This window comes from Eptesicus fuscus, chromosome 22 (assembly GCF_027574615.1).
Source record: "Eptesicus fuscus isolate TK198812 chromosome 22, DD_ASM_mEF_20220401, whole genome shotgun sequence".
Lineage (NCBI taxonomy): Eukaryota > Metazoa > Chordata > Mammalia > Chiroptera > Vespertilionidae > Eptesicus > Eptesicus fuscus.
In genome coordinates this window covers 18,607,747-18,751,925 of record NC_072494.1, presented here as the reverse complement: position 1 = coordinate 18,751,925, position 144,179 = coordinate 18,607,747, and the positions used below count along the sequence as shown (strand labels likewise).

Here is a 144,179-nt window from a genome sequence, read left to right as displayed (position 1 = left end):
CTTAAAACTCAACAATACAAAAACAGACAACCCCATTTAAAAATGGGCAAAATCTCTCAACAGACAGTTTACTAAAAAAGATACTACTAATGGCAAATCAGTATATGAAAAGATACTAAACATCATATGTCATCAGGGAATTGCAAACTAAAACATCAGTGAGACACCACTAAACACACCAATCAGAATGGCAAAAATCCAAAACAATGACAGCATCAAATATTGGTAAGGATGTGGAGCAATAGGAATTCCCATTCATTGCTGAAGGGAATGCAAAGTGGTACAGCTTGGCAGTTTCTTACAGAGCAAACCATAGTCTCACTATCAATTGTGCTCCCTGGTGTTTCAACCCAAATGAGTTGAAAACTGATGTCCACACAAAAAAAAAAACCTACAAATAAATATTTATAACAGTTTTATTCGTAATTGACAAATTACGAATAAAGCAACTAGAATCAATAGGTGAATGGATAAAGTTAGTACATTCATAAAATGAAATACTATTAAATACTATTAAGCAATAAAAATAAGTTAGCTACCAAGGCATGAAAAGACCTTAAATACATATTGCTAAGTGAAAAAAAAGCCAGTCTGAAAAGCCTATATACTATATCATTTCAACTACATAACAGAAAAAAAAGGCAAAATTATAGAGATAGTAAAAACAATGGTGGTTGCCAGGGATTCTGGGAGAAGGAAGGAGGCATGTATAGGTAGGACACAGGAAACTTTTGGGATGGTGAAACTATTCTGTATGATATTGTAATGATGGATACAGGACATTATGCATTTGTCAAAAGTCACAGGATGTACAACACAAAGGGTGAAGCTTAATGAGAACTATGAACTTTAGTTAATAATAATGTATCTATACTGTTTCATCAATTATAACAAATATACCACACCAGTGCAAGATGTTAATAACAGGGGGAATTGTGTCTATGTGTGTATGTGGTGGTGGTGTGTGTAGGGGGACTATGGGAACTCGGTACTTTCTGCTAAATTTTTCTGTAAGCCTATAACTGACTATTAATTTAAATGAAATATATTAATTTAAAAAAGGAAAGAAAAAAAGGACAATACCAAAACATGCATGTCTACTAGATTCAATATTAATGGTGGGAAAATTGACCCTATAAACATGTTTGCTTCATGGCCATTTTGGTAAGCTTTGGCAAATTTTCATTTTCCTTTGTCCTTTGAGGCTGCATTTTACATTTTGAACCAAATCTTAAAGTAATCTTTCATTTGAAAATGTTATTTATGATGACTACACCTTATTTTTCTTATATAGAAAATCCACAAAAAATACCTAACTCCAACTTAGTGAAAACTTTGTTTCAGTGCTTCAAGTTCTTTAGAAGAAATCACAATGTCTCCCAATCATGAACATAAAGGGGTGTTCCTCTCTGAAGAAAATTCGTTTTGTTTTTGTTGAAAAGAAAAAACCCTCTTTTGAAAAATCCTCACCTCGTTTCATTTGCATCCATCAAGTCTCTTATTAAAGTTGAGGAACTAATTACCTGTGTAGCACCAAGACTGAAAGAAAAATGAGAAAATGACTAGTGATTACATAGCTCCAACTAGAAATTCAGTACATTTGAGACAATTCCACTATACCCTCTCCCAAGACACATCGAGAGAAAATAACTCTGGTATCCACACTGTAGTCTTATCATTTGCTTGTTATGACTTTATGTGGTTTCATGAAAGGCGAGGTGTGTCACAGTGTTTGTAAAATGGGGAAGAAAAAAGAGGAAGCCATAACTCCTGGAAAGCTACAGCCCAAGTAAGGAATAAAACTCAGGGGACATGGGGACGTTGGGGAAATTCCTCCAACGCTGGAAACTGAAAAACAACGACATCAGATTCCAAATACATGGCTTGCAACCCATTCGAGTCAGAACAGAAAAGAGTGCTGGTGTCGGAGTGAAATATTTGCATTCACAATCCTCTCTTACAGCATTTCATTTATTTGGACAGTTTTCCACTAAGGATAGATGTTTACTTCCTTCCTCATAGTGGCACTCTCAGGTGTAAGTAGGAAGTGATAAAGATGGAGAAAGTATAATTCAATGTTCTGATGAGAACTAAAGCTTTGTGAGACTATTTGAATGGGGATGATCAATCTCTTACATAGCTCTAAGAGGCTCCAAAGAGGTCATCCACTCCTCTCTGAAACCAAGAGGCCAACTAGCCAAAATATCAACAGCTTTACCTTAAGAATCATAATCTTCCACACTGTCCCTGTGAACAGCAGATGGTAGACGACAACTGACCCTTCTGGGTCTTTCAGCGCTGCCCCTGATTCAGCTCCTGCATCCCCATGAGGTAGCCAGTCTATCAGCCTTTTCCTCTGGACACCATGGTTTCTTTATCTCCTCTTCCTATCCTAGGCCTCTGCCTCCTATAGGGGCATTAGGCTGTGTCCTAGCCAGTAGTATGTCTACATACTACCAGGCATCTCCTCTGACTTCCCTGTGTTCATTTTGAAATGAGAATGTGTGAAGTGCCCTAGCTGGTTTGGCTCAGTGGATAGAGCGTCAGCCTGAGAACTGAGGGGTCCAGGTTTGATTCCAATCAAGGGCACATGTCCAGGCTGTGGGCTCAATCCCCAGTAGGGGGCGTGCAGGATGCAGCCAATGATTCTCTCTCATCATTGATGTTTCTATCTCTCTCCCTCTCCCTTCCTCTCTGAAATCAATAAAAATATATTTTTAAAAAAATTTTAAAAAGAGAATGTGTGAAGTAATTAGGTACAAAGAAACAAAAGTTATTCAATAACCATGAAACAGTAAATTAAAATACATTTCTGTGAACTTTATAATTGAACACATTTTCTTTTTGGATCTGTAAAACAATGCATCTAAAAATTCCTTTTTAATTAAAGATATGAGAATGCATAAATTTTTTGAAAAAAATCAATGAACCCAAACACATAGAGAAGAGAATTGATAAGTTAATTTTATAGTGAACCTACAGTTACCTCCTTTTTGTTTTAATTTTATTGCTCTGCTATTTCTGGCATTTGGAAATACAAAATAATCAACAATCAATTTTTTTTTCAAGTCATCAGTCTGGTCATTCATAATCACATTTATCAGACATTCACACAGGAATAAAAGTCTCAGAAAATACACTGAATCTAGACTGATCCCCTAGAAGTTTAATTTTGTCATTTGGCTTTTTCTAAAATGGAAGTCTCCAAAAATGATATAACTAATAATTTCTTCCAGTGGTATACTTATTCAGGAGCATTTACTGCACATGAACTTTAGAAGAAACCACCATATATATCTGAGGAGTGAGGACGGGTAGAGGTCCAATTGGCACATATGTGGGGGCCGTCCCACATAGATATTTTGACACTCTATTAAACATTCTGAAAATCCCATAGGCTTTTAAGCCTCCCATACAGTCGGATCTGAGACAGAGGTGAGTTTACTGGCATTACCCACCAAAAAAAAAAAAAAAGAAGAAGAAGAAAAAGCAGGTCTGTGTGGGATGAGGGCTAATTGACAAGTATGACTGGAGACTTGGGGGGCAGAGTAGTCAAAGCTGTGGTTTAACTAACAATTTCAGTTTTGAGTTGCTGGGGCCCCCCTGGGCTAGAAAAGTGATATCTGGTGGAGAAAATCTGCCAGGCACTGGCTCTGAAGACCTCCCACCAGACCCTCAGATCATCTTAAAGCCGGAAATGCCCTGATAGAACTGTTGATGCCTCAGAGTCTCCCGCCAATTTCTTAAAGGCCAACTTTTAGAGTTGGTATCCGGCTTCTCTGTTGATCTTTAGTTCTCCATCTAAATTTTCTTCACTCCCTCCCCAAGTTTAGTCAGAAAAATAGTTTAGTCTATATGACTTATAGCATTTTTTTCTTGGAGTACATTGAGGTTTTTTTTATTTATAAGTATATATAATCCATTGTCGGGCTTTACTCATTCTCCAAGACTCAGTTCAGGTTCCACCTACAGTATAAAGCTTCCTTTAACTACCCCCATAGCTAGGCATCCATTCTTATGTTGTTATTTTTTTATATATATTTTATTGATTTTTCACAGAGAGGAAGAGAGAGGGATAGAGAATTAGAAACATCGATGAGAGAGAAACACCGGTCAGCTGCCTCCTGCACACCCCCCACTGAGGATGTGCCCGCAACCAAGGTACGTGCCCCTGACCGGAATCGAACCTGGGACCTTTCAGTCCGCAGGACGACGCTCTATCCACTGAGCCAAACCGGTTTCGGCCTTATGTTGTTATTGAAGTTTATGAATACCTTCATTACATCAAAATTTATAACATATCCATCTCGTTGAGGCAAAAGCCATGTTTTATTGATGTGATATCTTTGTTCCTTGATTGATTCTAAACACAATAAATATTTATTGGGGGAATAAAATAATAAGAAAGAATATGGGAAGATGGATAAAAGGGAAATTACTTTTTTACTATATATTCAAATAATTATTTCTAGATGACAAAAATTCAGTCATCTTATGCTCACATAAATAGTTACTAGAATGAACCAAAATATACCTTTACACAATACAAGAGAAGGAGTAGGTCAACTTATTTTCCTATGAGGCCATATCTCAGAAGTAGCTGGTGTCTTGGAGATGCCTCAGATCACCATGTCTGGGGATTCTGTAGTTCCTTTCCCAGGTAAAAAGACCAGGCTGTCTTCCCAGGCTAAAAGCTCTTAGGACTGGCCCAGGATACGTACCCCAGTCCTAAAAGTGAATAGAAGTTTAAAGCACTTGCTCAACAAATACTCACCAAAGTGACACAGGAATGCCCTGAATAAAAAGACAACTGTGCAGAACAAAGTTACAATCTTACTCAAGGGGAAAAAACATAGCCCAACTGCTCTAGAATGGCAGAGCAAGCCTGGGCTCAGCTCTTCAAGTCAGAACTGCTGACCAAGGCTCTTCCCAGGAACAATGAATTCACAGTGAACAAATAGCTGGTTTTAGCAGAACTGAAACACACACACACACACACACACACACACACACACACACACACACACACACACGTTTTGAAAGGGAGAACATAGAGGAGTGATCTTCAAAAGTCACTTTACTGTGAATACAGACTTCTGCTCTTCTGAAGACAACTGAATAGAGCCAGAATTCTAGCCCAGCTGTTGGCCAAAAATAGATAAGTGACTTTAAACAAGTCATTCCAGTTTTCTGTGCCTTGTTTCTTCATCTCTTCAAGGGGGATCATAATCTCTGTTATAGCTCAGGGTTCAGTTTAATCTCCTAAGCGTTATCTAACAGCAGTTCTTGATACATAGATAACCAAGGAAAAAATATGGAATAAAATGGAGTGGGACAGAACAAACATCCTGCTTTAATTTTTCTGCGTTTGAAGCAACTTAATTAATCAAAGAGTTCACAATCATAGACAGGGGTTCTTGACCTGGAGTCCACAAACAGAATTTAAAGGGAATCCATGAAATCAAATTGAAAAAAATATGTACCATTATTTTTGCTAATTTCTAACTAAAATTTAGCATTTCCTTTTATAATGAATGCAGACAATAAACTCACTTCAATAGTAGCAGTAATTGTGACCTTGTTCCCAACTAAAATCACAGATATTTTCATATTTTCACAGTCTTTGAAGATGTTGTAAACTACTGAGATGGTGGATACCCAAGATCCACTTATACTCATAACCACTGAAGTTACATTGGTAATTAGAGCCACCAGTTTATTTTATGTAATGCATTAATAAAGAAGTACATATATTACTAGCACATATTTGGAATTTTAAAAATATTTAACAACTATATTTCAGTATAATTGGTTTCCTTTGTAATCCTATGTGCTTTAGTTTATAAATTTTAAAACATTCTGAGAAGAGGCTCATGGGCTTCTCATGATGGCCAAGGGGGTTTGTGTCACAGAAGATTAAGAACCTCTGGTCTAAAGAGAATTCAGACAGGCACACAGCTACTATACCAGCTTGGGTGAAGTGTGGTGACTATCTTTTGGTGAAAGTATGGTTTCTAACCTTCTGTCTGCTGCTCTGAGCTACTCTGGGTCCTTCCAATACATTCCTTTTCTGCTTGTATCATCTAAAGTTCATATCTATTAAGTGCAACCAAGACTCTCAGCTAGCACAGCAATTACTTGGTATTTGTACACTATGATTTTAGTAAGTTATCTATATATATAAAAGGCTAAGTGACCGACCGACTGTCCGTCTGACCATCTGATCGACCGACCGGCTGGTACATATGACGCTCACTGGCAATTTATAATAAACGTTGACTCGTGCATGCACGATACTTAGAAAGCTCTCGCTGGCGCCAATTGCACACGTGTTTTAGTTTCATAATACTATATTATATATCCTATTTTGACATGTAATTTTTTTCAGTAACATAATTACCATATGAATCTTTCTTCTAATTAATTTCCTTTCATTGTGCACGAATCCATGCACCAGGCCACTAGTACTTCATAGAAAAAGCATAGATAGCTATTATATGCTAATCAAAAATATTACCAGATAATAAGTTTTGTTACTGAATCTCATCTGCCCTAACAGATGCTACCACCTGCCTTATAGCAACTGCTAAATGACAGGCAGACCTAATGAGAATTGAAAATGGAATTGCCTTGAAAATGCAGCCACATGAAGTGGCAGCAATTTTTATACACTTATAAAATACAAACTATCTTGGATAATTTATCTTAGTAATGATTTGATGTAATTTACTCCACTGTTGGGCTTTTCTTATCATTCCCTTGCTATCATCCAAATGAGTAAGCAAGGCAATAGTCAGTGATTGATGGCTCAGACATGTAGAATTGAAGGGTAATTATCCTGCTCTTTCTTCAACCCAGAAGGCTTTACTTACTGAGAAAAGAGAGGCAATCTCAATGCAGCACTCCCATGACATGGATAATCAAAAGCAAAACCCAGTTGAGATTCTAAAACAGATGTGGAAAATAGGTTTCACCTTCCATGCCCACTGGGATCTGGTGGCAGTGGCTGCCCAAAGTGTCTCAAGGATGCCATAATGAATTAATTAACAATGCCTGTGAAGGGCACAGAGGTTGTGACATGAGTGCTATGTATCTTCCATCCAAGCTCTATATATTTTCATGAAAAATTACCCAGATGGACCACACAACAGAGTTAGACTAGAAGAAAGCCCTCTGACCATTGGCTGATCCTTTTTTAAAAAAATATTTTTTTATTGATTTCAGAGAGGAGGGAGAGGGCGAGAGAGATAGAAACATCAATGATGAGAGAGAATCACTGATCAGCTGCCTCCTGCCTGCCCCCCATTGGTGCTCAAGCTCGCACCCTGGGCATGTGCCCTTGACCAGAATCAAACCTGGGACCCTCTGATCTGCAGATGGATGCTCTATCCTCTGAGCCAAATAAGCTTGGGCAATTGGCTGATTCTTTATGAGTCGCATTTTTATTCTCGATAGGCCTGCCGAGATTTCTTAGGTCCAATATCATGAGCTATTAGTAGACACGAGAATTAAAAACATAGTAATAGTAAATAAGCCTTTGAAAACTTTCCCATATGCACCAGCTGACTACTTGTAAATAAATTTGTTTTAATCCATCCGTAAATCCTGAGCTCTTTTGCATCATCATCACTCCAAATAATGAGTGAGAATAAACACTGGCAAAGATTCAAAACCAAATGCCTCTCCCTAGTTTACCATGCTTGAAGAGATGACACATACCAGTCCCAGAAACTAGTGACAAGCTACACTGGTAAACACTCTGCTGCTGATGGCCTCGGGTGTTTCTTCTTTCTAGTCATAGAGTCCTTTTGAGCAAGGGTCACTCTTACTCCCAAGAGGAAAGTCAACATGACTCACTTTCAGAAACTGAAAGTACACCATGTCCACATGAGCAGGACTGCCTGCTATATAACCACAAAACCACATCAGAAGTCAGCTACTTAAGAAGGAGAAGAGACAGTGGGCTGAACAAACTCTCCCCTCGTTCCAGACGGCCAGCCTTCCGGACAACCCGCAGGCTCCTTGGCTAAGCAGAGACTAAGAGCAAAGGACAAAAGTAACAGCAAGTGTAGTCGGGGTCCTTAGCTTCTGGTTACTGAACTCTGAGACTAGGACCCTCCCAAGGCCCCGTGGTGAAGCAGTGAGGTTTTGGCCTCATTCCTCTTTCCCTTCCTTTGGCCTCCTAGAGCAGTGGTCAGCAAACTGCGGCTCGTGAGCCACATATGGCTCTTTGGCCCCTTGAGTGTGGCTCTTCCACAAAATACCATGGCCTGGGCGAGTTTATTTTGAAGAAGTGACGTTAGAAGAAGTTTAAGTTTCAAAAATTTGGTTCTCAAAAGAAATTTCAATCATTGTATTGTTGATATTTGGCTCTGTTGACTAATGAGTTTGCTGACCACTATCCTAGTGTTTATTTTCTTCCTAAACATCCAGGCTCTCTCACCAAACCTAGTATTGGCTGATTTGCAGGAGGGTTTAAGGGGCCTCCCTCTGAACGATATGCTGCCAGGATTCTATGATTCAGTTCCCTAATAATTCTTACCTAGAAAGTATGAGTGCTGATGGCTAAAGCTTTAATTAGAAATTATCAATCACTCACATTAAACAGAATAGGAGCATATTTGACCATTTTTTGTGGTAGCTTTTGGTCATTTCTGGGTAGATGTTGTGGTTTTGTGCTTATGGAGATGTGACCTTGGAGTGGTATTGTTTGGCTTTGCTCCACTGTGATCACAGAATGACCCTGCCAGATGTCCGTGTCTGTGGAATTCTTTCTGCTCAACAAGAGAATGCTAAGGCCTGGCCATGCATGAGGGGCCAGCAGAGCAACTCCTGGTCTGGTCCTGCAGCACAGACTCAGCTCCTTCTAGTATAGACCCTTTGCCATACCTCTGGCTTAAAACTGTGGTGTTTCACCCCGCAGGTGTGGCTCAGTGATTGAGCCATCGACCCATGCACCAAAAAGTCACGGGTTCGATTCCCAATCAGGACACATGCCCGGGGTTGTGGGCTCCATTCCCAGTGGAGGGCATGCAGGAGGCAACGGATCAATGTTTCTCTCTCATCAATGTTTCTATCTCTTCCTCTCCCTCTCAAATCAATAAAAAATAAAAAATAAAAACCACTATTGTGTTTCCCATTCCCTCCTCGGGACAAGTCATGCTTTCAATGTGCACAAACTAATCAGAAGAATTCATCTCAATTAACAAGAGTTAAAATTTTGAACCAAGGTGGTTGGAGCTGTGTCTTGTATGTGCATTATAATAGTGACCTTTTAGAGACAAAAGCTGACCCCAGATAGGCCATGATGGCAAGACTGAGCAAAACTGTGAAGAGAATACAGGATTTCAGTTAAATCAAGCAGGCAACTGGCTCTGCATACAGAGCTGGGTCTGCATTTCATACCCACAGCTGAATGTCCAGGTAACTTCTGGACTCATTCATGTCACCCCCTATTAACTGCACAGCTCTGGAGTTCTACCCTCACTCAGAATCTCCTCTCCTTGGCTGACTAGTTTTTACATGGAGATGCTGTTTTTGAATTCATACTGGAGCGTGACTTGCCCACCTTAATGAGTTGTGTTCAGAATGACAAGGACTGTTCTGAACAAGCCACCCTCTCTTGCTTGTCTGCAGGCTCCCTGCAGGCTGGCAGGATCCTAAAGCCTTGTCACTTCCCTTCATAATGCTCTGCTGCCACCTGGTGGACATTCATAATCAAACAGGCTGCTAGGGTTATTGACTTGTGCTCATCTTCACTCACCTGGACGCAAGGAAAGAGGACATCACTGTCTGTCCAAGACACCCCGGAGACATCTAGTGCTCCCCAAGTATTTCCAAATAAGCCCTCACCCCTCCTCCTTGTCCTAAGCTGAAGGACAACAGAGGGAAACCACAGTTTTAGAAGAATCCAGTTCCTTGCTAGTAGCCTACACCACACTGACACTGGAAAGAAAATGAGAATTACAAAGAGCTTCTGAAGAGCCATGGTCAGCCCTAAGGGGTAAGTGAAGCTCATTCCTAAGAAGTTTTGGTGAATCTTCACAGTTTTGTCTATAATTGGTCTTAAGATAGAAATTCTATGGCCACATTCATAACAACAACAACAACAAAATCCCTCTGTTTATCTTCTGCTGACAATTGACCAGACATCTGATTTGCTCTTGAGATAATATATTAATATCCCCACTTCACAGATGAGGAAACTAAGGCACAGGGATGCTAAGCAATGTGTCCAGTTAGGGGAAGAGCTGCGAGTGACCCTCAGAGAGTGTGGCTTCAGAACCTGTCCTTTCTTCTGCTGTGCTTTGCAGACTCTTATTCTGCCACCTGGAGACTGATCACTGGCGGCAAGGGATGGGGCATCCTATCTCCTTCCTAAGCCTGCATCCCATGCTTCTCCAGTGTCCATTTCTCAAGTTCACTAGTGCCTTGGGCCGGATTCCCAGCCTCTATGGCCTCAAGGAACATGGAATACCGATCCCCCCATCTCTGTGGCCCATCCTATCTAATAAAGAGGGAATATGCTAATTGACCATCACACCCTCATAAATTATGGTGGCACCCACAGCCACAAGATGGAGGTGCCCAGTCCCCTCAGCCCCCCAGCTGCCCAGGGCCGGCCCAAGGTGCCAGCAAGCCTTGGATGGCAGCTGCCCAGCCACCCAGGGCCAGCCCGAGGGATGACCAAATGACTGAACAAGCAGGCTGCGTGGGGCGACCAGGCCGGCAGGGGGGCTGTGAGTGGTGACCAGGCTGGTGGGGGGGCAGTTGGAGGCAACCAGGCCAGCAGTGGGGGCTATTGTGGGTGACCAGGCCAGTAGAGGGGCAGTTGGGGGCAACCAGGCCAGCCTGGGGGGGGCAGTAAGAGGCGACCAGGCCGGTGGGGGAGGAGAGCAGTTGGGGGCTATTAAGCTGGCGGGGGGGGGGCGGGGCAGTGAGGGGGACTAGGCCAGCGGGGGGGCAGTTGAGGGCAACCAGGCTGGGGGGGGGCACCCGTTAGGGGTGACTAGGTCGGGGGGGGCAGTTAGGAATGACCAGGCAGGCAGACAGGTGAGCGATTAGGAGCCAGCTGTACAGGATTGTGAGGGACATTCCCCAAGGGATCCCGGATTGGAGAGGGTGCAGGCTGGGCTGAGGGTGACCCCCCCCCCGTGCATGAATTTCATGCACCAAGCCTCTAGTACAACTATAATAAAGAGTCAGCAAGAAAAACACAAAATCTAACTTCTCCCCCAGTTCTAACTAATAAGAAATAATAATTATTCAAATCTGGATGTTGGTAGGTAAGCAGAATATTTTAAATGAAAACCTAAAACCTCAAAGCAGCAATACCTTTTTTTAAAAATAAATTTTGAAAACCAAAGTAACTACTGAATGGCATTTTCTGTGCACAAATGACCCATTGGTTTCATTAAAAAGCTCACCCTGATGTACTAGAGACATGCGAAGGACACCAAGAGTGGAGGGCTTGCCTCCTAACCGCCTCCCCTGACTGGCCAGCTAGTGGCTCCCACATAGAGGAGAAGGCAGCTGGGAGAACTCCCCAATGAGAAGGGCTGGGAATTGTCACTCTGAGAGACACTCCTAGAAGAAACTCTGTAGAAATGGAAGAGGAAAGGAGGGACTCCCTCAAAGGACACTTAGGTCTGGATCTAGGCCACTGCGGAGACCAGGAAAGGGACCCACAAACAACTCTCGGGAAGAGAGGTCAGAAAGCAACTGTTTTGATAGGCTCACTCGGTGCTTTGTAAACCATGAGTCACTACCAGCATTTAAAAATCAGGAAATTTCACATAAGTCATTTTTGTGACTTTTCTTGAAAAAATTGGGAGATTTAATAATTCTGCACTCACATTCCCACATGCAAAAAGCTGAGTTCTTTGAGGCCCTTCAAAGGGGCCATGTCTGGCACCGTGTCCACCCAGCCAAGGTCCTCAGCTTCCCTCTAGGACCCTAGAGGCATCTGAGACTTTGGCTTCTGACTCAGCAGTAGCTGTGCAGGCCCTGGGAAAGCTACTGTAGCTAAGCTGCCAGCCCACCTAGCACTTGGCCCATCACGGACTGGGGCATGGCCACAGGAACCAATGACAACACCAGGACTGTGGCCTTTCACCCCTCTTAAGAACTCCTGTAATTCCATGCCAACTTAGCTTCCTAACTTTTTCCTTCATATGTCCTACAACACAGCTACATCTCAATATTTACTGTTCACTACATATTCTTCCCAGACTTATAGCCTCTATTTGAAATGCCTCCTCCTCCACCAACCTCCCATCTCTGTATGTTCAACCTGTACTCATTCTTCAAAATCAGCTGCAACTCTACTTCTGTGACACTTGCTCCAGTTTTTTTAATCAAAATTGACCCCTCCCTCCTGTCTTACCATAACATTAGTTTACATGCCTACTGCAGAATTAGCACAATCTAATTTATCCTATAGTCTCTTTCTGCTAACTTGAACTCCAGAAAAGCCAAAATTTCCTCTTATTTAACTTGAGCCCCACCTCCTCTGCATTCCTCATTGTCCCAACAAACTACTTTACCCATAGAAGATTATCAATAATTATTGTATTCATTTTTTAAAGATCACTAAGTGGGCATTGGCTTCTACTGCCATCTAGTGACCATACTGTAGAAATATGCCTAAATACATTGCCATGTTGTAGGAACCACAAACATTCCCAATCCATCTATCCATTTTATTTCCTTTTCTTCCTTCCTTCCTTTTAATTTTTTCCTGTTCTAGTTTTTCTTCTTTTTTTTCTTTGTTTATTCATTTATACTTTTATTCAACAAAAAAAATTTTTTACCATCTTCTAAGTGACAGGCACTAGGAGCAATTAAGAACCTATACATATGTGAAGAATTATAAAGGACTCCTGCAGCCAGCCGACATGGAGCAAGCCCATTACAGACTTCGCCTCCTATGGATGATTTATTAATATTGTATTATTGATTTGTATTACAACTGTAAACCTACTTTTGCCCACCCATATATGTATATATACATATATATATTCGATACACACACATACCTACAGAGAACCTTTATGCTGAAAACAACACAACACATTTTTAAAATCAAGACACCTATATAAATGTAGAGATATGCTCTATTTATGGACTGGAAGACTGGATATTGTTAAAATGTCACATCTTCCCAAATTGATGTATAGTTTCAACAAACCCCAATCAGAATCCTAGCAGGATTTTTATAGAAATCAAGCTGATCCTAAAATTTACAAGAGTAAGCAAAGGAACTAGAATAGCCAGAGCAGTTTTGAAAAAAGAATAACATCTGAGATTCAAGATTTATCACATAGATCAGTGATTCTCAACTAGGGGTGCTTTTTCCTCTCAGGAGGTATTGAGCAATGTCTGGAGATTGTTTTGATTGTCATGGCTCAGGGTGTCCTAGCATTTAGTAAGGAGAGGCCAGGCAGCTAAACATCCTATGAAACCTCCCACAACAACTACCTGGCCCCAAACACCAACAGTGCTGAGGTTGAGAGTCCTGCTAGAAAGCTAGAGGAACAAAGCCAGTGTGTTATTGACTAAGGATAGACACCTAAGTCAATGGAAGAGAATACAGTCAAGACAGATCCACACATGTCAATGTAAGGACCATTCAAACCTGTGAAGACTTTTTGTTAGTTTATTTGAGCCAAACTGTCGACTGTTGACAGGAAGCAAAATCTCAACGGATTGAGATAATGCTCCAGAGAATTACAGTTTTGCACTTTATCTGATACATTACAATCAAAAGAGCAGACACAAGTGAAATCCACAGGTGACAGATTAGGGAGGTGGGAGAAAGCAAAGCGGGGAAATCTTTGGGACTGGATGAAAAGTAAAATGATAGACACATACTTCTTTTACATAGGTGAGTACAGGATGGTTAACAGTCAACAATTAACTCAATGACAGGGAGGGCATCTGTGATCTCCACAGAGCAGTGCCTGTGCTTTGAGGGGTCCATATGTTATAGTATATGCAAAAAGACAATAGACAGGCTCAGTTAAGATAAAGACTGACCTTTGTTGGGAACGATGCCAGCTTAGTACATGACTACCTGCCATAAAGTGCTTTTAGTTTAAAAAGTTTAATTTGAGACCATCCTTGTGGTTACTTTAGGTCTCTGAGTTTGTAAGGTCACCACATAGGCCTTCCCTAAGCTAGTCAGGTTAGCATATGGCCCCTTTTTGTCCACACATATAAAATCAACTAATTTTGGCAAAGGTGTAAAGTCAATTCACAGGAGAAACAATGTTCTTCTAATTAAACAGTACTAGGAAAATTGTACATTCGTATCCAGAAAAATGAACCTTGCCTCATATATTTAACTCAAAATGGATTAAAGAGCCCTGGCCAGTGCTCTCAGTGGTTAGAGCATCGATCCACACTCCAACAGTCACAAATTCAATTCCTGGTCAAGCACATTACCTGGGTTGCAGGTTCAATCCTCAGCCCAGGTTGGGGTGCAAGCAGGAGGCAACCAATCGATGTGTCTCTCTCAAACTGATGTTTCTCTCTCTGTGTGTGTCTCTCTCCCTCTTTCTCTCTGTCTCCCCCTCCTTTCCTCCCTCCCTTCCACTCTCTCTAAAAAGTCAATGGGAAAAATATCATTGGGTGAGGATTAACAAAAAAAAATGGATTAAAGACTTAACTGTATAACATAAAACTTCTAGAAGAAAATTTAGTAGAAAATCTTTGTGACTTTGGGTTAGGTAAAGAGTGCTTAGATATGGCAACCAAAAGCACAACCAAACAAGAAAAAAATGACAAATTGACTCCATCAGAATTAAAAATTTTTGTCCTGCAAAAGACACTTCTGAGTAAATAAAAAAAAAATTTACTGACTGAAAAAAATATCTGCAAATCATGTCTGACCAAAGAACTCTCAAAATTCAACAATAAGAAAACAAATATTTTGCCAATTTAAAAGTGGGCAATATAGAGGGGAAACCAAGATGGCGGCATAGGTTAAACACCTAACCTGCAGCCGGGCACAACAATTTCAAAAATACAACTAGAGGTCAGAACGGACATCGTCCAGAACCACAGGAGAGCTGGCGGACTGAAATACCCACAGCTGGGGGGAAGGAGAAGGCCACGGGGACAGTCGGGGAAGCCGTAAAAGCCTGAGGTATGGAGAAACGGGCGGAGACACGAGCACACGTGCCTGCAGGGAGGATGGAACCGGAGAGGAGGGGGCGGCTGATGACCTGGCCGGAGTTCACTGGCAGGAAGGAGATAAAGGCTCCGGAGTGCGCTGAGCACCGGCTCCGAATGCACTGAACCCCATTCCGGGCGAAACCCTGGGAAACTCACTCACTTTCGCAACTCCGCCGCCCCCGCAGGCCGCCCGGCCCGGGACGCTGGGGACGCCGCCGCAGCGGCGGCGCCCGGAGCCCGGCGGCCTCCCAGCACCCGTCCCCGCCGCGCAGCCCCCGCGCGCCTGGTGTCGCAGGCCACGCACCCCGCACACCGGACGGAGGCCCGGGCGCCCTCTCCGTGCACCTCCTGGCGGCGCTAGACTTCAGTAGAGTTGACTGAATTCAAGGGATTAAGAAGTATAAATTGGGGGGACGCCGCGGCGGCGACGTCCGGAACGCGGCGATGGCGGTGCCTGGAGCTCGGCGGCCGCCCAGCGCCCGTCCCAGCCGCGCGGCCCTCGCGCGCCTGGTTCCGCGGGACGCGCGCACCGCGCACCGGACGGAGGCCCGGGCGCCCTTTCCGTGCACCTCCCGGCGGCGCTAGACTTCAGTAGAGTTGACTGAAATGAAGGGATTAAGAGGTACGGATTGAGAAGTTTGAAAAAGATGGCGGCGGAGGTTAGGGGCTGTTCTGTTGCCTCGCACCCAGCGAAATCGGAGGGGATGAGGTGTGGAGGTGCGTGGGTCTGGCTGGTGGCGGGGGAGAGGGGCTTTTGTTCCAAACCCAGGGGAGATTGGCTCTCCATCACCCTGAAACCCATCTTCTGGCGAACCCCGGGAGACCCAGATGCCTGCGGGGAGAGGCGGGACTCTTGCGGAGGTGCGCCCAGCAATCAGTGTTTGCTGCGCTGGAGTGCGGAACGAGGGGACTTAGATACGTGGAAGGCAGAAGGACCAGACTCACAGCCATCTTGGCTCGCCGCACCATGGCCTGTGGGCGCCCTGAGACCCCGCCCCGCCCTGGGACCCGCCCCGCACGTTTTGAAGACCTGCCCCGCAAGTCTCGCAGGCACACCTGCGCCCCAAGCAACGGCTTATGCATGTGGGTGGCCTGCCCTCTGGCAGCGGACCAGATGATCTGCTGTTCTAGTCGGACTGCTCCAGGGCCTCTCAGACAGGAGGAAGAAACTACAGTTTTTGCTGTAATCCTTGCTGAGTGCCTAAGGCAGTAGCTGATCTACACCCCATTGGAGACCCAGAAACGAGGGCATCTAGTGGTCTGTAGGAGATGACACCAGATTTCAACCACGTGCATAAGGGACACATTCAACGGGAATATTCAGTGAGCGCCAAAGCTTTGCTGCACCAAGACCCGGCCCATAAACGTGTCTCCTGCACAGCAACTCTTCCTTTATAGACAAAGAGAGCCCCCCCAGTGACACCAACAACAATCAAGACTTAACTATACAAAGGAGGACCAAGATGGAGGCATAGGGCGGAAGCCTGATTGTTGCCTACCACAACAACTTTGAGACTACGACAAGAGAGCAGAGCAGACACCATCCAAGACCACCATAAGGCTGGCTGAGTAGATGCTCTACAACTAGAATAAAAGAGGGGTATGTGGGATGATGCTGATGCCGGTGACCCAAAGACCACACTTTAAGAACTACGGCTCAGGCGACACAAAAGAACTATGGCTCAGGCGATACAACAGCGGCCTGGAACATGCTCGGCGCAGTTCCCCCGGCGGTCTCCGGCTGAGGGGACGGCTCCACTGGCAGCCAAGCACGGACAGACGAACCCCTATGAGACATGGGGTGGGAGATTCCGCGCTTGCTGACCTCTGAGTCCGTCAAGAATCTCAACGCCTCGGAAGCGGCCAGGTGCGCATGCTCGGCGACCGGCCACCGATGCAGACCCAAGGGCCGACGCAGCGACGCCAGACTGGCCCACCGCCATGCACCGGGTGCACCGGAGCTTTGCCGAGCCGCCGCCCGACGAGTTCTGCAGCAGCCATACTGGAGCTCTGGAAGGATGGCCAGGAGAATTGCTGAGGGGGGATTGACCGGCAGGAATTGGGATCGGGAAGACAGGGCCCCGCTGAGACCCGGGTGCGGGCGGGGTTGCGCGCCTCTGGGCTTGGGTGTGGTCACACGCCTCTGGGTATAAGTGAGGCCTCAAGTCCCTGGGTCTAGGTGAGGCCACATGCCCCTGGGTCCAGGTGAGGCCGGACTCCGGGTCCGGGTGAGGCCAAGTGCCCCTGGACCCGGATGACGCTGGATCCCTTGCCCGGGCGAGGCCAAGCGCCCCTGGGTCTGGGAGAGCCCACACACCCCTGGGTCCAGGCGAGACCATTTGTCCCTGGATCCGGGTGAGGCCGCGTGCACCTAGGCCCGGGTGAGCCCAAGTGGCCCTGGGTCTGGGAGAGGCCAAGCGTCCCTGGGTCCGGGTGAGACCATGCGTCCCTGGATCCGGGTGAGGCCTCGTGCACCTAGGCCCGGGTGAGCCCAAGTGGCCCTGGGTCTGGGAGAGGCCAAGCGTCCCTGGGTCCGGGTGAGACCATGTGTCCCTGGATCCGGATGAGGCCTCGTGCACCTAGGCCCGGGTGAGCCCAAGTGGCCCTGGGTCTGGGAGAGGCCAAGCATCCCTAGTCCGGGTGAGACCATGTGTCCCTGGATCCGGGTGAGGCCTCGTGCACCTAGGCCCGGGTGAGCCCAAGTGGCCCTGGGTCTGGGAGAGGCCAAGCGTCCCTGGGTCCGGGTGAGACCATGTGTCCCTGGATCCGGGTGAGGCCTCGTGCACCTAGGCCCGGGTGAGCCCAAGTGGCCCTGGGTCTGGGAGAGGCCAAGCGTCCCTGGGTCCGGGTGAGACCATGCGTCCCAGGACCCGGGTGAGGCCTCGTGCACCTAGGCCCGGGTGAGCCCAAGTGGCCCTGGGTCTGGGAGAGGCCAAGCGCCCCTGGGTCCGGGTGAGACCATGCGTCCCTGGACCCGGATGAGGCCTCGTGCACCTAGGCCCGGGTGAGCCCAAGTGGCCCTGGGTCTGGGAGAGGCCAAGCGTCCCTGGGTCCGGGTGAGACCATGCGTCCCTGGATCCGGGTGAGGCCTCGTGCACCTAGGCCCGGGTGAGCCCAAGTGGCCCTGGGTCTGGGAGAGGCCAAGCGTCCCTGGGTCCGGGTGAGACCATGCGTCCCTGGATCCGGATGAGGCCTCGTGCACCTAGGCCCGGGTGAGCCCAAGTGGCCCTGGGTCTGGGAGAGGCCAAGCGTCCCTGGGTCCGGGTGAGACCATGCGTCCCTGGATCCGGATGAGGCCTCGTGCACCTAGGCCCGGGTGAGCCCAAGTGGCCCTGGGTCTGGGAGAGGCCAAGCATCCCTAGTCCGGGTGAGACCATGTGTCCCTGGATCCGGGTGAGGCCTCGTGCACCTAGGCCCGGGTGAGCCCAAGTGGCCCTGGGTCTGGGAGAGGCCAAGCGTCCCTGGGTCCGGGTGAGACCATGTGTCCCTGGATCCGGGTGAGGCCTCGTGCACCTAGGCCCTGGTGAGCCCAAGTGGCCCTGGGTCTGGGAGAGGCCAAGCGTCCCTGGGTCCGGGTGAGACCATGTGTCCCAGGATCCGGGTGAGGCCTCGTGCACCTAGGCCCGGGTGAGCCCAAGTGGCCCTGGGTCTGGGAGAGGCCAAGCATCCCTAGTCCGGGTGAGACCATGTGTCCCTGGATCCGGGTGAGGCCTCGTGCACCTAGGCCCGGGTGAGCCCAAGTGGCCCTGGGTCTGGGAGAGGCCAAGCGTCCCTGGGTCCGGGTGAGACCATGTGTCCCTGGATCCGGGTGAGGCCTCGTGCACCTAGGCCCGGGTGAGCCCAAGTGGCCCTGGGTCTGGGAGAGGCCAAGCGTCCCTGGGTCCGGGTAAGACCATGTGTCCCAGGATCCGGGTGAGGCCTCGTGCACCTAAGCCCGGGTGAGCCTAAGTGGCCCTGGGTCTGGGGCAGGCCAAGCGCCCCTGGGTCCGGGTGAGACCATGCGTCCCTGGATCCGGATGAGGCCTCGTGCACCTAGGCCCGGGTGAGCCCAAGTGGCCCTGGGTCTGGGAGAGGCCAAGCGTCCCTGGGTCCGGGTGAGACCATGCGTCCCTGGATCCGGGTGAGGCCTCGTGCACTTAGGCCCGGGTGAGCCCAAGTGGCCCTGGGTCTGGGAGTGGCCAAACGTACCTGGGTCTGGGTGAGACCGTGCGTCCCTGGATCCGGGTGAGGCCTCGTGCACCTAGGCCCGGGTGAGCCCAAGTGGCCCTGGGTCAGGGAGAGGCCAAGCGTCCCTGGATCCGGGTGAGACCATGCGTCCCTGGATCCGGGTGAGGCCTCGTGCACCTAGGCCCGGGTGAGCCCAAGTGGCCCTGGGTCTGGGAGAGGCCAAGCATCCCTGGGTCTGGGTGAGACCATGCGTCCCTGGATCCGGATGAGGCCTCGTGCACCTAGGCCCGGGTGAGCCCAAGTGGCCCTGGGTCTGGGAGAGGCCAAGCGTCCCTGGGTCCGGGAGAGACCATGTGTCCCTGGATCCAGGTGAGGCCTTGTGCAACTAAGCCCGGGTGAGGCCACGTGCCCCTGGGTCTGGGAGAGGCCAAGCGTCCCTGGGTACGGGTGAAGCCAGATCCTGGGTCCGGGTGAGGCCGTGCGCCCCTGGATCCATCCGGGTGAGGCTGGGTCCCAGGCCCGGGTGAAACCACGTGCCCCTTGGGTATGGGTGAGGCCACATGCCCCTTAGTCTGGGTGACGCCGTGCCCCTGGGTTCGGCCGAGACCAAACCAGAGGGAGTCGGACCTCCGTTACCACCATTTGTCCACCATCCAGAGCTGAGGGGTCAGTGCTGACATGTACACATAAGGAACTACTGGACATCGAAATTGGGTCTCAAAAGAACTGTTGGTCCAGGGGGAAGCTCGCTACAGATTGATTCATTTGCCTGTCAGCATAAATATTATTGCTCGTCTCACATTCAGTTCTTATTAGTATATATCTAGTGACATATGATCTCGTTCATCTAGAGGAAATGATGAACAACATAGACTGAGGAACAAGAACAGAACCAGAAGCAAGGAGGCATCGGTCGGACTATCGGGCCTCAGAGGGAGGATAGAAGAGGGTAGGGGGAGGGTGGGGGGAGGGGGAGAGTTCAACCAAAGGACCTGTATGCATGCATATAAGCCTATCCAACGGTTAAGTTCAACAGGGGATTGGGGCATGCATGGGGAGAGGGGTGGGATGGGAATGGGGGGATGAGGACAAATATGTGACACCTTAATCAATAAAGAAATTTAAAAAAAAAAAAAAAAAAAGTGGGCAATATATTTGAAGATGCTTCCACCAAAAAAAATCTAGGGTAGCAAATAAGCACAAGAAGATACACCATATCATAAGTTATAAGAAATGAGATACTACCACCCGCCTAGAAGAATCCTAAAATATAAAACATAATAATAATTGACCATACCAAGTGCTGGGACTCTCATATATTTATGGTCAGAAAGCAAATAATACAACCACTTTGGAAAACAATTTGGCCATTCTTATAAAGTTAAACACACACATATCATATGATCAGCAATCCTACTTCTAGGTGTTCCCCCAAAAAATGTTCACCAAAAAACTTGTTTGCAAATGTTTATATCAAATTTATTCACAATTAAACTGGGGAATAACTAAATGTCCTTCAAGAAGTTAATGAATAAAATATTGTGATATATCCATACCATGGAACACCATTCAGCAGCAAAAGGGATGTATTACTGATATACCCAATGACGTGGATAAATCTCAAATAAATGCATTATGCTAAGTGAAAGCAGACAGGCTGAAAGGCTGCTTACAGTCTGATTCCATTTCTATAACCTTCTTGAAAAGGCAAAACTATAGGAGCAGAGACCACATCAGTGGTTGCTAGGGGTTGATGGTCGGAGGAAGGTAAACTATACATGAACTATACAAGGAATTTTTTGGGGGTGATAGAACCATCTGTACTTGATTGTCGTGGTAATTATATGACTGTTCATTTGTGAAAACTCAGAACTATATACTAAATAGAGTGAATGTCTATACATATATATATATATATGGCTAATATGCAACGGTGTCCCCTCAGGAGTTCAACTGGGAGACCAGTTCGATCGATCGCTATGATGTGTGCTGACCACCAGGGGGCGGCACAGAACATGGCAGGTGACCAGCGGTGGGGTGCTGAGGGAGCGAGGGAAGGAGGAGGCAGGGAACCTGATAGGCTCTGATCACCAGCCAGGCCTAGGGACCCTACCTGTGCACAAATTTTGTTCACTGGGCCTCTAGTTTAAAATAAAGTAGAGGAAAAGTGAATGGATATAATTATATCACTGAATTTCTCCAATGTTAGAAAGAAACTTATTATTGGGATATGAACAATCTTTATGAAGTAAAATGAGCTGGTTTGATTACACAGTAATTAAAGTTCATTTCCGCTCTGAAATTCATCATTCTGCAATTTGATGGAGAACCACACCAAGTGGGAGAACACATCAAGGAGATCACCGATTTTATTTTTTGTGGAATGATGATAAAGATGACATATCCCATCTTGGGATAAAATAAACATGGCAACTCACATCAATAGATCCAAGTCTTTGTTATTGTGAGCAATTCAGAACCTGCAAAATTACATGCCAAATATAAAAAATAGCAAGATAGCTGAAACTGGTTTGGCTCAGTGGATAGAGCATCGCCCTGCGGACTGAAAGGTCCCAGGTTCGATTCCGGTCAAGGGCATCCGTATCTTGGTTGCGGGCACATCCCCGGTAGGGGGTGTGCAGGAGGCAGCTGATCGATGTTTCTCTCTCATCGATGTTTCTATCACTCTCCCTTCCTCTCTGTAAAAAATCAATAAAATATATTTTTTTAAAAAACAGCAAGATACTCCTCCAAATGTTTAATTCTTTCTGCAGAATTTTCCAATAGCTTTAAGAATTTCCCTCTTCTATCTGAATAAATATAATTTGGAAAGGGTATCACTTTCTCTGAGGAAGCATATTAATCTAAGACTCCTGGACATTATTTTTGAAACACCTGTAATAGAATGAATCAGACCAACAAATGTTGATAGCTTTCATGTGATTCTTGACAAATTATAACTTTAATTAGAACTCAGTATAAAGTGAAAAAATAACATTTAATCTACTTGCACTTACAAGCCACTTTATTAGTTTATAAGGCATTTTAGGCAGTTTTGACATTCGTATTCAGAGGACAGGCAGAGGAGTTCCAGAAACAAATTTAGTTAACAGGGTAAGTGAGCTGAACTAAGAAGAACCTTTGAAAACCACGGAGAATCAAGCCAGACCTGGGTGAATAGCTGCTCCAAACCATTCAGTTTCCAGTTGAGAAAACTGAAGCCCAGAGAAGGAAAATGACTCACAGAACTTCAGAAATCAAGTCAAGCCAAAAAGCAGTTGCAAATTTTAACAATTCAAATTGAAATCTCAGAATCGCTTCAATTAAATGGATCAAGGCACTTAAGAGGTTATTAGTCTTAATTTAAAGTCAAATCACCAAAAATACTTAACAACTTCCCCAGTTCATTGCCATAATTATAAATCAGAGAAAAATCACCCAGAACTTAAACACTAAAATGATGACAAATGCAATTTCATATGACCAGTCTTGTTTCACTTTAACTCTGGTTTCATCCATGTCACATATTTCTATCTGATGGTCTAGCAGGTAATTAAACTCACGTGCCCCAAAGTATTTTTAAATGCCCTCATCAATTTTAGCACCCTATTTAATTTCTCTGAGCTACTTCATACATATGATGGGGGTCATAATAGATCTGTAGAATCTACCAAGTAACCTCAAATTCAAGGGAAGTTATCCAATACCAGAATGAGTCAATGTGCCTGCGCCTGGTCCAAGGGCAGGATTGGACAGACAGAACTGGGTATCTCCTTGGCAGGTGACAGGCCCCCACTTATCATGCCAGAGCCTGAGAAAGGAAAGCTGTAATAAAGAAAGGGTTAAAAAATGAATAATTTCCCCCAAATTTCTGCTGTTACATCGAGAGTACTGAGGATTCTCATTTGAAACTTATGGAACAAAATGGAAATGAAGGGGAGTTTCATAACCTTTTTGTAATTAAGAAATACACAATCAAGTTACAGCCACTCATAATTTCACCACATGAAAATTATATACTGTTAATATTTTTTAAATGTGCCCCTTCTATTTCCAACACCCTTTTAATCTACCTATATCCCTACTTGTCCTAAGTTCATCATCCAAGGAAACCGGTTAACAGTTTGTTAACTAACTTTAGAGGCACACACACAGCCCCTCCCCATCTCAGGCCTTCCCACACTATTGTCTTGAACAAATATTTTACCTCCTTGGTTAATTACTAAGTATCCCACTTCAGGATCTTAAAGAGGTATCTGCATTCCCATGTTCACTGCAGCATCTAAAATAATAAAAGTGTAATATGCTAATTAGACCAGATGTCCTTCCAGACGACCTGTGGGACGAAGCCGGGGCTGCGAGGGAAGCCCAGGTCCTGGGTTCCTGCCAGTAGCCAGAGGGAAGCCTGAGTCCCGGTGCCGGAGGGAAGCTGGTGCCGGCAGCCGGGGGAAGGAAGGCCTACTCTTGCACAAATTTCGTGCATCAGGCCTCTAATTATTCATAATAGCCAAGACATGGAAGCAACCTGAATATCTATGGCAGAATGAATTTTAAATTGTGTACTTGCATACAATGGAATATTATTTGCCCTTAAAGATGAAGGAAATCATGCCATTTGTGAAAACATGGATGAAACCAGAGGACATTTTGCTAAGTAAAATAAGCAAGACACAGAGGAACAAATACTACACAATCCCACTTAGGTAAACAATGTAAAATAGACCCATAGAAGCAGAAAGTAGAATGGTGGTTGCCAGGGGCTGGTGGGAGGGAGAAATGGGGAAGTATTAGTCAAAGGGTACAATGTTTCACTTACGCAAGATGGATGAGTCCTAGAGATACAATGCACGGCACAGTGCCCATGGCTGACAATACTGCACTGAATACTTATCAATTTGCCAACAGGGTAGATCTTATGTTAAGTGTTGTTACCACAAAACATAAAGAGGATGGGAGGAAACCTATGGAAGTGATGGAATGTTTGTGGTATTGACTGTGGTGATTATCTCATAGATATAATGTATCTCCAATAAGTATACCTCAATAGCTCAATAAAGTGGTTTAAAAAATAAAATAAAAAATAAAAAAGACTATACTATCAAGCTTAAGCAATACCTACAATTGCCACTAGGGAGTACCAATGAGCCAAAAGTGTATGCCAAGGCAGAAAAAAAATGAAGAGAAATAGAGAAGGAATGGATATAACCAATATTAATTGAATATTTACTTATTCTTCATAACAGCCCTAGATAAGATGAGCATCAGTCTGGTAGGGAATTTCACATAATGATACATCCACACATATTCTTCTGATAAAGCTTTCCAGGCCCTCAATTTCATGTCTCAATATCCCTGAGGGGAAAGTATATGTAATCATCAGACAAATGATAGACATTTAAAATGAGAGCAGATAAAATAGAAGCATATGTTTCTAAATGCCAGTCACCATTCTATTTGTTCTATCACTGTATACATTTTAACTGTGCCTCATTCCAACTCTGTTGCATCCATGTGAGTCAAGCCTGAGAAATGGGTCTTATTTACCACCCCTTCCCTTGTATAGCAGAGGAGGCTGGAGCTCAGAGATTGAGGTTCTAGGCTTCAAATCCAGATCTGTCTGACTTCAAAGCCTTTTGTCTTTAAATTAAACCCTGAACCATCTAGACAAAGACCCTGATTCATGAGTCACTTTATGTAAAGTTTCCTGGGGACCAAAGGAAAAAAGGCCCCTTTATTTCTGGGAAAATGCCTGAGCTCATATTTCATCCAAATTTCTCTTTTGATGGAAAGTAAGCAACGAACGTGGCCAACACCACCCAGCAAGTCAGACACAGAGTGGAGAATGGAATTCAATTCTCCAAACTTGGTACATAAAAGAAGGCATCACAGATGATAGAAGAAGAAAAGGTGAGGTGGCACCTCTAGGCAGAAACCATGACTCCAGGATGACACCAACATGATCTTTGCTTATAATAACCTAGTCTTTCCAAAGGTCAGGCACCCTGCTGAGACCTTTCCCAGCACCACATGAGGGTTCTACTCTTGGTTGCCTCTTAGCATCATCTTCTCCCTTTCTCCTGGAGCAACATGCATATTTTCTTTTGGGTACCTGCCTCCCCTATTCCCTCTGGGTGGTGGTTGATATGCGTTTGATCCTATCCTCAGCTCTAGAAGGTAGCCTTAACTCTAACTCCCGGCTCTTTGGCCCAGAGATTGGTCAGGGTGTATTCATGAGCTCATGCAGGTCTTTGAGACAGGAGACACCTGATGAGGGCTTTTGGGAAAGAAGATTCTTCTTTTTTCCACAGGAACTACCCAATGAGATAGTGGGATGTGCGGGTGTAAGATCTGAAATTGTCACAACACTGTTGCTACTCTGAGGTAAGACGGCCCCAGCCCCAGAAGGAAGACTCAGCGAATGCATCACAGAGAAATGAAACTGGAGGCCTGACAACATTTGAGTGAATCAAACCACACCTAGAACTACACCTCCTTTAAGCCTTCACAGGTACATAAACCAATACAGTTCCCTTAAGCTAGCTTGAGTTTTCTGTTCTTCACAAGCAAAGGTATTTTAACTGATATATGTAAGGACAAGCATTATCCCTGTTTTAAGGATAAGAAAGTAGGGACCTATAAAATTGCCCAATGTCCTATCAGTTGAAAGAGTAAGATTTGACCCAGAGCTCTCTGCCCCTCCAGACCTTAGCTATTAATCACAAATTACAGCCTTCCCACGCCAGCATCCCAAAGGACCTGATTCATGACTCAGGCTAAATGGCTTTATCTAGAAGCTGCTGCCCTTTCCCTTAACCCTCTCACTCCCAATGGAGCCTCCTCCTAATAACCTCATCTAATCACACTCACGGGACTAAGACGTTACTAGATTGAGGATATGAACTCACAGAAGCAAGTAAGATGTTCTATTTGATTTTAGAACTGAGATACTAGAATGACTCCCAGCCCCAGAAATGGATCATATATGAATTTACTATGAAAATTCTATAGTTTCCTAGGCCTAGACACAATCATTTCTGGATCTCTGATGACATCACAGGAAAATGTGTCTAGTCACTGAAACTACAGGCAAAGCAGTGTCAAAGCAAACATTGCAACAATGTGGCCTTGTAAACACACTGCTCACAGCACACTTGCCAAGAAGGTGAGAGGCTGATCATGAGCAAACCCACAGCATCATCGAAAGACCTGCCTGGTGCCATTTTGGAATTTCTCTGTCTCTGCACAGACTCCATCTGGGGAAGGAAAAAGCTTCCCAAATGTCCCACCCCGAACTATGTTCAAATTGCTCATTTGCCACTTAACCAAATATAAAATCACCTCTTTCCATTTCCAAGCTGGAACTGCAGGATTTAGTCACCTAAAAAAGAAAAAAAGTCCCATGGAGGAAGGGGAGGAGAAGGGGAAACTCTTCAAAATACTTTCCAGTTAGATCCACTAAAAAGATTGTCTAAAATTATCTATCTTCTCACAAAGTAAGATGACCGCACGAAGTCCCATGTTTCTTCTGGAAACTAAACTCTTTAGTCCCTGTGATGATATCTTCTGTCTCACTCTCTGAAACTTGTTATTCAATCTATTTTTTTTTCTATCGCTCTGACCTTTTCTGTCGCTCTTCAAAAACGTCCTCATCTCCATGGCCCCCTCCCTGCACTTGGCCCCCGCACTAATGGAATCTGAAAGGTATACCCCAACAGCTGGGCTTTTGATGTGGGTTTAGCTACATGGTTTCCCTACTGACTATTCAAAATAATATCAACTATTTTTTTCAGTCATGATATTTGGTTTTCTGTTTGTACTTTAGAATAGGTCTCCCCGGAAAATTGCAAAACAAGGTGAGTCTTTGCATTTTTTCCACCACATGAGAGCGGATGACAAGGAGGGAGAGGAGGGGGCGAGGATAGGAAACCCCACAGAGGCAGGAGTGGAGGAAGATGAAAGATAAAACTCTAAATGGTGTCAAGAGGGAGAAAAAAAATGCCTTTTGGGAGATTAGGTATGGCTCTCGGGGATAACTCCAAAAATCTACAAATCAGTAACTTAATCCTCACATAGACTGAGTGCTACTCTATGAAAACCACTTATTACAGTATATTAAGAAGTTCAACTGTTGAACTGCAGGCAAGTCAGCTGACTTGAACAGTAACTTTTTGACAAATACTGGAAGGAGATTGTGTCTGCTGGATGACCTTCAGGACTGTTCTGACCAGACTTCTCTCCAGAGCCCTACTCTGCTGAAGTAGCACCTGATTTATGTTCTAGACCTTCTGCTCAGATGTTTCCCTGGAGGTATATGGATGAACCATCAGGGAAGGTCACTGCTGCTGAGCCTATGAGCCATGAAAGGGGGGTATCATGGAGATGGACTTCAGTAAAAGAACAAAACAGGAAGTGGACACATTCTTAGGCTCATGGTGTTAATAAGCAGCCTTGAAGTCACTTAGTTCAAGACCCTTATTTTCTAGTTAAAGAGATGAAGACTCAGAAGGTAAAGTGACATGCCTAAGGTCACAACCCTGATATATTAAAGATCAAGAAACTGAACCTAAACCAACCCCTTTTTCATCACACCTTGCTTCCTTGCATCAGTTTTGGCAAATTTCTATAAATCAGATTACCAAATGTCAAAATCCCCTGAATTTCAGTGGAGTGTGGGTATTTGTGAATGAAGCAACAGATTTCTTTCCTGCCTAATTAGGGTGAGAGGGAAGTAGGGAGCTGAATTAGATTACTTTGTCTTAGCAAGAGTCAACCAAGTTTTTCTCTCTCATTAAAATCAGTGGTTCTCCAAACGTAAGGGGCACTGGAACTAAATGGAAAACTAATAAAAATGCACAATCCTGGGACCCACAGGGATTTTTGATTGAGTAGGTTGAGAGAGAACCCAGAAAACTGCATTTGAAACAAATACCTCTGGTGGTCCTTGGCCTACACTGTGAGATAACCCATTCTAGAAACTCCATCACCCCACAGATATACCAAATAGCCCCACATGATCCAAGTCAATCATGCAATGGTAGTGAATTTTCAGCACAGATAGGGATTCCTTTCCTTTTCCTTCTCCCCCCACTCCTCCTCTCACTATTACTTGTCCTTCCCACCACCCTTTCTTCTTTCCCCTTTTCCCATTGTTTCCTTCCCTTGTCTTTGCATTTTCAGCTGTGAATCACAGAAAAGGAAAAGGGTAGCAGAAGAAAAGGCCTCACTCATCTTGACTTTTTAAAAATATATTTTTATTGATTTCAGAGAGGAAGAGAGAGGGAGAGAAAAGAGAAACATCCATGATAAGAGAGAATCATTGATCTGCTGTCTCCTGCAGACAGACAGACAGACAGACAGACAGACAGACACACACACACACACACACACACACACACACACACACACACTGGGGGATCGAGCCCACAACCCAGGCATGTGCCCTTGACCAGAATCAAAACTGGGACCCTTCAGTCTTCAGGCCAACGCTCTATCCACATAGCAAAACTGGCCAGGGCTCATCTTGACTTTCTGAGTACCAGACTGTCATTTGTTGGTGTCCTTAAATTCAAGATTTTTCCATGAGTTGGGTATGAATGGTACCACTTTCTGATCATACAGAGCCATGACTTCTCCTTTCTTTTCCCATTGCTAAAGCTTTGGAACCTCTCCAAGGAATTGAGTGGAGAAGTGAAAGGAAAGGAAATTCAGTCTAATCAACTTATGTGTTGCTTAAAGAAAGATTTACTGGAAGAACTGAAGCTAGAGAAAAAGAATATCAAAAATAAATTTGTTCATTCTTTCATATATTCTAACATCAACCACTATATTTTATCTTTTAACAGAGAATGAGATAAAAATTAAATAAAACCGTTTTTATTGTTTTTACAGAGCTGTTCAAGAAATAATTGAAAATTCAAGAAAATCAAATAGAAGACTGAAAAATGTTTTACTACTATAACATCAACTTTGTTTCTTGTTATCTAAAGCTGATGGATCTCCTTTGACTCCCACCCCCTCCCTCTCTCTCCCCCCTTCCCTCCCCCCCCCCGCAATACACACACACATACACAATCTTTACTAAAGCACTTGATCAATCTTAGTTTGACTTTTTATCAAGCGCCTGACAAAAACAAATGAAGATGGATGCGACAGAGGGTAGGAGAGGCTGGGGGAAGGTCAATGGGGAAAAAAAAAGGAGATATATGTACTATATGTAATACTTTAAACAATAAAAAAATTAAAAAAAAAAACAAAAAAACAAATGAAGATGGATTAGTTTAGCTATTCCTCTAAGTCACTGGTCATTAACCTAAAGTCCTGAGAGTCCTAACGGGCCCATGTATAGTATATAAGGGGTCTTTAAACTTGGATTGAGGGTGAGGTATGTTGTTTTTCATTAATTTAAAACTGGTATTTAACATATTCTTCTTTTATGAATGTAGAAAATACACCATGGCAACATTAGCAGTACCTGTGACTTAATAGAAATCACAGACACTTTTCTTATCACATTACAGTTGTACAAATATATTTAAATAGTGTTTGCTTATATTCATCACTATTTAAACTATGGTAGTTTGTAGACCAGCAGATACATATCTTGTTATTTAATGTGTCAACATATTAACATATCATAATTTTTCATGTATACTGATATCTATACACCAATATAATTGATTTCCTTATAGTCCTATATACTTAGTTTCATGCATGTAAAATACTATTTTAAAAAGAGGCCCATAATATAAGGAAGTTACGAACTGCAGCAATAAACTCTCAATACTCTAATTTTATGTCAAATAATCTTTAAACAAAACATGTTAACATACATCTCATACAAATTCCTTCAATGAGCACAACTTAATATTGTGCCCTTAGATTTTGAATGGTCATGCATATAAGAGACATTTACCTATAGGACATCTCTGCAGACATGCCCGTTCATTTGTTCATTATCTTTTATAAAGAAATCCACTAAGTTAATTTCTCTTAGAAATTTAATGTCAAAAAACATACTCCAAATGGATTTTTATGTTTCCCTTTATCAAATAATAAGAACTATGTCTCTTTGTTTTTTAGTTGTTATTGTCATTGTTTTGCTAAAGGTGACAAGAAGATCAGAGCTAAATGTATTATCTGATTTTACTGACAATATCATCCCAATTTGGGTGTAAAATTGTCTCCTTTTCCTTAAATAGTTCCTGTTTCACTGCTTTAGCTGTTCCACTAAGGAACTAACTTAGAGGGTTTCTTTATAAAAGATAATGAACAAAGGAATGGGCATGTCTGCAGAGATGTCCTTTAGCTGTCCATGCTACAGAGGTTTTTTATTATTATTTAAGTTGGCATAAAGAATTTTTTGAAGTAGGAAGGAATAGAATTTTTAAAACAGGTTTTTATTAATTTTTAGAGAGGACATGCTAGAGATAGATAGAAACATCATCCATCAGCTGCCTCCTACACACCCTTTACAGGGGATCAAACCCACAACCCAAGCATGTGCCCTGACCAGGAATCAAACCAGTGACCCTTGGTTCATAGGTCAGTGCTCAACCACTGAGCCATACCGGCTGGGCAAGGAAGGGAGAGAATTTTGAAGATATTTTTTTAATGGCTTCGAAGAACAAGTGCTTCCATCCTGATATTTTCCAAGTTCTCTCCTCTCCTGGAAAAAGGAAGATCTTTGATAGAGTCTTCACTTCCCCCAGCATTCTGAATCATCAGTGTTCATGAGCACTACAACCCCTAATCAACTGCTAGAAAAGAAGGGCCATCTGTACCGGATGTTATAAGCTGTTATGGGGGCCCAGGCAGGCCATGCCTACCACAGAAAGATTCCACCAGTCTTAATAGAAATATTCTGCCCCCAAGACAATCTGGTGATTCAGTTCTCCCAAACTTTAGTGAGCAGTTATGCAAATATTCATGAACTGCAGAAGGGCTTTGCCTTTTAAGGATATACTTATGAAATCAGCATCTGATTTTTTAAATCAATGTAATTGTCACATACCTTTTCCCATCCCCCCAATCCAGGTTCACTCACCTAATGGAACCTCTTAAGAGACTTCCCAAAGTTGTCATGAAAATCAATAAATTTTCTGAGAGATTAGTGAAAACCCATGTAGATCACTTCAAAGCAGGAACAGGACTCTTGAGACTGGACTCTGAATGAAGCACCCATTGGCTCCACCCACTAAATGTTGACTTGTACCTAACTTGCCACTAGTGAGAGGAAGTAATGACTTTTCTTAGTGAATTCCTAGTAATGAATAAGGAGAACTGAGCGGTCAGTATAACCTCAGTCCTGCCCTTAACCTTCTGAAGACCTAGGCATATTTTACCCATTGGTTTCCCAACAGGTGCTTAAATGACTGAGCCACTCTGTACAAAGTGTTCTGACATTTTGGGACAAAAAACTACCACAACCCACCCAAGGGCTCCACTTATGGATGCAAAGGTTAGGAATGGTTTTCTGCCTATGGAGTAGTGGTCAACAGAAAAAGGAGGAGGAGAGGGAAAAAGGCAAAAGAAACCAAAATTCTCAGGCTGAGGCTTAATTTCAAAATTGACCTTACATATTGATGGGGAAGCTAGCATGAGATGAGGCCAAGGAGGTAGGTAGGGGCCAGACCACATGGGTCAGGAAGGCCATGGTCAAGAGTTTGGATTTTATCTTTACAGCAACAGAAAAATATTGAAGGGTTTAATACAGGGAATGGTGTGATCTAATTTATGGTTTTTAAAGGACACTCTGGCTATTGAAGTTAAAATGATTTATGTAAACCAGTTTCTCTGTTAAAAGTTGTCAACCTCTTTCAGATTGAATTCAGTTTTTCAATAATATAAAGCAATTTTCTTGTATCATATCAATCCTGAGGGCTTGAGTCACAGTATAGAAAAATAATAGCCCTCTCCTAAATGAAATGGGTTTGCCTCTTTCTGATCATTTCACTTCATTCTTTAGCCCAGTGATTTTCAACTGGTGTGTGCTGCAAGAATTTTTAAAACATGCAATACCTGACTATTTAGTCAGGGGTACTGACCTCTTTTCCTTTAAATTGTCAAATAAAAAAATGACAATGGCCAACACAACAATAGCCCTATGGTTTGAAAACCCTCTCTTGAACCATAAATATATAGGTCATATAACTGAGATGTATCTCATTGGTTACATCACATAATAAGGTTGCATCTGATTGGTTAATTCTTGGTACCAGAAATCTTTATATACAAGTATAGGCAACTGATATTTTAAAAAGTCACTTCAGAGAAAAAAGGGTAGGTAATTACTGTTATTTTTGTAAATCAATCAAAATTATACTTATTTTTTGTCAGATAGGCAAAAAAAAATGGTGTGCGCAAAATTTTAGTAGTTTGTGTGTGCTATGAGAAGAAAAATGTTGAAAATTGCTGCTTTAACCTAAAGAGAAAAGTACTCAAATACTCTTGACTACAGAATGGAGCATGTCTATTTAAAAAAAAAAAAAAAGCAGCCTCTATTACTGAGATTGAAGTTTTAAAAGGGACATACAAAAAGCAAGAATAAAGGATGAAGGTACCCCAATCAGCCAGTTCCATCTGCTGGGTCCACCCAGAATCAATGGGTGTGGGGGTAGGGAAAAGGTTGGGTTTAGACTTCAAAGCTAGAATACTGTCTCAGGCATTCTTCACCTATCTCAAAGACAAATGCCTAAGTTAGCAGAAAAGAAAAAAGCAATTTTTCTCATTTCTTCTCCCCCACACCGCATCCCCCACCCCTCATAAAGAGAAGATAGTTCAGTCTGCAAAGCTACCCTCCCATCACATTTGCACCCGAAGAGCCCTCTGAGACACGATAATTTCATGCACAGAGGACTCTACAACCTTCTCAAGTTGTCTGATTATGCACCACTTGGAACAATGAGTAAGATCCCACCCCCATGGGGTTGCCTAAGTAAACAAAAAGTAAAAGCTGACAAACAGAGGGAAAGAGTGGCACGCTGACACCTTCTATCTGCAGTGGAAATCAATACTCAGCAAACGTGAGGTGGAGATATACAACAGAATGGGACAGATCAAAAGAAAAAGCTCCTGCTGTTCAGTTGGTTTTTGGCCCATCAGCTGAAGCAGGTGTCTTCTCAGGCAGAAATCAGTAGAGCAGGGATCCCCAAGGTGACCTCCACCCCCTCCTCCCACACGGAGAGAAGTTCTACAGAACACAAGGCTGATGTGAAATATATTATAATCATTCGATAACACTATATGTAATCATATACATTCAAAAGGCAGTATTTAAAAATATTAAGCTTTCTGTTTCCTGGGCCAATTTGCTTGGCACTTAAGATTCAGTTTCCTCTTCTGCAAAATAGGAGTAATAACAGTACTTACCACATAAGTTTATTATAAGAACTAAATGAGGTCATGTTTATAAAGACATAAGCATAGAGCATACAAACTTTCAGCTATAAGATAAAGAATGTCTAGCGATCTAACGTAAAGCACGGTAACTATAGTTAATGACTTATGGTTCACTTGGAATTTGCTAAGAGTGGATCTTAAGTGTTCTCACCACATAAAAAAGGGAAAAAATTTAAAAACCTTTTTAAAGAAAGAAGCAAATGCCACTTAGCACTTAATAAATGTTAGCTTTTATTATGATGATTATTACTTCAATCAACATTTAATTTATCAACAAGTGTTTTAATAATAGGAGACAATAATAAAGAAAACTAGGATGATGTATAGGAGCCTACTGAGAGAAGCTGGTCAAACCAGGCCTCTTGGAGGAGAGAACGTTGGCATGGCAACCTGAAGACTGAGAAATAGCCAAAGACATGATCAGTGACAGCCAAGCCAGGGAAGCAAGAGCATTTGAAGATAGCTGCTGATCACACAGGGTTTCAACGTCCAGAAAAAGGGCTGGATTTTATTTCATAATCAATGAAAAGCTACTGAGTCCTTTTAGACAGGGGAGTAGATTAAACATGTTTGTTGGGGCAGCACTGGGGGAAAGGTCTAGGAAAGGTCCCTGGGACACATGGAGATGAATCAAGCATGGTGTCAGCTTCTAAAGAATTGTTATTCGTGTTCTGACTCTAGACTGAATGCCAAAGTGGAAAAGCTCCCCTCTCATGTCCTCCCACCAGCCTTCCTTCTGCTACCTGAGCACCTCCTCCACTTGCTGACCACTTCCAGGGTCCAGGTCACATGTCAGCTCCTTTGTGGAACTTGTGACGATATCTGTCCCCTGCGTTCATGGCCTCTTCATCTGATCTCTGGCACATACCTGTGAAATCGAGCTTCTATATCATGCCATTGCAATTAGCTGTATTTCTTCCCATGTTTATTTTAGGCAAACCTTACCCTTTCCATCTTTGTAGCCTTACCACCTCTCATAATACTGGCATGTTGGCACGGGTTAGGTACCCAGTATATGTTATTTTTTTTAATCAAAGAGCTTTCCTTACTGCAAAAAATATGGGCCATATTCACCTACTCGATTCAATAACAAACTAGAGACTCTGAGACTGGGGTTTCCTGGATGGAAATTCTCTCTTTTAGTGACAGTCCCCTGCAAGAGAAAAATCTCAATTTGAAATTTTACTAATGAGTGGACAAGTATTTTACTTACTTTATATAGTTGTGTGTTGTTGTTGTTTTAACTTTAGCCCAGGATTGTTACCATAGAAACCAGATAAGAATTTATCCAGCACCAGTGCTTTTGGTATTTTGCTTAGTTTTTCCTCCCCACAGCCCTCTGTGCTCCTTGTCATCTCACAGGAGGGGAAACGGAAGCAGAGGAAGTGCCTGTCACGGTCACACGATGAGTCAGTGATCAAAGGAGCACTTCCTGTGAGCAGCTACTCTGGAGGCACCTTGGAGGCAGCCACCCTCACCCCTGATGCACCCTCACCTCCAGCTCTTCCCCTGTCCCATCAGTCCAGACCTGTGTCCTTGGCCAACCCCAGAAGAACCAGCGACCCCACTCCAGACCCCTCACCTGGGCAAAACCTCCTATGCTGGCCCCTCCTTATTCTCCCTCAGAGCTGCTCACCACCTCCCTGTCACCAATCTCTCCCTGCCATCCCCTCTCCTACCTATCTGATCACAGACACTAATTGAATCTTCCAGCCCTCACTTGCACTTAAACTCATGCTCTTTGACACAAATATAGAACCTCAAGTTGACAATGAACCCAAGGGTTATTCAATCCTACCCATTAATCATCCAATCCGGATCCAAAGTACAGTCGGTGCTTGAACAACGTGGGGGTCAGCGGCGCTGACCCCTGCACAGTCAGAAGTCTGTATATAACTTTTCAATCCCCCAAAACTAGTCTACTCTTGACCAGAAGCCTTACCTATAACATAGTCAATTAACACATATTTTGTTTGTTATATGTATTACCTACTGTATTTATACAATCAATGAAGTAAGCCAGAAAGGAGAAAAAGGTATTAAGAAAATTATAAGAAAAATACATTTACCATACTGTACTGTATTTATTAATACCATCAGTTTATGCTATCTGTTAGATACAAAACATTATAGATATTCTACATATTATTAACACTAGACATAAAAAATGAAAAGATAGTGTGAAAAAGAATATAATGGTCTAATGATTCATGCATTGACAGTGAAGCAGCAGCAATATGATAGCTTTATAGTAGCCGAGTGTAGTCAATATGTTTGTTTCATGTTAGCATATAAGTGGACCCACTCAGTTCAGACACATGGTATTCCAGGTCAACTGTAATAGCAGCTAATCTGGTCAAGCAATTTGTGCTAACGGGAGGTTCAAGGAAAAGAAAAAGGCCAACACTGCGAGGAGCCTAAAGGAAGTCCCTTTCCCACATTCAAGGTAACTTTCTGGCTACATGTGCTTGGTCCAGACCACCATGCTAGCACATTCCCTGGAAGTCAGAACTCATCTCTCCCAAAACTGTTCTTGGGCCTGAGGAGACAGGAGAGAATACGTTTCCCTACTGATGAAATTGTTACATGAACACAGATCCCTGCTGGGGAGGATCCAGGTTTGAGCAACCAAAACCTTATACAACTTGGATAGCTTCTTTTAGGAAAAAAAATTACAAATATAAAATTAGGTACGAAAGTGAACATTTCCATAGAATGAGAAAGAAATCATAGCAACCTGCATATTTTTAAAAAGCTGGTATTACAAAATCCAAAGCATCCCAGGACCAGAGCTGTGAAGTTAGTTTCACCCACATATGGCATCTCTGACTTTCATCCTGACGGTCTTTTTCTTCTTTGTTTCCTGCCTACATGCTGCCTTTCCCTCCCCCATTTCCTTGCCACTGAATCAGTCCCAATGGTAGGCACTCAGTTCCAGTTCAAACCCCTCCTCTGAAACCAACTTCTCAAATGTTGCCAGTGGCTTTCGGTCACCAAATCAGATGACTTTGTCTCAGCCTTCCTGCTCCTGGTCTCTCTTTAGCCCTAGACACTCATAACCACACCACCTTCTTAGAATTCCACCTGCCTTGGCATGCAAGAGACTACACTGTCACAATTTCCCTACTGCGCACTCGCCTTTCTCTTTCACTAGCTTTACTTCCTCATTCATCAGCCAAATTGGGTAGAATCCTTTGCCCTTGCTCTTGTCTGCCCACCTGCTTCCCCATCACATCTCCAAGTTTCAAACATTCAGGTCACGCTCAAATCTGTAACGCTAGCCCTAACATGCACTCCAAAACTAGCTTCTCTCACTAGATAGTGAAATCCAATGCTTCTAACATGGGATGCATCATCTTCCCCCATGACTCTTGCTCTCCATCCAAACTTTCCCCCATTTGTGCTAAAAGTCTGACCTCTGTTGACAAGTATCAAATCATAATTTCAGCAAAGGAAATGACACCCTTGTCTATCTATCTTTTCTGCATAAAGAAAATCATGCTGATATAAGCACACCAATGGACACAAGACACTGGGGGGGGGGGATGAGAGCATGAGACAGAGGGTAGGGGAGGCTGGGGGAAGGTCAATGGGGGAAAAAAAGGAGATATATGTACTAATACATGTAATATTTTAAACAATAAAAAAAAGTTCTCATCACAGGAAGAAAAAAAAAAAAAAAGAAAAAAGAAATTCATGCTGGCTTGTTCCTCATGAGAACAGGAAGCTGCTATGAAGGGTTGGCTGGGAGAAAGAGCCTCAACAACCCACTTCGTGAGGTTTAGTTTGAAGGCAACTGTGCATCCGTCTCCATCAAGACTCAGAGCAGAGGTTCCAGGCCCCATCAGAATGAAAGCATTTTTGTGGTCAATGATGCCACCACAGTGATTCTGGCAGTTAACAGGAACTGTGACATTTGAAAGGAAGGTGAATACTGCAAAAAAATAAATTAACAAACAAAAATACACCTTTGTACTTGGGGAGTTAGGATACAAGGCTGTCTATGATTGACATACAGAATGGTGTCTAATGGGAATCCACCCTGAAGTCTGAACGAGATGTTTTGTTGTGGAGGCAGAGTCAAAATGCCAAGACAAACCCTGGGAGAGAAAGGGCCTTGTTCAGGAAGGAAAACACAGATTGGCATTTATCTTGTCTACATAATCCAGAGTCCATGGGCATATTACAGTTCGAAAGGAGTACAGAGAATTCTTACAGTAACACCTATCCTCACTTGTATTTTAAAGTAATACCATCACAGAACAAAGAAATACCTTCAATACTCAGAACCACACATGTCCAAAAGGCAAATGGTCACTATACCAATATTGCCTAAGGTCCTTCTCTTATTTGGGATCTCACCTCATTTTTCGACTTGTATACTCAAATCCCTACTAGATATCTTCAGGGGTGTGTCGCTCATGTTTTTTGTTTCCATCCTAATGCCACACAGAAAACCACCAGACGTTCCACGGTAAAAAGCACTGATGTTCATGCTGGTGACTCTGCAGGGTGACTACTTCAGCTGCTCTACACTGTGATTGGCCAGGCAGCTCTGCTCCCAACTGTGGGTTAAGGCTAAGGACTGTGCCAGGTGTTTGTTCTGGGACCCAGGCCTAAGGGACTTTGTATTTTCATGGCAGGTACTGGAAGTTTGGTCCACAGCGAATGTTTTATCACATATTTGTGGAGAAAAACTAGAAAGCAAGACCCTTTCAGAAAGCAATATTGGGTTGTTTGGGGTAAAGGAGATGGAAGCATCAAAGAATACAAGGAAAAAATATTCACTTATCTTAAGTGTAGCACATTTAGAGCTAAGAGGTTTTAATAAAGTAGTCAGATATAAAACTATAAAATACACAAAAAAAGTTAAGAAATGCACAGAGTGTGTGAAGGAAACTGTATCATATTACAATATATAAATGTATCAAATGAACACATTGTACACTTTAAATGTATACAACATTATATGTCTAATATATTCAATTTAAAAAACCATAACTTTTCTGAAAGAATGAAGGCTACGCTGAACAAATGCTGAGCCATACCATGTGTTCCTAGAAGGGTAGACTACGTAGTTAATATGAGCTAGTTAATAGGATTTGGCAGGGAAGTAGGTGCAGTGAGGCATTAGATAAGGTGATTATAAAATCTGTATGAAAAGTAAATATACAAAAATTAACTATATTTTGAAGAAAAAAGTTATTAAAGACACAGCTATTAAAATAGAGCCACTAGTCCAATGGGTAGTCAAAGAGATCAAAGGAACAGGTGAGAGAGTTCAGAACGAAACCCAAGCCTAAAGGGAAGCTTAGTCCAAGTGCTGTCCTTTCAAATGAACAAGAAATTCAAAGACGGTGCTGCTTGTGCATCTGGCTATCTATTTTTCAAAAGATTAAGTTTACTACTTGCCTCGTACTACATAAAACTTTTTTATATACGTTATGGAGCTGAAGCACAATGAAAATTTCATATTGGAAGAAAATAGGGAAGGATCCTCTCTAATAATAGGCAAATATGCAAATTGACCACACCTCCGACACACCCACAAGCCATGCCCACAAGCCACGCCCATCATCCAATCAGAGCGAGTATGCAAATTAACCCAAACCAAGATGGCTACAGCCACAGAGAGTAAGGTTTCCTAGGTAACAGAGAAAGCCAAGCTTTCCGCCTGCCCTAGCCAGGCCTAAGCCTCCACTCAAGCTACAAAGTTTCAATTATAGAAGGTAAACAAATTCAAACAAATGGTGGCAGAATGGAGCTTGAGAGAGCAGGCCACGGTTGCCGCCGGCAACAGGGGAAGCAAAACTTTTCGCACACCCTGGCCGGGCCCACCCACTTAAGGCAACAAAGTTTCAATTATAACCCCAACACAAATGGCTGCCGGCCAGCCTCAGTGGGAGCCCCAGGCTTCGCTCCGCTCCAGGCTACAAAGTTTCAATTGTAGAAGGAAAATAAATTCCAGATACCAGGGCCTCCACTTGGGTCGCCAGGGGGGCGTGGCCGGCCTGCAAACCACCACAGGCCCCTTGCTCAGGCCGCCCCACGCCCCAAGGGAACCCCCACCTGATCCGGGACGCCCTTCAGGGCAAACCAGCTGGCCCCCACCCCTGTACCAGGCCTCTATCCTATCTAATAAAAGAGTAATATGCAGATTGACCATCACTCCAACACACAATATAGCTGTCCCCATGTGGTCAAAGATCCTGCCCCGATGTGGACACAAGATGGCCACTACAAGATGGCCAGCAGGAGAGGGCAGTTGGGAGGCACCTGGCCTGCAAGGGAGGGCAGTTGAGAGGGACCAAGCCTGCAAGGGAGGGCAGTTGGAGGTGATCAACCCTGCAGGAGAGGGCAGTTAGGGGTGACCAGGCCGGCAGAGGAGGGAAGTTGGGGGCAAACAGGCTGGCAGCAGAGTGGTTTAGGGGGTGATCAGGCTGGCAGGCAAAAGCGGTTAGGGGCAATCAGGAAGGCAGGCAGGCAAGCAGTTGGGAGCCAGCAGTCCTGGATTGTGAGAGGGATGTCCGACTGCCCGGGCAGTCGGACATCCCCAAGGGGTCCCATATTGGAGAGGGTACAGGCTGGGCTGAGGGACAACCCCCCTCTGTGCACGAATTTCGTGCACCGGGCCTCTAGTGTAATTATAACAATAGGGTGAGGTAAGTCTAAGTGTGACAAGAAGTTATAAAGGAAACAACAGATTTGCTTAAAAAAAAAAAGTCAACATTTCTAGATGGAAAAAGTTAATAGACAATGGGAAGAAATGTTTTTAACACAGGTAACAAAGAGTTACATTCATACCCTAACAAAGAGCTGCTGTAAACCGGTACGAAAAAGATAAGAGCTTGTGTTTGTTTTTTTTAAAGATAGTTATATTAAGTGATTCACTGAAGAAGAAATACAAATGACAATACATAAAACTAAAATGAAAGAGTTTCAACTTTAAAAATATTTTTTAAATGCAAAATACAAGAAGCCACTTTCTGCCTGCTGGTATTGTGAGAATTTTTACAAGTGATCATATAAATAGTGCTTCCAGGTATAGAGATAAGGCATTCTCTCTGGCGTGTGTGGGAGTGTCAATAGTACAGCTTTTTAGAGAACAATCTGACAGAACCCAATGAAAATTGTAACATATAGGGAATGCCTCTCCTTTCCAATTCTACCTTTCCACCCTAGGGAAGTAGTAGCAGACATGTATATGGACAGCCATTACCGCATTTCTTTTTCTTTCTTTTTTTTCTTTTTTTTTTTTTTTTTGAAACAGCAAAACTTTGGGAAACAGAATAAAGGTCCCTTAGCAGGGAAATGACTGAGGCTGTGGTGCTGGTGTAAGGCACACGCCATTCCAAAGACAGAGGCCGGTCTGGGTGTATGGAGTCAGAGACGCCCATACGGGTTTCCGGTTCAACTGCTCATTTAACACACGTTTCCTGAGCCCCGGAATGAGAGTGCACATGAATCTAAACGGGAAAACACACAAGGAGGAGGAAAGCCTAGGAAAGAACTACAGTCGGGTACCGTGAAGGAAACAGTAGAAAATAGGCCTAAATCCGTGATTCTCTCTTTCCCACGCACCCAACACCCAAGCAGCGGACCTTAAATTAATCCTACTGGCAAACGAACGTCAAACGTTCCCACTTCCCTCCAAGTCCCTCTCTACCCTGCTTCCCTGGCGCTTCCCCTTCGGGCAAGAAAAGCTCAGCCCAGCACCCCAGGCTGCAAAGCCCTACCGGGTCGGCTTCCGGGGGGCCTCCGCGGCCTCGCACGTTCCGTTCCACGTGGTGCTTCCTTCCGTTCCCGCTACAGGCCCAGCGCTCTTGCCCGGCGGTTTCCAACGCGGAGGGAGGCGGGAGCCACCCCCACAGGGAAGTCCGGAGGCGTATGGGGCACACACAGAAGGTCCTCGCTGACTGGGCTCGGCAGGCTCCGCGAAGTTAAGCAAAACCGCGCGTCTGAGGAGGCCAGAGCTGCACCGCAGGCGAACTGACGGGAACCAGAGTTGAGTTCCCACCGCGTCTCATCCGCGTTAGGAGGAACCGACATTGAACTAGACGACACAACTTGGGGACCTGCTGCTTTTGGTCGCGTGTCGGAGGGATCTGACCACGAGGAAACGGAGACGACGCCAACGCCGCCGCACCTGCAGAGTGTCACGCATGCGCCCCGCGAAAGAACGTGACTTCACAGCTGGGACAGATTTCGCGTTAATTGAGGGAGATGGACACTTATCTCCTGACCAATGAACATCAGCCAGGAATTAGTCCCCGTCCTCCAGCCAATCAGCTCGCGGCTTGAATCTGGCTGGACTGCCCCTCTTTGCACTCGCTGCCCGTAAATGCAGCGGCCTCCACCCCTCGTGCATTTCCCAGACGAGACCTTGCCTCAGTTTACTTGGCACCATAGTGCATTGTTTGATCCCAAATACCATAAACCGGCCCAGAAATACTTGGGTTGCCTTCGCCCGCAATACTCTTTAACCTAATATTTGTTTTGCATCCCTGGCTTTTGTCATTTTAAATGACAAGGCCTTCCCTCGAATGAGTTACCTCGTCTTTCTTTATCTTAGCGCCCTACTTTAATTATCTATACTTAGTGTTTATCATTATCTGGTCATATATGTATTTAGTTATTTGCTTGTTTGTTTATTTTCTCCACCACCTCTACCACCCTCGTCGCCAACTAGGATATAAATTTAAAGGGAGCAAGGAACTTAGCTGTTTTAGTCACCAATCTAGCCCCCAAGGCTTACCACCTTGTAGGTACTCAATGAATGTTTGTCGAATGAAGAATACTGACAGTATAAAGGGCATTATAAGCCTGCTTTAGGTAGGATTCCTGGGGTCAGAAAAGCCCAGGGTGGAATCCTAACTCTGTTACCCTGTGACCTTAGGAAAGTTGCTTAACCTCTCAGAACCTAAATCAGTTTTTTGTTTTGTTACTTACCAAATAGAGTTAATAACACCTGATTTATGGAGTTGTGAGAATTAGTAAACATAAATGAAGGGTGTTTTGCATAATTGTTACAAAAAGGGGAGTCAATAAGTTACAACTATTATCATTGCTTATCTGCTTTGTGGCTTGGCTTAGAGCAAGAATAAGTCTTGTGATACGTGCCCTGTTATTTTTAAATAAAAAGTTTATATTCTTATCTCTCTTGTGAGCCATAAGATATGACAATATAGGCTTGACTATAGGGCAGAAACAACATACCCCATATTCACCTTCTTTTCACAAGTGGACCCAGCCACCTGGCCACCTCCCCGCACTGATTGCCCTCCCACTGCCTTCCCAGAACAGCGTAGTTGTTTCATGTTCCCCTCGAAAGTTAGGAAAAGCCAGTTAGCCATTCTAGTCAACACCATCAGCAAAGCCAAAAGTGCTACAGGAAGTATAAACCATCTAATTCCCCCATCGGGTGTTCTTCTCTTCGCCACCCTCCCAGACCCCTGCAGAAGCCTTCGGAATTTCTTAGAAGCCAGAACACAACCCACCAAATGATGCAAAGAGGATGCTGAGGTTTGAGATGTCTTCTCCTGCAGCTCAAACTTTAGAGTTCTGTTTAACACCTTTGAGCCTGTTTCTCACCATCTGAGTCAAGGCTGTTTTCTCTTCTCAGTGGGGTGGGGAGATAAAAATGCATCTCATGTTACCAGAATCCCCAGTTTCGTTAATCTAGTCTTTTCTCTCTGTTATGAAGGTCTAGAATCTCAGGTCATTTATTTAAGGCCCGAGACCTTGGTAGCTTTCTGAATCTTTCACCTACCTTCTCTTTCCATCAGGCACAACTTCTAGAACCTTCTCTTCCAGAAAATGTGTACCAAGTTCCATTCCACAGACTGTAAATGATGTTAGGGTGGAGTGAAACTAAGAGATCTTTGTCCGGAGATATATCTGAGACACCCATGGATGCCCACCCAATCCTCTCGTCTCCTTTGCAAAGATTCTTGTCTTGCAGATGATGTCTTAAATGTGTGGACACGTTCAGAGTTCAATATCATCAAGCGTGTCTCTTACGAACTCACATTGTCTTTGAAGTGGTTCACCCGCAGAAAGTCAGGGCTACAACCTAAGAACCAAGCTCTGTCCCTTCTGTGCTGAGCAGCTGGAGGGGGGGAATTCCCTCAGCAGTTCACATTCACGTAAAATGAGAATGTCCTGAGACAACACTGGGTTAAGCGGAGGGTTTTAGCTCTCTGTAATGTTTAAACATCACCCTATTTAATTATACTTCAGGATTTAAAAAAAAAAACAAAAACAGGCCTCAAAATGGCATCATGCCAGGCTGTGAACATAATGAGCACAGAGTATATTCAATATATTCTGCGAACATTTATAGAGAATCTGGCCCATGTCAACATCTTTTATATGGATTACTTCATATATTTAAAAAAATAATAAAAGAGGCATGTGAGAAAATGTTTTAAAGACTACAAAAATGTAATATGATCTTTTTATTATTTTTAATATCTCAGAATGAGATTTACCTGACTATATGCTTGTAATTTTTCTACTTGCTGTGCTCGAAGTGGTGTTTGCTCACCACTTGTCAAACAATCATTCCTCACCCTGGCCAGTGTGGCTCAGTTGGTTGAGCATCACCCCATGCACCAAAACATCATCAGTTCAATTCCTGGTGAGGACACATGCTCAGGTTTTGGGGTTCAATTGATCGATGTTTCTCTCTCTCTCTCTCTCTTTCTCTCTCTCTCTCTCTTTCTCTCTGTCAATAAAAACATATATTTTTTTAAAGTCTCCCAGTTCTACTTTTTAAAAAAACCACCCCTCCTCAACTCTCTACAGCCTTACCTAGTTTAACTGTTCTTCATAGCACTTCCTACCATATATCTTATAGCTATTTTTTGGTCTTTCTTTATTTTATATTCACCATTTCTCCATTAAAATATAACTCCGCAGGGGGCTTTATATTTCAATGTATCCACAATACATAAGGCAGTTTCTGGTACGTGGCAAACACTTGTTGAATGAATGAATGAATGAATGAATGAATGGGCTTTTGCTTCAAGTAGTAGGATTTGAGGTGACACATTGAAGTAGATAACTGTGGCAAATTTGGAGGATGATAGTGATGTCTAATACTCAGCCTTAGGTGTAATTATACTGCGTGTGTCTAAGGTGACCTCTCTCCATTACCTTCAAACCTTCAGTAGAATTGCCTGCACCCAGCGTCCTGTGGGAGGGGTGCCCTGGGGGAAATTAGCTGTTCCACACTGGGAGTGACAGAGCCTGGAAGCACAGTCACTGCCAGATCCCCGTGACACAGCAGACACTAGAATGTGGACCTCCCAAAGGTTGAAGTTCTTCCCTGACATTCCCAGAAGATTGCAAAGAACTCTGGGCTTCCCACAGAATGTGAGATGGAGGTCCATGTCATTCTGTTAAGAAATAGAAGAAAAGGTGACCCAGTTGAGCAGATGGAGCCTGTGAGTGGGAGAGGAGGGACATCTAAATTCTACTTTGCTCTGAAAAATGTACCAGCTAGAATGATGGAGAAGTGTCTCTCTGTAAAGGGGAAGCTTTGACCTCACTGAGGTGATGCTTTCCAACCTTCTGAGGGAACCTTCAGGAGCAGAATACCCACTTAGCTGTCTGTATACCCACGGCCAGTTGGTTTCTTGATGAGTCCCAAAGGTCCCGGGCTACCATCAATAATTACATTATTTCTGAATCGGGTTCATTTCTGACTCAGACATGAGTCTGAAGACCTAAGGATGGGGTTTTGATTCTGCTTCCCTAGGAATGCCTCTTCTGCCTGTGCATGATCCAAAACCCTGAGAAAGAAGAAACAACAAAACACAGAAAGGGAAAAAAAAATGATCTCTATAACTTCAGAACTTAACCAAACTCCTTTGAAAAAATGCAATTTGACATTCGGTGACATACCTTCTTAGCTAAGGACCAGACTTAACTCCCTAAGGAAATCTTTTCTTTTTAGAAGTAAGATGTGTGTTTTTTCAATTACAGTTGACGTTCAATGTTATCTTATATTAGTTCCAGGTGTACGGCCTAGTGGTTGGACAAGAGTCCGGCTTGGAGGAGCCAGGCCTCTCTCTCCAAGCCCCCTCTCTCAATGAGCTGTTGTTTCAGATCAGTCACTCGCAGTGACGTCCCCAGAAGAGCTCTTTTCCTGTTAGGCTGTGGTAAGTCAAAACCTACTTCAGAGAATGCAAAGTCACCACTCTGGGGGGCTTTAAAAAAAACATGGTTTTATGTGTCTTTAGTTGTCTGAAAAGAAAGAAAACCTCAAACTACTGAACCAGAAGTAACCTTTTTTTTTTTTTTTAAGCTGTTCTTTGGGTTTAGTGTTTCATAAAGAAACAATGGCCGATTCCATTTTTAATGAGCATATTCAAACGTTTTGGGATTTTGACAGCCCATCTATTTCTACCGAGGCAAAGAAAAGTAAGTCAGAATCCTAAAGAAACTGTTAACCTCTCTTCCATAGAACCAGAACTTAAAGCATGGTGAGCTACACACCTGTCTCCAGAGAACGTCAAAGGTATTGAGCAGGGCTCAGAGTTAGAGGTATGAGAGTGGCAATACCCAGTATGAGGAGCAGATGGCATGTCACACCAGCTCATCTCAGGGGGCGGGACCACTTTCTCTTTGCTCTGGTACCATTATCTAGAAGAGCCCATCGATTTAAAAAAAAAAAAAAAAAGGTCCAGCAAACTTCTTGATGGTTGTTCTTGATGGTTGGAGCCAAAAGAAAAGGAAAAGGACGAAGAGGACTTCATTGTGAGGGCTGAGAGCACAGCCCAGCAGCCCAGGAAGGCGAATGCCTCTCTGGCTTTCCCCAGGAGGTACTTGGCCAGGAACCTGACCTCATAAAGCAGCTTAATCAAAGAAGGGTTTTAAAGAGAGCAGGTGACATACCCCAACCTGAACCTTTGGCTATGTTCATTAGTTTATTCAACAAATATTTATTGAGCATCTTCTAATTGACAGTTTCAGCTCTGGTTACCTGGCAGTTCTCATCACCAGTCTCAAGACCAGTGACTTCTGGAGAACAAAGTGTCTCTCACGGAGTAGCTTATAAATAATGGCACATTCCTTTTTTTTTTTTTTGACATTCTACTATGTGTCAGATACTTTATGTATATATTGGCCCTTTTCTGTCTAAGAGAGGTCAAGGGGCCTGCAGAGTGAATACGTAGTTAATAAGTGAAGGAACGAAGATTCAAACTCAGGTTATTTTAGCCCAAAGTCTGTGCCCTTTCCACTATGCCTACAGGAAAAGACAACTTGTCATTAAACCTATGGAAAGTTGGGTGAGCTTAACCACGGCAATAATAACAGCAATGGAAACTTTGAATAATGGGAGACAGAGAAGGAAGAAAATACAGAGAGGGGACGAGAGCCTGGCAAAGTCCTTCTCACCTAGTAAATTCTCCTTAAAGTGGCCTTAAGTCATAATGAATTAAGAAGCCATGAAGAAAGAAATACTAAAGAAAAAAGCAAAATCTTTTTGACTTCTAAAAAGTACACCCATATTGCTTATCTGTATTCTAAAATATAGTTTTTATTACATGTATTCTTTTCATTTAACATGCACAATATATATATATAAATATTGGTTATATTATAGGAAAACAGCATCACTAGGTGACAATCCAAGATTAGAGGACTGTTAGAGTTGGTTGCCAAGAAGCATTTGAAACCAACCCCAAATGTATCCCCTATTTTCCTAACATGTTCTTCCTATTTAGGTAGCTTTCCCAATCTCTCTCTCTCTCTCTCTCTCTCTCTCTCTCTCTCTCTCTCTCTCTCACACACACACACACACACACACACACATCTACAATTGCTCTGGAAACATACACGCTGTGTAGGGAATGGACTGCATCCCCCAAAGATTTCCCTAGGTTTTCTATTTCCCTCACCTGGCAGCTGAGGCCATGGCTTTGGAAGGAAAAATGCTGCCACTGGGACACCGGCCTTTCAGTCTCTTGAGCTTATCATGCAAGCCTAGTCACCTTTTCCCATCCCTTACACCTGAAACACAGCCTCCCCTGAGGTAGACAGTAGACCCACCGCAAGAGGTGAGTTATAAGGTGTCCTTTGCAATGTGCCCAAACACTCTTGGCCTCTGAAGCTGAAGGTAGACCACCCTGGTAGCCGCTTTGCCCCATCTTGCATGTTGACATGCAGCCCAGTGTTATGTTCATCCTCTATCTTCCTCCTCCCGCCTGGCTCATGGACCTTGGGCGAGATAAGGAACCATAGACCTGCTGGACTCTGTGGCCTCAGAATCCTCTTGGTTTATGTCTTCTCACTTGACCTCAAATGGGCTTAAGAAGACCCTCCTTCAAGACAACATTCTCAGCGCCTGTATCAAGGAGCCATAATGGAGAGAATCCCAAAGTGCTTTTCTTAGAGCTTATATAAGCCAAAAAATGTCTTAGACTCTTCAAAATTGACCAGAGAGTACTCAGACACATTAACATATAAGTGGTCAGCACTGGTGAGATTGAACACCGCGCCCAGGTAGCTGCTACGGGCCCACATCTGGCCGGCAGTGCAGTAGTCCATCATCTTCTCCTCCATCAGCACCAGGTCCTGGGGATACTTCAGGTTCCTCATATAGACCTTGTGGTTCAGGGGCTGTTTCTTGCAGGACTGACCCCGGAAGTACACCTTGGAATACACGAAGTACAGCCCAGTGTCATTGATCACCAGGCTGCTCTTCTTATACTTCACCCCGGAGACCAGGGCAATTCCATAGGTGTCTTCCCATTCCAGAGGGATGGATCTTGAATTGGGCTTGCCTAAAACCAAGTCAGAGAGGAGCTTTTAGCCAGGGAAACTCATGTACCCAACAAACTAAGCTTCCAAGGCAAAACTGTGGACCTGTCCTTCCTGGAGCAAAAGATTTTTTTTTTTACCCCAAATGACATAGCCCCCATAGAGCTGGCCAAGAGGTCAGACTCACCCATCACTAAATTCCTTCTTAGACACACAATAGGACAATAATATATAACCTTAACCAATTGCAGTAAGAAGTTAGTGAGAGGAGCTTGGCTCTCTGGAACAAAGGTTCTATGATCTTCAGAAATAGAAGGTTAGGCTCTAGGGTCCTCCCATGAGGGAAAAAGCCAAATCCAAGGAACTCTACAGATCTAACATTGGAAAGGCCCTCAGGGACCCAACTCCTCACCTGCAGTCCCCCTCTTGGGGCTGAAACCCCCTTTCCTCTGTGTCCCCACAACATCATGCACACACCTCACGCAGAGAACGCTCTCCGGGATTGAAGTGGTGACCTGTGTCCCTCTTTCCCTATTGGATTTTAGGCTTCTTGAAGGCAAGAACCATGTATCGTTTCTCACCACGTCCCCAAGGCTTGGCACGCACACATGTCCATGCTCTATAAAAGCCTGCCTCTGGGCTGGGTCATTCTGCCTAAATAATCCCAGGGACAGAGGCGCACACAGTCTGCGACACTCATCCACTTCTAGGGTGTGTATGAACTTCCCACAGGGACTGCCCCTACCACATCGCTATCCATCATTTCACCACAGACTGAAAGCCCGCCCGTGCCCGGACTGGGCCTCTCCTCCAGTGACCAGCTCCCCCAAAACACAGCAATGGAGACCGACCAGCTGTTCTACTTTCTGCCTCTTTCACCTTCCCGACACACACCTGTCAAATGGGCCACTTTCCTCTGCTCCCCTTTTTCAGAGGCTGGATTGGAGTGACCTGTATCGTAGAGAGATGAGATAGAGAAGTAAAAATGAGATATTGACTATTCTTTTGGTGAAACTCTAAACAGGGCATTTAAATAAAAGAGATTTTTTTTTTTAAGCATAAATAGCAACAGTATGACACATACCAATGCAAATCCAAACTGAGAACTCATCGCCCCTGTATTACAGACTCGGAGAGGTAAAAAAATAAACCAAATTAAGGCAGACGTAGGCATGTTATACTGTTACAATACAATGACATTCATTAACAATTTTACTCATTCATTAGGAGCTGTCATATCAGTTACTGCATTTAGAACGTGCCACAACCCTTTCAGGTAGAGATCCCAGTCCCACCTCGTAGATGGCAAAATGAGCTTAGACGTCGGGTGGCTTGTCCAAGAAGCCCCGACTACTCGGGGTCAGAGTGGGACCGACTCTGGGGAATCCTGACTCCTAAGCCGGGACTCTTTCTGCTCTGGCTTTACTGTCCCTAAGACTCAGCAGGCCAGAGGGTGGAGAGGACTGCTAATTCCCCTCCTGGCTGCTATTTTAGCATGGTAACTGATTCCCTCTTGGAGGCACTAAGGGAATCCCCCAAAAGGCATTCTACAACCTGCCCCAAATTAATTATCCTAAGGTTCAAACAGCTCGAATGGGTTCATAGAATGTATAATTGTATTTGGTTCCCTTAGGCCTCCTGGTGTGACCTGAACTTGCCCAGCTCGCTGCCTCTGTGCCTTTGCTCATGTTGTTCCTTCTACCCAGAATGCCCTTCCAAAAAGATCTCTATGTTAAATTGCTATCAACCCTATAAATACTATCGGAAATACCTCTTTCTTTGGGTCACCCACCCAAGCCTTTTTAATCAAATAGGATTTTCCCTTCCCAGAATCACGCTGTCTTCACCTCTCCTGTCAACTTGGACACTCACCCCTTTTCTGTGAAAACCGTGTAACTTGCCTAACTCTCTCAAATAAATGGCAAACTCCTTCCGACAGGTCCAATCCACCAGAGTACTCAGCTCAGTTTCTAACACAGGGCATGTGACCAGTAAATGTTTGCTAAATTAAATTGAGGAGTTAAAATAGAGAATAGTTCTCAAAATAAGACACTACTTGTCTGACTTCAAATATTTAACTGAATAGAGCTATAGAGCTACCACTTAGCTAATGAATTGAGCTAAGACATTGGAGAAAGAGTCTTAGAAAGGTGCATGAGAAGGCCCCAACAACTGAGAACATTGCCTGAGCTCTCACTACCTCTGCAGCCACCCAAGATCACCCACCATGAATGAGGTGCTAGTGAACAGGAAAGGCAAAGCTGACTCTGGCCTGTATTCCTGCACCACAAGTCATCTGTGCAGCTGATCTGGCATTAGGCCATGTTCTGACAGGAAATGGTGCATAGCTTTATAGCCCACAGAGAGCCTTGTATGATATAGTTCTCATAGAAAGCACTCAACAAGATTACCTGCTGGATAAATACTGGAACAAGGAAACTAGAAATATATCCCATACTTTGGTGATGACTGTTTCCTGCCCCAGGATCTTTGCACATGCCATTCTCATTGCTGAAATGCTTTCCCCTATCCTCCCACTGCACTACACACACACACACACACACACACACACACACACACACACACACAATCACTCACACACAATCACAGGACCTCCTTGGGACTTCCCAGACCACTCTGCCTTAGGCATACTCAGCACACTTTGGAAAGATATGGTTTGTTTGCCTGCTTTGGTTTAGCTTCTCCAGCTTGCTTCAAGCTCAATGAGGGTAGGCCCCTCGTCTCTCGTGTTCTCAGTGGTCACCCCCAACCCAACACCCATCCTGGCACATAGGAAGCACCCCAAGAACATTTGTGAATGAATAAAAGAGGTAATGAAATAACTGTGGGAAAATGGAAAATGAAAAAGAAGTACATAAGGAAGCTTAGCGCTTCCCAGAGGGAATCAGTTACCATGCTAAAATATAAATTCTTCCAGTTCTTTGCTGAGAACATAAAGATACAAAAATACGCATATATGTATATAGTCAATATTAAGCTAACTTGTGTTTTTACCTAACACTATAAAGTGCACACTCTCCAAGGCATTAAGTGTCCTTCTAATATATGGTTTTTAGCTGCTGTTTATTATGCTGTCATCTCAATATACCATGGTGTATTCAACTAATCTCCAATTAAGAGGCATTTACATTTCTCCTGAATTATTTATTATAAATAGCCTTCTAAGGAAGTGATGAACATCCTTGTACAACTCTAATTATTTTCTAAAGATAAATTCTTTGTGATAAGATTACAAGGTAAATTAACAGTTTTGATCCTTTGATATATGTTTCCAAACTGCTCTTCAGAAAAGGGATAGTAATTTACAGGCCCCTGGCTGTCCATCATGTTTAAGCAGCCCCTTTCTCTCATTTCTTCCCAGCTGGGTTTGTTTTTTAACCTTTCCTAATTTGATGGATGAAAATGGGTATCTCTTGTTTTAATTTGCATCTCTTATCTTATTAGTAAAGTTGCTAGTTTGATTTCCATGTGATAATTAACCAATTTTGGGTCCATCTGGGTTTATCTGGAGAAGATGATTGTTTTGGGGTTGGTAGACCTGACTCATCTGCTGGCTTGACTTTTAATCACTAAAACCACTCCAGAGAGTGGGTGAAAGATGAGTAATTGGGTACCTGTTTCACCAGCCACATTCCACTTATTTTCAAATCCATTTTAGTGTAGAAATCTTCTAGAGGCTTTGTTTTTTCTAGCAAATATTTCTACACTGCTTGTGCCCATCTGGACTTTCTTACCCTTAGGACCTGGACCCAGAGCTGGGGACCAGAGCCTCCTGAGATTGGCTCCTACATTCTAGGGCCTAGAATCTAGGCAGTAGGGCGATTTAGGACTGAGCGGGCACTTCCTGAGGAATGGGCTCCCCTTACTGACTGGCCACTGCTGCCCCATGTTTCTTCCCAATTTCTAATAAGATTTACTCACTGTCTTCCCAGAGGCATCTTTCTTGCCATCTTTATTTCTCATTTCATAATCATCACAGAGAGATGGGAGTTGCCTTATTTCACGAGGTATCAGTCCATATACTGGAAAGCCCTGTAGTTCCACACCAGTGGTTTGGGGCACATGACCTAATCTGCCTGGTGTTTTGTCCCTTTTCTGAAAAATGAGACGCCTGGACTAGATGCTGTCTAAGCTCCCTTCCCATTCTTACCAAATCTAAAGGTTCATAAATCCTAGGTTAATCTATCTGTCCTAAATCTGTCTGTCCACAGCTTCCAAAACTATGTCCTGAAATGTGATGAGGTCAATGCTCAACATTTCTCCTTCCTCCTGTCCTGGATCTCATACAAAGGATTTTCCTTTATTATTACTTTTAAAAATATGTTTGTATTGATTTCAGAGAGAGGAAGGGGGAGAGAGAGAGAGAGAGAGAAGAGAGAGAGAGAGAGAGAGAGAGAGAGAGAAATATCAATGATGAGAGAGAATCATTGATTGGCTGCCTCCTGCACACCCCACACTGGAGATCGAGCCTGCAACTTGGGCATGTGCCCTGACCAGGAACCGAACCATGAACTCCTGGTTCACAGGTTGACGCTTAACCACTGAGCCATGCCAGCCAGGCCTTTCCTTTATTATTGAAGTTAGTTCACAATGACCTCTGTGGTTGAAGCTGGACCACTCTTTGAATAATGGCTGACGTCTTCCCCCAATCTTTCTAGCGACTGCAAAAGAATCATCCTAATGTGGATGATTGGTTTCCCACTTTTTAAAAGCTTCAGTACAGCCGAAACCGGTGTGGCTCAGTGGATAGAGCGTTGGCCTGCGGACTGAAAGGTCCCAGGTTCGATTCCGGTCAAGGGCATGTACCTTGGTTGCGGGCACATCCCCAGTAGGGAGTGTGCAGGAGGCAGCTGATCGATGTTTCTCTATCATCAATGTTTCTAGCTCTCTATCCCTTTCCCTTCCTCTCTGTAAAAATCAAATAAAATATATTTTTAAAAATAAAAAAATAAAAAATAAAAGCTTCAGTACATCCTATGAAATGTTTTAATAAAAGCTTGACTCTTGATTAATCTCTTAGAGAATTTAAAGAGAAGACCTTTCCTAGAAACATCTCTCTCCCCCCCACCCCCACCTCTCTGTGGAGTTACAGCCACCGCCCTGTGCCTGGGACCCAGGAGGCCGGAGGAAGGAGACTGGCCTGGAGCCAGCTGCTCAGGGGGCAAAGATCCAGGGTTGAAGAGGTGTGTGTCTCTTCCCAAAGTCAAGTGGAAATTATTTTTAATAGTGTGCAGTACTCAGATAAACTTATTTTGAACAATTAACTTGACTTCATAGTTGAAGGCAGCTCAGGGAACCAAAAGGACCAGAGAGTCAGAATCAGCCAGGATTCCTATTGTAGTAAAATGTGTCCGAGAACGGATACAATTCACCCACAGGGCCCACCTCTGAGGACCATCTTTGGAAACCCAATGTGCATGCATAAAAGGACTCACCTATTTGCTTCTCCAAAGATGATTCAATATGCCTTTGGCTGGAGGACTGACAAAGAGAAAGAGAAAAGTCGTATAATGAATATAAAGTTCTCTAAGCAAAGGAGGCAGAATTACTAAATATACCAGGCTCAGGGAAGGCATGCATCTGCATACCTCACAGCCTCTCCTACCTCGGACTTTGGCCGAGCAGCTGTGTCTCCCTGTGCCTCAGCTTTGTGATTTGGCATACTTCTGATATTTTTAACTTTTTTAATTTTTATTTTTTTAGTTTGGCCATTTGCACAAATTCACTTCTAAGCGATACTCAGCGTTCCTTTTCCTGAGCCACTAAGGTCGTGGCTCACCAGGCTGACTTGCCGTCTCAGGAAGGAAGAATGTAGCTGCAGCCTCTCAATGAACCTGACCCTTTACATGATAAAAAAAACATTCCTTTTACTTGTGTGAGCCTCCAGTTCTCTGTCTGTAGCATAGAATGGCTAAGACGATCCACCTCTAGGGCGGGAATAAAGGACTGAAGAGCACTTTGCCAGGAAGACCGCGGTCCGTGGGGAGCAGGGCAGCCTGACACGGTCCACCGCGCGGAGCTGTCTCAGCCCAGCACTCGGGCCCCAGCAAGCACAGGGCTTACCTCTCTGAGCTCGGCCAGCTCCTTCTGCAGGTGGAACAGCTGAAACATCCCCAGCCCCAGCGCAACCAGGGCCACCAGAATCATGAAAAACATCACGAGGAGACACAGGCCTGTGTTGTGGTCCCTCCTCTTCTTCAGAGGTGGCAGTGGCAGGGGAGGCAGGGGTGGCAGTGGCGGTGGTGGTGGTGGTGGTGGCGGTGGTGGTGGCCTCCTTTGACCAGGTCTTCTAGGCACCGAGGAGGGACAGGGGAGGACTGTCCCTGGAGGAGTCCAAGGAGAGGGGGCCCTGCTGTCCACCCAGTAGATTTGGGGGTACGGGTAGTTCAGGGGCTGCTGCATGGCAGCCACAGGCTCGAGCCGCCCCCTGCAAAGGGCGTAGCTCCTTCTCAATCCCTGGAGCCCAGGTGTCACGGAGGAGACATCTGCTGCTGACTGCTCGAGAGGAGGGAGCCGACGCCTTCTTTATAGAGTTTCCATGGTCAAGGGCAACACCTCACTTGCGTTCTCTCTTTCAGCTTCTCACAGAGACACCCACTCACTTTGCGTCTGAAGCTGAGAACCCTCAGGAAGCTCAGCGCAAACCCCGGGAAGTTTCCACCCACAATTTTCTGATGAAAGCCTGCACTGCCCAATGGCTGCTCGGGCGCCGGAGAGGCTGGCGGGAGGCTGGGCGGGCCCTGCGAGCAGGTAGCACCAGGTGCAGGCCCGTGGCTTCAGCCACCGCCCAGCTGCGGGCGCAGCGGCCACGGGGTGCATCCAGGCACTGAGGGGCACGGCCGTGGAGTTGTGGTGGGAAGCGTGGCTTTCACATCTTACCTTTTACATGAAAGTCTCATCCCCTGCTGTCATCCTCTCCCTGCACAAAGCCTTTGTACCCGACCTTCCAAAGCACCATAATTTACGGTGAAACACCTGCCCCACCCACTGGCCAGAGGTTCCACCCGAGGTTGCACACCAGTGGCCCATGTGCCTTATGGAACCCACAGACCTGCTTTGCTTGTGCCTCTCAATGTTTTTTCTTTTCCTTGGTTGTCCCTTTATCGAATTGGGATACTTCATAATAAACATCTATTTTCTCTTCTGTTTCTGAACATTAGAATATTGGACACCCTGAAGGCCATCTCTGCAAATACAACCAGCAGAATCTGGGCACCAGCTCCCCGCTGCATCTCGGCTCCCCCACTGCCCCCCGCCAAACATATGCTCCAGGCTGCCCAGCCTGCACCCACTCCTCGCCATAGCCAATGCCTTCCTGGTCCCCGGAGGCGTTCCTGTTCGCTGGGGCTGTTATGGCTGGCAGGTGAAATGCAGGCTGCCCAGTTCAATTTGAATTTCAGATCAACAGTCAATAATGTGTAGGGTAAGTAGGTCCTAAATCACATGGAATATATGTTTTAAAAATTATTCATTGTGTATGTGAAATTCAAATTGAACTGATTGTCCTACTTGTTCATTTGTTTGTTTAGTAAAGATGGCAACTCTACCTGGACTGGCCCCACCCTTTCCTCTGGCCTCAGGTACCACTTATGTGCCAACAACTTCCCAGCTCAGCTTTGGTCACAGTCTTCCTATAAACCATATAAACCTCCCACAAACTCTTACTTTCCATTCTACACGAGGGCCCTGCTTTTCAATGCCATTAGCTTCTCCATCGTGCTTTGGCATTTCCGTGACTATCATTCTGGCTCTCCCCCTGTACCAAACCAATGCCAAACCTGGGTCCCTGCCACATTCTGCCCGCCCCACCCCTCCCTATACAACCTGTATCACCCGAGGTCACTCTTTCTGGTGACAACGTCAACTCCTCTCTCTTCTTCTCTCCCAACATTTAACTAGTCACCCAGGACAATTGATTTTTCCTGAGACCTGTCTCTCACATCACACCTTCTCTATTGCTATTTTTTTAAATCTCTCACCTGAAATACTGCAATGGCACCCTAACTGGTCACTCTGCCACCAGCTGTTCCCAAACCCAAGTCTCCCTGAAAAATGCTGCAAGAAAGGTGTTTTGAAAAACAAATTCAGTTCTCTCACTTCCTTGCCCAAACCTTCCGTTGGGAGCTTCAATTCCAGTGGTATATTCATCACATAACAACTTTTTACATAAAGTCTTGTTCTGGGCTCTTATTTCCATTTTATTGGTTTGTTGCTGTATCCCAGGACCAGGGCCACACAGTCTTCATAATCATGGCTTTGTAGAATGTCTCAAGAGCAAAGTTCTTGCCAAAGTTATGGCAAAGTTCCTCCTCTTCGCTCTTCTTTTTTCAAATTGATTTGGCTACTTAAGTATATTTAATATCTCCTGAATAGATTAGGACAAAATAGTATCATGTTCCTAAAATGTTCTAGAGCACTATTAACTGTAATTGCCGTAGTTTGGGAAATTGCCGTATGCCGGAAAATACGGTACATTCCCGATCAGACATTTTCCCCCCCAAGATTTTTCAACAACGACTCTTTGTCTTCTCACATCCAGAGCCGTTTTAGAGATGTCGGTGGTCCATCCAACTCCTATTCCTTTTTAGGCATTTTGCTGTTTTCCTCCACAAGGTGAGAGGCAGAACCAAGATTCTTTCACACCAATTCTGACTGCTCTCCACAGGCTGTGCTGTTTCTCTGTTGTTTTGCAGAGGCCCTCTCTCTACTCCCACCTCACAAGATCTGATTGGCTCGGGAAAATATGCAAGGCATAGAAGGTTTGTTTTCTCACTTGAGTAGGTAGGTAGCCACCACTTGCTTTATGCTTTAATTTGATCTCTTGTGTCCAAGAGAATGGCGACTTTGATGTCCTTTTGTAGTATGGAAGGATGAGTTGGGGCATAAGCTATGAAGCATCACTCTTGTTTCTCCAAGTTACACCAGGTTGAGGGGTGAAATCAAGAGAGTGAGGATGACAGTGGCAATGGGGTCAAAATGATCCTTCAGCCCCACCCCCAACCCCCAAAAAAGGATGATCAGATCCAAGATACTCCCCTTCTTGCCCTACCCTGTGGATCACTCGGAGGCTGGTCAGGAAAGCAGAAGCCACTCCAAATATGCAGAGTAAGGAAAGGGTTAATACAGGGACTGAAGGCTGCACAAGCAAAGGTCAGGGAGGTCACTGAAATGCAAAACCTTGAAATGCAAAACGCGTGCTACAACCAATAGTTCTACAACCAATAGTTTTCGCTGCCAGCAGCACTCAAGTGGGTGATTCTTCTCCCACCTGCCTTTCAGCAGCTGCTGTGAACAATGGCTCCTCCTATGGCTCCTCCTCTTCCATCTTCCAATCTCATGCAATTGCTACCCCATTGTCAGGACCCAATCAGGTTCCCACTTGCCAGGAAATGTAGGAAAGGTAATATATAGGCTCCTTAGGGACAGGGAGAGCACGGGGCATTGACAAATTATTTGGTACACTGTCTGTCTTGTTCAAGGGTGCAATCTCAACCAATACACATTGACTGAATTAATGAAGGCAAGAAGGGTCCCAGGTCAGGAACAGGACTGTTTGGGGGGAATGGAAAATTCTTCCACAATCTCAGTCAGTGATGAGATGTGCCCCATCTCCTGACACTCCGAAGGTGCTGCGGCCTGCTGCTGACTTTATTTTATCGTAGAAGCTTGACAACATTCACATTCAAGTAGAAATCTGACCATGTTGTTCTACTGTGTCAAACAACACTCTTGTGGCTCACCATGGCCTTGAGAATGGAATCTGAAGTCATCCTCATGACTTCTAAGCCTCTGCATTATCTGGGCTCTTCCTAACTCTACGACTACCTCCTTCTACTCTCTACCTCTCTCACCACACTGTGGCCACATTGGCCTTTCTGTTCACCAAATGTGGTAAGTACTTGCCCACCTGAGGGCCTCTGCCTAAGATGCTGCTGTTCCAAATCTAGACTGGTGTTGGAGACACTCCATAAATATCTGTTGATTCAATAAATATAGTTGAGGAGACTGACATTCAAATAAGTTAAGTGACATTTTGACCCCGTTGCCACTGTCATCCTCACTCTCTTGATTTCACCTGGTGTAACTTGGAGGAATAAGAGTGATGCTTCATAGCTTATCCCCCAACTCATCCTTCCAAACTACACACATCCTTCCAAAAGGTCCCACAACCTGTGAGCATTTGAGCCAAAATTCTAACCCCGAAAGGCCACAGAATGAGAGTGATTACGAAGCAAGAATGCGCATTTTCCCTGTGAGCAGCACCCCCAAGAGCACAGAGCTGGGAGCCCACCTGAAGGGCAGCGAGGAAGTGGGGTGGGGTGGGGTGGGAGACACACCCAAACACCATCTTTTAAGACTAGAAATGCCTGATCTTGTGGGCTCTTTCATGAACCCCTTCTTGATGTTTGAAACACTTCAATGCATAAACGTGTGTCATGGTGGGTTTGTGGGAAAGCCAGATGCACCAAAGACAGGCTGAAATGTCAAAGTCGTTGTTCTCGTCACCCACTGTTTCCTTTGAGTGTCTGGCAGATGTTGGTCAAGGCTGTGCAGCTGGATGCCTCGAGAGCCTCCCACCCTCGGGTCCCACAGCCTCGTGCCAGCAGAAAGGGGACAGCCAGCCTCCGCCCAGTGAGTGAAGAGCGCTCAGCCGCACCTGTTTGTTATCTCACAAATGAGATACTTGCCCCTGAGCCTGGTTTGCAAACCAGCTGCAGCTCTGTCTCACCAGCCCAGAAACTTCCATGGCTCCAGAATCTCAATGCTAGAATGCTGTGGTCACCCTATCATGCCCCTTCCTTACCGATGAGTACCTGAGCTCCACAGCAGTAAGAGGAGTCCCCGAAGACCACAGCCGGTGTGTGGAAGAGTCAGGAAGAACATCAGTCCTGTCTCCTCGTACTGCCCCTCCCCATACACACCTGAAACACCTGGACATGCACTGGCAGACCTGATGCCTCCCGGGGCAGGGGCAGACACCTGTCTGAGTCAGCCTCTGCTCTGCAGACACCTGGCCCAGACACCTGCAGACACCGACCCCACGGTGCATCCATCCTTGCACGTCTCACCCACATATGAAGGCTACTGCCCTGTAAAGAAAGGGGTGCTCTCCCGGGGCCTGCTTGGGCTCCATCCCTCAAGGCAGGGATTCCAGCGAGGGAGCAAAGGGCCTGCAGTTTCCTTCCCCTGGCAGCTCTGAATTAACTCACCCCTTGGCTCCTCACTTTCCTCATCCCCGCACAGCAAATACTTCTCTACACTCTACACCTGCACCCTGTCGTGTGCGTGCGTGCGTGCGTGCGTGTGTGTGTGTGTGTGTGTGTGTGTGTGACCTGCAAAGGTCCCGCTCACTCTCCCTGGGCTCCGGCTAACAAGGGCGGAGGAAGGGCCTGCTGGAGAGGGTTGGAGCAAAGAATAAGGACCCAGTAACTATGGTCCCTAAAGAGACTGATCCCCCCACACACCTTCTGTTGGTTCTATTTCAGCTCCCACTCCCCAGAGTGAGGCACAGGATGGGTGGGAAACTGCGGAAGCGATCAGAAGGCGGCAGGAACCACTTCCTTTCACAGAAGGTCTTGGGGTTGACGCTAAGTGTCCAGGCTTCTCTGCTCAGAAATCTCTTCTCTCATTTACAGATGCACATTTTCTACATTCTCCACTTTTCATTTTCCTGCACCTCCTGGCGGGAGAGATGCCTGTGTTTACAGTCATGGGAGTGAGAACTGAAATCAATCTTAACACAAGGTCATCTGTTCATTCATTCATTCGCTCTGCACGTACCATGTGGCCCGGGTCAGGCATGGACCCTGCCTTGGCTCTCAGTACAGTGTGGTCATCCAGTGTAACCCCCTCACTGTCCAGGAAATCTGAGATAAAAGACCTCCCCCAAGTCCACTGAGCACAGCATATCACTTCCTTCTTTTTTTAAAATGTAAGCCTATTTGACTTGAGTTTCTGACACTTGAAACCAAGAGACCTAAAAATGCACACACACTGGCAGCTTAATGGGAGCAAGTTTCAGTGAAAGGGTAGTGGCCAATGTTTTGTTCCTGGCCTGACGCCCGCCAGCCCCTAAGAAGAGGAAAGGTCAACCCCACCAAATGGGGGTGCCGGTGGCAGAGCCCAGCTCACCCAGAGAAAAGAGTCCATCCTGGGCTGCATCTCCTCCCTCCACCCACCCAACCTCCCAGTGAGACTCAATTTGAGCATGAAACTGCTTTCGATGAGGTTTCGCCTCCTCTGACTCCCACAATGCTTTCCAGGTCCCCAGAAGGTAATTTTTAACGTAGAGGCACCCCAAAGAGGCCTGAATTGGGGTTCATCATCAGCCGAGTTTCCTCCATTTGTCATAGACATCCGATCCCAAGTCCTTCCTCATCTCTGTGACCACTGTCCCTGCCTGTGTGGACACTGGTCCTTTAACGAAGGGGCAGCATTCATGACTGACTGCCGCTCCTAGTGTTTCAGCAGCCGCCTTGATTTCTTGCGGCCTTTCCTGGCTGACTCCCTGCGGACCGTCAGTCCTTCTTCCCCACGTGGAGCTGGAGGAAGGGGCACATTGCGGGCTAATGAGCCCCACAAAGCCAGGAGCTACTCAGTCCTCCTGCCGCCAACCCCCTGAGCACCAGGCACCATATACCCTATGGGGATGCAAGGGAACACGGAGACACCCCTGTCTTTCAGGCACTTCCACAGGCACCTATCAGCGGGGTCTTGTTTGTAGCCCTCAGATTACATGACTATTAAGGTTATGGGCAGTCAGAAGACATCACACCTTTCTGAAGCGCATGCCATGTTGGGGGCTCCACCAGCCCGACCCAATCTATTTGAAGTATGTTCGGAAGGCCTCACAACCCCCTGCCCAGTGCGTGCCCAGTGCAGCGCATCAGGGACCAGGAGTGGGCAAGGGCAGGGACTACCCTGGATTCCTCAACTCCTGCGTGCTGAGCTCAGCACTGCCCACCTTAGGGGACAAAGGGGCGCTGGTCAGTCCTTGCACTCAGTGGCCCAGAGCACAGACCGCAATGAAGCAGAGAAGGCCCCAGGGAACAGGAACTGCGTTGTTACTAGCGTGATAACCGCTCTGGATACATGCACGTTAGTAGTGGGTTGGAAAGGAAAGGAGTCCTGTTTGGGCTGAGGGTAGAGCTGGGAGAGAAGGAAACATTTCATGGAGGAGGATGAATCTGAGATGGGGCTTGAAGAATGAGGCCCACTTGTTTATTTTAACGTTGTGTCTAAGAAAGAAAGAAAGAAAAAAGATCAAGCAAATAACCAGTTCAAGAGAAACTGTCAGTCTGAGAAGTGACCAGATTCCTCGTTGCTCATGTGATCAGAGCCTTCCTGCCAGCCCGGCGCATCCTGTCCACTGGGCAGCGAGGTTAGTTGCACCTGCACCCCTCCCGCACCAGCCCTGCTCTTCCGAGGGAAAGCACACACGTGGTGCCCGTGGTGGGCTGTCCCCCTCAGCCACCCTACAGGGCACGAGCACCCCAGGCAGCCGCCTGCCGCCCTGCCAGTGGCTGCTGCTCCTCTTGCAGGTTTTTGCCTGAGCACTTTCTTTTGGGTTGGCTCTGACCCAGCCCGAAAGTCAGGGTTTCCAGAGATGAGACAGGATCAGAGGCTGCTCTGCCCACAGCCCTCTGTGGTCTGGGCTGGAGCCTGGCGTTCCAGAGCACAATGGAACATGTGCGTGCTCCACCGCTGAGCAGCTGTGATTCAGCCCGCCTCTTGTTCCATGGGCTGTGACACACGGGGAGAGGTTGCCCAGACGTGGGTCTTCGAGAAAACCTGCAGGCACCCTCGCTGGGATTCTCAGAGCGTTAGACAAAGGAGTCTTTAACCACTGGAAACTCGGGTGGCAGGAGGCAGACGAAACCACAGCACAGAGCCAGAGGAGCTGCTGGGAGTGGGGCTGTGCCAGGGAGAAATTCTCCTGTCTGATGGCTGTGCCCTCCACCCACAGGGTCTTCTCTGGTCTTGCATCAGGCTGTCCTTCCTCACGTCACCTGCCTGCTCCATCTGCATGAGTTTGCAACCTCTAGCTTGGCTTCAGAATGCCTGGCTTAAAAATCCCGCCATGGTTACATTTACACAATGGAATACTACTCAGCCATAAAAAAAGAAAAAAAGAAAATCTTACCTTTAGCAACAGCATGGATGGACCTGGAGAGCATTATGCTAAGTGAAATAAGCCAATCAGAGAAAGACAAATATCATATGCTCTCACTCACATGTGGAATCTAATGAACAAAATAAACTAACAAAGTAGAGACAGACTCATGGATATAGAGACAATCTTGACAGCTGTCAGACGGGAGGGGTTTGGGAGAGTAGGTGAGAAGGAAAAAAAAAAGAACTATGGACACAGACAACAAACAGTATGGTGACTGCCAGAGAGAAGGGTTGTGGGGGGGGGAAGGCGGGGGAGAAAAGGACAAAGGGGGGATAGTGATGAAAGACTTGACTTGGGTGGTAAACATAATATACAGATGATGTATTGTAGAATCTGAAACCTGTATAATTTTATTCACCAATGTCACCCCAATAAATAAAATTAAAATAAAATAAAATAAAATAAAATAAAATAAAATAAAAATCTTACCATGATAGTATTGGGACCCTGGGCTGCCCCAAGATATCCCACAATGGCATACGGGTTATTTTGCACTAAAATCAGCATCAGCACTGGGAAGAGCTCTGGCACTGCTCTGTGCCCCTTAAAGCAGGAAATAAATCTAACAGATGCCCTCCCCCTCCTGAAGGACTGAGAGACAACCTATCACAAGTTATAAAACCCAGGGTCCTTGGGCAGAGGTTCCCATTCTACCCCACCCCCAACCCCCACCCCCACCCCGCCCAGACACCTGCCTGGAACACCATCTGAGGAGCCTCTAGAAAGACAAGAAACGAATTCTACATGTCCTCAGTATCGAGTTACTCAAGTAGTTCCCCAGGTAGCTTACCTCTTGGATGTGAATATTTTGTGTGTGTGAGGGAGAATCATTTACCTGCCATAAATGCCTATGAGGATTGATCTTGTCCTTGACCCAGCCTTCTGACCCAGTCTCCCTGGTCATTTGTGCCTCTAGTTTCTTGCATCCCCTTTACTATAGAAAACTAGTAGGTTTTTCTCTTATACTTTTATTTTGGAAATTTCTTCTATGTCCTCTATGAAGAAAGGCAGTGAAGAACTTTCTCACGTTGCCCTCTAAAAGAGATTTAAAAATTCCTATGTTGTTCATAGGTTTTAGAAACAGAAGTTAATTCAGTTGATTAGCCCAAAATAACCCATAAAGATCTACAATCACAGCCAATCCCAGCTAGCCACCATCTCAAACACAATCTATGGTCTCAACAGGGGCTAGATTACAGATTTGTGGAAAATTAGTTCAGCTCCTTACCAGTGGAAGTTTGCATCTATAATTCCTCTTACAGGAGGTATGGAATATATTAGCAATGAATGTTCCTCAGTGGTAATCTTGAGGACAAGAAACCATTTCCTTTGGCCCTGGCCATGTAGCTCAGTTGGTGAGAGCATCGTCCCAATATGCCAAAGTTGCAGGTTTGATCCCCAGTCAAGGTACATACAAGAAGCAATAAATGAATGCATGAATAAGTGAACAACAAATCACTATCTGTCAAATCAACTTAAAAAATAATTTCTCAGATTTCATGTATAGACCATCTTTAAGTATGGTAACTGTGGTAGAACGAAAATTCAATGCACAGCCTCTGTTCAGCGATGGATTGACATTTTTCATAAATAACAGTATGAACCAATTTACAGTTAGCACAGGATTGACTGAAAGGTGATCTGGTCAGCACCAGGCTCAGATCTCATTCCTGGTAACTTATAAGCTCACTAATGTTTGCAATCCGATAGCCAGCAGAGATGGCTCTAAACTGATCTATGCTACAGTGAAAAATAAACACTCTGAAATGCCCAGTTTTACTTAATTGATGGAACTATAATAGGCAAGCAGCAATGGGCCAAGAGCTAGCCTGGGACAGGCCTCAGGGCCCTGCAGTAAATAGTGCAGGCATTTCTGAGTGACTGGATGCGCTAGATTGCTCTGGGACAGAGACACACACTGACCAGGGCTCAAGTTCAAATGGGGCTCTTGTGATACATGTGCAGGGTTTTTTGGGGTTGTGGGGGGAGATCAGAGACTCTTGGGGGCGGGGGGAGAGCCACAGTTTCCGTTCTCTGCTGTGCCACTTGTTATTTTTACTTAGAATCTCTTTGATGTGATATTCATTAGCATCTCCTGCTCCCTCAAATCAATATTCTTTTTCATGTGGGGATTTTGAGTCATTTTTGTACTTCCTTTTAAAGTTCCATAAACCCCAATAAATAAGAATTCTGATTGTCTGCTCCTGGGCAGAGCAGACTTTTCTTCACCACTGATGCAAAAGCTGTTCATTTCTCTTCATTGTTGCCTGGTTCTTAGAATTGGCCTGTGTGGACTTCCTGACCCCAAAGATCAAGGGTGTGGCAGTCCCTGCCTAGTCAATTGTGTTCATGAAATATTTTTAATTTACCTCATTGAACCAAATATCTTTTGGAAGTACTCATATACTTTCATCTAATAAACATGCTGCAGGCATTCTTTCTATACCCATTAAACAGAGCATCTCCCAGAAAATAGCTGGACAATACACAGGAGGACATAAAGCTGATGATATATTGCTTCCGGGGAGGCAAATCCCCTACAATTCATGCAGGGAAGAGCAAAGACAGGAAAACTCCACTAGAAGCGCATAATGGAATCAAAAGTCATGGACTCCATTGGTTCAGAGTAATCAGATAAATTAGGCAACATGATATGGAAAGATATTAGTTTAGAGGAAAAAACTGGGTATAAGATTATTGGGAAAAGAAGGCAAGCCGAAGAGCTAAGCCAATGTCAGGTAGCTCAGTTGGTTGGAGTATCATCCCATACACTAAAAGGTTGCAGGTTCGATTCCCATTCTCCCTTCTTTTCCTGGACACTTAGCAGGGGTGTAGTGGTAGATAGCAGAGAATTGTTTTTCTGTATAAGCCTTATAAAATGAATTCCTGCCCTAACCGGTTTGGCTCAGTGGATACAGCATCGGCCTGCAGACAGAAGGGTCCCAGGTTCGATTCCAGTCAAGGGCATGTACCTTGGTTGCAGGCACATCCCCAGTAGGGGGTGTGCAGGAGGCAGCTGATCGATGTTTCTCTCTCATCCATGTTTCTAACTCTCTATCCCTCTCCCTTACTCTCTGTAAAAAAATCAATAAAACATATATTTTTTTAAAATAAGATTTCTCAAATTACATGTATAACTTTTTGAAAAATTCAACTAAAAGATGTTTTGCTTTGTGTCTTTGCTCTTCAAATCTTCAGTTTCTTCTTACTTTATACTGTTTTAATGCTTTAGTTAACATGAGAAGTAGACTGAGGTGGACTAGCAAGGAGCAGCCGTATACAGGAGTGGGCAAAGTAGGTTTACAGTTGTTGTTAATGTCAAAAAATGTGTGGAAAATAATACAATACTTAATAATATGAGAATAAGTTATGTTCCATGTACTCACAACTGTAAACCTACTTTTTGCCCACCTCTGTTCATATATACATAGCTTTGCTTCTTATCAGGCACAAATCTATTAACAGGAATTTTCACATTTTTCTCCTTATTTAGGTATAATCTCAGAGTGGAAAAATAAAACCAAATTATAAAATGCTGTGCTCTAATTAGATGTGGAAAAATTAAATGAGTAGTCGTAAAGATAGCCCCTAATGGGAGAAAAGCATGTACATGTATTCTATCTATTAAAAATCCAGCGCCTCCTTTTAGTGTTTGAAAGGATGAAATTGTGACTGTATGGCAGTAAAATGTTCACGGGACAGTTCGGCTTGCAGTTGGCGGAAATGTGACCAATTATGGAACAGAATGCTGCTGAACTTGGTTTCTGAAGTGGCAAAAACAAATCTATGTTCAGAGTAACAAATTTGTACATTCTCCTTCAAAAAACAGAGGAGGCAGCAATTAATAAAGACAAGTGTTCAGATTTATTTGGAAATTCACAGTTTCTAACGGCACTACAGCTCCGTGGTTACACACTGAGCGTCGCCCTGTACAGGGCCAGGTGCTGCAGTGCTTGACTTCGCTCTGCCTCTGCTTCCCCTGAACCGCTCTTCAGTGGGTTTCTGTGCAATCAGACCCTCTTGCTCTGAATGGCTAATTGTACAGACTGAGAAAAAATGTCAATCACCTAAAACACACTGTTAATCTAAAGCAGCAACTTAAACAAAAAAGGCTTTAAATAAGTCACATTACAAACAATACCCAGAAAGGTATTAGACAAGTTTAAACAGTTACTACAAAAAGTGCTCAATAAGTTATAACTTAAGTCTGACAACACAAAATGGTCGACTCTCTCCCTTTCAAAAAGAAACTTTCCACTTTCACCCATTACTGTACAAATACATACAAATACAGTCTCTGCCAATTAAAGAAATACAAGGACAAAATGAAGACAGACACATGGACAGCACACATGTACAACTCTGCACATTTGTAGCCCATACAAAGCCAACACCGAGGACTAGCAATCCCTGTGACTTGACCAATTTGACAGGCTCGACAAACTCACTGGCTAATTCTGTGCACATCCCTGGGCAGGGACTGTGTCACCTGGGACCTGGACTCATGGAGAAATGCTCACATTTTCTATTTGTAATAAGGAATGTCTGCAGGACTGGTGCTTACTGTGAATGTTTAAAATGTAATGTAGCTACGGAAAACCTTTACCAGTGGTTACATATGTTTAAAAGGTGAATTTGTAAAAAATTTATTTGCAAATACCAGTCATTTGTAAGAAAAGATCTTGTAGTTTTGTTTTCTTCATTGAGTTAATTACTGAAAATGAGTGTGAATAAATTAAATGCAAACAACATTTAACAGTATTACCATTTACCTAAAAACAGACTTAAAAATTCCAGCGAGTGCTTGTTTCCGGTGAGTTTGCTAAACAGAGGTCTACTTGGCAAGTCTGCAGGCTCTTCACACCATCTGACCCACGTTACTGAGCTCCAGGAGCAGATCACTTTAAAGCCTTGTAGTGTTTGCAGCTTCAAAAAAACTAACAAAGTTATCAAAGAAATCAAATGACAGGAAAAGTCCCCCTCCTCTTCCAGTGCATTATAAATAGACAAAAGGCACATAAATATGGAAGGTGCAAGAAATAGGAACAAAGCTACAGGAAGAGGTTCAGGCTTCCATTCCTACCCCACCCAGGGAACTGGGCTTCCAAACTACCAGTAATTTATCTGTGGAAAAAACGTCTTTAGAAAATTTCCACCACTGTCCTTGTGGGAAGTCATCAGCCTTGCAGAACTGCAGCTCATTGACCAAGACTGACGGACACAATCCCACCTACTTTTAAAAGGCAGAAACAATAATTTCTGAATACTTTTCCCATTACGATTTTCTCCCTCCCCTCAAACCCTTCAAATACCACAGAATGTTCTTCAAAGAACAGAAAGTCTCCAGTATGAAAAGTTCGATTATTCTAGATGTGTCCCGAGACTGCTGTCACACCAAACGTCCCCACGGTGAGCTCTTTGTTTCCTTTGATGATGTCATGCAGGCTCGGCAATGACCCTGACTTAGTCTGTATCAGAGTCTTTATCAACTTCCCTTGGTCTTGGACTTTAGAGCGCCTTCGTTTTAAAGCCCTCTTCTCAGTTTTTGTTTTTTGGGACTGTCCATTGCACAGACTTGTGCAAGCTGAAATGCCACAAAAATAAGACTCTTCTGACTGTGACGAAGTTTCTGAGCTCCCTTCTGAGGGAGGACCTTTGTAAGAAGAGTGATACACTTCTCCCACGTGAGAAAAGTCTCTCTGGTTCGTGAAGGGCTTCCTTCCTTTTATGTCTCCATTGGCTACAGGGTGTGATGGGTCTGCCGGCTTTATGGTCTCAATTTTTTCTGTTTTGTACTTGCAGCGTTTCTTCTATAACACAAGTAAAAGAAGGGGTAGGAATTAGACCTCTAATAGTTAGCTAGCTCATCAAACATCTAGAGAAGTGAACTAATGGAAGAGAAGTGCCACCTCCTGGTGAAAGTAACAATGGTCTATTTTATAAATACCTTCATTACCTTCCTACTAAGTAAATGCCACTCAGTAAAAGCTCTCACTGCCATCTCTGAATACAGATATGGGGATGCTAACTCACATCTGAATACGTAGAATGCACCAGATATTATACTAGCTGCTTTCATGTATATCTTACTCACCAACCCTGATAGGTGAGGATTTTATCCCTGGTTTTGGGTCCCTGCCAACTTAGATCATAGTAAGTAGCCAAGTTGTAACTGAATCCTAGGCTATTTGACTCTAAAGCCCACATTCTTTCACCTACAATCACCTCTAATCAAGATGAGCACAACTTACTTGGAGAGGCAAAATGGAAAAAGCCCAAGCTTCAGAAACAAAAAAGCCTAAGTCTATTCTGAGTTTTGCCACCTATTGGTCACATAAAAACAAAACCGCTTATAAAATGAGGTTGTGCACTGGCCAGGGGGCTCAGAAGGTTGGAGCGTTATCCTGTACACCAAAATGTTTAAGGTTTGATTCCCAGTCAGGCATATACCTAGGTTGCGGGTTCCATTCTCAGTCAGGGCTCATATGTGAGGCAACTGATCAAGGTTTCTCTCTCACATCAATGTTCTTTCTCCCTGCCCCTTCCTCTCTCTCTAGTCAATTAAAAAAAAAAAAATATCTTCGGGTGAGGATTAAAAAAATAAATAAATAAATAAATAATAAATAAATAAATAACATTAAAAAGGAGGCTGTTTGAGGATTACAGGACAGTGCACACTCTGTGCCTGACACGCACTGGCCCTCCATCCATGATTACCAGCCAGGGATCAGCAAGCTTTCACACATAATGATCTTAGGCTTTCAGGTCACACATTTGTCTCTAGTCATGTTCTTTTTTATTTTACAACGCTTTAAAAACCGCTCCAGATTCATACGAAATATGCCACAGGCCAGACATGGCCTACAGGTAGTAGTCTGCTGACCCATTTAAACATTGATTTATATCATTACCATGACTGGAAAGAAAGAGTAATTTAAGTACCACTATATTAAACCTTTCAAACCTATTTCTTCATCTACTACCACATAGCCAACCAAGACACTTAAAAAGAAAAAATATTACCTTTTTTTCTGGAGAGAACTTGAGGGGTTCTACAATGTACAAAGCATTTGGGTCTACTATAAATAAGAAAAAAATAAAAAGTAGATGTAAAGCAGGTTAGGTTTTAATTAAACACAATAAAATATTATATTATCCCTTAGGGATTTTTCCTAAAAGAAACTTAACCATATATTTATGCATTTCAAATTAGTAAATCAAGAGCAACAAGGCAGGAGCAAGGTGGGAGATGATTCCATTCTTATTTTGTGCTTGGTCCCCTTCCCTCAGCCTTTACCAGCTAACTACTGGCCAACAGTTAGGCCCAGTCCACCCCTCTTACCTGTTGAGAAAATAACATCATCACCAGTACGCTAATATCAAACCTACAGATCATCTTTTTTCCTAAAAGACTAACCTCTACACTGTGCCTCAAATGTGGGTCAATATTGTGCAACAAGCAGCTATGACCATGTATGAAAGTCAGAGGAACACATACACAAAACCAGGTCTAAGACTTTTTTCTAATTGTTTATTACTATGATTTACTATAATCAAAACTATGAACTCCAAAACCTAAAAACAGCTTTAACATGCAATATAAATGACCAAAGGGCAATGAGTGATCATTCTGGCATGGTGAGTAAATTAGAAATATTAGTTTTAGGTTTCTAAAATTTCATTACTTCAAGCACATTCAAGACAGCCCTATGCTACCCACATGGACACTATAAACACATATACCCAAGAGGGGCTGTGAGACTTCAGTCCCTTTGAGACAATTAAGAGTAAAGGATCTGTGATATGACAGAGGCAGAAGTTTATAAGGAGAAAATTCACTATGAAACTTCAGATGCCAGAAATTCATTAATAACATAATTCAACCAATTATATTTTTACATTATGTCCTAGAAATTTATTGAGAAAGTCATCAAATATATAAAAATATCTAACCATTCCTCAAACAGTCATTTCTATCAGCTTACTATTCTTACTCAAATTGTTTTTTTTCAAAAAACATTATGTCTACTTTTGGAGTGGGTGTTAGTGTTATTCAGAACAACCTCTCCAATGAAAGCAACTAAATATGATGGATTTTTTAATCACTAAAAGCATTTAAAAGCTGCCAAGATAAATGAGCAGTCTCCAGACCAAAATCGAAGGAAAAGTAGGAATCCAAAAAGTCAAGTGGACCACAAAAGTCATTTTTGTACAGAGAGCATATGCCAATGCAAGAATATGGGGACTTGAGTTTTGGTGGCAGCATAAGGGAATACATAAAAAAATCAAATCCCAGGGCCCACTCAAAGCAGCAGTTTGTAACATCCCTTCTGACTCCCCAATGGCAAGCTGGGACTCCAAACGACTAGACCCTCGGGGGAAAGAATGAACCCATAGAGTGACTGTCCAAATCACCATCACCTGGTGATCCAACAAGCCTCAAGCCATGAATGTAAAGTTTTCCTGAATATATAGCAAACACAAATTCTCCTACATATTAGCACTCAAACTGTCCCTATAAATAACTTTCAAAGAGAAGGATTAGCACACAGATAACGAATCACGCACACAACCCTAAAAGCACCTGAGCAAGAGTCTGCAAAGTCAACTAATGAATAGATATTTAAAATTTTAATTTTAAGATATTAGAATGATCAAATATAGACTATAAATAGTTACACTTACTATATATTTAAATAAAAAACCAAGCTTGAAAATATCTTCAAGAAACTAAAAACAAAAGGACCTAGATGCTTAAAAAGTACTAAAAGAACTCTTAGAAATGAAAAATAACTGATATTTAAAAGTCAATGGATGAATTTAATCGTGAACTATAAAACAGCTATGGCCTGGAAAACAGATCAGAAGAAATCATCCAAAATATAGCACAAAAAAAGCAAAAAGATGGGAGATAAGAGGAGTTTAGGAGACAAAGGGGATACAGAGAGAAGAACTAACACATTTAATTAAATGGAGATTCTAAAATAAGGCAGAGGTAGTATTGGGGGAGAGGGGTAGCTAAGAATTTCCCAGTATGATAAAAAGATATCAATTCAGAGATTCAAAAAGCCCAACAAATTTAAACAGGAATTTTAAAAAGATGTGCCTGTATTCACAGAAAATCCAAAATAACCTGGCATAAAGACAGACAAATAGACGAATGGAATTTTTTTAAAGCCCAGAAATAAACCCTCACACATATGATCAAATAATCTGCAACAAAGGTGCTAAGGCCATTCACCAGGGAAAGGAAAGTCTCTTCAACAAATGGTGCTGGGAAAACTGGATATCTATATGCAAAAAACTGAAATTGGACCTTTACCTCACAACCTCACACCATATTAACTCAAAATGGATAAAGACCTAAACATATGACCTAAAACTATGACATTTCTAAAAGAAAATGACACTGGACTTGACAATAATTTAATGTTTTTATTGCTTTTTTTAGAGAGAGGAAGTGAGAGGGAGAAAAACATTAATCGGCTGCCTCCTGCAGTGACCTCTCGGTACATAGGATGACACTCAACCAACTGAGCCACACTGGCAAGGGAGACAATGATTTTTTGAATATATGACATCTAAAGTACAGGCAGCAAAATCAAAAATAGACAAATAGGACTATGTCAAACGTAAACACTTTTGTCTATCAGGAACACAATCAAAACAAAGTCAAAAGTCAACTTACACATGGCCAGCATGGCTCAGTGGTTGAGCATCGACCTATGAACCAGGAGGCCATGGTTCGATTCCCGGTCAGGGCACATGCCTGGGTTGCAGGCTTGATCCCAGTGTGGGATGTGTAGGAGGCAATAAATGATTCTCTCTTATCATAGATGTTTCTATCTCTCTCTCCCTTTCCCTTCCTCTCTGTAATAAAAATATTTCTTAAAAAAGAAAAAAGTCAACCTATGGCCCTAGCCCAGGTGGCCCAGTTGGTTGGACATTGTCCTTTACATGACAGGTTAGATTCCTAGTCAGGGCACATACCTAGGTTGTGGGTTCAATCCCCAGTGGGGGCATGTATAGGAGAGGCCATTGATCAGTATTTCTCTCTTACATTGATGTTTCTCTCCCCCTCCCCTTCTTCTCTTTCTGAAAAAATCAATAAAGACATATCCTCAGGTGAGAAATTAAAAAGGCAACTTAAATGTGAGTATGTGCAAATCATATATCTGGTAAGGGGTTAATATCCAGAATATATAAAGAACTCCTACAATTAAACAACAAAAAACAAAATAGCCTAATTTAAAAATGGGAAAAGGGTTTGAATATGATTTTTTTAAATATATTTTATTGATTTTTTACAGAGAGGAAGAGAGAGGGATAGAGAGTTAGAAACATTGATGAGAGAGAAACATCGATCAGCTGCCTCTTGCACACCCCCTACTGGGGATGTGCCCGCAACCAAGGTACATGCCCTTGACCGGAATCGAACCTGGGACCCTTGAGTCCGCAGGCCGACGCTCTATCCTCTGAGCCAAACCGGTTTCGGCTTGAATATGATTTATAAATAGTCAACAAGCACTTGAAAAGATGCTCACCATTACTCATCATCAGAGAAATGGAAATCTAAACCACAGTGAATTATACTACCTCAGACCCATTAGGACAGTTACTATAAAAAACAAAACAAAACACAAAACACCCAGAAAACAACAAGTGTTGATGAGGATATGAAGAAAACTGAAACCACTATACAATGGTGGTTAGGACTGTAAAATGGGAAACAATACAAAGATTCCTCAAAAAGTAAAACTACCATATTGATATGTCTAGAAGAATTTAAATCAAGGTCTTGAAGAGATCTTTGCCCACTCAAGTTCATACTGACAACATTCACAATAGCCAAGAAGTGGAAACAAACCCAAATGCCTAATAAGAGACGAATAAACAATATGTGGTATATATGTATAATGGAAATATTTTTCAGTCTTAAAAATAAAGGAAATCCTATCACATGCTATGACATGAATGAACCTTGAGGACACAGTGCTAAGTGAAATAAGCCAGTCACAGAAAGACAACTACTATATGATCCCACGTACATGAGGTAGCTAAAGTAGTTAAGTTCAAGAAAAACAGAAAACACAGTTGTGATTACCAGGGGCTGGGTGAAGGGGGGGAAGGGGAGCTGCGTAATGTATGTAGAATTTTAGATTTACAAAATAAAAAAGTTCTGGAGATATTTCAATTAAAATTTTCAGATGCAAATAGACATATCAGCCAAAAGAAGAAAAAAAGATATAAAAACAGGAGGAAGGAGGAAGGAGAAAGAGAGTTACTAGTCCTAAGTAAACACACATGTAATGGGTTAAGTTTGTAAACCTTGGTGGTAACAGCAAACCAATAAAGCTCAGGAATGATTACTTGAATAATATAATCAATTGAAATAGGCTGCTTAGTTACTAAATCCTAAAGAAAGAGAGAAGCCAATGATTAAGAAAGCACTGCTAATTGAAATACAGCATTAGTTTGGTTATTTTAGTATTGCTGTAAGGATACTAAACTTTCTTAATAAGCACTAATTAAAGCACTACTATAAAAAGTACTAATATAGGAAATCAGCCACTCAGTACACATATATTCATTGAAATTTAATTATTCATTGAGTATTAGCCAATGAAAATAAAATGCTATTATAGACTCTGAGCTTTAAAAAAGAGAAAGACCAGATTGTTTTGAGAATTGCCTCACAGTTCTAAACTAGAGGCAAAAGGAGTCCTACCTGTACAGGAAGAGGAAGCAGATAAGCACAGGATGCTATGGGAGCACATTCAGGTTTTCCATATCTGATGGACTGTCTCAAACATCCCTTTCTAAAAAGAAATACTTCTAAACAGGAGCAAGTGCAAACAAAGCTACCAATGGCTCATTAAACTCAGCCCCTCCCACCCTCTGAGCTTTCAGGAACAGAGATAGATATAAAGTGTGAAAATGATAGGTGGCTTTTGACTATACCCATTATTTGTTGCAGATGGTCTCCAACACAACACTGATGCTATACTTATCCCATAAGTAAGCTAGATTCATGTTTACACATATATATGTACAAATTACATATTCATAAACACCTACCTTCTTTGCCAGTTAGCTGTAGAGACTTGGATCTGATGAGTGGAAATGAAGTTCTCCTTTTCAAATTCATATCATCATAGGAAGAGAAACACCTAACACATTAAGAAAAACCAACAGAGAACACAATGAGTACACGACATGTAAGATGGAAGCTATTGAGAGCTGTACATACCACATAAGAATAATATCTAAGCTCTAAGTTAACACTCCAGTTATTGCTAATACATGTAAAAAAATATTTAGGATTATTCTCTAAGAAATGAACTCAATATCCATTTACCCAAAATTATCAAAAATATAAAAAGAATAGTAAAAAAAATTGTGAAATATAACACTGACATTACCTTTTAGGGCTTGGATACTGATTACTTTTAGGAAGTCTTGAACTGTAATCTCCATCAAATTGAGAGGTGTTTCGACAGCGCTGCATACAAAGCATCAATCCCAAGACCACACAAAGAACCAAAGAAGTGATGAGATAGCTCTGCCGATCTGAAACCTGAGATGAGAAGGGAGAATAGTAGTACTTTAAAAATCACACCAGGAAAATCATAGTGGGATTTAAAATTCAAATGACAAATCTCAACATTTTCTTAATGTGCTTCATAATCATAATGCAAGGTCTGCTCTTTGAAACATACTGCCATGACAATGTTTTAATGTTTCTCCTTTTTTCCCCAATTCACTGAAATTTCCTAATCTATGGAAGTTTTAACAGTAGTACAATGAACATACTTGTGCCTTTCACCAATTGTTAACATTCTGTCACATTTGTTTTGTCTTTCCATTTGCACTACCTCCTCCTTGGGGAGAAAAAGCTCGTGCTCTTACCTTATCTTATAAAACTGAACCACCAATCACCTAGTTATCTAAACCAAAAACCTGGGGATTATCAATTCCTCACCCCACACACCCAATTTTTCAGCAAGGCTTGTCCTTCTCCTCTTAAATACATCTTGAATTCAACAACTTAACACTCTTCTCCACATCTAAAATCTTAGTCCAAGCCAACATCCCCTCACCTGGCCACTGCCACAGCCTCCTAAGTTTCCTCCCTACTTCTGCTCTTGCTGTTCCCCAAGAGGTAACTCCCCACAGAGCAATAAATGGGGACTTTCTCAAAGTGTTGTCAATGAGATGACACATGTCAGTTCTTTATGTAATACTTGCCAATGACTTGCAATGATTAGAATAAAATTCAAATCTAAATTGCCTACAAAAGCCTATATGACTGGGCTCCTGAAATATCCTAAACTCACACTTCTCTCATTCACTCAGCTCCAGTCACACCAACTTTCTTTCTGCACTTAAACAAATCAGTTTCTAACCTAAGTTCTTTGCTCTAGTTTGTCTAGTAACAGGTTTGTTCTGACCGCAACTTCTGACTGCTAATTCCTCTTAAGTGCTCAGTTCTAATGTCACCTCCTCAGATAAGACTCCCAACATCACTGTGGCTACGGCTGCAACCCTTATCACTACCACTACCCACACCCACATCTCACCATTTTCTATGCCACTGTCCTCCCCATGTTTAAGGCCAGGGACTATTCACTGCTGTGTGTCCCAACCTGGGACGGTAAAACTCATGCCTCACATGTACTGGTTGCTCAATAAATACTTACTAATCAATGAAATGTTTCCTTTGTTAAGTAACTCAAGCCTTTTTGAACTGAAAATGAAGTGTGTATTGCAACTATCAATGGTTTGCAAAAGGCCTAAAAGAATGGTTTTATAACTAACTGTATTTTAAGTAAGACCTAAACTATGAAAGCCATGTTTTCCAAAAGATTATGATAATTAATATATTTCCAAAACTTTAAAATGCCACATTCTGACTTTCTGAAAAGTTCTCTATAAATGACAATTTTGTTTGGTGAAAGTTCTTAGATACCATGTTCTTTTATTTTTTAATATTTTTTAATTAATTTCAGAGAGGAAGGGAGAGGGAGAGAGATAGAAACATTAATGATGAGAATCATTGATTGACTGCCTCCTGCATGCCCGCTACTGGGGATCGAGCCAGCAACCCGGGCATGTGCCCTGACCAAAATCGAACCCAGGACCCCTCAGTCCATAGGCCGATCCTCTATCCACTGAGCCAAACCAGCTAATGCTAGATACCATGATTTTAACATGCCTGCTTTTATGACAACCTCTACATATGTACTGTCTTAAAATACAATAATTACCTCCCGTTTCAATTCGGCTACTGTTGCTGATAAGTTTGATACAAGCTGTGTCATGTTGGTCAGCTGGGCCTGCAGCAACTGGATGGATTCAGTTTGCCGCTGATCCTGTGACAAAAGAAGAAATAAATATTTGTCTTTTCATTTCTTCTGTACATTAACTATAAGTTCATGTAAAATAATCTGGAAAAACTATTAAGTTCCTCAGTGGGAGGAAAGTATTAGTAAGGAAAGCTCCTAATGAATAAAGATTATAAATGCTTTTTTTTAAAATTTAATTGTTTTCCATCAGCATTTATCCCCCCCATACCCTCTTTCACTTCCACCCACACTCTGCGCCCCACCACCCTCACCCCAGCAATCACCACTGCACTTCTGCACACAAACAAATCTTGAAATGCAATTATCAATAATGCTCAAGAAAATATTCCCTACAGGAAATGTTAATACTAATAGCTACATAAACTTTCTAAAATGACATTAACAGGCTTAATCATAAGCTACCAGGGGGGAAAGAAAAGCAACATTACTTATCTTACCAGCGAGAGTCTACAAAATGGAAATTATTATAAAAAAGTAAATAAAACATGAAGATGGCTAACCTGCTCCTCTGCTATTCTTGAAGTATTCTGGAGTTTTATTATTGTCTTATTGAAAGCCTTTTGCATTTCTTCCATTTGTTTTCGATACCTGAGGAGTAAGAATTGATTTAAATTAGCTTAAATTTTTTATTAATTTATTACTGGAAACACACTTCTAATTTCTGAGACAAATCCATTGTTCTAAAAATGACTTACTGAGGCCTGTGCAATACAGGACCACTTTCTTAGGTAAAATAAGAGGTCACCTGAGGTGTCTGTTAACTTCAGCAACCAGTCAGACAGCTCCAAAACCTCCAAACCCCAAGCAAAGAGGAGAAAACAAGTCTATGTACCTCATGCTATATAAGAGTTATTAGCTGCATACTGTAATTAATTTATGAGAAAGAAGCCAAGAATACACAATGGGGAAAGGACAGCTATTTCTATAAATGGAGTTTGGAAAATCATAGTCACATGCAAAAGACTAAAGCTGGACCACTATCTTACACCATACACAAAAATTAACTCAAAATAAATGAAATGAGAGAAACCAAGATGGCGGCATAGGTAAACACCTAAACTGCTGCCTCGCACAGCAATTTCAAAACTACAACTAAAAGACAAAACGTTTATCACCCAGAACCACGGGAAGCTGGCTGAGTGGAAGTTCTACAACTAGAAGGAAAGAGAAAAGAGCATTGAGACGTGCACAAGCGCTGAAAAGCTGAGGTATGGAGGCGCGCGAATGCGGCTGGTGGCGGGTGATTGGATATGCTGCTTTTTTTCAACCCGAAAGGAGACAAGCTCCCGATTACTCTGAAATCCAGTTTCTGGGGAGACGCGGGGGACCCAAACTCCTACGGGGAGAGGCTGGACTGTCAGCCATCGGGTCGGAAAGTGAGGGTGACTTTCTTGCAGAGGTGCGCCCAGCAATCATTATTTACTGCGGTGGAGCGCGGGACGCAGGGACTTGGAAACGTGGAAACTCAGAGAAGGATGACTGGCAGCCATTGCTGTTTGCCATGCCCTAGCCTAGTGATGCCCTGAGACTCTGCCCCACACAATCTACAAACACACCCAAGCTCCGAGCAGTGGCTTTTGCATATAAATGGCCTGCCCTATCGCAGTTCAATCAAACTAACTGAAGCTCCAGTCAGACAGCTCCAAAACCTCCAAACCCCAAGCAAAGAGGAGAAAACTAGTTCTTGCTGTAGCTCTGGGTGGGTGGCCTCAGACAGTAGCTGACCTGAACCCAATTGGAGATCCAGAAGCTAGTGTATTTAGTGATCTGTGTGAGACGACACCAGATTTCAACTACTCTCATAAGGGACACATTCAAGAGGCAGACTCAGTGAGCATCAAAGTCCCATTGAAATAAGTCCTGCCCCATAAGCGTGTCTCCAGCACAGCAATTCTTCCATTATAGACACAGCGGGTCCTCACAGCCAACTGGCCTGGAGGTCAATTCCTCCCAGTGACACCAACAACAATCAAGACTTAACTACAACAAGGCTGTACACACAGTCCACAAAGGGGTGCACCAAGAGTGTCCACCTCAGGTAACTGGGGGGCAGACCCATTGGACCATATAGGACACCTAGCACACAAAGCCACCCTACTAACTCAGGGAAGCAGCGAAAATGAGGAGACAAGGAAAAAGATCACAAACAAAAGAAATGGAGGAAAACACACGACTGGATATAGAGTTCAAAACCATGGTTATAAGGTCTTTCAAGAATTTCCTAGAAAAGGTTGATAAATTTAGAGAGGCCCTCGAGGTTATGAAAAAGGACCAACTAAAAATTAAGCATACACTGACTGAAATAAAAAATATTATACAGAGACCCAACAGCAGACTAGAGGAACGCAAGAATCAAGTCAAAGATATGAAATACAAAGAAGCAAAAAACACTCAACCGGAAAAGAAAAAAGAAAAAACAATCCAAAAAGTTGAAGATAGTGTAAGAAGCCTCTGGGACAACTTCAAGCGTACCTACGTCAGAATTATGGGGGTGCCAGAAGAAGAGAGAGAGCAAGATAATGAAAACCTATTTAAAGAAATAATGACTGAAAACTTCCCCCACCTGGTGTAAGAAATTGACTTACAAGTCCAGGAAGCGCACAGGACCCCAAGCAAAAGGAATCCAAAGAGGACCACACCAAGACACATCATAATTAAAATGCCAAGGGCAAAAGACAAAGAGAGAATGTTAAAAGCAGCAAGAGAAAAACAGTTAATTACCTACAAGGGAGCACCCATATGATTGTCAGCTGATTTCTCAACAGAAACTATGCAGCCCAGATGGGAGTGGCAAGAAATATTCAAAGTGATAGATAGTAAGAACCTACAACCAAGACTACTCTACCCAGCAAAGTTATCATTCAGAATTGAAGGTCAGATAAAGAGCTTCACAGATAAGGAAAAGCTAAAGGAGTTCATCACCACCAAACCAGTAGCATATGAAATGCTGAAAGGTGAAGAAGAAGAAGAAGAAGAAGAAGAAGAAGAAGAAGAAGAAGAAGAAGAAGAAGAAGAAGAAGAAGAAGAAGAAGAAGAAGGAGGAGAAGAAGAAGGAGAAGAAGAAGGAGAAGAAGAAGAAGAAGAAGAAGAAGAAGAAGAAGAAGAAGAAGAAGGAGAAGAAGAAGAAGAAGAAGAAGAAGAAGAAGAAGAAGAAGAAGAAGAAGAAGAAGAAGAAAAAAGTAAAGATAAAAATTATGAACAACAAATACATATCTATCAACAAGTGAATCTAAAAATCAAATTAAAAATCTGAGGAACAGAATAAACTGGTGAATATAATAGAATCAAGGGCATAGAAAGGGAGTGGATTGATAATTCTCAGGGGGCAGGGGGTGTGGGGGGTACGGGAAGAGACTGGACAAAAGGCGTACACCTATGGATGAGGACAGTGGGGAGAGGTAAGGGCAGAGGGTGGAGTGGGAACTGGGTGGAGGGAAGCTATGGGGGGCGGGGGGAGAAACAATTGTAATAATCTGAACAATAAAGATTTATTAAATTTAAAAAAAAAAAGAAAAACTTGAATGTAAGACCTGAAACCATAAAACTCATAGAAGAAAACATAGGCAATAAGCTCCCTGACATTGGTCTTTGCAATGTTTTTATTTGACACCAAAACACAGGCAACATAAGCAAAAATAAACAAGTTGGACTATATCAAACTAAAAAGCTTCTGTAAAGCTATTAATAGCTACATAAAGGAAACTATCAACAAAATGAAAAGGCATCCTATGGGTTGGGAGGAAATATTTACAAATCATATACCTGATAAGAGGTTAATATCCAAAATATATAAAGAACTAACACAACTCAATAGCAAAAAACAAACAAACAAACAAAACACCAAAAAACAAACCCACACAAAACAAACAAAAACCCTGACAATCTGCCCTAGCCAGTTTGGCTCGGTGGATAGAGGCCTGCGGACTGAAGGGTCCCGGGTTCGATACCAGTCAAGGGAATGTACCTTGGTTGTAGTCACATCCCCAGTAGGGGGTGTGCAGGAGGCAGCTGATCGATGTTTATCTCCCATTGATGTTTCTAACTCTCTATCCCTCTCCCTTCCTCTCTGTAAAAAATCAATTAAAATAGATTAAAACAAACAAACAAGCCTGACAATCTGACTTAAAAATGGGCAGAGAATTTGAATAGACATTCTTCCAAAGAAGTCATACAGATGGCCACACGTACATGAAAAGGTGCTCAATATCCCTAATCATCAGGGAAATACAAATCACAATAAGATTATCACTTCACACCTGTTAGAATGGTTATCATAAAAAAGACAAGAAATAATACATGGTGGTGAGGATGTGAAAAAAAGTCAGCATACTGTTGGTGGGAATGTAAATTGATGCAGTTATTATGAAAAACATTATGGAAGTTCCTCAACAAATTAAAAATAGAACTACAATATGGCCCAGCAATTCCACCTCTGGGTTATTTTATCCAAAGAAAATGAAAACACTAACTCAAAAAAAAATATATGCATCCTCCCACCCCCACACATAGCATTATTTACAATAGCCAAGACATAGAAGCAACCTTTGTGTCTGTCCACTGATGGATAAATGAATAAAAAAGTATGATACAAACACACACATGAATATGAATATTCATTGTCATAAAAAAGAGAAAATCTAGCCATTTGAGACAACATGGAAGGATCTTGAAGGCATTATGCCATGTGAAATAAGTCAGAGAAAGCCAAATACTGTATGATCTCACTTACCTGTGGGATAACAATACTGGTTTAAAAAAAAAAAAAAAAACTGAAGAAAAAAACACACCAAACTCATAGATATAGAGAACAGATTAATGGTTGTCCGAGACAGGGGGGAAAAGGTGGGCAAAATGGGTAAAGTGGGACAAAAGATACAAATTTCCAGTTATGAAATGAGTAAATCATGGGGATGTAATGTACAGCATGGTGACTATAGTTAATAACACTGAGCTGTATATTTGCTAAGAGTATTGATCTTAAAAGTTCTCATCATAAGAAAAAATAACTTGTAAATGTGGTTATGGATGTTAACTAGGCTTATTGTGGTGATCATTTTGTGATACAAATATTGAATCACTATGTTGTACACCTGAAACTAATAAAATGTTGTATGTCAATTACCTCAATTTAAAACAAGATTAGTGATTTCTGTGGTTTCCTTTGCGGGGGGCAAGAGGGGACAGGGAGAGGCAAAAGCAGGTACGTGGTAGCTAAGTGGGCATACATGCACACACACACACGCAACGTGCCAATACATTATATGTAGAGATTAGGAATAAAACCTCTTTAGGATACAATGACTACACCTTGTAGTATTTTGATTTAAGAAGAGTAGAAAAAGGTAGTGTATCAGAAACTCTGGACACTTAGTTCCTAGGTAGTTAAAAAACGATGGAGGAGAAACCCTAAGGACAGAAACACTTAAGGGCTAAAAGAGTAATAAACAAGTTTAAAAACATGGAGAACTGGGCCTAGGGTCTGGATTACTGCACAAGCACACTAGCACACCCCTGGCACATAAGAACATAATTGATAACAACTAGAATCAGGATCTTAGTTGTTGAAAGAGTGCAAATGTTGCCTCATCATCCAGTTCAGTTCACTCTAGACTTCACTTAAATTTTTTAACAATATCTAGTCAAGTCCCACTAAGAGCTTTAAAGTCCACAGATTATAATTTTTCCCAAGAGTGCTCTTGGAATCAAACAGTCAACATGGCTAAAGTTAAGCAATAGAAGAAAGAAGAAACTGATTATAGATAATTCAAATTTAACCTAATAATCAAGGTGTTATGTCACTTAGTACTCCTCAGAAAGTAAATCCTTTAGGTAACTGATCAATATCTAAGTAACTTTCTCTCTCCAGCTAAAATGGTGCTTACTAGTATTATATCAGAAGATAATGAAATCCTCTCTTCTAGTCAAGATCACATTTCTATACTTAATTCACTGTGCAAAGTGGATTATGCTAATTCATAATAAAGCTTACCTTTGGCTAAGCTCCTCCAGATATCGACCACTGAGAGACATGTTAACTTCTAAGGCTTTAATACGATTATTAAGTCTCATGAATACCGACTCCTTTTGGTTTGATCCATGCACAAGATTTCCATTAGCATATCCTAGATCTGTAGAATTTTGCAATTCAGCATAAAAATCTGTAGCTGTCCTCTGTAACCCTCTTAAAAGGGCATCTTCTGGAGATTGTTCTTCCTCTTTCACTTCAGGTAAGGAAGAAGATTCCACAACAGGAGTCAACATTTGCTTTGGTGTGTCAGCTATGTTCATTTTGGCTTCCCCATCTTCACTGTCTGGCACGGCAGCTGTGTTTATAGGTGGCACTACTGTTTCAGATAGCTTTGTAATAATTTGCATGGAGTTTATGTCTTCTTTTACAGTCCTATCTATTACTTCACTGTGTTTAGTTTCATAGATCATCACAGTTGGCTTCTCTGTAGAACTAAAACTCTCTGACTTCTTTTCTATTGCATTATCAACCTCAGCAGAACTCTCCTGGGGAATCACTTGTGATGGTGTGTGTCCTGCTTCATATTTAATAGGCTCAGATACTTCTATTTTAGATAATGAATTGATTTCTGGAGTAACATCTAAGTGAAGTGACTGAGAAAGAGTTTGTGGACGGCTCGGTTCAAGTTCAATTACATCTACAGTGTGATTAATCAAATCACCTTGGTGCATGCTGCTTAAGTCACCTACAACAACAGTTTCAGCTTCCTTTTCCTTATTCTTACTGTCCAATTCTCCACCAGGAGGCTGTAATACCGAAACATCTACTGATTCTGCAGGGAGTGGTATTGATGGTTGAGCTAACACAAGATCATCTTTTCCTTCACTCACAGCAGTTCTGCTGCGCTGTCGATAAAGAGCAACTCTAACTGAGCACCTTTTATATATGTATTCTGTAAAACTAGAAATGCAACAAATTGTAGTCAGTTCACTGCAAAATATTTGTGTCTCTGCCTCAAACCAGGGTGATGATTCATCCTCCTGTTCTCCGCTACCCAGAAGGGTCACCGTAGATGGACTTGCCTCTTCTTCGTCCTCTTGAACTAGCTGTACAATGGGGCTCTCTTTTGGAGTATCTGGTGATGATGGCTCTGTGTCATGTCTCTGTTCTTCAGTGTTTACAAACCTAGAAATATATATCACAATTATAAATCGCTTTAATTAGAAATCTAAAGTTAAAATTCTGTTTAAGGAAAATGTATCATATGTAAGATAAAAGGAAGGCTAGAAATACAGATGAAATTCAATTTTTCTTTTGGATGACTTTTTCCTTGTCAAATAATTTTCATTATAAAAACAAATTATTATTCAGAAATGGCAAGAGAAAGACCATTTATCAAGTGACCAGACAGATGACTCAAATCACATTTTCTGTGGATGGTTTGAGGAATTCCAATGTGGCACCACATACATGCAGTTATCTGCTTTAGGGAAAAGAAACATATCCCCCACTTCCCCAAAATAATCTTAATACCATCTGGCTAATGTTCTGTTATGTAAAACCAAATACTTAACCACTTTAGTAAAAATCCTAGTGATAATAAACTAATAGTGCCACTAACTCAATCCTATCCTTGAGCTCTGGAGTGTGTGTGTAGTGCAGGGGAGAATGAGGGATAAAGTCAGTGGACAAGTGCTGTAAATTATGTTTGTGGTTCTTTCCAAGATAAAGAGAATACATTTCTGGGTGAGGCCCATATTGCACAAAAGATGCAATCTGAAAAAATACAGGCAGTTCTCCCGTTACATCGGACTCGATGTATGTTGTTTCATGGTTATGTCGCCATCTCCCATTTATTTATAAAAAAAAAAGTTCCGTCATTTCAAGGTATGTACATATGTGCTTTATGTTTTTTATTATTTATTTACCACAGGTAAAGGTCAGGAACTGTTATATTTCTTTTAAATTTTTTTTACTGTTTCACTTCATGACTGCTGTGTATGTGGCTCCATGTGAGTGACGTAGGTGCTTATGTAGGTAGGTTCTGATGGCGAAAATTGCGTTATGTTGCGCCGTAGGAACGGATCTCCAAAATAACCCAAGGACCTACTGTAAACTAATTTGAATAAAAAAGAAAAAAAACCCTGCAGATACAAATTTTCCTCCTCTAAAAAATTACTAAAAATGCCAGGGAATGTCTTTGAATAAAGACATCTCAATGGCAAAGACAGGAATAAATTAAATAATATCTAAAAGCTATACTTTTATTTTATTGACAGTAAAACAGTAAATGGACCAGAACTAAACCATAGGTAGGCTATGCTTCTCTAAATAGATTATATAGATACTAGATACACTAATAACATTTCTTACACATGCAGGTGGTATATCATTTATTATCTACCAAAGAAATTATGACAGTAAAATAGGACAATGTCTGAAGAAGGAGGGGGAGAAAAAAATAAATGGAATTACTTTGTAAAAATTAAGTTACATATACCATCTATGTACACCCTATTCAGAGCTTTACTTAAAGCTTGGGAAAAGAAAAGTCATCTTTTCATAATAACTAATCATGACACCATATCATGGATTCTTTTATTTTCATCAGATGATTGTCACATCATAATAAAAAAATTTAAGACAAACATACATGAAGAAAACTTAAGTAAAGAAACAAAACAATTTGCAAAAATATGTATTTAAAAAACAAACTCTAATATATGTCACAGTAGTCTGATCTTCCAACAAATACTCCTGTATGTATGGGGTGAGCATGTATGAATATGTGTAGGTATGTATATATGTAAAATGAAATTAATTTCATTTAGTTTTGAAAAATAAGACATACTTTGTTTTTTTTTAATAAAAAGACTAGTTACAAAATCAAGACTAACAATCACAACTCTACATAATTAGAAACACCAAGAACGTCTCTATTCCAAATAGATTTCTTAGGAACTTCTAGGAATGACACATAATATGGTATAATCACCCAATAGATATATTTAGTCCCTTTAACAGTTAACACAAGGCCCTAGCCAGTTTGGCTCAGTGGATAGTGTCAGACTTTGGACCAAAGAGTCCCGAGTTTGATTCCAGTCAAGGGCAAGTACTTCGGTTGCAGGCTCCTCTCTGGCCCGGGACCTGGTTGGGGCCCATGCAGGAGGCAACCAATTGATGCATTTCTCACTTTGTCTTTCCCTCTCTCTAAAAATCAATGGGAAAATATCCTTGTGTAAAAATCTAAAAAAAAAAAATTAACACGGGAAAATACAAATTTGTCACATGCCCTTCAAAGCACAAAAATTTTATTTTTGAACTATACAGTACTTAAGAATTACAGTTCCAAGCATACCCACTGCCTGCGTCATACATCTATACCTTGAACTATTTCATGTTCAAATATCTTATACTCTTAAATAGAGTATCTCGGGGGAGGGGGGTCTTTTAAAGTTTTACAGGGAGTATATCGAATGAAATATACATAAATTAAATTTATGATAACTATACCCAATTATCCAAGTCATTATAGCTTATCTGTTATAGATAAGAAGTGGAAGTGCCAAACACTTTAATCATCTCTGGTAAAAAAAAAAAAAGAAAGACCAAAAACAATAAATAAAGAGAATTTTTTATGTTACATACACACATGCTAATTACATAAATGCATACGTCCCTGCCCAAAGTGCCCCACTGCAACCTGGAAAAGACCTACATCATTCGATTTGAGAAAGTAAACACTGTAAGAGTTTGCTGTGTGACAAACACATATTTAGGAGTCACTGCTCTAGGTATTTCAGGTACCCTTCATAGTTTTCTAGACATAGCACAGATACTTAATCAATGCTTTTAAATTTGAACTTAATAAAAACAGGCCTTTGAAATTTATCTTCAAACTTATGTTGTAGAGTTATGTCAATTATTTGCAATAAGGAAAAAATTCAGTATTGTGAATAATAAAAGTAACACATAATACCAAAACAACAAATAGTTGGTTTGGAGTAAAGTGTATTCCTAGTACCCAAAAACAACTCAAAGATGTTTTAAGTCGCTGTAGCATGTCTGCTCCAGGATTTGAAGGTTTCTATAGATAATAATCATTTCACTCACAAATCACAAGTACTTTTTATATACTAATAGACTTGGTTCTACATTTTAAGAGAACTCGAATATCACGATGTAACTTACATAGGTGAAGGAACAGGAGTTGAAACAGGAGCGGATTCAGGCATTTTGGGTGCAGCTGCAGCAGTGGCATTCTCAGATATACTTTTATTTCCTATTGTAAGAAAGATGCCCACGTTGAGTTTAATTTTTAAAAGCTATACCAAGAAACTATAACAAATAAAGGTCTTTAATTTATCAGGATAGAAGAAAAAAGTCAAATAGGTTTGCTACAGCAGACTATTTTCATCCATGTTCTTTTAGAAAGATATGATTGTACAAGGTCACAACCACAAATAATGTGTATTCTTTCTCAGCTTCTCAGGTAACTAAAGCAAATAGGATGAGCAACTTCCGTGTAATTTCACATGGTTAGTATGCCTTTTAGACACCTGAAAGAGTTTCTAAAGAGAATGAAAAGAAATAAATAGGTAGTTTTAAGTTTGTACTTGGAACTAAGCTGTTGTTTTTAAAGGGCAAGATTACTTCTCCTTGTTAATAACACTCTTATTTGGCATTCTGTAAGGGGGTGGAGGGATTGCTTTCTAAACTGAGTAGCTATTTGCTAAATGAAGCATACGTGAAGTACCATTAGGGCACCAAAACCTCAGGAAAGAGATAAGATCATTTTACTTCTATAGCAAGGAAGAATCAAAAAACAAATTTATGAATTTTATAAAGACAGGATCCTATTATAAAAGAGAATTTGTGCAACTGATAATAAACAATGAATAATAGAAGACTGGTTCCTTTGGATCATTTCTATATCTCTAAATGAAAAATCAAACTGCTTGGCTTATTAACTAATTTTCCTAACTAGGAATTTTCCCTCGAGTATCAGGTATTTTAAAAGACCCATAAAAGTATTAGGTACCTTCTGTCAGGTCTTCAGATTTTGCTCCAAGAATATTAGCGGCAATATTCACCATATTTAGAATGGCATCTAAAACAAAATTCAATCAGAAAGAAATACCAATACACCTAAATATTCTCATATGACTTAATACCAGATCATCAAAGAACCATTTATAATGGTCTTTTTGCATTTTTTTGAACTAATTACTTTTTTATTCACCTTACTATGTAAGTCCAGTATAGGACACAAATTTCAGCCAAAAAGTTTAAAACATAAATCTGAATTGTTATGTTCAGAAGGAATTTAAAAGTTAACTATATTTAAAAAAACAAAACAAAAAAACTTCCCCAAACTTTTTACCAAAACACTGTCTTCAGCCTTACAAAATTCAAGTTTAATTCAACATATAGACAGGGAAGAAGTATGACAACCAAATCGTATTTTACAGAAAAGCCTGTTTTTCTTTAAGAATGTTCTACAGTTTAAAACAAAAGCCAAAAAACCTGAGGAAACAAGTTTTTCCTAAACAGGTGATTATCATAGGTAAAAATAAACAAGATGAAAAGATTATTACCCAAAGGGCAACAGAAAGATTTTATTTTCAACTATAAACATATACTATCTATTGGTAATGTGATTAAACCCCAAACTAATACTGCATAGAATCAATTTTCATTGATAACTTTGACAATGTTTTATGGACAGTAATCACACAAATTCTTTTGTGAACTGGGGAGTATGAGCATAGGCAGATTCATTAAGACATAAAACTGCAATTGTTGGATGTAGAGCAATCTACATATTTGCTCATTCTGCCTGCCTCTTTCCAAAGAGGATGTTTGGGTAAAGAGTACAGTGGTGCCAACCTTCATCTCTATTTAAATAGCCGAAGGTTCGTGAGGAGCACAAAACAGCAGAACTAGACAAAGAGCTGGCTTCCTTCTATCATATAATGGAACTTCCAGGGACATTAACTTCCATCCCCAATCTAACCTCTGACATGCCACTAGAAATTAATTCATCAGTATCAGGTATTCCTCCTATTAAAATACTAAGATCTGGCATGGGCTACATATTAAGACTCAGCAGTATTTCTATCTTAGTCTCCTTAGGATTCCTAGAGAGATCCACAGGGTTTTATCCCTCTTTCCATGAAAACCACAGATATGAAGAGTTGGAAAGGATGTAGGAGGAAAAGGAGCCAATCAAGAAGGCTGGGAACTGTCACCTGAAGTTGATCCTATAAATGTGTGCTTTATGGTAGGAGTAGTGGGAGACTCTAGACCGCTTCAAAAGTTATAACCAGTAGAGTTATTAGCTTTGATCTTTACATAAATATGATACTACAGTCTGAAAGACAACAAAGCAGGGCAACTGTTTCCAATCATTATTAGTATGACACACGAAAGCTTTGTATTTCCTTTTTGAATATCTAAGATTATAGGTCAACCTTGTCCATTGGCCTGGCAAACTGGTAAACAGAGAAACAGCCTTAGTTCTAAGGACTAAGGAAATACCTCAGCATGAGATAAAAAGAGGAATGGAAACTCCATATATCCTCACAAACCAAGATGAAGGAGCAATGAAAACTGTTATTTCCTCATAAACCCACTTTTAATGTCAACCAATAGTGCAATAGCAGTATGGGCTCTTCTTCGCCTGCTAGCTGCAGCTCAGTCAGTGCTGGAATCAAGTCTATGCTCTAGTCCTGTGGTCGGCAAACTGCGGCTCGCAAGCCACATGCGGGCAGCTCTTTGGCTCCTTGAGTGTGGCTCTTCCACAAAATACCACGGCCTGGGCGAGTCTAATTTGAAGAAGTGGCGTTAGAAGTTTAAGTTTAAAAAATTTGGCTCTCAAAAGAAATTTCAATCGTTGTACTGTTAATATTTGGCTCTGTTGACTAATGAGTTTGCCGACCACGGCTCTAGTCCCTTGGGCTTCCAAGAGCAATTCTTACCTCTGATTTCAAATTTTTGGGTATTTATTATCAAAGAACTAGAGGCCCGGTGCACAACATTTTCGCACTGGGCGGGGGGGGGGGGGGGGGGCCGGGGGGGGTGTCCCTCAGCCCGACCTGCACCCTTTTGCAGACGGGAGCCCTCAGGGGATGTCCAACTGATGGCTTAGTGGCTCCCGCGACACTCCCCATGTGTGAGTGCAATGACCACCAGGGGACAGCTCCTGTATTGAGCATCTGCCCCCTGGTGGTTAGTGTACACCATATCAACCGGTCATTGGCCATTTGGTCAATCTGCATATTACCCTTTTATTAAATACGACAATTTAAGAAAAGAACATGTCTATTAATCTGTACAAAGAAAGTAGCTTTAGAGCATATTTTAAACTAAATTTTAATGCTAACATATACAGTAAAGATTTATACTATCCATCACTTTAAAATATTATTTATCATCATTTCAGGGGCCACTTAAGTTAACAGAAAAAAATTTAGCAAATTTATACTTTCTCAACCCAACTAACCTACAAGAACTAGTTTTGCTATGTTCAGAGAACACTGCCAAATGTAATCTTTTATTTTTGTCTTTCAAGAGAAAGCAGCTTTGTGAATATTCTACTCTGACCCTTCTCAATCTAGACCCAAACACATGACAAGCCTGCCATGATGGTCATCAGGCCACTAAAAAGCCTTCAGTATAGGCAAAGGTAATAATCTGAAAGAGAGTGCCAAGTTAGATACCTCTCCCTAATTTCTCCTGGATTAGCTAACCCCCTTATCTTTGAGTTAGGCAACTATTCATCCCATATCTTCCCTTTAAGAATTAAATCCTCCTAGGAACCAAATATCAGTATGTTGTACTCAGTGTCCAGCACAGCAACAGCTCTTTTTGACACAGAAGACAGACGACCTATGCTACAACGGAACAAGACAAACCAACAAAAAGTCTACTTCTTCCTGTGTGCATTAATCTACTTTTGCAGCGTGCTTTACTCTCTCTTCCTTCTAGGACTTTAAGTATATACAATCATAAAAAATACTTTGACTGATAATAAAAACTATACTTTGTCTTAAACAAACACACAGAAACCTGGCCTTCAGCAGATCTGCAATCTAACAAAAGGCAGACCATACTGAGGAGTAAAGGCAGACTTGCAAGAACATCAACATAGAGAGTGGTCTGGAAAATCCACGGGACAACACACAAGGAAAGCAGAGTGGTATGAAAAATTCTTATTGATGTAAAATATGTAAATGTTCTGGTTCAAGAATGTAATCGAAAGAATCAGGTGAAGAGTTGCCAGAAATGGCACACACATACTCACAGAACCAAGAACCCGTTCTAAGTAATTTCTTCCTTTTTGGCATAAGTAAACTATATAATATCAAGAATTTCTAAATATGCAGGATGCATGCTTTTTGATAACCAAGTCCCATCAGAAGCAACACACTCTGGTGACATATATTACCTATTGCTACTCACAGTTCAATAGCAAAAGGAAAAAGGAGTTTCTATGAAGATTAAAGACACAGAATTGTTTAGGAGATGCTATATAAATACCTGCAATAAATTAGGTTCAAAGTCGGCCAACTGAGCTAATTTAGAATGTGGTGATAATTGTAGTCAAACTTGGACATTCTAGTGCCAGAGACTAGCTCTTTGACCTGATTCCACTCTTATTTACTCCTTAAAGTTACACCATCTTGGAGGCGGTACCTAGCTCAGACGCAAAAACAGTCCCAGACTCTTCAGAGAAAACTAGGACACAGGCATAGAAGGCAGCAGTGTTAGGTCACGCCTACCAGCCTTATGATAACACAGCTCCTGCTGCCTCTCTCCTTCTGAAACTTCAAGAGATGGAGATCATTTAAAACCCCTTTTCAATGCTTAGGCTCAGCTGACATCCTCCCACCCATCTAGTCTCACTATACACCTAGAACACTGCAAGATAAATGGAGTACCCTTCAAGAGCCATAAAAAGAAAAATAAATGATGTGTTAACAGGAAATACACCTTCAAAGAGAAAAATCCAAAAAGTAGGATCTAAAACATATTCTATATCTAATTAATTAACATAATACATTGGTCAGTGTAGTAATTACAAATAGGGAAATACCCCCACTAAACTATAACTAGGTTTTAGTGGTATCCATGCGTTAATCCTGTATGAAGATAGAAAAAGAAACCAAAAATATCAATGGGTTTTTCTTTATCTAAAATTACAGTTAAGGCATTATTTCCCTAAAAGGCTCCCTCCTTTCCAGTAACCTTCAAAAAAATTAGAGATCTTTTATCTGGGACTATTTTCTGACTCTATAAAATAATGATGCTTTGTCATAGCTAGTTCAGCAACACTGAACTATGAAGAGTATTATGTAACATAGAATTTTTAAATACATATTTAAGGACATCAAAATTAATATTAATAACCAGGTAGGCAAAACAGCATCACGTACACCAAAAAGGTTGTGGGTTTGATCCTCAGTCAGGGCACATATGGGAGGCAACCAATCAATAGTTCTCTCTCATATCAATCTTTATCTCTTTCTCTCTCCCCCTTTCTTTCTCTCTAAATATCAGTAACATATCCTTGGGTGAGGACTAAAATAAAAATCTATCCAAGTCTATATAAAGAGGAAGACAGGAAGGAGAAAATAAAAGAGAAAGAGAAATAACTCAACTCCAGATACTGTGGCTTAGATAGATATGCTTAGTATATGTACTATGGGTGAGTATCTAAAAGAGCTAGAGTCAATGGGCTGTGAGACTGGAACTCAAGCAATTTAACTCACTAAAAACAACAAGGAAAAAGCATAAGCAATTAATCTATTTTACTAAGATCTTCTAAATTAATCTCCAAATAAAAAGGAAGCTTCTTCTAGTAACTTTTACATTCTTCAGGAATAATAAAAAATAACAAACATTAAAATATACCTACCCACATTCTAATATAAAAACAAAGTGTCAGTAACAGTTTTTTCCAGAAGTCTCCTTAGCTAGCCTACCATTAGGTTCACATAGTAGGTTGGAATGACAAGAACAAAACCACTAATCATAGGCACTGTTTCTTTAGTTTTCAAAGAGTGTATTAATATTACTATTATTGTTATTCCTTGGGAATCATTATTATTATGGAACAGCGTTTATATTTAAATAGGAAACTAATCATATCCACAGATGAAAGAATCCTCCCTTGGTAGGATTTCACTGATGGGTAACAACCTCTGAAATTACAATTCAAATTCCTTTCCCATCCGGTATGGTTAGTTAGCTGCTCCTACTAATGTCTGGGACCTCTTTAAAGTCTGTCCCTAAGTGAATTCATACTCCTTTCCTTGCTGTAAGGAATTTGCCTAATATTATGAACACTTAATTAAGAGTAGAACTAACTTTATGCTTGTGTTTTTACCTCTCCTCTTTCTTTTCATCCATCCTTTCAATTTTATTTCCATAGAACTATCTTTCAAAAATCAGTATCTAAATTCAACTCAAAGTTGAACATTTGGAGGATGAGCCTCCTAAACTACACCACAACAAAATGACCACATGTGTCAGGGAGAAAAAGTTAAGAAACACTTTAACAGTGACTGGGAAAATCCCCAACATACTTACTTGTAGCGGAACCAAGAAGGTTTTTTGAGGCTTTATCCTCCCCAGTATTATAGTCCAATGGATAATCTGTTTAAAGAGACAATGAAGGTACTTATATTGAGAACTATCTCTATAACATGTTTAACAGCTCAGATTATGTCCAAGTCAGCTGACATTTAAAACAAATTTTATAATAAACCAGAGGCCCGGTGCACAAAATTCGGGGCGGGGGAGAGAGGTCCCTCAGCCTGTCCTGCCCCCTCTCATAGTCCAGAAGCCCTCAGGGGATGTTCTCCTCTGCAGGAGGAGACCGTGATGATCAGGGGAAGGCGCTGCCCCCATCACCCCGCTGCTGCTGCTGCCACTGCCAGCCACCGAAGCTGCAGGCCCTCGGCCCTTGCTTCTTAGTGCTGGCCCTGCCCCCCACCCACTGGTGGGTGGGGGGCGATCTGGGGCCAGGCTGGCTGCAGGAGGGGCTGTGGGAGTTTTAGGCACAGCAGGTTGCACCCCGTCCAGCCTCTGCAGAGGTGTGGTGCCTGGACCGGGCCCACGCTGCTGCCCCTGCGAAAGGGGCAGCACTGGGACTGGGCCATGCGGCGGCCTGTCCCGCGCTACCTTTGCGGAAGGGGGCTTTCGTGCACTGGGCCTTCTTGCTGGCTCTGCAAAAGGGGCCGCCCACCCACACCCCCTTGCATGGCACTAGCCTAGACCCTCGCAGCCGCTGTGGTTTTGTCCGGATGGACGTCCAGAAGACGTCCCCCCTGATTAGCATATTACCCTTTTATTAGTATAGATATTCATTATACATCTAAAATATGTTGACAAAAAGAAAATGAGATTCAGAAGTCACTTATCCAATAGATGTAAACCAAGGAAAGTAATTCTACTGATTAACAAAATTTTAACTTTTTGCACTCGGATGTCGAGATTAAAATTACTCTTTGAATGTATCAATAATTTGAAATATAAAAAAATCCAAATAAATAAGTTTGTATGAAATGAAACTCCAGTTTTTTTATTCTACTGCCATACTTTGTAAAATCTGGGGTATTTAAAAAATTAAATCCCGAGTAGAATAAAGGAATCGAGAAAAAAGCAAGCAAGTGCAAAGGGTTAATCAGCAATGTCTTCATTTCATTTATAGAAACACTGAAGGGAAAATTTAGTTTGTTCAGATTATGGTTTAAGAGATTTTAAAACTAGGAAGGACTTGATAAAGTAGAAATGGAGTGTGTCATAAACCCTCCTAACCCTTCAGGCTCACAGGTGTTTTTCAAAGTCTCAGGCTTCAATGTGCTTGCTTTTGGCTCCAAAGCAAATCAAAGAAATTAATGCTCAATTCTACTATTTCAGTTATCTTATGAGTTTAATAGGTTTTGGGCCTGGCATAGATAAAGAATCATAATTTATAGCACAGATGTTATGGAAGGGAGCTCCAATTACAAATACTGATTGATAAGCTTGGAAGACAAGTCAAATTACAAAGTAGAAAATCATTTTAGAAAATAGGTTTAAGAAAAAATTAGTTAAGGTTAAAAACAACAAACCTAAAGTCTAAAGACAACCAACATATTAATTTTTTAAACTGATCTATAGTTACCCATTACTATACAATTTAAAAAAGAAAAAAATTTTATAATAATAAAAGCATAATATGCTAATTAGACTGGACAGCCAAACAACCTTCTGGACATCATTCCGGACATCCTTTAGGACGAAGCCGCTGCAGCAGGGGCCGAAGCAGAGGTGGTTAGGAGTGATCAGTCAGGCAGGAGAGTGGTTAGGGGCAATCAAGCAGGCAGTCAGGCAGGCAGGAGAGTGGTTAGGGGCAATCAGGCAGGCAGGTGTGTGGTTAGGAGTGATCAGGCAGGCAGGCAGAGTGGTTAGGGGTGATCAGTCTGGCAGGTGAGTGGTTAGGGGCGATCAGGCAGGCAGGCGAGCACTTAAGGGCGATCAGGCAGGCAGGCAGAGTGGTTAGGGGTGATCAGGCAGGCAGGCAAGCAGTTGGGGCGATCAGGCAGGCAGGCAAGCAGTTAGGGGCGATCAGGCAGGTGGGCGATCAGGCAGGCAGGCAAGCAGTTAGGGGCAATCAGGCAGGTAGGCCAGTGGTTTGGAGCCAGCGGTTCCGGATTGCAAGAGGGTGTAGGCTGGGCTGAGGGGACCACTCCCCCACTCACCCCCCGCCCCTGCACAAATTTCGTGCACTGGGCCTCTAGTATATACATACTAGTCACTTACCATACTCCTCATCAAATAATTCTTGCCGTTCTGACTGATACTGGGAATCAGCAATCTCTTCATATTCTTCCACCATGCTAGTGCCAAATACCCTATTAACAACAACTTCATTAAAGATTCTCAAAACAAAACGGAGTTAAGAGTTATCTCTTCACAATAAATGATGAAATATATTAACTTTGGTCATGTTTTGAGGGTTGGACTTCAAAATGACTATTCCTTACACTGCAGTAAGCCACTGTTAATGTAAAATTAATCTATTTAAGGCACTTACAAATATAATGACCAAGTTCTGATATTAGTCTAAAAGTCTCCTGTATTACTGTGATAGCAAAATAGCAAGTAAACTAAACCCAACACATAAAATGATGGTTATTTTTACTTAACAGAGGAAATTTTGACATTTTCTTAAAATGTATTCAAGAGCAAAACCAGTTTAGGAGCTTATATTTCCGTGGTATTAACTTCACAGAATAGCAAATTACTTCTTCACTTTAAACATACTGGGATTTTTGTGTATTGTTTTATTTATAAACCACTCAATAATGTATTTTGTTCTGTGTTACCTTATAAGGCTTAATGGACAAAAGTGCTCTGATCCAAAATGGGATACCAACTCCACCTAAGAATAAAAGCATATGAAATGGGAAGTTAATACTGTGCTCTGAGATTATCCAACAATGTACTCAGATTTTCATTTATAACACTTCTAAAAAGTTCTCATTTCCCCAAAATCATCACTTGTAAAGGTTTGTGTGTTTTCTGCCATGCAGTAGTATGCCATGCCCTATTATCCAATATTGCAAAAGAGAAGGTTGCTAACCTTTATGTACTTGATGAACATCTGAAGCAAGAGAAAGGAAAAGAAAAAGAAATCAGTTCCAAAGTTTGGATAACATGCCACAAGCAACATTTAATATTTGTAAATTTTATTGCACAATTAAAGTATAGAAAGCAATGTACTTTGATGGATAAAATTGTAGTACCCTTAATTCTCTACAGAAATCAAAGCAATGATTTAAATTTTTATCATCACAACTAAAAAGTACAATCTCACTGTGATGAAATAAATTAAGGCTATTAAGTTAAAATTCATTGCTGCTGTTTTATTTCTCAGTTAGTTAAGAAAGCCTTCAAAATGTAAAAAAGTCTCTAGAAACAACCTGTGGCTTATATTACTTTAAATATTGTTATGTATCATATATGTACCTACATATGAATTTATATACTAATACATATGTTGATATACATATATATGTACATACATATTGAAAAAAGATTAACTAGTATAAAATGAAATATTATTTTACAATATTGTATATAAATTGTATTAGGGGAAGCATGAATTTTTGGTATACTATGATAATGCAGGCATAACTTTAAGCACTAGAAGATATGTATATATCAAGCCACTTTAAAAATATAAGATACTAAAGAGTAGTTTATAGATTTGGGGTTAGTTCTTTTGGGATATGAAAAATCAAGGTAAATTTATATGACATTTCATGTTTTTTTGTTTTAGACATAATTCTACTGAAAATAACTTTTTAGAAAACTGTCAAAATGCTCTATAGTCTCCCACCATCAAAGAGACGAGGTAGGAAGACTTTTCTGGCATATTTTTATGCTACAAGAAAATACTGTTTCATTATTAACAAAGTAGATGGTGTAAAGGAGGATCCTCAGAATTATTTCATAACATGTGAACTGTATGAATTATAAAATTAAATATAATTGTATCACCTGCCAAATAATTGTTAATACTTTCCCTCATCACAGTGTAGAAACTGTGCTAATATAAAAAGGCCATTAAACAATTATTTTAGTATTCATTTTTAAAGGAACTGAAAATGTACCTTCATTTTTCTGAGAATATCAGCTATTTTAAAAATAAAATTTAGCATGTTTATACTGAGAGTAAGAATACTACAAGTTTATCCACTTATAGAAGCCAATTTAATATATGCTTAACAAGACACAGACAGTAAAATCCCTCAAGATAATTAGTAGCTATAAGTTTCCACATTTAAGGAATAAAAGGGAGAAATTAGAGCTACTGTCATTCCAGAAGGTCATATTATGGACACAGTGGTACTTTAAAATATGGCTATTATTTTAAAGAAAAAAAGGAGGGAGGAGAAGAGTAGAAAATTCCCATATTTAGTCTAAATCAATTCAAGAGTGATAATTCTATTTGACTTATTGGTGGAGAAAGCAGCAGGGATACTGAATAAAAACATTTAAAAGTTGACTTTATTTGAAATTGGTATTTGGACACACAGAATATTTTACTTGAACATAAAAGGCAAAATCTGTAACAACAACAAATAACTGGATAATAAAGTTGAAATGACTTAAAAATCAGATTCTAATACGAATTCAGACCTGCTTTAAAGACTTCAATGACTAACACTGATATAGGTTTTGAAATTAGAAATATGATACTATGAAGATGAGCTTTTATATAAAGACTCAAGAAAATTAAAGTTATAATCTGGGATTTCATCAGAGCCACAAATATCAAAAAACTGGCCTAGGTTTCCAGTAACACCAAAGGACATATATTACTATTCGTCTCAGGGAATATATTACTATTTGTCTCAGAAAATAATGTATCCAAGTAAAAATTATTTTGTTAAATGTTATACTTCAGTAAACTTCCACTTAATTTTTCTGATTTCTAAGCAGGTGTAGTGAGGTTATAAAGTATGAGTAATAGGTGTGTTTTCATTCTGGAACACAGTCCCGTATGTGTAAACATTACCTTCACATATTTTGCATACATCTGTTCATCTAAAGGGAAACTCTGGACGTTCCTCTCATCTCTACCATGGAAAGTCCCTAGTTTAATCCACTTATTTGTGGGATACCTAGAAAACAGAAATATTCTTTGTAAAAAATCATGAAATACATATTGAGAGGTCCCATCACATCTTCAAAATATATCATTAATACTTTTTTCCTCTCCAGGTGAACATTGTGACTTAACATAGTTTAAATAGGAGTTAAATATTGAGTGGAATACATACATTTTCTTTTCCAACTAAAACTCTAAGAGGTTCTTTTATATGGAGCAAGAACATTTTGAAAAATCACACCATTATCAAATAGAAGGGAAGACAAGAAGATGAAAATGGGATCAGGATTGCTTCTTGAGAGGGCTTTCAAGTAAACTGGAGGTTGTGAACCGGGAAGTAGCCAGATTGTTGTGGAAGAAGGAGGTGCTACTCTTCCTGTGCTGACCAGTGCGCGATGAAATAAAGTATAAATAAAAATACTGAGGGGCAGGGAAACAGAAGAGACCTTTTAAAATCATATTTGCATTTCACAAATCTAACATAGCTATACCATCTTGAAAAGGAAATCTAATATAAAAAACCTAAAGTTATTTATTATTATAGCATGTGCTCTATTATCACAAAAACACAACACACACACTGTCAAAGCTGATATGGCCATGTGACATTATAAATATTTTCAGCTTAGAAAAAAGGAAGTTATCTGAGCAAGATTAGTGGAGGAAAAAGTGGATGGAATTCTCAAGAGGTCTTGAAGATTTATTTTAAAAATATGCAATGCTCAGTGTGGGGTGGGGAAGAAACGCCATGGAAAACCCTTCATGATCAATAATAGAAGGATGGTTAAATAAATAACAGCATCCTACATGGCACATTGGTGGCACTCAAAAAGTATTTATAGAATGAATAAACTTCATTGGGGAGGAAATATTAAATACTCATTTAAAATAATCTGTTTAAAAGACAAAAGAATATTTTCAGGATGTAAGCAGTAAAAACTGAATTTACTTGTAGGATTAGTAAATAAATACATAGAAAACATGAAGAAATATATAACATGTTAATAATAGTTATCTTTGGTTGACAGAATTGTGGCTCTTTACCGAATTCCTTACAAATTATGTTTAGTTTTTCTTTTATCATCACACACACCAACAAAAAAGTTTCAAAATATACTTTAAAAAAAGTATACCTCATGATATAAATTCATGATATAAATTACTCATTTCTTTTAAGAACATTCAAAAGACCTCATCTTAGAAGGCAATAATATATGGTTGTTAGAAGCACTATATGAGTTAATGAAAGTAAACTACTTAACAAGTGCCTACACTACAGTAGTATTATTACTGGTCCTATAAATTAACACATTAATATAAAACATAAAATAATTAAAATTTTAAAAAGTGATCCAGTTAAAAAATTTTTATTCTAGAGATCCAGCATAAATTTTATAGAAACCAACTTTAGAATTTACCTGTCACTGATAGAAACCAGAAAGTCTTTAGGGGTAGAAGAAAATAATTCATAATTTGCAATATCAAACTGCTTTACTTGAATTGGTTCACAAAGTTCAATAACAAACCTTTAAAAAAAAACAACACAAGACAATTTAGATAAACCAATTAAAACAACAGTTCATATTAAACATTACATTAATAGTATGCATAAACCAGATGTTCATAAAGTGACTTGTTTAAAAATGAAGAAGGAGGATTTGCAGCCTTAGTTATCTATAAGGGAACACCGATATTTCCCAAGCATATTTTTAGTGTGGGAGGGGAGACTACAAATAAACAGATCTTGATTTTATGCCATAATATTTTTTTAAAGATTATTTTTTTTAATGAGAAAGGTCATTCTTGGAGAAGAAATGACTTTACTAAGAACAGCTAGTGATAGTATAAACTGACTAGTCTAGGGCAGTTTGGCATATACACTACACTGAGTGGCCAGATTATTATGATCTCTGAACACATAATAACCTGGCCATTCAGTGTATATCCTATATAATAAAAGGCTAATATGCAAATTGTCCCCTCAACCAGGAGTTCAACCAGCAGGCAGGCCAGCCAAATGCCCATGTCCCCTCCCCTGGCCAGGCTGGCCGGACCCCACCCATGCATGAATTCATGCACTAGGCCTCTAATATATCCTATGTAATAATAGACGAATATGCAAATTGACCATACCTCCGACACACCCACAAGCCACGCCCACCATCCCATCAGAGCAAGTATGCAAATTAACCCAAACCAAGATGGCTACAGCCACAGAGAGCAAGGTTTCCTAGGTAACAGAGGAAGCCAAGCTTTCCGCCTGCCCTGGCCAGGCCTAAGCCTCCACTCAAGCTACAAAGTTTCAATTGCAGAAGGTAAACAAATTCAAACAAATGGCGGCAGAATGGAGCTTGAGAGAGCAGGCCAGGGTTGCCGCCAGCAACAGAGGAAGCAAAGCTTTCCGCACACCCTGGCCAGGCCCACCTGCTTAAGGCAACAAAGTTTCAATTATAACCCCAACACAAATGGCTGCCGGGCCTCGGAGGGAGCCCCAGGCTTGGCTCCACTCCAGGCTACAAAATTTCAATTGTAGAAGGAAAATAAATTCCAGATACCAGGGCCTCTGCTTGGGTTGCCAGGGGGCATGGCCGGCCTGCAAACCACCACAGGCCCCTCGCTCAGGCTGCCCCACACCCCAAGGGAACCCCCACCTGATCCGGGACGCCCTTCAGGGCAAACCAGCTGGCCCCCACACCTGTACCAGGCCTCTATCCTATCTAATAAAAGAGTAATATGCAGATTGACCATCACTCCAACACACAATATAGCTGCCCCCATGTGGTCAAAGATCTTGCCCCTATGTGGACACAAGATGGCCACCACAAGATGGCCAGCAGGAGAGGGCAGTTGGGAGGCACCAGGCCTGCAAGGGAGGGCAGTTGGAGGTGATCAGCCCTGCAGGAGAGGGCAGTTAGGGGTGACCAGGCCAGCAGAGGAGGGAAGTTGGGGGCAACAGGCTGGCAGCAGAGTGGTTAGGAGGTGATCAGGCTGGCAGGCAGAAGCGGTTAGGGGCAATCAGGAAGGCAGGCAGGCAAGCAGTTGGGAGCCAGCAGTCCTGGATTGTGAGAGGGATGTCCGACTGCCCGTTTAGGCCTGATCCCTGGGATCGGGCCTAAACGGGCAGTCGGACATCCCACTGGGATCGGGCCTAAACGGGCAGTCGCACATCCCATTTTGGAGAGGATACAGGCTGGGCTGAGGGACAACCCCCCTCTGTGCACGAATTTCGTGCACCGGGCCTCTAGTATATGTGTGTGTGTGTGTGTGTGTGTGTGTGTGTGTGTCTATACACTGAGTGGCCAGATTATTATGTGTTCAGAGATCATAATAATCTGGCCACTCAGTGTATATTGTCTCAAAAAAGTACCATAGCCTTTGATTTAGCAATACATTTTTTGAAATTTATCCTAAGGATACATGACTCCAAACATTCATTCTTGTTTATATATTTTAATACACCAAAGCACAGTTTGGGGGTTGGGGATGGTAGTCAACCTAAATAATTAGCATAGAGCAGTGGTCGGCAAACTCATTAGTCAACAGAGCCAAGTATCAACAGTACAACGATTGAAATTTCCTTTGAGAGCCAAATTTTTTAAATTTAAACTTCTCCTAACGCCACTTCTTCAAAATAGTCTCGCCCAGGCCGTGATATTTTGTGGAAGAGCCACACTCAATCGGCCAAAGAGCCGCATGTGGCTCGCGAGCCGCAGTTTACCGACCACGGGCATAGAGGATTCACAAAGGAGGACTGATTTCATTGCCCACCAAGACAATAAAATACCATAGAGCTGTTAAAAATGGCACAAGAAACTACATATTCCCATTATATAGAAATATGGAAAGTGTAATTTATAGTGATAGAAAACAGATGTGTAATTGCTGTGGTGAGGGGGGTAGGAGGAAAAATTACAAAGGAGCACATGAAAATTTGGGGGGAGATGGATATGTTCCCTATCTTTATTAGGTGATGGTTTCATGTATAAAATGTCAAAGTGAATTAACTGTACACTTTGACATGTTGCAGTTTAGTGTACATGTAGTTCATTGTATTCCAATGATACCTCAATAAAGCTGTTTTTATTTTTATTTTTTTAATGTTTTTTTATTTCAGAGAGGAAGCGAGAGGGAGAGATAGAAACATCAATGATGAGATGACTCTTGCACGCCCCCCACTGGGGATTGCGCCTACAACCCGGGCATGTGCCCTGACTGGGAATCAAACCATGACCTTCTGGTTCATCGGTCAACACTCAGCCACTGAGCCACGCCGGTCAGGCAATAAAGCTGTTGTTAAAAAATTATGCCAGAGACCTATATTTATGGACATGGAAAAATGCCACAAATCTTGCTGCTTAGAAAAATAAATGAAAAATATGGTGCCATGTGTGTAAACTAAAACTGTATATGGCATTTGGAGAAAAGAAATACTCATGACATCTAGCACTCGATACTTTAATAAACTATTACATCAAATGAGATCATATACCGACATTTAAATATTAAATAAATGAAAAGCATTAAAATTAATATACTGTGTGTAATCTTGGACAACAACAGAATCAAGTTCTAGGAAATGGTAAAAACAATCAGGTGTCAGAGAGATACTCATGCAGCAAGCAAGCTGACATGAGCTGAATGCTGAATGCTCACCCTGGGTCAGATACCATGTTAGATTATTTAATCCATCCTTAAACTGCAAAGGCTATTATCTCCATTTTATAGAACCTACCTAATAAAAGAGTAACATGCTAATTGCCTGTACCTTCATGATGCCCACCAGCCAATCAGGAGTATGCAAATTAACCCAACTAAGATGGCGGGTTAATTTGCATATGCAGATGCCAAGCGGCAGGGCGGTGCCGGCAGCCAGGGGAAGAAAGGCCCATTCTTGCATGAGTCTTCATGCATTGGGCCTCTAGTTATTTAATAAACACTAATTGGTTATTTCACATTTTCCTCTCTGTCTTTTCTTCACTGGTTTGGTTTGGTGTTTTTGTTTTGTTTTTTACCTCCTTCATAGGAAAAGCATTTTGTCCTAATTTTGTATCCCAGGACCTAAGGTAAGCACATTACCAGCACCAAACAATCACAAGTGCTTGTTAAGTGACTACATGAACAAATCAATCTAACCCCAACACAAAAGTTTAATATAATATGTACATACTAGAGGCCTGGTGCACAAAAATTTCATGCATGGGTAGGGTCCCTAGGCCTGTCCTGCAATCAGGGCTGATCAGGGCCTTCCAGCTGCCAGCCGGGGCCTGCCTTCGTTCCGCAATGCCCCCTAGTGGTCAGCACACATCATAGCGAGCGGTCGAACTCCCGGTCAGTCGAACTCCCGAGGGGACAATTTGCATATTAGCCTTTTATTATATAGGATATATAGAGTGTGCTTTATTAAATTTTATATTACTTACCAAATCTTAGTGCTGCAAGGATTCAACATATAAAGATCCATATTTTCTATAAGAATAGCAGATGTACTCTAGTTTAAAAAGAGGGGAATGAATAAATTACTTAAGTAAAAATATTTATTTCAATTCTAAAGCTGTCTAGGATTTTTATATTTTTAGATCTTAAAACACACCTGACTCGGAAACACTCATTTGGGAAAAAAAACTAACTTGGCTAAAAATTACCAGTTATGGCTATAGCACTGTTAGCCTTACAACAACACATTTGAAATTAAATGTCTATTACTATAAAGAAAAAGGATTCTCTATTGGCTATTCCCTTTTTAAAATTTCACACAGGTTTAATTAAAAACAGGGAACATGTCCTTAAGTAGGTAAATGGATAAACTGTGATATGCATCCAGACAATGGAATATTATTCAGCACTAAAAAGAAATGAGCCAACAAGGCATAAGAATGGGCCTAAACTTAAATGCATGTTACTAGGTAAAACAAACCAATCTTAAAGGCTACATATTGTATGATTCCAACTACTTGTCATTCTGAAGAAAAAACTATTAGGTACTAAAAAGATCAGTGGTGGCCAGGGAATTGGGGGAAGAAGGGATGAATGGGCAGAGCACAGAGGATATTTAGGGCAGTGAAAATACCCTGCATACTACCAAAATGATGGATACATGTCATTACATAATTTGTCTAAACCCACCAAATGATTGAAAATTATGGGCTTTGCATGATAATAATGTGTCAGTGTAAGTTCATCAACTGTAATAAATGTATCACTCTAGTGGGGGATATACTGATAATGGAGAAGGCAATGTAATGTGTAAGGGAGGGGATGGGAAATCTCTGTGCCTTCCTCTTAATTTGCTATGAACCTAAAACTGCTCTAAAAAATAGTCTTCAAAAGAAATAGAGTGCAGTATATCAACAAATATAACTTAATTCACACAAGAAGAGCTCTTTAAAAGCATAATCCTACATTTACTAGTGCATTAGGAAACAGCTCATGTTGAAATATAGTCCCCAGAAAATCACTGCCTATATTTATTAAAGTCACTAGCTTCCTATATGTGTAGAAAATTTTTATACTTAAGTACCTTGGCTTCTGGATTAGCTGCCAAAATTTTGGCACCACATTCTACTGAGGCATAATTATTTCGATTTTTCTGGACCTTTTTTGTGGCATGTAGACCTCCATTAGAAGATGCATGCATCGACTGACCTGCAGACAAACCTTATTACAAACATATATATGATGATTATGATTGAAAATAACCCAGCAACATAATGATCTCAAAAGCAACAGGATGCTGTCTAGAAAAGAACAGGTTTTAATGCTTAAGAGAATATTTTTAAAACCCATTGAGAAATTCAAAATGCTTCACCTCAATCGCTTTAAAATACCCCAATCACACAAATTAGCTACAAAAGACCACATTGCTTAACTTATGCCTAAATAATATAACACAAAGTGAAGTTCATCCATAAGAATCAAAGCTTTTAAAAATACAAAATACATATTTAATTCTATTAAGGATGAATGCTATCCTCTTTGTCCCCAATATTAAGAATTCTTAACTCTGAGAATTGGTCTACAAGAGCAAAAAGAAAGTATTAATATCTTTAGTGCAACTGTATTTACAGTTTAAAGCTTTATGACTCAGAACTTTCCATACCTTAATTTTCCTCTCATAAACTGAAATGAAATCTCTGCTATCACTGCTCTGCTATCTTTACCTTATTTTATCCTCATTGAGTAATTTATAAGAATAGATTTTAATTAGAATTAATCTGTATATAATTATACACAGATAAATTACTGATGGGTAATTAATAGTATTTTGGTAAGTATTAACTTTAAAAAGCTTTCTTTTATTTTACTAATTAAAAAGAGAAAAGCATATTTAACAGTTCCTTTATAAAAAGAAAATAAAAAGGAATCACAGTGCTATCTTACTTTTTTCTTTTTCTACTTCCATAACTTTTTTCTTCCACTCATCAAATGTTGGTATATCTTCTGGGTCTTTGGGACTTGTCACAGATGCAGGGTCAATTTCTTCTGGTTTTATATAATCAGAACTCTGAAAGAAACAAAGATTTTAACTTTCACAGAATACAAAGACATCCTTTGAAATTTAAATAGTTCCAAAGAAGACATTTTTGGAACTTTTGATCTGAAATCAAAGTAGAACTCAGAAAGAGAAGGAAAGTTAACTGCCACACTGGGATGAGCCCTGTCTTTATGGTAAGAATCACTCTTCCATATAAGCCAGTCTAGTATTTCACACACAAATAATGAAAGGTAAAACATCCCTTTGAAATAATTCTGGTTGAAGAGCCTAAATTTAACCTTGTATTATTCAGTTCAACTAATATTCTGAAGATATTTAAATTTAATAGTCATAGCTACTTCTATATAGCTCTCTAGAACCTGCTTAATTAAAGACTTTATGTATCTGCCGAAACCGGTTTGGCTCAGTGGATAGAGCGTCAGCCTGAGGACTGAAAGGTCCCAGGTTCGATTCCAGTCAAGGGCACGTACCTTGGTTGCGGGCACATCCCCAGTAGGAAGTGTGCAGGAGGCAGCTGATCGATGTTTCTCTCTCATTGATGTTTCTAACTCTCTATCCCTCTCCCCTCCTCTCTGTAAAAAATCAATAAAATATATTTTTAAAAAAAAGACTTTATGTATCTGATATCAAAGGGTGACAGTGGCAGAAATTTGATTATAATTGCATATAATCAAAGAGTTCATATGAGTAACAACTTACACATAAACAGTGTACTGGCAATAGTACCATAAAGTAAAAACTTGCTCTCAGGGAGCACAGCTCACTTATGTTTCACATTCTTCATTAACTACTTAACCCCTGATTTTACGCCAAATATGGTTAGCAAATTACAAGATTAGCTAACAACAAAAATGTGTTGTAATAACAAATTAGGAAATAGTGCAATGCATAATACCTACCTCATTTTTTAAATTTAAATTATCTGAAGCATTCAATGCAGATTTTGGATCACCACCACCCTGATCACTTGCTGAAACTTTTGATGCAAATTCTGATTTTGTTATCTTTCCTTTACCATGTGCAGAGGACACATTTTCTATATGCTGGCCAACAAGGCTATTTGAAAACAAAAGAGACATTTAAACAAATTTTAATTAAATAACAAATTTATACAACCTAAACTGTTACAATTATCACATACAAAGTAAACCGAGAAAGGAGCACAACAGGGATCAGCTTTCTCTCAGTCAGAAAGTGGAATCAAGCATCCACCAAAGTCCACTTGAATATGACACTGCTGTTACTACAGAGTCATACAAAGGCAACCGCTGCTCACACCCACCTTTCATGGGGACTGACAAAGGAAGGCTGGTCAGTGGGAACACTGGCATCCAGGGCCTCACCAACTTCACAGTCAGTTTCAGGTTGCTCAGTTTCGTGTGGCTTGGCTATAAGAATAGTACCAGATTTTTCTATTTCACTAAAAATAGAAACAAAAACAACAACAAGCTGATAATTTTATTCCCGTTACGTAGAGTAAGTTAAAAATGTTATCAGTGATTTCCAAAACATAATCTAAGCCAGAAAAGAATACTTTTCCCTACATCACTTCCATTTCACTAGAGAGTCATGTTCAATATAATGAGAAAATAAGGTACTGTTCAGATATACACTATCCAGCCTTGAATTCTTTCTGGAACAAGCATTAAAAAAAAAAAAAAAAGTATTTAAAAATTTTAAATACTAAGCATGTCTTCTGTTCCCTTGTCCCTTACTGGGACAAACTCCTAAATGGTAACTGGAACATCTCTATGCACAGTTCCTTCAACCCGGCCCTTACATTCTTAAGAAGAATAGGTGTTTTATTTTTAAAGTGCTTGTGGTAAAGAAAAGGTAATGATAATATTAATTGACACATATATTCTTACTATATGCCAGATTTTGTCCTATGCACTGTATATATATTAACTCATTTGATAAAGGAAATCCTTAAAGTGGTATTAAGGAAATTTTATTTTGTTCTTTGTACTGTTGCTCAAAGGAGCTAGGAGAATTACATAATAGTTTTTCTAAATTAAGAAAACCTTAAGCCTACATGTTCTGAATATTTATTATCAAATTTGAAAAAGGTAGGTATTCACACACATAATTATATATTGGAATGCCATAGTGATACTTAATGCAATGACTAATCTGACACTTGAATTTTTCATAATTATAGAAAAGACTAGAAGCCCATTTGCACGAAGATTCGTGCAAGACATTCATTAACCTGGCTGCCTGCACCAGTTTTCCGCCGGCACTGGGGGGACCCAGGCCTTGGCTCTGGCCACCGTTTTCCGCTTTCTTTCAGGGTCGGGGCTTGGCCCTGGGCGGTGGCAGCGGGGCAGGCGCTGCCCGCCCCGCACCGCCAGCAGAAATCTGGGCGCCTCCCATTGGCCTGGTTCCGTCAGCTGCTCAGCATTTGGAGTGGCGGGAGGCCCCGCCCCTCCCGCCAGCCGGGTTCTGTCAGCCACTCAGCGATGGGAGGCGGGGCAGCGCGTGGGGGGCGCCATCTTGGTTAATTTGCATAGCGCCCTGATTGGCTGTGTGCATAGCGAAGGTACGGTCAATTAGCATGTTACCCTTTTATTAGGTAGGATTACTCAAGTAAGTATTGTGTTTCTTAAATAACTAGAACCTCACTTTTCCTAAATGATATACAGATTTCACTGCTGGGACCTAATCAGTTTCACTGCGTTAGGCAGCAAAATAAATAATCATTATAAGCTCATTATACTAAAAAATAATAAAAAGACAGACATTATAACGTAGGTCTGCTATATAGCATAAACTTCAAATGTGAGTAGCAAGCTGACTGATTCTATAAAGAAATTTTTCTATCTAATGAGATTCTTTTTTCTTTTCTCTCTTTCTAATCACTTACTCAAGTTTTGAGATTGGAATGATCTCTGAGGTAGATGAACTGGAAATATTTTCAATGTTTTCACTGCCCACTAAACCGGAAGAATCTTCATGTAGATCAATTGTAGAGTGTGTCTCAATCACAGGTGGACTTAACGTTTTTGACTCCATATTCTGTTTTAAAGAAATTTATATTAAATATTGAGATTAATAAATTATCTCTTTAGCTGAATAGGACTATATAAAAAGCATACCTCAAAAGTGGCAATATAAAGAATGTTCACCAAAAGAGTGAAAGTCCTTTCTTCCAATATTACCACCCTAAGGAATATAGCTCATATTAAAATACATAAACTAGGACAAAGGAGCTTATCTTTTGTCTTTCCTATTTTGGACCTACAAATATTTCCCTCTTACTGTAATTAAATAATCCTACTAGCAACATAGAAATCCTATGTAAATGTACAAAATAATACAACACACAGTTCTTGCCCCTGAGCAGTTAAGAAGATAATGAGTATCAAAAACAACACAAGGCATGTACAAGTAACATTAGAAGGCCATTAGGAATCTTGCTGCTCCTTCAGTCCTGGGTGTTCTGAGCCATTTGCCCCTCCCAAACAAGTCTGAAATCTACCTAATATCTACTCATGTTTGAAAACCCTACCAGCACCTCCTCCCCCACAGCCAACCCTAAATAGAATTAGCCATCCCCCTTCCTCTAGGCGCCAATGTTCCCTGAACAATTTTATCACAACATCTATACATCTATACATCTCTTCTTCCTCAACTCTTCTATAAACACCTTGAGTAAAGACTATATTCTCTTGATCTTCATAATCCCAGTACCTAGCATGCACCAGACATTTAATGCTTACTAAATGAATATCAAGTGAGAGGTGCTCATGCTCAGTTCAGAGAAGAGACCATGGACTAGAAAAACTAGGACCCTGAAGAAAAGGAGGGCCAGTATGTGAGCAGAAAGAAAATACAAGGCATAGTCAGAATACAAAATGTGATCATTTGGCAAATTATTTACACTGAAATGAAAAATTCACAATGGAATGCAAATCGTTTTTATGGTGGAGGCCTTAAGAATAAGGACTATTATTACATTGTTAACAAATATTGTATGTATTATCATTTCAACATGTATTTAATGTAAAAATTTGAAGTATTTTGCACTCTTTTCTTTTACAAACTAAATCTGATGTATATTTTGTAACTATAGCAAATCTCAGTTTGGACTAGCTGAACTTCCAGGGCTCAACAGTCACATGTAGCCAGTGGCTACGATACTGAACAGCACGGGTCTATAAGATGTGCAATAAGCACTTCAAAGTGTTTGAGCAAGAGTATGCCTGATGAAAAATTCTGGAAAATGAACAATGGTAGGACTGTTCAGGAGAGTCACGTAATTAGAAGGGCTACAGAGATCACTTCTCTCTCAGGCACAAATCTTTGACAAATGTCTTCCAGAAGCCAACAAAACGAAACGTACTACATCTCCTTAAATAACCCAATTAAGTCATAAAATAGCTCTAGCTGAATTTAAAAAAGAGAATTCTCCCTCATTTTGAGCTGAAATTTATTTCTGTTAATATGTGAGATAGTTTTTCCTTAGTCCTTCTTCCAGCTCAAATATCCCCAGTTCCTTCAGCCATGTCTGATATTAAATGGTTTCCAGATGCTTCAGCATTCTGGTAGGCTTACATTCTGGTCTAGTTTTTAGTATCTTTCATAAAATCTGGGGTACAAAATTAAAAATAATATTTGGGACATATGAAAGAAAAAAGGAAAACATTTTAACCTATTATTAATTCATATTCCACAAAAGTGATTAAACTTTGTTATCAAAATATTGTGTTCTACACACAAATACTTTTTGTTGTTGTCAGAAAAAAATTTCCTAACACCTGAAAATCTGAAGAGAGAAGATATATTATAGTGAGCCAAAATAAAACCTAAGAAGAAATGAGCACTTACACCCAAACTTTCACCACAGAGAAAATGGTCTCACTTATTATTCAATCAGTAATTGTGCATTTTCTCAAAAGCAGTAGTAGTCTTAGCAGGTGAACAGTATTAAGGCCAGTTGAATAGTACTTCAAAAAGAAAAAGAATCAATATCCAATACTGTAACCAAACAGATTTCCTACCTTATGAAGTAGTTAGAAAAGGCATATCATTAAAAGTCAAAGCAACATAACTTACTGGTACTTCCACAACATAGTCATCTTTTAACTTATGTTCTTCTGGAGGAACAGGTAAGTTTGAACCCACTTTTCCCGATAATTCGGCACTGATAGGTCCCTCTCGTTCATCCTATATTGCAACAAATAAAAAGGCTAACTGATAAAAATTGTTTCACATAACAGTCCTGAAGCAATATTAAAGACTATCTCTTCCTATATTTTACAACCCAAACACTGTCTTGAAGGCATTTGACTCTAATAAGCACTTCAATCATACCACCCCCCTATGTGTTAGGCACACAGTAAATATTTAAAAATGAATAAATGTATAGTTCTTTGTGTCATCTCTCTTTTGACACTCATTTTCAAGTATGGATTTCAGATACCTTTGTCTTTAAATCTATCTTCTAGAATACAAGTTTCACAAAAGTAAAGTCCACACTAATCTATGTTTAAGCCTGGATAGCACATAACAGGTACCTAAATGTTTGCAGAAAGAATGTTTTCCCTCTTAATGCTTTGCTTAAGTTCCTTCTTTTAACATTTAGTTTTCAAATTTCTCATCAAAGAAGAGATTGGATCTAAGTCTTACAGATTGTGGGTGAAAGCATAAAATTATACTCTTTTTGGAGAAATATTCAGCAACAGTCTTCAAAATTTTAAGTGTTCCATCTCGGAAATATATTCTACATAACTCAAAAATTTAAATAATCCCTTCTAAATGTGCCAAAACCCCAAATAACATAATTATATGTCTTCGCACACACAACACACACAAATGTACACAAACACATATACACACATAGCTGAGACACAATGCAAGCTTGTCAATAAAGGAACATTTAATAAATTATGATATATCTATATAATGAAATAAAAATGTAGCTCTTCAGATTATAGAAATATGAAAAGGTATCCAAGAGATATTATGAGGGGAGAAGGGGAAGTCTATCTATAGAATATTCATAGGATTTTAATGAAAATAAAAATATTAATTTGTTTGCTACATAATAGTATATCTATACCTATAAAGAATGTTCTGAACATTTTCCCAAGAAACAGTTGGGAAGGGAATAGGGAGGGGAATAGGATATAAATATAAATATTTTATAGTCAATATAAATTCCTTCTGTATTTTAAAATAAGTACATTAATTAAATGCAGGTGGGATGGGGGGGGGAGACAAATCTAGTCAATACTCACTTTTTATCATTTAAAGTAATAAAATAATAAATTATTTAGAGACTATCAGATTTCCTGGACTCCTTCTATTCATCCCACCCAATTATATAAAACAAACTACATAGCCACTGATTGCAGACTCCCCCTATAAACCTCATTTCTAATAGTTTTTAATTGATGAGACTGGGATTTCTTTAGAAATCCTGTAACTATTTAGTGCATTAAAAGTGAGCCATTAGCTTTTAGTTCCCTGAGTAGGTCTATCTTTCTCCCTCCTGTAGGACTATGGATGTCCCGACATTTGAGATATAAGCAATAAGAATCTATAATAATAAAAGCGTAATATGTTAATTAGAGCGGACAGCCATAATACCTTCAGGACAAAGCCGGGGCTGCCAGGGCCGAGCCCCTTGAATAATTCCGTGCATCGGGCCTCTAGTAAATATATAAATATCTTGGAGATAGCTTTATTTCAGAATTATCCAAGTAACTCCTCAGATTATAGCAAGGAAAAATTACAAATCTCCACCACCAGAAATTATGTCATAGAATTTTTTAAATTACTTTTATTCTGAATATGTTGAGGAAGTCTTAGAAAGCTGACACACAGATTACATCGTCAACTTTAAAGTACCTTTTTCTGGAATTGTACATCTTCATTTTCTAGCGCGCAACTGTCATCTTGAGAGTAATATGATGAAGCTGAAGCTGAAGAACTCTCTTTACAAGACACACGCCAACTGGGAAGCCTGTGAAACGTCCATTATCACCACCACCAAAAACAAAAAAGGAAAAGGAAAAGATGTTAAGCCAACATATTCTCTACTATGCGCTAGAATTTGGGTCAATAAACACAAGGATGGTTCCTATCTAATGCCCTTAAGAATTTAATTTAATGATAAGACAAATGTACCTAAAACAAGGATTTTTTTATTTAAAGCCCTAGTAAAAAATATACTGTTCTCAGCATTCCAAATAAGGGATTATTAATTTCATGAAGGTAAAACAGGAAAGACTTCACAAAAGGAGTATCTGATTATTATCCCAGAAGGAACAGGGAAAGCTATCAAAGAGCTAACTAACCTCAGAAAGCACCAGATGCCTATGATATTCTAAATTCTACCAAACGATTAAGAACAAATAACTCTAAAGCTACCTATGCTATTTCAAAGCATATTGGGTTTATATGGGGAACATAATAGGGACATCAAAAATTAACAGAAGTAGCACACACAAATGAATACCACAGGTTAACACAGCTTATGAAATCAGACACAGAACCGTCTAAAAAATCATTAAAGAAGAAAGTCTCTAGGAACACAGCAAAAAATAATATTATGATCAAGCAGATATTCAGAAGTCATTCAATATAATAAAATCTATTTATTTAGTTTTTCCATGCAAAAACATCAAGGAAAAATATGATTATCTCCATAGGCGCTTAAAAACATCTGATAAACTTACACATCCCACAAGTCAATAAAATAAGTAGATATTTAACATGGGAAATATATATGCATAATACACAGGCTTAAAAGCCAGTATCACACTTAGTGAAGAAACCTAAAAATACCCTTATTTAGGTCTGAAACAAGACAAGAATGTCCATTATTACTATTATTACATTATAGGAGGATAAAAGGTATATTAATAGACTACACATGTATTCATCTATTTTAATGAGAAAAACTTGTTATTTACCTATAATTTCCACAAAAACTTTTTTAGGTATGGTCTTAATACTTACTAGATTCTTAAAAAATACTACAAGTACAGAAGGAATGAATGACCCTGAATAAAGTAAATGCCTAGGTTCAAGAGGCATATTTTAAGGATTTCAATCTTTTCTTAAATCTGATTGCTTTCATTTTAAAAAGTACATTTCTATATAGTTTTTTTCTTGAAGGAAGGTTTTCAACTTGAATGTATAGAGACTGAAGTTTTTCTTGTAGTGACAATCTAGAATCTAACATTGCCAGACATTCTGATGTTTTAAAAGAGTATGTTACAACTATGTTTCTAAAAATGAGCATTAAGGTTTAAATGTTAGGATAGAAGGGATATCAATTAGTTCTTACCAAAGGGAACAGAAGAAAGACTCAGGAAATTTTTTCTTGAGAATATAGCAACTAAATTGAGCCTGGAAGTGCCAAGGAAGACTTTATTGAGAGAAAACAATCTTTGTCTACAGCCATACCACCCTGACCGCGCCCGATCTCGTCTGATCTCGGAAGCTAAGCAGGGTCGGGCCTGGTTAGTACTTGGATGGGAGAGAAAACAATCTTTAATGTGAAAGTGATTGCTGGAACACCATTTTTAATGACATCAATGCCTCAGAATGATAGCATTTTACATCTGCCTAACAGAAATACTGAATTAGCTGTCTTCAACAATTATTTTTTATAATCTTATCAAAGAAGTCTTGCAATATTAAATTTCAGGACAAGTTAATGTGCAATGAAGAATATGCTGATATGCAAATAAGACAATAATTGTCAGGTAGGAGGCAAAACTAAACTGGAGTCTATCAAACTTTCTAATGAGTTAATATTGTTTCCCTCTGAGTTATATAGAACAAACTATATAAGCACTTAAGGCTACCTAGTAGGTACCAGATATTATGTTACATATAGGGCTTTGTTAGGCATAATTTTCAACTCATTAAAAATCGGAGTAAAGTTATAATGACAAAACATTAAAAAGTAGCAATTTTGCCCTAACTGGTTTGGCTCAGTGGATAGAGCATCATCTGCAGACTGAAGGATCCCGGGTTAGATTCCGGTCAAGGGCACACGCCCGGGTTGTGGGCTCAATCCCCAATAGGGGGTATGCAGGAGGCAGCCCATCAATGATTCTCTCTCATCATTGATGTTTCTATCTCTTTCTCCCTCTCCTTTCCTCTCTGAAATCAATAAAAATATATATTATAAAAAGTATCAATTTTATTAAGTAGACAAATTTTAAGTTAATTGAAAAAACATTGTCACTAAGAGAGAAATGTATTATCTATTGGTAAAAAGATATAATGATTATAAATACATATGCACCTAACAAAATCACTTCAAAATATGCAAAATTACTGATAGCTAAAGGTGAAAGAAAATAGTAAAAAATTATGGTTGCCTATTTTAAATTATGTCTTACAAAATAGTAGATGGATAAAACCTAAGAAAACATGAGATTTGTATTATATATAGGCAACAAGCTTGCCCAAATACATAGAACTTTACAACAAATTCAAATTAACATTCTTTTCAAACACTATATGAAATATTTCCCAAATAATGACCATCTACTAAAGCTTCAAAAGAAGACTCAAATTCCAAAGATCAAAATCTAGTAAACTATACTCTCTAAGCACATTGCAACAAACTTTGAAACAGAAAGATAGCTAACAACATTCTAAGCCTGGCGAAAGAATTATGCAGCAGAATAATCCTTCATTTAGAGGAAACAATAAGGAACATTATGAAATATTACAGCGGAAGACTTACAGGTCAAAATTGGTGGGATATAGACAAAAGAACAGGAAAACTATGCTTTTGAAGGCAATTGAAGACAAATACTGAAAATGACAAAAGACACTGTAAATCCAAAGGAACAAGGAAGGCTAACAAGGCAGAAATTGCTGAAATAGTGAAAAAAAGGCAAAGAAAATTAAGAAAACCAAAAGTTGGTCCTTTGAAGAAAATATTAAAAAGACAAATGCTGGCAAAACCAATTAAGGAGAGTTGAGGATGTGAATTAAACTATGGTATAAAAACATGAAAGAACTACAGACAAAACAAATTGTTTTAAATTATAAAATATTACAAACTATATATACCAATATATTTTAAAACTTAGAAAAAATAGATGTTTCTAGGAAAGTAGCAAAATTGGCGCAAAGTATACAAAAATTGGAATAAACTAATAATTAAAGAAATTTTAGTGTCTTAACACCTCATAAAGAGAAGGAGGAAATCCCAACTCAGGCTTTCTTTTTTTGAAATATATTTTTATTGATTTCAGAGAGGAAGGGAGAGAAGAGAGAAACATCAATGATGATAGAGAATCACTGATTAGCTGCCTCCTGCATGTACCCTACTGGGGATTGAGCCTGAAACCCGGGCATGTGCCCTTGACTGGAATTGAACCTGGGACCCTTCAGTCCACAGGCCAATGCTCTCCACTGAGCCAAACTGCCTAGGGCTATTTGGAAATAATTTCGAACTTTCAAAAGTATTTCCAGTATAGTACAAAGAACATCCATAAACTCTTTATCCATTATCTACCTATTGTTAACATTTTTTCCATCATTTGCCATTTGCTTATGGCATGCACCCTTGCTCCCGCTCCCTCTCTCCCTTTCTCCATGTAATTTATTTGTAAGTATACAGTATGAGCATGTATTTCCACAGAATGAGGATATTCTCTTACATAAATATAGTAGTTATCAACTTAAGTAAATGTTACACTGACACAATGCTCTATCATCTGTATGCAGTTTTGTCACTTAGCACAATAATGTCCTTATAGCATCCCCACCTACCACCTCAAGTACAAATTGAGTCTTGTCCTGCATTTGTCATCAGCCTTCTTTAATCTGGAATAGTTCATGGCCTTTATCTTATGTAGCAATGACATTTTTTAAGAACATAGTCCTTTTATTTTTAAACTAGAGGCCTGGTGCATGAAATTCATGCACTCGGGGCGGGGGGGGGTGGGGGGAGGAGGTCCCTCAGCCTGGCCTGTGTCCGACTGATGGCTTAGGCCCACTCCCCGTGGTCAGTGCGCATCACAGCGACAGGTTGTTCCACCATTCGGTCAATTTGCATATTAGCCTTTTATTATATAGGATAATATAATCCTTATTTGAGGTTTATCTGATGTTTCCTTATGACCAGGTTCAGGTTATATATTCCTGGCCAGAATCCTTCATAAGTGATCTGTGTCTTTCTCCAGGTACTACATCTAGAAGAAGCATACAATATCCATCTGTTTCAGCACGTGCAATTCCACTGTTAAGTGGAATGAGAAATAAAAAGTCCATAAAAAGCCTTGTACAAAAATATCCACAGTAGTTTTACTCCTAATAGACAAAAACTGGAAGCAGCTGAGATGTCCAATAACAGGAGAATAAACACACTGCAGTATATTCATACAATGTACTACTACTTGCAAATTACTGATGAATGAAACAACATGGATAAATCTTGGAAACTTTACCCTGCGTGAAAGAACCCAGATATAAAAATAAATACTGTATAATTCCATTTAGATGAAATTCCAGAATTAGCAAAACTAATCCATGGAAAAAGAAATCAAATCACTCTTTGTGTTTTGGGGGATTTGCTAGAAAGAGACATAAGAGAACATTCTGGGGTAATAGAAATGTTGTATATCTTGATGGGGTGTGGGCTACACAGATGTATGCATTTGTCAAAACTGATCCAACTATGTATAGTTAATATATGTAGATTTCACTATATGTAAATTATTTCCATTTAAAAATATAAACAAAAAAGTCAATATTTTTCTCCCCAGTAATAACCTGGAAGATATACTATTAGCAATAATAAAAGTATAAAATAATTTCAAAATTAACCTAAGTAACACCACCATTTATAACTCTGGTAACAATCATAAAATGAAGAGATAAGTAAATGAAGAATTAGTATTAACACAGATGGAATGCTGGTGACAGCAATGTAAAGACAATAATTCTCTCCAAAGTAATTCATCACTCAAATATAAGTCCTATAAAAATACCTGAAGGATCCTATTGTTCTAAATACAATATGGGGGGGGAGAAACCAAAATGGCGGCATAGGTTAAACACCTAACCTGCAGCCGGGCACAACAATTTCAAAAATACAACTAGAGGTCAGAACGGACATCGTCCAGAACCACAGGAGAGCTGGCGGACTGAAATGCCCACAGCTGGGGGGAAGGAGAAGGCCACGGGGACAGTCGGGGAAGCCGTAAAAGCCTGAGGTATGGAGAAACGGGCGGAGACACGAGCACACGCGCCTGCGGGGAGGATGGAACCGGAGAGGAGGGGGCGGCTGATGACCTGGCCGGAGTTCACTGGCAGGAAGGAGATAAAGGCTCCGGAGTGCGCTGAGCACCGGCTCCGATTGCACTGAACCCCATTCCGGGCGAAACCCTGGGAAACTCACTCACTTTTGCAACTCCGCCGCCCCTGCAGGCTGCCCGGCCCGGGATGCTGGGGACGCCGCCGCAGCGGCGGCGCCCGGAGCCCGGAGGCCTCCCAGCACCCGTCCCCGCCGCGCAGCCCCCGCGCGCCTGGTGCCGCGGGCCGCGCGCCCCGCACACTGGACGGAGGCCCGGGCGCCCTCTCCGTGCACCTCCCGGCGGCGCTAGACTTCAGTAGAGTTGACTGAATTCAAGGGATTAAGAAGTATAAATTGGGGGGACGCCGCGGCGGCGACGTCCGGAACACGGCGATGGCGGTGCCTGGAGCTCGGCGGCCGCCCAGCGCCCGTCCCAGCCGCGCGGCCCTCGCGCGCCTGGTTCCGCGGGACGCGCGCACCGCGCACCGGACGGAGGCCCGGGCGCCCTCTCCGTGCACGTCCCGGCGGCGCTAGACTTCAGTAGAGTTGACTGAATTCAAGGGATTAAGAAGTATTAATTGGGGGGACGCCGCGGCGGCGGCGACGTCCGGAACATGGCGAAGGCGGTGCCTGGAGCTCGGCGACCGCCCAGCGCCCGTCCCAGCCGCGCGGCCCTCGCGCGCCTGGTTCCGCGGGACGCGCGCACCGCGCACCGGACGGAGGCCCGGGCGCCCTTTCCGTGCACCTCCCGGCGGCGCTAGACTTCAGTAGAGTTGACTGAAATGAAGGGATTAAGAAGTACAAATTGAGAAGTTTGAAAAAGATGGCGGCGGAGGTTAAAGGCTGTTCTGTTGCCTCGCACCCAGCGAAATCGGAGGGGATGAGGTGTGGAGGTGCGTGGGTCTGGCTGGTGGCGGGGGAAAGGGGCTTTTGTTCCAAACCTAAGGGAGATTAGCTCTCCATCACCCTGAAACCCATCTTCTGGCGAACCCCGGGAGACCCAGATGCCTGCGGGGAGAGGCGGGACTCTTGCAGAGGTGCGCCCAGCAATCAGTGTTTGCTGCGCTGGAGTGCGGAACGAGGGGACTTAGATACGTGGAAGGCAGAAGGACCAGACTCACAGCCATCGAGGCTCGCCGCACCATGGCCTGTTGGCGCCCTGAGACCCCGCCCCGCCCTGGGACCCGCCCCGCACGTTTTGAAGACCTGCCCCGCAAGTCTTGCAGGCACACCTGCGCCCCAAGCAACGGCTTATGCATGTGGGTGGCCTGCCCTCTGGCAGCGGACCAGATGATCTGCTGTTCTAGTCGGACTGCTCCAGGGCCACTCAGACAGGAGGAAGAAACTACAGTTTTTGCTGTAATCCTTGCTGAGTGCCTAAGGCAGTAGCTGATCTACACCCCATTGGAGACCCAGAAACGAGGGCATCTAGTGGTCTGTGGGAGATGACACCAGATTTCAACCACGTGCATAAGGGACACATTCAACGAGAATATTCAGTGAGCGCCAAAGCTTTGCTGCACCAAGACCCGGCCCATAAACGTGTCTCCTGCACAGCAACTCTTCCTTTATAGACAAAGAGAGCCCCCCCAGTGACACCAACAACAATCAAGACTTAACTATACAAAGGAGGACCAAGATGGAGGCATAGGGCGGAAGCCTGATTGTTGCCTACCACAACAACTTTGAGACTACGACAAGAGAGCAGAGCAGACACCATCCAAGACCACCATAGGGCTGGCTGAGTAGATGCTCTACAACTAGAATAAAAGAGGGGTATGTGGGATGATGCTGATGCCGGTGACCCAAAGACCACACTTTAAGAACTACAGCTCAGGCGACACAAAAGAACTATGGCTCAGGCGATACAACAGCGGCCTGGAACGTGCTCGGCGCAGTTCCCCCGGCGGTCTCCGGCTGAGGGGACGGCTCCACTGGCAGCCAAGCACGGACAGACGAGCCCCTATGAGACATGGGGTGGGAGACTCCGCGCTTGCTGACCTCTGAGTCCGTCAAGAATCTCAACGCCCCGGAAGCGGCCAGGTGCGCATGCTCGGCGACCGGCCACCGATGCAGACCCAAGGGCCGACGCAGCGACGCCAGACTGACCCACCGCCATGCACCGGGTGCACCGGAGCTTCGCCGAGCCGCTGCCCGACGAGTTCTGCAGCAGCCATACTGGAGCTCCGGAAGGATGGCCAGGGGAATTGCTGAGGGGGGATTGACCGGCAGGAATTGGGATCGGGAAGACGGGGCCCCGCTGAGACCCGGGTGCGGGCGGGGTTGCGCGCCTCTGGGCTCGGGTGTGGTCACACGCCTCTGGGTATAAGTGAGGCCTCACGTCCCTGGGTCTAGCTGAGGCCACATGCCCCTGGGTCCAGGTGAGGCCGGACTCCGGGTCCGGGTGAGGCCAAGTGCCCCTGGACCCGGATGACGCTGGATCCCGTGCCCGGGCGAGGCCAAGCGCCCCTGGGTCTGGGAGAGCCCACACACCCCTGGGTCCAGGTGAGACCATGTGTCCCTGGATCCGGGTGAGGCCGCGTGCACCTAGGCCCGGGTGAGCCCAAGTGGCCCTGGGTCTGGGAGAGGCCAAGCGTCCCTGGGTCCGGGTGAGACCATGTGTCCCTGGATCCGGGTGAGGCCTCGGGCACCTAGGCCCGGGTGAGGCCACGTGGCCCTGGGTCTGGGAGAGGCCAAGCGTCCCTGGGTCCGGGCGAGACCATGCGTCCCTGGATCCGGATGAGGCCTCGTGCACCTAGGCCCGGGTGAGCCCAAGTGGCCCTGGGTCTGGGAGAGGCCAAGCGTCCCTGGGTCCGGGTGAGACCATGCGTCCCTGGATCCGGATGAGGCCTCGTGCACCTGGGCCCGGGTGAGCCCAAGTGGCCCTGGGTCTGGGAGAGGCCAAGCGTCCCTGGGTCCAGGTGAGACCATGCGTCCCTGGATCCGGATGAGGCCTCGTGCACCTAGGCCCGGGTGAGCCCAAGTGGCCCTGGGTCTGGGAGAGGCCAAGCGTCCCTGGGTCCAGGTGAGACCATGTGTCCCAGGATCTGGGTGAGGCCTCGTGCACCTAGGCCCGGGTGAGCCCAAGTGGCCCTGGGTCGGGGAGAGGCCAAGCGTCCCTGGGTCCGGGTGAGACCATGTGTCCCTGGATCCGGGTGAGGCCTCGTGCACCTAGGCCCGGGTGAGCCCAAGTGGCCCTGGGTCTGGGAGAGGCCAAGCATCCCTGGGTCCGGGTGAGACCATGTGTCCCAGGATCCGGGTGAGGCCTCGTGCACCTAGGCCCGGGTGAGCCCAAGTGGCCCTGGGTCTGGGAGAGGCCAAGCATCCCTGGGTCCGGGTGAGACCATGTGTCCCTGGATCCGGGTGAGGACTCGTGCACCTAGGCCCGGGTGAGCCCAAGTGGCCCTGGGTCGGGGAGAGGCCAAGCGTCCCTGGGTCCGGGTGAGACCATGTGTCCCAGGATCCGGGTGAGGCCTCGTGCACCTAGGCCCGGGTGAGCCCAAGTGGCCCTGGGTCTGGAAGAGGCCAAGCGTCCCTGGGTCCGGGAGAGACCATGTGTCCCTGGATCCAGGTGAGGCCTTGTGCAACTAAGCCCGGGTGAGGCCACGTGCCCCTGGGTCTGGGAGAGGCCAAGCGTCCCTGGGTACGGGTGAAGCCAGATCCTGGGTCCGGGTGAGGCCGTGCGCCCCTGGATCCATCCGGGTGAGGCTGGGTCCCAGGCCCGGGTGAGACCACGCGCCCCTTGGGTATGGGTGAGGCCACGTGCCCCTTAGTCCGGGTGACGCCGTGCCCCTGGGTTCGGCCGAGACCAAACCAGAGGGAGTCGGACCTCCATTACCACCATTTGTCCACCATCCAGAGCTGAGGGGTCAGTGCTGACATGTACACATAAGGAACTACTGGACATCGAAATTGGGTCTCAAAAGAACTGTTGGTCCAGGGGGAAGCTCGCTACAGATTGATTCATTTGCCTGTCAGCATAAATATTATTGCTCGTCTCACATTCAGTTCTTATTAGTATATATCTAGTGACATTTGATCTCGTTCATCTAGAGGAAATGATGAACAACATAGACTGAGGAACAAGAACAGAACCAGAAGCAAGGAGGCATCGATCGGACTATCGGGCCTCAGAGGGAGGATAGGGGAGGGTAGGGGGAGGGTGGGGGGGAGGGGGAGAGTTCAACCAAAGGACCTGTATGCATGCATATAAGCCTATCCAACGGTTAAGTTCAACAGGGGATTGGGGCATGCGTGGGGAGAGGGGTGGGATGGGAATGGGGGGATGAGGACAAATATGTGACACCTTAATCAATAAAGAAATTTAAAAAAATAAATAAATAAATAAATAAATAAAAAAATACAATATGGGGAAAAAGTGACCCAAGAATAACCATATTAACCAGAAAGCCTAAAGGTAACTAGTTCACCTTACCAGGTGATTAAATTTGTTGCAAAACCACTCTAATTAGACTACAGTACTGGGATAGCAAAAGATAGGCAACTGGAACAGAATACTCCCAAAAGCATTCCTTGGCATAAAGTCTCTCTTTAGAAACAATCTACACACAGTGGTCAATAAATACTCATGGAGTGTATCAATGACATGAGGCCTTCCTGAAGGTATCTGCTAGAATTCATTTTAATGATGATTCTACTAACTAAATCAAGTTAAAAAAAAAAGTGTTTAGTGGAAAAAGTAGGAAAAAAGAATGAGATCAATAGTATTACCATTTATGTAAATTCTAAAATCCATAAATAAAACATTACTTTGGAAAGAAACACACATGATTGAAAAATGCATTGAGGGGAGAGAAACCAAGATGGCGGCATAGGTAAACACCTAAACTGCAGCCTTGCACAACAAATTCAAAAATACAACTAAAAGTCAAAACGGACATCATCCAGAACCACAGGAAAGCTGCCTGAAACGCCCACAACTAGAAGGAAAGAGAAAACCACAAGGAAAATCAGAGGAGCCGTGAAAGCCTGAGGTACGGAGACACGGAGACACGGGTGGAGACACGGGCGCGCGCGCGAGTGACGGTCGCGCGCGAGTGCGGGGAGGACGGAGCCGGAGAGGACGGGGCGGCTGAGTGCCTGGCCAGCATTCTCTAGTGGGAAGGAGACAAAAGCTCCAGATTGCGCTGAACCCCAGCTCTGACTGCACTGAACCCCAGTTCCGGGCGAGACCCTGGGAAGCCAGGCTCATACTGGGGGAATCTGGGCTGTAAGGCGGAAACTCAGGGGAGCGGCGAAAGGCAGAGCTCCAGAGGTGCGCATGTGAATGTGCGCAGAGGACGGACTGTTGACTGTGCCGCTGAATTGCCTTAGTGGGAAGGAGACAAAAGCTCCGGACTGCGCTGAGCCCCAGTTCCGACTGCACTGAAACCCAGTTCTGGGCGAGAATCTGGGAATCCAGATTCATTGGGGGAGAGACTAGACTGTTTGGCAGCGGACGAAACTCCAGGGCACCTTTCTCTCAGAGGTGCTTGCAGGGAGTACAGAGGGACACTGAGACCCAGGAACCTCATAGGGCGGGGCTGACGGGAAGCCAAGGCTGTAGGCTCCACCCTGAAACTCCGTCCCATCCAAGCTGAGCACAGAGGCTTTTACAATTTTGCAAGTCTAGTTGAATAAGGCTGTCTCCTCGCATAAAGACAGAGCTGATCCTCACAGCCAATTGGCCTGGAGGTCAAATCCTCCCAGTGTACCAACAGCAATCAAGGCTTAACAACACCAAGACTTTGCACTCAGCCCACAAAGGGGGGTACCAAGAGCGACCACCTAGGGAGATTGGGGAAGCTGAGCTACCAGCCCCTATAGGTCACTGACCACACAAAGCCACTCATCAACACAGGGAGGCAGCCAAAATGTGGAGACACCGAAGCAGGTCACGAATAGAAGAGATGGAAGAAAGTAATCTAATGGATGACACAGTGTTCAGAACCACATTTATAAGGTTACTCAAGAATCTTCTAAAAACCGCTGATAAACTTGAAGAGACCTTCAAGGACCTTAATGAGAATACCAAAAAAATGGAAAAGGACCAGTCAGAAATTATGCATACACTGTCTGAAATAAAGAATATACAGAAACTCAACTGTAGATCACCGTACCCCAAGAGTCAAACCAAAGATCTGGAACATGAGGAAGCAAAAAACACCCAACCAGAGAGGCGGAAAGTAAGAAGAATCCAAAAGTATGAGGATAGCGTAAGGAGCCTCTGGGACAACTTCAAGCGTACCAACATCCGAATTGTGGGGGTGCCAGAAGAAGAGAGAGAGAGCAAGATACTAAAAACCTATTTGAAGAAATAATGACAGAAAACTTCCCCCACCTGGTGAAAGAAATAGACTTACAAGTCCAGGAAGCGCACAGAACCCCAAACAAGAGGAATCCAAAGAGGACCACACCAAGACACATCATAATTAAAATGCCAAGGGCAAAAGACAAAGAGAGAATCTTGAAAGCAGCAAGAGAAAAACAGTTACTTACCTATAAGGGAGTACCCATACGACTGTCAGCTGATTTCTCAACAGAAACTATGCAGGCCAGACGGGAGTGGCAAGAAATATTCAAAGTGATGAACAGCAAGAACCTACAACCAAGATTACTCTACCCAGCAAAGCTATCATTCAGAATTGAAGGTCAGACGAAGAGCTTCACAGACAAGAAAAAGCTAAAGGAGTTCATCACCACCAAACCAGGATTACATGAAATGCTGAAGGGTATTCTTTAAGAAGAGGAAGAAGAAAAAAAAAGGTAAAGGTAAAAATTATGAACAACAAAAAGACATCAAATACATACCTACCAACAAGTGAATCTAAAAATCAAGTGAATAAAAAAATCTGAAGAACAGAATGTACTGGTGAATATAATAGAATCAGGGACATAGAAAGGGAGGCGACAGACAATTCTCAGGGAGAAGGGGGTCTGGGGGGTGCAGGAAGAGATTGGACAAAAATCTTACACCTATGGATGAAGTCGGTGGGGGGGGGGGTAAGGGTATGGGGTGGGGAATCAGGTGGAGGGGAGCTAAGGGCGGGGGGAAGAGGAATACCTGTAATAATCTGAACAATAAAGATTTATTAAAAAAAAAGCATCGAATATATTCCAGGGTAAATGCCTAAAATGGGGGTAAACAGTAGTGAAACTATCACTCCTATCACCGTGGATTAGAAGATAAAAGAGTAATGATGTAAAGTGGATCAGAGATGAGGACCTTTATGCGAAAAGTGGCATAAACTGAGGATGGCCAACCCAATCATAAGCATCTGATGTCTCCAGAAGAAAAAAGTTTTTTTGCCCTGACCGGTTTGGCTCAGTGGATAGAGCGTCAGCCTGCGGACTGAAGGGTCCCAGGTTCGATTCCGGTCAAGGGCATGTACCTTGGTTGCGGGCACATCCCCAGTAGGGGCTGTGCAGGAGGCAGCTGATCGATGTTTCTCTCTCATCGATGTTTCTGACTCTCTATCCCTCTCCCTTCCTCTCTGTAAAAAAAAAAAAAAAAGAAAAGAAAAAAGTTTTTTAATCTGTCAAGACCTTTAAAGTATTAACTCAATTTTTACAAATAAAGAAACTAAAGCTCAGAAGTTAACTTGCCCAAAGTCACTCAACTTGTGACTGCAAACCTAGATCTCTCTTCACAGCCCATGATCTTTCAGTATTACTGCATTTCATACTTAATATTCTTGAGTCAGTGGATGAATAAAAAGAACCGTGAGGAAATAACATGGATCCATTCACTCAGAAACTGATGACATTAGTCAAGCTAGTTAGTGTAACATAAACCATCACAAAGGAGGAGCAGCATTTGCCGCATGATGTAGATAGCAACAAGTGCTAATAAGCATGACACTTTGCAGTATACTGTCTGGAGTATGAACTTCAAAGTCAAGCTACTCAAGTATAATCCCAGGTCCCTTGTTTATGTTCTTAGAAAAATGACAAAACAGGTGTGCCTCAATATCAATACTGTAAATGGTGTTATTAGGAGGAAAATGGAATAATGCACATGCTATTCTTAGCCCCGGCATAGAATATGCCCTCAAATCTTTGCTGTTACCAACTATTGGCCTTCCTATCTTCTCTCACTTATCAAATTGGTATGGCTGTGGCACAATTTACCATTTTTTTATTTCTCTGCTGCATATGGCACCTTAGACCACTGCCACTAGAATCCCTCTCCTTGGTTTGTCAAATGATACACTTCTGCCCATCTTTCTGATTCTCAGTCTCCTTTGATACGCTGCTTCTGCTCACCATTAAATTCTGGCGCCACCCGGTTCTTTTCTCATTCTCCCTTTTATCTCTCTATAAGTATATCTTGGGAAATTTCAGCTATTTTTATGGTTTTTGGCTGATGGCTGCCAAAATGTGTATCTTTAGCTCTTAGCATCTTCTCCTAACTAGTCTGTTCCTTAAAACCCTCCAATGATACCCTATATTAATGCTGAGAATAATTAAGCATATTTAAAAGTTGAATCTCTCCTTCCTTCATTGACCAAGGTATGTAAAATAAAACAAAATTAAATCCAAACTTGAATACAGCCTATTCCTTTTCCAAACCTCCTCTTCCTATATCCTAGCTCTCACCAGGTGGTACTGCTATCCACCCAGTCCTCAAGTTAGAAACCTGAAAAACATCCGTGCTACTCCTTTTTTACCATCTCCAGTTTATTTTACCTCGAATGTATGTAATCCATTTCTCCCTCCCTGTTATAACTGCTTTAGGCTCAAGCCCTCATCTCTTACCCCGAGCAACCCCTAACAGAGCTCCCTAATTCCTACCTTGTTACCTCTGCAATTCAACCCTTCATACCACTCCAAAAACCTAATACTAAATTACCTCAGGATACCATTCTCCTGCTTAAGACCTTTTATAGACTCTATATAACAAAAGTCGAGCTTCCCTGCATGCTTTTAAAAATCTCTAAAATTCTTCTACTATCCAAGTCTTCATCTTTCGTAATTCCTGCCACTCCCTGCCTCCCACTTTATGCTTCAGTGATACAGAATTGCTTGTGTGTTCCTGGAACACTTATACCATGTTTCCAAGCTCTGGCTCATGCTGTTCCCTCTCCCAACAATGTCCTGCCCCTGCTCTCACTCCCACCATCCAAAACCTGATGAAATTCTTATTCTTTTTTCTGGGGCAGGTACTAGTTAGTTAGAAACTAGGAGACTTTCCTGGTTTCCACAAGCGGCCCTCCTCTAAATTCCCACAGCCCTTTGGCATCTCTCTAGCTGAGCACTTACTACAACTCGAACTGAAATGAACTCTTTATATTTGTTTCTCATACAACACGGGGTACATCTAAGGCAGAGAACCTACTGCCCTGATCTCAGCACAGTGATCTACTGAGCTCTTCCTCTGGCTGTGTTGAAACAGCCTTTGATAAGAGCTTAAAAAAGGGAGAGCCTCGTAACCAGTGACTTCAAGGTAAAAGAAAGAACTGAACTGGGAATGAGGAATTGCTTCTTAAACATACTAGTAAATACAAATCTAACCCCTAGTACAGAAACATAGTGTCAGCATTCAATTAGGGCAGTGTGGTAAAGTAAGGCCCTCTCCACAGCCCCCCTCAAAAAAAAAAGGCATTTCGGGAAAGACACCTACATGAAACAGAGGTGGGAAAGTACAGTGAAAATTATTGTTTGGTTTTTTAACATTACTGTCTGGAAATTTGAAAAAATTAACAGAAATTCTATTAAGTACTGAGAGACTTGTGGGAAATGGGTAATAATATAAAAATTATAATGGAATAATTTATGAATGACAAAGATGACAAAATTGGCTACTAAGAGGAGCTTATCAACTCTTCTACAAACCTTTTGTCTAATTCTGCAATGGCGTTAGGTACCTAAGTGGATTAAGGGGGAATGGAGATGTTGGGAAATAACTAAAGCAAAAGTTAGACCTCTAGTTGGGTCAGTGCTGTAATTTCAATATTTTAATTTCCCAAGGAAGAAGGGTTTCAAAAGATACAACATACCCTTTGCCAATCACCGTCATGCACCCATCCTCTTCCCCAATCTCATCATCACCTTTCCAAAAAAACTTCAAGTCTAAATATCCTATTTAATGTCTTTTAATGGCTTCAGTGAATAATCATTAAAATGTCTCTAAATTTGGCAGTGCAAACAAATCTCAAATCATACTAACCCAAATGTTTCTTAAGCTCAAGTTCCATAAACTTCTCACTCTTTACTTAAACTCTCAACATTCATTTTTCACCGTGGGAATCAACAAACTTTACAGAACTTTACGACTATGATTTTCAGTACTAGGCTAACTGATCCGCACCTTCCCCCCCACAACAGGTCATAATATCCTCATTATTGCTAATGAGTAAAGTTGAGAAATCATATTGAGGTTAGCTTAAGCAAAAGATAGCCAGAAATTATACAAAGTAATAGAAGCGTGGTTAATTTAAATCCACAAATGATTTTAAGAACCACATTATAATAAATTATAAATTGTTTTCATCTCCACCATTCAATTAAATTTTTTTCAAATCATGTTTAAGGGCACAAACTTGCAACTAGTAGATAAGTCCTGGAAATCTAAAACACAGTACAGTGAATATAGACAGCAATATTCTATGACAATCATCAAACTTACTTTATTCCAACTACACACACAAAAAAAGATGATCATGTGACATGACAGAGATGCTATCACTACAATGGCAATCATATTGCAATATATAAATATCAAATCCACATGTTGTATACCTTAAGTTTAAACAATGTTATGTGTCCAATATAGTTCAAATTTTTAAAGAAATTCACAGATAATGGTGCATTTTAAATTCGAATGAAAAGTGTAACCTCTTTGTCCTATGAGCCATTTCTGAAAGTGCTAATGAAAAATAACTTGGTCTAAAGATGGGTAAGATCAAGGAGAAAGAGGAAAGATGTCATCTACAAACAACTAAGCAGCCAAGGAGGTGGATATGAACACAAGGTTTTGGTATCTCATTGACAAATTTAAATTTAAAATGGAGTAAGTGGACTCACCTACATGCACGTCTTGGTACCCAGTATAATACTAAAAGGTGGGGTAGCGGGAGAAGACATTGGTCTTAAGGGGATATGGAATGAAAGACAAGAGGCAAAATGTCTTTTTCTCTAAACCATCTATCAACCTTCCTATCAAAATTCCTCTGCCAGGCCAAGTGTTTTCTTTCCCTCTTACTTATGTACCATCTTATGTGAGAAAGAACTCAACAACTTCAGTGTCTTTGGAATTTATTAAGCCAGCCCCCCAAAAAAAAAAACAAAAAAACTGTTGGCCTTTTTGCAGACATCAGCTACACCAGAAACTTAGTGAATTTGAATTTTCATAAACAGCAAATCACTTTGAATTTCTGAAGAAGCACCTTTTAAGTCAGCAAGCGTCACACATCTCTGAGGAAATTCCTAAGTACAATGATAGCAATCCTTTGACCGGCAAGCTCTCTGCTCTTCAAAAAAAAACAACGTGCCAGGAATGTACACACTCCATAAACTTTAGAGACAAGACAGTCTTCCCGCCCCCAAAAATACAGGGCCTGTCCCCCCATTCCTAAGGGACATGCCCCAGCCACGGCACCAGAAGGTGCTGAACCCACTACACCTAAGGCACGCTCTCTGCTAAGCCAATGGCTTCCCATCACCTTCCCTTGAATGAAAAAGTGCTTTCATAACGCCCCCCAAAGTTTCCCAGAACAGCAGCCCCAACTGCACTGGAGCCCAAAGACTGCGAGAAATGGCCCGAACTACAGATGTCCATTCCAGCCCCCCTCGGAACACCTCGCGTGTTTAAAAATCGCACGTCGGGAACGTATCCCAGCCGACATGCTCGATGCCCTTACCGCTCTGGGCAAGCAAGAGGCTGGCAGTGAACTGACCGACTTCCTAGCACCCATCTCAACGCCGCCCCACCACCCACCGCCCCCCAGGGGCCCCTAGGGGCACTGAGCACAAAGGCACGCAGGTGGTCCCCTCTCCCCAGGCACCCTCCCCTCCCACTGTCTGTACATTCCAAAATACACCCAGAAAATCTCCGCACGGAGTGCTGCCTGGCCAGTCGGCCAGAGGGTCGCTAAGCAATCGGTTTGTCGCTTCCTAGGGACCTCGGAGACCCGCACCCTAAAACTCGAGGTGATGTGGGGGTGTGACCTGGGCTGCGCCCCTCCTCCCCCGGCCCCGGGGAAAATCCCGCGCGGTCGAGGCTACTCACCAGACCAGGGAACACAGAGAGAGGCAAGAGACCAGGGCCAAGGCCCGCCGGTACTTCTTCATCTTCTCCTCCTTCTTCCCCCGGCCAGAAGGCGGCACATCCTCCCTGCAGCCGCCACTGCCGAGGCCAAGATGGAGGAACCGGAGCGCGAGGATGGGAGCGCGAGTCCGAAGGGCTGCGGCGCCGGGGGAGCGGCTCCTCGGCGGCCCGCGTGCCGGCCGCCCTCACCCAAGGGCCCGCGGGGGCGCTTCACGGAAGGACTCCGGGGTCTGCCGCTGCTGCCGCGGCCGCCAGCTCGTCGCGCCCGCCTCCTCCAGCCGCCGCCGCCGCCACAGCCACCCCGTATCCCCCGCCCGCCCCGGCTCTCCCTTCGGGCTGCCCGCGACCAACGGCCGCAGCGCACTCGCCCGCCAACAGCCAATCACCGGCGGGGCCGCGACACCTCACACACCGCTGAGCTGGAAGCAGCCGCGTCACCCACGTCCCGCGGCGCTCTCCACTCCACCGGCCCTCGCGCGGGCCACGCCCCCTCCGACGTCTCCGGCGGAGGAGCCTGAGGGGGGAGGACACAAAGCGCGAGAGCAGCGAAGCCACCGCCCCGCCCACCTCAAGTCCCGCCCAGTCAGGGGCTCGCGTTCGGGAAGTCGGAAAGGAGCCCCGTGACGCTCAGCCCGCTTCCTTACAAAGGCCCGCCCCTTCGCCCAGGGCGCGCCGAGTTCGCGCAAGGCCTCTTGGGAATTGTAGTGTAGCCTCCGGAACCTTCCTTTCCCTTTTCCTTTCCCCGTCCCTCCTGGAATCACAGAGTGGATGGAGAGGTTTATAGTTTCGCTTCTCACCACAAGACTGACCAGCTTTGGAATTATTGCACTCAGTTTTCCTCTTTGGGCGCAGTTTTTGGGGTGGTCTAGATTGATGGTGGAAAGAAAAAAACCTATACTAGTAAGATTTAAAAGGCGTTTTTCCCTGCGTCAATGGGCCGGGGCCATCGAGTCAGGTGCTGATTGGTACGCGGGAAGGGGTGTGCCAACATTCTTCTCACCTGATTGGTTGGGGTGGAAAGTCCTTCGCCTCTCCGCCTGCGGGAGAATTTCGCCGCCCGCCAGATTCCTCTGATAGGGCGCGCTCGGTCGGTCCCCGTCCCGCTGGATTCCTGCTGTGGGTGGGCCGCGGAAAGTCTGGAAGGGAAACTGCGGCTCCTGCTGGGGATTTCCAAGACCTAGGGTTCTTCCAAGCAGAGAAGGCTACCGTCCAAAGCCATGTGATCACCCCAGATTTTTATGCCGGGGAACCCAAAAAATCTCCCAGAAGCTAGTTCAGAGGCACTGCCGAAACTCCAAAATGCTTTACCGCTTTTCTTCCCAAGAAGCTTCTTTTTTGGTGTTTTTTTGTTTTGTTAATCCTTACCCTAGGATATTTTTCCATTGATTATTTTTTAGAGAGAATGGAAGGGAGGAGAAGAGACACATCGATGTGAGAGAGGACAGTATTTTAATCTATTTTCTACCGCACCACTACAATAGATACTAAATATTTATTGAAAGGAAAATAAGGGAGGGAAAGTTTTGTTTCCAATACTTTCAATGTTTATTTCATAAAACTTACAGGTCAAAACCACATGAGTTTTTATTATAAGTTTGACATGAGTATGGCTATGAATAGAGGCCCAATGCATAAAATTTGTGCAAGAGTAGGTAGGCCTTTGCAGCCCCCAGCTGCCTCCGCCACCCTCACCTCCCAGCATTGTCCAGACAGTTGTTCCACTATTCAGCAGTTTGGTTGATTTGCATATTACGCTTTTATTAATATAGATGAGAATATATATTAATACCTTTAGGATTTTATTTGGAAAAGGTATTACAAAGTCCACAATTTTTTCATTATTTTTCAAAATGTCTTTATTATAGAAGCAAAATTGGCTATTCAAAATTGCTTTCTAATGTTCACATTCCATTCACAGAGTAACATCCTATGACATTGTGAGAGTACATATATGCATCATTAGAAACAAAGGTCACGGGGATTTGTTGTCAGAGACCTAATAGCAAGTTAGCACTTGTAGTAAAAGGGTGAAGAAGGGAAGGAAGAAGAATGTAAACTCTTTAGTCTTTAATTTTGGTCATGAGGATACAGAAGGACCTCAAAGCAACAGCATATAGGAAGTTACATGCAATTTAGTGAACATTTTGGCATTTTGGGTGTAGAATGTGTGCATGTGTAGTGGTCTCTCTAAATTGAAAAGATCTTTTTTTATCATTACAGCTATGTGGGAGGACTATGGGTTTTGCACAATAAGTGATCAGGAGCAGAAGGGGATATTTCCTTTTCATCACTTCTCTCTAATTACTCTATCTCTGTATTCATCAACTCCCCACCCACTCGGCCATGCTGACTATCTGCCCTCAGTTCCTTCACTAACACACCACACACACACACACACACACACACACACACACACCATTTTTTCCGAGCCTGCTAAGTTTTCTCAAGAGCGACATGTCCAGTTTCAACACCAATATCCTTTCATAGTGGAGATGAACTCTTGCCTGATGCAGGGTAAGTGCTGTAGGTGTTCAGAGGACAAAGGCCGGGATGGGTCAAGCTGGCTACTCCAGGGAAGGAGTGGGAGAGAAGGATTAGGATTGGACCTTAAAGCTGCTAAATGAATATTCCCTGGCCAAGGGAGCCTGAGCCACTGAGCGTGTTCATGTCGTGTTTCAGGTGCGGATGGCACTTTCCACGCATTGGGAAGGGCAGAAAGCTAAAGAATGGAGTTACACCTCCTATACTCAGGGGAAAGAAAGGTGGTCAGATTACCTTGAGAGGAGGCATGTCAGGGGGTTGTAGGAGACACAGTTGAAATGTAGTTTGGGCAAATGACAGAGTGTCTTGAATGCCCTGCTAAAGTCCCCCAGGAATACGTACTGCTCCCCCCCTGGTCCAGGGACAGCATCTCTGAGCAGAGTTATTTTCTTTCCAATACAGATTCTCAGCCTTAATCTTGAAAAAGGCAGCCAATTACTCTCTTACCTGTTGAAGGCCCAGCGGTGGTTACTGACCTGGGGAAGAGCTCAACCGTTTGCTGGATGCAGAGTTTACTCCCAGAGAAAAAAGTAGTCAACAGAGAACTAAGAAATCCAAAGAACTTTCCTCTGACATCATCAGAACATTCACATAATATATCTTTAATTTGACCATTCTCAGAACATTAGGAACCTGTCAAGATAAAAGAATATACTGAGAAAGGGAAGGAGGGACAATATGAAGAAGGGATACATGGAGAGAAAAGTGGAGAGATGGGGAACTGGAAGAGGAGTGAATAAGGAATTAACTTGGCAAGTCCTGCAGCTTTGTGGTCACCATGGTGACCTCATGAAGTCATTTCTCTGTCTTCTTGCGAGTTTCAAGAAAAATCTTTGAAGTATTGACCTGCAGTCCAAGGAAGCCAAATGAACAGTGGAAGAGATCCTATATCTTTATCCTTTTTCATTGCTCTTACTGGCAGCATTCATTGTGAAGTTTTGGGTTTGACTTTTTTTTTTAAGAAAAGAATTTATGAAAAGGTGTAAAAGCTAGAAGCTGAATAGTGATAGGAGCAGCGGGCTGATAACAATGATGACTCTGAGGAAATAAGGCCTCGTCCCATGCTTTCCTACTGTAGTTGTGTAAGCAACTGAAAATGCACAACCAGGAAGTGGCCCCTGGGTTCTCCCTTTTGTACCTGAAATGTCTGGGGTAAGGCAGAGCCAGAGAGAAAGGGCTCTCCCGAAGCATGCTTACTTTGTTCTCGGTGGGTTTGTTTGAACATCTAACACCCCTAGGGAGCACATGAAAGGACAAACATACACGGTGCCACCATGCTGCTGCGGGTTACAGTCTGGCAAAATAAAACGCAAGATGAAACACCAGCATGTATCCATCCTGTATTTCCCTAAAAGAGCCTTCGTATTGGCCGAAAGGACATTTCATGTGGCATGGGCCAACAGTGTGTTGCTTGGGACAGGAAATACACCAAAGGAGAACTTATCTTTGGGTCCCACATGGCTACATGACCCTCTGATATCACCAGTGTGATGTTGCAGCTTCCCAGACACAGCTGTCTTTGAACACATGCAGCATAGGGCTGTCAATGAATAAATAAAACTCCATGAGCAGGAGAGAGCCCACACCTGGACACCCTGCAATTCGATCCTGCTGTGTTTCACCTTCCACAGCCTTCTGCAACACGGTGCATGTGTTTACAAAATCACACACACACACACACACACACACACACACACACACACACACACACGGGGAAAACCAGATTTTTCTATTGTGCTTCATGGTGACACAAATTATGGGTTGCTCTATTCTCCATTGTTTCTATGCAAACTGCTTGACTTTTTGTTCATAAAATTAAAAATTACCAAAAATAAAAGAATCTTTTTCTCCTCATTCCCACCCTCCTTGCTATTTTATATCTAAAGGTTGATACAACTCATTGACTTGGGTAAAATGGAGACAAGAGTCAGCAGAAAGAGTACAGAAAAAAAAAAAACCCAGCCCCTCACTCAACACTTAAGAGGCCTTAGGTAAGCTCTTAATTTCCCTACGTCTGTAAAAGGAGAACCACAAGGCTCCTCTGGGATTGAAAAGATAATCCAATAAGGTAATTGGGAGCTTTTAGCAAAGTGTCCAGCACAGAGTCATCACTGATGAACATTAGTCGAATCTGAATCTGAATCAGTGGGTGGAAGAGAACACAAAATACTTGAAAAACATCCATTAGGACTATTTTTAGTCCTCAAAGCAGTTCTGCCTGTTGAGGAACGTATTTTGTGTATTGTATTCACTGATCTGGCACTTAACACTTAAAGTGCCTTGTATTTTCTCAACAATGAAATAATGAATCGCTGAGTTTTTCTTAATGATTCTTTTCAGCATCCCAGGCTACCATCTGCACAGAATAAACTAGACCCAAGTAGTATTCTTCCGTCATGTTGCCTTCCTGTCATGTATATAGATGTCTAAGAGCTCTGCCTGTAACGTTATTCCTTATGTTCTGCTTTACTTCAAAGCGTTCAATATACTTCTGCAAATTATTTCCATTAGGGAGGAGAAAAAGTTGAGATACACAAATTGGACATAGGATTCTAGAGTGTCTAGATTCTCAGGGCTGGGAGGAAGCAAGTCCTCCTGTTAGTGAACCACGAAAGATGAAATGATAGCTCAGGCTGTGTCAGCAGGCCAGGTGGGGCTGAAGTTCCCCATTTCTTAACCCACTCATTATGACTCCTTAGGTGGGGCTCTCTCTGAGATCACCATGAATAACCCAGGTGAAGACAGGCCTGAAGCAAGCAGAGTCTTGCTGGCCCCAGGTAAATTCGTTATGAGTATTTTCCTACTACTTTATGTGGGGAGAAGGAGAGAGCAGGCTCCCGAGGATAGACCCAGAAATATGTACCCACATACTGCTTTTTGCTTACAATGAATAAAACTGGAGAGCTTTATTATTTGTTTCTGACTGTCACCCCTTCTATCTTCTGGAAATATCATTTCCTTGTTCGAGGGTAACTGAACTCCTCGCACCTTGCACCTGGCCCCAAGGGGTCTGAATGGGCGCTGTTCTCACCCTCCTGGCCAGTGATTGGCCTCTTGTTCGGGCACGTGACCCAGGTGAGCACATTCTGAGCCTTTCCTTGGGATTTTTCAAACTGGAGTTTGGGGGATGTGTCTTTTTTCTTTTCTTCTGTGTGATGTCTAAGGGATGGAGCTGGAACCCAGGGACTGTTAGTAGCCTTGATTAGGAGCAAATGAAGTCAGCAGCAGAGAGAAGCAGAGATAAAGGATAAAGGTCCTGCTGATATTCAAGCCCTGGCCCCAGTTTTCCCAGGACAGAATGTCCTTTCTGGAGTCTGGTTAAAGGAGACAAGGCAATCATCTGTTACTTAAGCTAGTTCGAGTTGGACTTCTGATTCTTGAAATCAAAAGAATTCCAATTGACATGCCCTGCCTACCTGAAGAATGTATTTCCTCACAGGTGAAAAGAGCAAGGTAATAATTTTGCATGATAAAAAATGATAGGTAAACAGCTTTTTGTATTTAGAACCAGTTTCTAGACAATAATTCTAAATGACAAGTAATGCTGCTGTTGACTCTACTTGACAGGGATTGTTAACAACTGACTTCCTCTGTGAAATCTATGTTTTAAAGCTATTTCAGACAAAATGATTTCCCACTCATCAAACCCAGAAGCCATTTTATTCCTTCTCTTATATCTCAAGTTCGCTTGTCCAGCCGTGTTTGCAATCGGAGCCTTTCTGTTCCTTAGGAAATGTTATCCCATCATTTGCAAGTTTCCATTCCTCAGAATTCATCTTTTTGTGTCTTCAACCTCCATCTCCACTGCTTTTTTCCCATCTGCTCACATATATCTTTATATCTTCCCTGTGTTAACAGGAGTTTTAAGTGAACTTGTTTTGTTAAAATAAGTGCCTTTGAATCTAAACCCACAGCAGCAATAACCTCAGTGGTTGGATGTATTCTGATTTGAAATAAAACCAAATAACTTTTTGAAATTGAAATACAATTGACATATTGCATTGTGTAAGTTTACGATGCACCATGTGTTGACTTGATACACTTATATATTACAACATGACTATGGTCTTATCTAGATATCACCTCTGTCATGCCATATTTCTTTTTAGTGGTGGGGACAGTTAAGATGTAGTCTCTTAGCAACTTTGAAGTTTGTAATACAGTATTGTTGTCTATAATCACTGTGCTGTGTGTTACATCTCCAGGATTTAGTTATCTACTGGTCTCAAGTCTATACCCTTAAATGACACACCCCCAACTCCCCGATCCTACAGCCCCTGGTAACCACAAATGACTTTTAAAGTAGGAATTCCACTAAAGTCTCCAGTAGACTATAACTCCCTTCGGGGTAGAGAAGTGTCTTATTTATCTATATCCTTAGCCCGCTAGTACTCTGCTTGGCATATACTACGTATTCAATAAATGTTGAATGAATTACTGATTTTAGGCATCTTCTATAGAGGTCCACTCTCCGACTCACTAGTTAACTACCTAAGCAATTTCCAAGCTTGGGGTTTTATGAATGCCTGTAATCCTGGAGCCCAAATGTAAAATCATTATAATTCAACTAGAAAAATCTGAGAGACACAATAGTAAGCCCAGGGGCAATAGATTAGAACACCAAGAAAGGTTTAATCTCTAACAAAGACCATGGTCACAAATATACTTAGGCCCAGCTCTGACTAGAAAACTGTAATTTATCTAAAGCCACAGAGCGCCCAGGGAAGTGGCCTACCTATAGAGAAGATGAGGGAGAGAAGAGAAGCACTATGGCAATGGGTATGCTCTGAGATTGCTTTGTATTTTCTGCTTGAGAAGAATTAGGCAGCTTTAGTAGGCATATCACCTCTATTGCTCAAGCAGGGAAACATGCATTTTGTGAATTGTGTTAGGACCTATTTGTGCTTAATTTTGATGAAGGCTCATGCTAAAAAGGAGGTTTCAGATCCAGCCAGGATGGAAATTTCAAATTCCATGAAAAATCAACAGAGGCATATTTTTACAAGAGGATTTCCCCCAATGAGCAAGAAGAAACAACCTCTTATTTGACTGCTCGACAGGGAAGCTTATAGAAGATGCCAGTCTCTTGAGGCCTGCTTTCTGTAGGGAAGAAACGGGACTTGAGAAGCAGAGAGAACTCTGAGGAGCTGGCAGTCCAGACTCTGCCACCAATCAGTTGGTGGCCAGGGATGGGATAACCAGGATGACAGGAGGAGGTGGGGCTGACTTTGAGTATTCTAATGCTGCCTCTTTATTAACTACATAAAAGTGGACGAAGCCTTTCTAAGCCACTTCTCCTCAGGTTTATTATTTCCACCAAAGTGATCTGTTCTTTCTCCTACTCCAATAGAGAAATTGCTTCAAACTTGTTCTGGGCCCAGATCTGTTTTCCAAGCAGTCTGCCTGGCCGAGAAATTTAGCTCCGGGGACCACTTTCTTGTGCAAACAAGGACAGCTATTTCCCCCAGGCCCTGGCTCAGAGGAATGTTAAACTCTGTTAAGCCCTTTGTGGGAGTTCCTGGGAGTAAATACAATTTATATCCATTTCATCGTCGGATTCCGGGCCTGTTTTATAGAGCTCTCTATTCCAGTTACTCAATCCAGTCCAATCATGTCTAATATATTCATAGCCAAGATACAAGATATTCTCTTACTGCTGTCCTTGAAGTATCTTTTTACTTTGGACTTAACTGATCCTCTCAAATGGGTAACCAGTGCCAGGGAATGCGCACGGGGATTAACAGGACTGAGTTAAGGCTAACCGCAAAGGCAAATCGTTGCCATTCACTCATTGAGCCATCAAACATATTACTGAGCTCTGCTGCTTCCTTCCAGGCACTGTGCTAGACACTGAGGACACAGAGATGAAAGGCGTGGCCCTTGCCCTCAAGTTGTGCACAGCCCACAGGAGGCTGCATGACGTGCTGGTGAAAATCAGACCCGTATTCTAAACCTGACACTGCATCTTACTAACTGCATAAATGTGGACAAAGCCTTTGTAAGCTTCATTTTCCACACCTACAAAATGGGAATCATAGCCCTACTTCACAAGGTCAATGCGATCATTAATAAGATGAAATACAGTACCTAGCAACATAGAAAGCACTCAATAGATGGCATCTACCATATCATTGTCATCATCGTCCTGGGAACAGCCAGGTAAATGAGCAAGTGCAATATTGCATGAGGATAGGGGAACGTACTACTAGTATCAGAGCATCGCCTGGGATGGTGATGAGGAAGAAGACTTACAAGAGGAGGGGAACTGATACCAAGCTGAGCCCAGAAAGAGAGAGAGCAGGAAGTCAGGCATGGGAAGTGCATTCTAGGTAGACGGAATAATAGCATATGTAAAAGCCTAGAGGCAATAAAAAGAGGCACTTTCAGGAAATTGCAAGTACTTCAGTCTGTCTGCATCTTGGAATACATGTGGGGAGGTGGTCAGAGAGCTAGTGAGGAAGGGAGTGGCCAGGCTGTCACCCTGCAGTTGCCACAGTGTTACGCACTACCACACCTACACCACTGTCCTTGTATCAATACTGGATGGTTCCTTGTCCCTGAGGGACCTTCTCCCTTGGCCTTGGGCTTTAGAGTTTTGGATGTTTCTTTCAATTTTCCATTTTGCCCTATGCCAGTCACGGCAGGTGTCACAAGGGAGGAGCAGGGCTCTGGTGTAGTCTTCAGGAGTTTCCCTGAGGGTGGGACCCACTCCAGTCCTGGACCAGCCTGCCATTTCCTTCAAATCCAGAGACTGCTCCATCAGGTGGGAGGAAGTCCTTATGTCCGGGAGAGGAAAGGAAGTACCAACTAGTGATCAGCTGCTGCAGAAGCCATTCCTGTGGCCGGTGCCTCTTTTTCTCACTGATGGCTCTGTCCTAGCTACAGCTTAGGAGAAGGAGGAGCTTCACATTTGCTACCGTGTCCTATAGGAAGGTTCAGTCAAGGCCAGTCAACAGGTACTAACTGAGTAGAGACTTTGTGTCTAGGACTGTGCTAGGCACTGTAGGGAAAGATTCAGGCAGTGTGCTGAGACCCAAAGCAGTGATCTACAGGCCAGATCCGTGGTTACAAGCCAAAGCTCCAGAGTTCATGCTCTTTCTGATCCCTGCTGCTGCTTTTGGGCATTAAGCATGGCCAGTTTAGTTTAGGGTCAGCTAGAAATAAAGTACAAGTCATGGCCGATTGCAACATTGCTTGCCTTGTTGACTTAATCGCAACAATCCTGACACAATAGAGGATTGTATTCCATCAATGGGAGGAATAGTGAATGGCCTTGCAAAGCAGGAAGAGGTACAATATGACCAGGAAAATCTTGGCAAGCTCAGGTGGCTTTAAAGAGGTCAAGGCGTGGGCTGCTAGTCAACTGAGCTCTGGGCAAATCAAGAGAAACCCTGACTGACTCTCACACCTGTCTTCGGGTAGGTAAAGGGGTCTCTAAGGAGCTCTTGCGCAGGAGATGTTCTCTGCTACTGGGCCATGAAGGACAAAAGGCAGGAACTGGAGGTTGAGAAGGTTTGTGGACCACTCAGTTGCCTTCACTAGATTTGGAAATCAGTATCTGGGATCATGTATCATGTCTTATTGGGGGTGGGGAGGGAGGAAGGAACAGCACAAAGCGAGAAATTGACGGAATTCAAAGGCAGAAGACTCCACTAGGTTAACAGAATGAATGAACCTACGTTAGTCTGGAAATTCACTTTAGGACCCACGTGTTATCTGGCTCCGTTACCTTTAAACACAAAGATTTCATTTCAGGCATGGTTAGAAATATCTGTGTGTCACTGAAAGAGAAGATATAACGAGTCCACTTTCGAGGGAAAAAGTGGAAAAGTGGCTTTAAGTCCAGTTAGTTGCCTGGAAGAGATAGACATCTACAGACTTAGACGGAATGGGTATTGGGGTACACATTGGCAATGGGGATGGGCCCTAGAAGAGGTAGCTACAAGTGCAGCGACGGCACTTCAGAACAGGAGCTCCAGCTGGCTCACTACAGGGATGTGAGATGAAGACACTCTCACTGCCTCTGTCTTGGTTTCCCTACTTGTGTAATAGAGATGATTCACAGCTGCCAGGAACCTGCCTCACAGAAGCATCAGGACGATGATTAACGCAGCATATTAACATGCTTTGAGACCTTTGAAAGATGCCTGGTGTAAGTGCTGGGTATGATTTTGTCATCATTATTACCTTCTCACCTTATCATTGCAGAAAATCATGCTTGGAGATGTTGGCCATTTTGACATCAATTTTTGGCCAATTTCTTCCACCCTTATTTATTTCCACACTGATGGGCATGAAGCCAGGGTAACTGGTCTGCTCTATCTTCCTGAGAGACCACGAGCTTCCTAACCTTTGATTCCCTGCTCATGTCTGCCCCCTGCATGCTCTTCCTCTTCTCTATTTTCCTAAATCCAGTCCTTTTCTCAAGGTCTAACTCAGGTTTCCTCTCCTCTCTGAGGTGACCCTTTCTTGTTCAGCACTGCCTTAGCCAGGCTTCTCCTGAGAAACACAACCTGTATGGAAAGAGATGTTATGAGGGACCAGCTCATGCAATTATGGGGCATGAGAAGTTGAATGATCTGTTGTCTGCAAGCTGGAGGCTGAGGGAGCCAGTGGTAAAGTTCTAGTCCAAACGCAAACGCCTGTAAACCAGGGAGCCAATGATGTAAGTTCAAGTCCAAGTTCAAAGGGCTGAGAACCAGAGGCACAGATGTCTGAGGGCAGGAGAAAATAAAGGTCTCAGCTCAAAGAAGCCTTCCTCACGTCCTGGTCCAGGTAACAATGGCTCCTTATATCCGTGCCAGGGTTTTTTAGACTGTCCAATAGGGAAAACAGGTTTTTTTTTACATATATTTAAGTTTAGATTGGCTTTTAACAAGGAAACAAAACACACACTGTGCAGAGGCCAAGAATTACAAGCCTGAGCATTCATTGCCCAGCGCTGGAGTTGACCCGTGGTAGGTATTCCCGTTTTAGAAAGCATCGGCAGTCATCATGGGTCCCCCGCCCCGCCTCAAGCGTTAACACAGTCGGATAACGAGTCAGCCCCTCTGTAAAAGGCTGATCCAACTTTCCTCTTCTGTAAGGTGGGTATGAGAGTCCTGGCTTGCTCTCTACGTCACCGCATCTTTAGAAGGAGGAGATCTGACCCCACCTATTAAACACCGCGCAGTCCTTAAAAAGAGGCAATATCCTTTTCCTCGGTGACACTGCTGCTTGGCCACTTGTCAGGAGAGGTCATGTGGCAGGTGGGGTGAGCTGGCAATTTCCTATGCAGCGTGGCAGTGCCCGCAACCTCCCCAGGGAGGCCTGTGCGCTTTTAACTTCCTTCCCCCAGAGAAATACAGAAAGCAGTCCTCCCTCCCTCTGAAAATGTCCAGGAGGAAAGACTCGCAGAAACCTCTGCTAGCCTGCTAGGGAAGGGTGGGCAGGTGGGGGAGAAGCCGGTTGCCCCTGTCCACCCAGCCTGCTTAGCTAAAATCTATCATGGAGGGGCAGGCCCCGCCCGCAGGCCAGGGGCTCCTGATCCCAGGCAGTTTCCCATTGAGCCCAGAAGCAGCAAGGCCGGAGCCAAACTCCTGGGGCCAGGGCAGCCCTGCTGGTGCCTCCTGAGCTGTTGCTTCCGTCAGTCAGTGCAACACAGCTGGCGGGTTGGACTCTGATACCTGTCTCAGGATGCTCCTGGCAAAGGACCACATGTGTCATTGCCACCTGACTCTGACGAATAGGCTGCGGGTGTCAAACTCCAGGCCAGAGGGTGATGTGGCTGAGTGTGGCTGAGGCAGCATGGGCTGTGGGCATGTGACTCTCCCCACGCTCCCCTCCCCACTGTCCCTCTCCTTCTCTCCTGTGCCACTGACACAAACTCAGCGAAGAGACAGAATGGCAGGTGGGGCCTGCTGTGGTCCCACAATGCCCGGATCCTAACCCCAGCTCCTCCACTTGGGGAGCTGTTTGTCCTTAGGTAAATTACTTAATTTCTCGGTGCTTCAAGATCCTTAAATTCATCCATAATACGAAGATGAAAAAATGATACCTACTCCAAGACCTAGGAGAATTAAAAGAGTGAACACAGCCCTAACCGGTTTGGCTCAGTGGATAGAGCGTCGGCCTGCGGACTGAAGGGTCCCAGGTTTGATTCCAGTCAAGGGCATGTACCTTGGTTGCGGGCACATCCCCAGTCGGGAGTGTGCAGGAGGCAGCTGATTGATGTTTCTCTCTCATCAATGTTTCGAACTCTCTATCCCTCTCCCGTCCTCTCTGTAAAAAATCAATAAAATATATTAGAAAAAAAAAAGAGTGAACACATGCAAAAAACACACGCACAAAACAACCCCCAAAAACCCAGGCCTGACTCAGGGTAGATGCTTAGTAAACTATGGTATTCAGTAATAAGGATCCCTACAGCCCTCTGTCGCCTGCTCCACACCGAGCCAGGGAGGGAGCGTTAAGAAATATGAAGTTGCCAAAGAATGTAGCCAGTTCCCCATCCCCAGCCGTGGGCCACCTCTTCCTGATCCTTTTGTAACTGCCTTTAGGAAACCCCAGGACCCACACTGACATTGCAGCTTTCCTACCTGGCCCAGCTTTTAAAGCTACAGTGGCCTCAGTTATACCTCTTCCCTGCCTCCCCCACACCCCACAGGTACACTCTCCAAGGACAAAATTCATTTAGTCTCTTTATAGCTTTTCTGGCCCTTGAACTCCACTTTTAGCAAATTTGGGGGGGAAATCAATAGCCACCACCAAAACTCAGGTCCCAAATCTATTTCTCTGTCTGAGACCCACTATTTGAGAAAACTGAAGCCTCCACGCGATGTGGCCATGAGGCCAAATTAATTCACATTTTTAGACATCTGCTTCTTCAGAGGATTGTTTCCTAAACTACTGGAG

At 42.4% G+C, this 144,179-nt stretch overlaps 2 protein-coding genes across 5 annotated transcripts; both read right to left on the bottom strand.

Annotated features, from left to right (window-relative positions):
* Positions 1–47,515: 47,515 nt before the first annotated feature.
* On the bottom strand, positions 47,516–54,933 carry FASLG (Fas ligand). Its single transcript, XM_008145860.3, has 4 exons — positions 54,595–54,933; positions 53,967–54,012; positions 49,405–49,461; positions 47,516–48,533 (listed from the first exon to the last, which is right to left on the bottom strand). The coding sequence occupies exons 1-4, from the start codon at positions 54,931–54,933 to the stop codon at positions 48,139–48,141; spliced, it is 837 nt and encodes a 278-aa protein (XP_008144082.2). The 3' UTR covers positions 47,516–48,138.
* Positions 54,934–66,548: 11,615 nt separating this feature from the next.
* SUCO (SUN domain containing ossification factor) lies at positions 66,549–131,099 on the bottom strand. 4 transcript variants are annotated; one of them, XR_003619206.2, is made up of 25 exons: positions 130,707–131,099; positions 113,056–113,170; positions 111,259–111,369; positions 109,067–109,218; positions 107,483–107,620; positions 107,100–107,256; positions 106,086–106,209; positions 105,226–105,362; positions 104,129–104,196; positions 100,127–100,234; positions 98,616–98,721; positions 96,675–96,695; positions 96,418–96,473; positions 95,852–95,943; positions 93,635–93,700; positions 88,083–88,151; positions 87,233–87,323; positions 83,063–84,226; positions 77,574–77,661; positions 76,975–77,079; positions 75,130–75,284; positions 74,786–74,877; positions 74,436–74,526; positions 69,731–69,786; positions 68,492–68,517 (listed from the first exon to the last, which is right to left on the bottom strand). XR_003619206.2 is itself a non-coding variant. In XM_028152018.2 (24 exons), the coding sequence occupies exons 1-24, from the start codon at positions 130,766–130,768 to the stop codon at positions 68,074–68,076; spliced, it is 3,777 nt and encodes a 1,258-aa protein (XP_028007819.2). In that variant the 5' UTR covers positions 130,769–131,099; the 3' UTR covers positions 66,549–68,073. The 4 variants fall into 4 exon arrangements, 3 of the variants coding, with proteins under 3 accessions (XP_028007819.2, XP_008144077.2, XP_054567650.1); XM_028152018.2 differs by lacking the exon at positions 74,436–74,526 and having other exon boundaries at positions 66,549–68,517; XM_008145855.3 differs by lacking the exon at positions 74,436–74,526 and having other exon boundaries at positions 66,549–68,517; positions 105,226–105,350.
* Positions 131,100–144,179: the final 13,080 nt, after the last annotated feature.

What these genes read in the sequence shown, in the direction of transcription:
- FASLG (XM_008145860.3), bottom strand. Translation starts at nt 54,933, where the DNA reads ATGCAGCAGCCCCTGAACTACCCGTACCCCCAAATCTACTGGGTGGAC. An exon ending in ATCTTTGGAGAAGCAAATAG is followed by an intron (nt 49,462 to 53,966) that starts GTGAGTCCTTTT and finishes TCTACGATACAG; the next exon opens with GTCACTCCAATCCAGCCTCT. An exon ending in GAAAGTGGCCCATTTGACAG is followed by an intron (nt 48,534 to 49,404) that starts GTGTGTGTCGGG and finishes ACTTGGTTTTAG; the next exon opens with GCAAGCCCAATTCAAGATCC.
- SUCO (XM_028152018.2), bottom strand. Translation starts at nt 130,768, where the DNA reads ATGAAGAAGTACCGGCGGGCCTTGGCCCTGGTCTCTTGCCTCTCTCTG. An exon ending in TTTGTCAGTCCCCATGAAAG is followed by an intron (nt 107,257 to 107,482) that starts GTGGGTGTGAGC and finishes GTTTTCAAATAG; the next exon opens with CCTTGTTGGCCAGCATATAG. An exon ending in AGTTCTCTCCAGAAAAAAAG is followed by an intron (nt 68,518 to 69,730) that starts GTAATATTTTTT and finishes CTTGTGTTATAG; the next exon opens with AAGAAACGCTGCAAGTACAA.